The 142,346-nt window shown below is 43.2% G+C and overlaps 9 protein-coding genes and 1 long non-coding RNA gene across 25 annotated transcripts in view; 6 read left to right on the forward strand and 4 right to left on the reverse strand.

The window, feature by feature from the left end:
* Positions 1-695: 695 nt before the first annotated feature.
* Positions 696-3,198, forward strand: trappc6b (trafficking protein particle complex subunit 6B). The gene is made up of 6 exons (XM_014146238.3): positions 696-1,134; positions 1,216-1,283; positions 2,054-2,171; positions 2,283-2,366; positions 2,467-2,560; positions 2,887-3,198. The coding sequence occupies exons 1-6, from the start codon at positions 1,054-1,056 to the stop codon at positions 2,916-2,918; spliced, it is 477 nt and encodes a 158-aa protein (XP_014001713.1). The 5' UTR covers positions 696-1,053; the 3' UTR covers positions 2,919-3,198.
* A 666-nt stretch (positions 3,199-3,864) lies between these two features.
* On the forward strand, positions 3,865-12,735 carry tpx2 (TPX2 microtubule nucleation factor). Its single transcript, XM_014146236.3, has 16 exons — positions 3,865-4,009; positions 4,395-4,535; positions 4,804-4,944; positions 5,050-5,200; positions 5,555-5,638; positions 6,108-6,218; positions 6,523-6,632; positions 6,713-6,858; positions 7,014-7,185; positions 7,327-7,465; positions 7,743-7,962; positions 8,196-8,465; positions 8,746-8,892; positions 11,159-11,270; positions 11,671-11,858; positions 12,254-12,735. Exons 2-16 carry the CDS (start codon positions 4,421-4,423, stop codon positions 12,362-12,364), a joined length of 2,217 nt encoding a protein of 738 aa, XP_014001711.3. The 5' UTR covers positions 3,865-4,009; positions 4,395-4,420; the 3' UTR covers positions 12,365-12,735.
* A 5,391-nt stretch (positions 12,736-18,126) lies between these two features.
* LOC106572229 (zinc finger protein PLAGL2) lies at positions 18,127-23,666 on the reverse strand. Of its 2 annotated transcripts, XM_014146235.3 has the most exons (3): positions 23,532-23,666; positions 22,463-22,610; positions 18,127-22,393 (listed from the first exon to the last, which is right to left on the reverse strand). In XM_014146235.3, exon 3 carries the CDS (start codon positions 22,113-22,115, stop codon positions 20,841-20,843), a length of 1,275 nt encoding a protein of 424 aa, XP_014001710.1. In that variant the 5' UTR covers positions 22,116-22,393; positions 22,463-22,610; positions 23,532-23,666; the 3' UTR covers positions 18,127-20,840. The 2 variants fall into 2 exon arrangements, with proteins under 2 accessions (XP_014001710.1, XP_014001709.1); XM_014146234.3 differs by having other exon boundaries at positions 18,127-22,610.
* An 889-nt stretch (positions 23,667-24,555) lies between these two features.
* LOC106572228 (polycomb group protein ASXL1) lies at positions 24,556-49,350 on the forward strand. Of its 2 annotated transcripts, XM_082962042.1 has the most exons (12): positions 24,556-25,109; positions 36,076-36,341; positions 36,488-36,605; positions 36,760-36,919; positions 38,342-38,472; positions 38,625-38,709; positions 41,459-41,581; positions 42,439-42,605; positions 42,832-42,928; positions 44,573-44,678; positions 44,837-45,803; positions 46,117-49,350. In XM_082962042.1, exons 3-12 carry the CDS (start codon positions 36,519-36,521, stop codon positions 48,850-48,852), a joined length of 4,659 nt encoding a protein of 1,552 aa, XP_082818168.1. In that variant the 5' UTR covers positions 24,556-25,109; positions 36,076-36,341; positions 36,488-36,518; the 3' UTR covers positions 48,853-49,350. The 2 variants fall into 2 exon arrangements, with proteins under 2 accessions (XP_082818168.1, XP_045551954.2); XM_045695998.2 differs by lacking the exon at positions 41,459-41,581.
* Positions 49,351-49,519: 169 nt separating this feature from the next.
* Positions 49,520-59,809, reverse strand: LOC106572227 (protein-L-isoaspartate O-methyltransferase domain-containing protein 2). Of its 4 annotated transcripts, none has more exons than XM_014146226.3 (8): positions 59,577-59,806; positions 59,452-59,484; positions 55,505-55,626; positions 55,074-55,393; positions 54,804-54,906; positions 54,215-54,386; positions 53,473-53,596; positions 49,520-53,074 (listed from the first exon to the last, which is right to left on the reverse strand). In XM_014146226.3, the coding sequence occupies exons 4-8, from the start codon at positions 55,378-55,380 to the stop codon at positions 52,641-52,643; spliced, it is 1,140 nt and encodes a 379-aa protein (XP_014001701.1). In that variant the 5' UTR covers positions 55,381-55,393; positions 55,505-55,626; positions 59,452-59,484; positions 59,577-59,806; the 3' UTR covers positions 49,520-52,640. The 4 variants fall into 4 exon arrangements, with proteins under 4 accessions (XP_014001701.1, XP_014001705.1, XP_014001700.1 ...); XM_014146230.3 differs by having other exon boundaries at positions 59,647-59,805; XM_014146225.3 differs by lacking the exon at positions 55,505-55,626 and having other exon boundaries at positions 59,577-59,809.
* Positions 59,810-61,377: 1,568 nt separating this feature from the next.
* Positions 61,378-62,174, reverse strand: LOC106572226 (uncharacterized). Of its 2 annotated transcripts, none has more exons than XR_001321080.3 (3): positions 61,945-62,174; positions 61,584-61,797; positions 61,378-61,424 (listed from the first exon to the last, which is right to left on the reverse strand). It is a non-coding gene; the product is annotated as an uncharacterized LOC106572226 (long non-coding RNA). The 2 variants fall into 2 exon arrangements; XR_001321081.3 differs by having other exon boundaries at positions 61,911-62,174.
* An 8,804-nt stretch (positions 62,175-70,978) lies between these two features.
* LOC106572224 (myelin transcription factor 1) lies at positions 70,979-102,867 on the reverse strand. Of its 8 annotated transcripts, none has more exons than XM_014146217.2 (23): positions 102,736-102,867; positions 94,548-94,642; positions 93,706-93,760; positions 93,552-93,582; positions 93,236-93,298; positions 92,806-93,050; positions 91,568-92,623; positions 91,347-91,466; positions 91,116-91,206; positions 90,814-90,939; positions 90,476-90,690; positions 84,054-84,262; positions 83,057-83,281; positions 79,168-79,322; positions 78,894-78,956; positions 78,463-78,531; positions 77,922-77,984; positions 77,716-77,799; positions 77,314-77,538; positions 76,136-76,227; positions 72,683-72,786; positions 72,375-72,518; positions 70,979-72,205 (listed from the first exon to the last, which is right to left on the reverse strand). In XM_014146217.2, the coding sequence occupies exons 1-23, from the start codon at positions 102,758-102,760 to the stop codon at positions 72,062-72,064; spliced, it is 3,699 nt and encodes a 1,232-aa protein (XP_014001692.1). In that variant the 5' UTR covers positions 102,761-102,867; the 3' UTR covers positions 70,979-72,061. The 8 variants fall into 8 exon arrangements, with proteins under 8 accessions (XP_014001692.1, XP_014001696.1, XP_014001691.1 ...); XM_014146221.2 differs by having other exon boundaries at positions 83,057-83,164; positions 93,236-93,301; XM_014146216.2 differs by having other exon boundaries at positions 93,236-93,301.
* Positions 100,288-107,959, forward strand: LOC145860904 (uncharacterized). Its single transcript, XM_082962044.1, has 2 exons — positions 100,288-101,217; positions 105,624-107,959. The coding sequence occupies exon 2, from the start codon at positions 106,361-106,363 to the stop codon at positions 107,522-107,524; it is 1,164 nt and encodes a 387-aa protein (XP_082818170.1). The 5' UTR covers positions 100,288-101,217; positions 105,624-106,360; the 3' UTR covers positions 107,525-107,959.
* A 14,605-nt stretch (positions 107,960-122,564) lies between these two features.
* On the forward strand, positions 122,565-129,272 carry LOC106572297 (protein-serine O-palmitoleoyltransferase porcupine). The gene is made up of 10 exons (XM_045696091.2): positions 122,565-122,697; positions 123,774-123,891; positions 123,993-124,000; positions 124,283-124,464; positions 124,720-124,851; positions 125,146-125,303; positions 125,498-125,598; positions 127,184-127,260; positions 127,470-127,533; positions 127,622-129,272. Exons 1-10 carry the CDS (start codon positions 122,565-122,567, stop codon positions 127,792-127,794), a joined length of 1,146 nt encoding a protein of 381 aa, XP_045552047.2. The 3' UTR covers positions 127,795-129,272.
* Positions 129,273-134,000: 4,728 nt separating this feature from the next.
* Positions 134,001-142,346, forward strand: part of LOC106572223 (histone-lysine N-methyltransferase SUV39H1) — a 17,100-nt gene continuing 8,754 nt past the window's right edge. Inside the window, exons 1-4 of one of the 3 annotated variants that reach the window (XR_014380664.1) lie at positions 134,001-134,184; positions 134,302-134,388; positions 134,701-138,657; positions 139,584-139,729. Coding sequence is in view for 2 of the 3 variants with exons in the window: in XM_014146214.3 (XP_014001689.3) it covers positions 138,546-138,657; positions 139,584-139,729 (258 nt within the window). In the remaining variant the exon portion in view is untranslated. Of the gene's footprint in view, positions 134,185-134,301; positions 134,389-134,700; positions 138,658-139,554; positions 139,730-142,346 lie in introns of those variants that run through there. The other 2 variants (XM_014146215.3, XM_014146214.3) reach the window with 2 other exon arrangements.

Raw genomic sequence — 142,346 nt, forward strand, 5'->3', positions numbered from 1 at the left:
CTCACTAGACTCTAGTCACACACTCATACATACTACAGCGACACTCCAACACACACACACACACACACACACACACACACACACACACACACACACACACACACACACACACACACGCTCACTCTCACAAAACACATACATATTGACTACACACACACACACACACACACACACACACACACACACACACACACACACTAACACATAGACAGACTTTCATACCCGTTACATACGCTGCTGCTACTCTGTTTATTATCTATCCTGATTGTCTAGTCACTTTTACCCCTACCTACACGTACATACTGTAGGATATATTGTTCTTCGTTTTTAACTATGCATTGTTGGGAATGGGCTCGTAAGTAAGCATTTCGTGGTAAAGTCTACACCTGTTGTATTCGGCACATGTGACTAATACAATTTGATTTGATTTGATGCTGTCACAGACGCTACAATATTACAGATACAAAGATGAGTCCTCTATCTATCTCTATGGAAGTAGCCCATATATGCTTTTGTAACGTTGTTGCCCACATTGCCACAATGTTTCTCGTGTCTAATTGGCTAATTAACACATACATCCCCTGACATTTTTTAAACGTATGAACTGTTAAATAATAAGGAATGTAATAATAAGATTTTCATCATTTTTTATTTGTCTTTTTCGCTTCCTATTCAGGCATTCTTTTGGCCGACTGTTTGCTAGTGTGAAAGAAGGACCTCTGTCAGATGTTTATTTTCATGTCTCATCGTTAAATCTTTGCGTTTCACGACTCAGTTGAAATATTTAATAATAGTAATTTATTGACGGCTAGTTAGAAATATATGTTGGCTTAAATACTCGTGGGTTCATAGAAATTTCGATTAGGTTGTGTTCTTTGCTCTACATTATTAAGTAACTGTAGAAACACACATCCCTAAATTCAAAGACGAATATATATAACGTTATATATATATATATATATATAAAATATCTATATATGAATACTGATAGCATTTAGGGTGGCATCATCCTTACTAGCCAGAGGTGTTTGATAGGTTTGGGAATAACCAAGGATGGCAGACGAAGCCCTTTTTCAGTTTTTACACAATGAGGTGATACAGTATATATACAAATCATCTGAACATGGGGAAATGGTGAGGCCAGATTTTTTTTATGGTATATGGAATGTGTGTGCATAATAACTAATTATGTGGTTTTATCCTCCTATCCTTTAGGAAAATGGGAGATGTATTACCAAACTGGAAAATATGGGATTCCGGGTGGGTCAGGGACTAATAGAAAGGTTTGTTGAAGCACTATGTTTGTTTTGTTTATTTATTGATACTAATAGGATAATTAATGTTGTTGTTTACCACTGTGACCACCTCCAATTATTATAATAATCACTGACATCACCAAACACAAATTATCTCCAAGGGTGATATTTTCCAACCTGATCTGTCAATGGTAATGGAACTATCAGGGCCGGCTCTACCCTTTTTGGGCCCCAAGTTTGATTTGATTGGGGTCCCCTCCCCACCTCACGAAAAAAAAAAGTGTGATTGCCACCCCCGATAGCGGAAATACATTTACATTTTAAGGTGAATCTCTTGCAATTCTACATATTTTGCCATAAGGTGCAGAGAAATGTTAGCAATTGTATAACACATTTCATGCAATTCTACTCATTTTACCATGGGGCAGAGAAAAACCTTTGCAGTTTTACAGCCAATTTGGTGCAATTCTACCCATTTAGCCATGGGGTGGATACATATTTTTTCAGTTTAAGCTAATTTCCTGCACTTCTACACGTTTTTCCATGACTTATACCATGTTAATGATATCTGAGTGAGAGTGATTAACAAAATCAGTGGGGGTCCCCTGAAGGTCAGGGCTCCTGGGCACATACCCTGTGTGACCGGTCGGTATTTGGTCATGATTTCTACAAGTTTAGATAGCTGGCCTGGGGCCCTGGGTTGGGTGCCCCCTAGCGGCCTGGGGCCCTAAGTACCTGTTTCTGTCTGGAGCCGGCCCTGGGAACAACATCATGGTGAACATACTCTTTTTCTTTAGGTTCACCAAAGACACAGCACGGTTTAAAGATGAGCTTGATGTCATGAAATTCATCTGCAAAGACTTCTGGACCTGTGTCTTCAAAAAGCAAATTGACAACCTAAGAACAAATCACCAAGTAAGGTTCAATTTTCCAATTGCACTTCAATCACCACCTCTCAGTCAAATATTTTCACTGAATATATTGTCATTTTTCATGTAGTGTTGATTTCTGTGGATTATTTTTCAGGGTATTTATGTCCTGCAGGATAACAAGTTCCGGTTACTCACTCAGCTCTCTGCCGGTAAACAGTATTTGGAGCATGCCCCTAAGGTGAGGAAGCATAATGGGGGAAAAACTCACTTGTCAAGCACTATTTATACCTGGACAACTTTCACCACATGAATGGTTCTCCCTGCCCCTGTCATTGCAGTATTTGGCGTTCACATGTGGCCTGGTTAGAGGAGGGCTTTCCAACCTGGGAGTGAAGAGTATTGTCACAGCAGAGGTGTCCGTTATGCCTGCCTGTAAGGAAGACTTTTCTCTTTGGTAGAGCTTGTGAATTGAGAAACCTATTAAACATCTAACCAAACATTCCTCTATAAACAAGATATCCAGGGTTGTAAACAGTTTAATGAAAGTTAGACTTATTACAGGTATCCAGAGCTATAATGATTCTCAAGCATAACCATGCCCCAACCATTACTCAACACAGTTTAATACAACCAACCAAAAACATCAGTCAGCCCAGACTGACACAGTATGTTGTGTGTGATGTTGGTATGGGAAGAGCAAAATGATCTTGGGATATACAGTACTTTTATCCTTCTGACATATTTTTATTTCTACACAGGTAAATTTCAGGTCATGATCCAGAAAATGTAGCACCCTCCGAAGGAAGGCATATTCACTCCAACGCCACCCAACCCAGTTGTATTGACTTTCTTTATTGAACAAAAGCTTGAAATGTCCTGCATGCAGACATCAGTGTTGTGCCTACATATCATATGTTTTTATCAAATGTATTTGTACTATTGTTACTTATTATTGTTGATTACGATTAATGAATGCATTATTGTAACATGCACATGAATCATGTTTTTTCTTTACATCTGAAAAATATTATTTGCACTGAGTGTTGATTAAAGACCCAAGTCTATTTCAACCTTTGTATCCATATCATTTGTTGAAGTTAGACCATAGCATAGGCCTAAATAAGTAGGCCTAACATGCAAAAAAAATAGTTACTTTATTTAACAATTGATAAAGATTAGGCCTATAGAGCATGATGCTGTGCAAATGCACATTTATTATTTGCAGTTGATTGAATCCTTGCCCATCGAGTTACATTTGTTACATTGTTGATCAATTAATGATGAAAAATGATGCTCTTCAAAGAACATGGTCAAAGATTTCCCATTTCATCTGTTGTTGTTGAAACCCATTGTTACTAGAAGAGTTAGTTTTGCATGGTCCGTTGTCCCAGTTGGGTGGATTTTTTTTTGGAGGACCAATGGAATGGTTTAAAAATGTGTAAACCCCGCATACCCGGTGCACCGGGCCATCCAAAACGAACTCGTGCACTGTTGTACGTTTTAGCTTTTTTGTGGGAATTGTAAATTATAATTACTTATGTGGGTTTCTTATCTAGATACATTAGTTGACTCTGTGTAAGAGTGTCTGCTAAATTAGTAAAATGTAGCTAAATGAAAATGTAAGAATGTGGGCATTCAGAATCGTTACAGAAACTCCTCACGTGGCAGGAAATATAATTTGAGTATGCCGTAATCTAGGCATGTTAAACCAATGGAAAACCAATTGCTCTGGAAGAGGCTGTTGATTGGCTGGTTCAAATGGGGAGGAAATTTAAACGGTAACGCCGAACCTTATTTTGTAATTGCAGCACTGAAGCTAACTGACGGCTCAAGGGATTGCCACTGCGGCTTGGTTGTGTTTCTAAGATACACGTTTAAAAGGTAAGTTTTAATGTAGTGTATTTTTATGAACATGTTAACTTTTTTTTTAAATCTCATAATATACCCAGATAATTTGGATCAACAGTACAGTATCTAGCTAGTACCCCGACGTTAGCTACTGTGCGCTAGCTACTGTGCGCTAGCTTCATTACACTAACGATACCATTTCTGGTATTTTGTTTTTATATGGCTCTCTTGTGCGTCTTATGTTAACGTACTGTATATCTATCTTGTCGCTACGCAGTTAAATGTGTTCATGGGGGGGGGGGGAGAGAAAGTAACGTTTTGCTCGTTAATTTAGCGAAGTTAGTTTTGAAAACGTATCAGTGGCTAACTCCCATCTTAACAATTGGCCTCATGTCATGCATCAACATCTGCTTGTTAGGAGACCAGCTACAGACAGCTGCTGAAATGGATGGTGAGATGGCGCAGAGTGAATCGGCTAGTCACTACGAATTTGATGCACCGTCACATGTCATTGATTTCAAAGCATTAGATACGGAGGACAACGCAGACATTTGGTTTGGTAAGATATGTTCGCAAGTTTGTGCACAATATTATACAGTATTTTGGAGGAAATCCGATTTTAAGAGTTAAGGGATTGTTAGTAAGGCAACGACTATACAATTCACATGGGCTGTGTAAGGATAGATCTTCCCAAGAATAATGCATGCATTTTGAAATATTGGAGCACGCTGACAAATGGGTCTGGGTGTTAAATGCTTTATCACCTATTGTAACTTGCAAAGTTGTTGAATTTACACTTTATGCTTGAATCGTGTGACTTTCTGCAGACCAATGTGCTGGCCAGGATGGGGGAATGTTTGGCCACCTTGCCACCCCAAACAGAAACAATATACTATTTGGAATGACCCCTAAAACACACTTGCCCAGGGTGGTTGTATCTCCCAGGGTGAAGGACAACTCTAACTCAGGTTGGTACTTTAGACAGTTTCATGATTATCCAGGGTGTTTTCACACTTACATTCACAAGTTTGACTGACCTGTGTGTAATGTGATATATATTCTTGTTTCCACAGTAGAGGCCCCAAGCACTTCCTTAGGACCCACAGCAGATTCCCTGAGCATGTCTTTAGCTACCCTCCCCAACATTGTCACCTCCTGGGGAAATAAGCCAGCTCCGGTAGCTGCCCTGCCAAAAAGGAAGGGACCCCCTGCCCAACCACGCAGGTATGTTGCTTCTAGAACACTCAGCTCGGCTGACATCTCGTGAGTTCTAAGGCGCTACATTGGTCAAATTTAGTTACTAAGGAATGTGGTTCTTCTTGAAGAACACAATTGCAGCCATCCTGTTGCATTCATGGGTGTTTGGAATTTTTATTAGCCAATTTCAAGTGGAAAGGAAAGATGGCAAATGGTTATAATGCTAAAGTAATGTTTCTTCTATAACCAGCATCAACCTGTTTAGCTGCAGACCAGTCCAGGACTAAATTAAGTTCCTATTGTATTTGACCTATCTGGTCAGTATTAGACCAAGCAACTGTATGCTTTTAAGTGGTAATTTAACTTGTTTCTCCACTGAAGGGTGTCAAAGCGCAAAGAGGCAGCCTGCAATGAGGAAGGACGGCACACCGCCCCTCAAGTACCACCTGTCAAGAAGCAGAGAAGGTCAGTGAATTTATACATTTTCACTATCCTCCCCTCTGCCACAGTGTGCCTGGAATTATTACATCTAGCCCTGGATGTGGTCATGGCAGACAGCAATTCATCTTACTGTTTACAGCTCAAACCCAAAAACACAACATTTCGTCAACACATCGAAGTTAGACAACTGGAGTATCTTGTCTTCCCCCTCCCACCATGGTGGAGATGTATTTTGAGATGGCTTGTTTAGCATGGTCCAAACTGTTCACTATTGGGTTTGAAATATGAAATGAATATTGGGTGTTGGTGAATGTATCACTGTATTACTTTTTCACATGCAGCGCTCTCCACCTCTGCTTTGTCAAAAAAACAATAATGCCTGGGCAGTGGTGCTGTTTCCCCCTACTGCAGATTCCATCTTTAATAATGAACCTTGACCAGTTTGTCTTGTGGACAAAAGTAACCAGACTGTCCTGGTCTGTTCATTTGCCAGGAGCTCATCTCTGCCCCCCAGGCGCAGTCTTAGTGTCCGCACCACCGTGCGACTCAACCCCAGAGCAGCCACGCAGGCCCGGCATGTTGCAGCAGCCCCCACCACCACACAGTATGTCATACTGCTATCACTCATGGATTTTAATTAAAGGAGGCATGCATGACCTGATGTTGGTGCTGACAAGACTGTCAGTCCTTTAATCCATGGATACATTAAGGAATTTGACTGGTTACATTTCCATCACTCAGCGTTATAACCCTAGCAATAACTCCTTAATCAACTAATCATGTATTGACACTGGGCTAGGACAAAAGCTTGCAAAACCCAGTGGTTCTCTAGGACCCGGATTGTGGAACACTGCATTTGAAGGTTAATATCCCTAGATTGTGTTATAACGTTTGTATGTCAACCCCAGGCATAAGAGCTCTGAGCAGCAGGAGATGGAGCGTATCAAGACTCTTCAGAAGGAAGTGGCTGACCAGCGGAAGAGGAACGAGGCCAGTTACAGGGCTGCAATGGCAGGCAGTGAGTAGCTTCAATTGTAGGAAGGAGTAATCTGTCTTCATTAAGCAGGATTTCATCTTGTTAATCATGTCCTCACTCAGGTCAGCCCCCTAAGAAGCTGACTCTGGCCACCACCGTACCCAAAGAGTTCAACTTCAGCACAGATGGACGTGTCAAGGTCGGCACCTTGGCACCGCACAAGGAGTTGGACTTCACCGCTCAGCTCCGCAAGCACCCATCCTCCCCCGTAAGTAGCTAGCTTTTTTTTGGCCACATCAGCCCCTATGGCAGTTTAAGGGATGGGTGCAACCCAAAGATATGATTTTTCCTCTTCCCTAGGTTGTTGCTTCACCCAGACATGTTTCCCCATGATGTCATCTCCTGAATTATTTTCTTTGTCAGGCCAAGGCGTCAAATGGTACCACTGTGCCCAAGCCCTTTAACCTGTCTACTGGCAGCAAGAGGAAGCTGGAGGACCCTGCCCCCTACGTGCCCATGGCCCAGCAGATTGAGCGGTTTCAGAGACGGACTCCAACCCGCTACCACCTTCGCAGTCGACAGAGCCACGAGAGGGGTGTGTATTAGCTCTAATCCAACCAGTCCTTGCTGTTATACATGACAGGCAATGGTGGCAGTCCCACGCTCTGGGGTGTGCTCACTGGATGCATGTGCATGAAGTAAAATGGCAGCAAACGACAATGATTCTCTCATTCAGGCCCGTCGCCTGTGAAGAGTGAGCAGCTGAAGATCACCCACCCTCACACTCCTCAGCTGATGACCCGGCAGAGGTGCCGACCCACAACAGTCAAGAGCAGCGCTGAGCTTGAGGCTGAGGAACTCGAGAAACTCCAACAGTGAGTCCACACTTCAGGCTTCTTCACTCTGTTCTTCTACTGGCATGAGGGGTGGCCTATGAATAGTAGTTATTAGACTTGGTGGGTTACTTCTACCAGTGTGTACTCTACGTTACTAGAATGAAGCTGACATTCATGGTCCAACGACCTTGAACCCTCTTGAAGAGGATAGAAATGCGTTGTATGGAACATACATGATTTGTTTGAATAAGGAATTGTCTTCACTTACTCTATTTGCAACCTTCATTATCCACCCCTGTCCTGCGGTATCTTCTAGGTTTAAGTTCAAGGCCCTGGAGCTGAACAGGAAGATCCTAGAGGGGGCGCTGAACCCCAAGAAGCCCACGGTGAAGGAGTCCACGCGGCCTGAGGGCTTCCATTTGCACATGGACAAGAGGCTGACGGATCGAAATGCCAGTAAGAAGCCGGAGGAGCCCGAGGAGCAGCACACCTTCCACTCCCGCCCGCTGCCGGTTAGGATCCTAGAGGAGGTGGTGGTGAGTGCTACACGGCCAACTCTAGTTTTTACTACATTGTCATGGATTGGTAGTATATGTAGCCTGGATGCCAGTCTGTTTGCACTCTGCTCCTTATGGTATTGTCATGCCGAACAAAGAACAGAAAATGTCGTATTTTGCATGCAAAACATTCTAGCTCTGGTATAATACCATGATGGTATATATGTGATGGTGCCCTTGCTAATGGGATACCCACACCTGTTGGTTTACAGGGTGTCCCAGAGAAGAAGGTGCTGTGTCCCACTGTTCCAGAGTCCCCTGCATGGGCCCTGAAGAAGAGGGTGCGCATAGACCGAAAGGTGGAGGAGGTAAAACCCCCAGCCCCGCTCAAGGCCCACGCAGCACCCCACTTTGGCCTGCCCTTCCAGCCTAAGCTCCAGGACAAGACCCAGATGGACGTGTGCCCCTTCTCCTTTGAAGAGAGGGAGTGTGAGAGAAGGCTGCTGAAAGAGAAGAGGCTGGAAGAGCTGAGGCATGAAGAGGTACTGCCTTAAAAGTGTTCAGTTTTCTCCTTGGGTTGCGTTTGCTATAAATTCTATTAATATGGGAAGACCTGATGAGTAGTGCCACTAGAGAGGGTTACAGGAGCAGTTGCCTGTTGAGCCCTGTGTCATTAGATGGTGACAAGCAAGGTGTTGTGCATCTAAGATTTGTGGTGCAACATTATTTTGGGATAATGAATTAAAGCCTTTCTCCTGCAAGTTGTTTAGCTAGAAAATGCTATTGTAACCAGATTGGTCAATAAAAAATTCTGAACCTCAGGTGCCAAAGTTCAAGGCCCAGCCGCTGCCGGACTTCCATGAGGTGGTCCTGCCAGAGAAGAAGGTGGCTGAGCCCACCAAGCCTGAGCCCTTCAAGCTGCTCATCGACGAGCGGGGAGCTGTCAAGCACGACCGCTGGGAGCAGATGGTAAGGCCAAGGCGGGGTCCCTGGACCACTCTGGAGTGGTACTGACTGGCTTTATTGAAATCCTGCTCGGCTGTCAAACTGAAGATGTGGCTAAGTTCATGCCGTTTCTTTCATACGCCGACCCTATAAATAGAATAACGAGTTGTGTATTTCTGACTGGCACTAAAGTACTACATATCTGGCACAATCAGTTTTTTAAGTTTATTTTTATATGTGCATCGACTACTTGCAAAATCCTATTTCCTGTCTAGGGCTGTTGCAGTGACCCTATTACTGCCACACCAGCAGTCATGAGTCATGACCACAGTAAAATTCTAATCTCCTGTTATGTACTCTGGGCATGCATTAGTTGTACCCAGCTGGCTAACGATCATCAGGTCCTAATGGCCTGGTACTTGGGGCTCTATTGTCCCTCTAACGACTATGATGTCAATGCAAATTACATTTAAAATCGCATCAAACACTTGTGAAAACAGTGTGCTTTTAAAACACATCACTGTGATCAATTTGAAGAAAGATGTTCAACAGGTTGAAACTGAGTGGAAGACATGGTCGTTTCAAAGAACCTGAATGAAAATTATTGTTCCGTTATACAGCACATGGCAATAAAACATAAAAAGAAACTGATTAAAGATATCTTTGGTACGTAATTGGTGAAGCCTAAATGAAACAAATTCAGATTTGGCTTACAATTATAGTGAAATTTGAATAGTCTAGTAATAGGGCGTTTTGTCATATTTATCATTAATAGGCTGACGCTTTACCTTAAGCTACAGAATATCTCACCGCTGAGTTTACGTCTCCTTCATTCCTTTCTCCAGCGTGCATAGGGGGGCTGTCAACAGTTCAATCAAATGTTTCGTTGCGAGAACATGTTATTATCAATGGTCCCGACCAGATTTCACTTGGTTTCCCAAATTTAAGCACTGGGTTGCTGCAGGAACAGGGTTGGAGAGCCCATGGCATTCAGAGTGTGCTGAATATGACCTGTTGTGCAGTGACATTACCGGAGTAGCCGACTTGCATGAAAAATGTACTGGTGGGAAAGTGGCCTCTATTTGCTATTCTAGTGCATATGGGTGACCATGTCTTGCCCGTTTGATAATGACCCATTCTAAATCGAAACAAATTTTACATATTAGTAAAGACTAGATTAAATTGAGACTAGTCTGATGGGTGAAAATAGGATCACTTAACGAGAACCGCATGTGCATCCTGAGGCAAAGAATGGAGAGCAGGCTTTTTTGACTCTCAACTCATCAATAGCCTATAGTCGCATCATGCAGCCCATATCGTTTTATCTAACGTTTGTATCATTCAGAACTAAAGTTGCCAAATAACTCAATGTAGCATATAGGACCGGTTTCAAATTCTCACTTTTACACTCCACATAGCCGCTTCATATGTGCACCCTCTTGCTCTGGAATGGGGAAAAATATACTTTCTATTTTATTCAGCCAAGATCAATTATATAATTCTTACTATAAAATGCCAAGGACATCTTGTCTGCTAAGTGAACAAGCCTAAGGCATGGTGCATAGCCAACTCCTATTCTCTTCTGAAATACATTTTCTTCATAATGTTTCTTAACTTGCCTAAAATAATGGATTTGATGTGATGGTAAATATTTACTTAAAATATTTAAGTCTTTCACCCTATTCGTGATATCCAATTAAGAGCTTGTCTCATCGCTGCAACTTCCCAACGGGCTCTGGAGATGTGAAGGTCGAGTCATGCGTCCTCCGAAACATGATCCGCCAAACCGTATTTCTTAACACCTGCCCACTTAACCCGGAAGCCGTCTGCACCCATGTGTAGGAGTAAACACTGTTCAACTGACGACTGAAGTCAGCCTGCAGGCATCCGCCCGCAACAAGGAGTCACTAGAGCACGATGAGCCAAGTAAAGCTAAACCCTCCCCTAACCCGGACAACGCTGGGCCAATTGTGCACCGCCCATATGGGACTCCCGGTCACAGCTGGTTGTGACACAGCCTGGGCTCGAACCCTGGTCTGTACTGACACCTCAAGTGCTGCAGTGCCTTAGACCGCTGCACCACTCGGGAGGAAACTTATTTATGAAGCTGTGCCAAATGCGCACACTAGCGGCTCGTATGTGTGTAGGCCTGGAGATGCTAAACGTGTTTGTTAATTAACAGTCAATTACCATCAACCCGGAAGTCTTTTGCATGACGACAACTGGCTGACAGAATTTCATGACCGCCACAGCACTATTCCTGCCCAAGCCCCTGTCTTGTTCTCTCCAGGTGAAGGAGGAACAGAAGCACCAGGCGGAGGCAGCCACCTTCAAAGCTCGACCAAATATGGTCACTCACAAAGAGCCGTTCATCCCCAAGAAAGAGAACCGCTCTGTCCTGGGTAAGTATGATCACACCAGCCTCGCTCACCTCTTTCTGCACTGGCCATAGACCACAACCTTAGTCCTGGAAACCGTTGGACCTCTAACTCTCAACTTCTCCTCCCACCCTTTAAGGGATTCCCCCACTTTTGTCACCCAGAACAGTTCTCTTGGATCTTTACCTGTCTTGAGACTCATCTCTAGCCTATTTCTTTCCCTCAACTACAAATTCCAGTCTTGTTTATCTTAGTCTCAACACTGGATCAGGGTTGCCTACTCCTTTACGTGGGGTTTGGGTAATGCTGAGCTGGACTTCTGCACTCATAACCTTTTTGCCTTTACCACCTGCCAATCTTTTTTAAAAACACCTCACCACCCAAACCCCTTTTCACCTCCCTCTTTTTACTTGCCTCTTTTTAGACTACATGAGTAATTCCGTAGTTCCAGAGGGTTTCCAGCTGTCCACAGAGCGCCGCGCCAAGGAGCGGCTGGAGTTTGACCAGGCGGTGAGTGAGAAGGAGGCGCTGAGGGCTCGCATAGAGGGGGAACAGCGCAGGGAGCAGGAGGAGCGTGAGAAGGAGAACATGGCCAGGCTACGTCTAGAACAGGTAACTACACTGACCTTAGACCAGCCCCCCCAGAAGTTGGTTATGTGCTTAAAATACTGTAGAGCTAAGTTGTAGCCTGGTAAGGGCTTGTTGTCTGTATACTGCTTTTAAACCATGCTATTGAAATAAACCAGTCTCCCTCTACATGTGCTGGCTTTTGTTCCAGCACAAACACACCTGGGTAGGGTGGCCAACCTGAACTTGTCTAAAACTTTCCTTTTCGGTTTCAAAATGTTGTGTACCCTAATCTGATGTTTGCTCTAGCCCGGCACCAACACACCTGATACAACTGATTTATTGCTCATTAGGGCGTTTAGTATTTTTAATCGTGTGTGTGGTGGTTTGTCGGAACAGAAGCCCTGGTTGTACATGAGTGTCCTCTCTCTGTCCCTCAGGTCCACAAAGCCCAACCCGTCAGACGTTACAAACAGCTGGAGCTGAAGAAGAGCGACGTCACACTCACTGTGCCCCAGTCTCCCAACTTTTCTGATCGCTTCCGCATGTGATGGATGAGAAGGGATTTAGTTGTGTATATTATATAAACACTTAATTTAGTTCTGTGCCGCTTCTGTGGTCTGCCTTTTATTTTATTGGTTTGAACCTTTCTTCAGCTTTAAATTTCCCTGGAAAAACCTGACTGCTCATTCCCACTATGGCCTGTACATTTCTTGCTTGTTCTGACTTGCTGTCGCTTTGATTTCGATTATGTATAATAAAGTAATGTTCTTAATGTCTTAACCTTTTAAAACACCAGGCTTTAAATGTATCTGTCTTTGAAGTCTTACCTGTATTTTAATTTCCTGACATGAATGTAGTTTTGACTGTCTCTGCAACATGTTGCAGCAGCCTTCTGCCAATAAAAATGGACATTCTCTGATACTTTTTGAGTTCTTTAAGCTATTGCAGTGTTTCTCAACCTTTTTTCTACCAGGGACCGCGAGTCTGGTTTTCCCTCTGGGGGGGAGCCTACAGCACTCGAACTGGGTATATAAGTGTTGACTGACTAACTATCTCCAGGACCAGAGGCTGACCAACTGAGCAAGGTTTTCAACTGTTCTGCCGTGGCTATGGAACCCTGGCCTGTTCACTGGATGTGCTGTTTTCGACTGCTGCACCTGTCTCGAACTCAATGCTCAGCTATGAAAAGCCAACTGACATTTACTCCTGAGGTGCTGATCTATTGCACTCTACAACCACTGATTTATTATTTGACCCTGCTGGTCATCTATGAAAGTTTGAGGATCTTGGTGCTGTACTGTTATCTACCCGGTACAGCCAGAAGGCCACCCCTCAGAGCCTGGTTTGTGACTTTCAAGGTTGTGCCTCTTAACAAGGCACACCTGTTTTCATTTAAATAGATTCCAGGTGACTACCTCATGAAGCTGGTTGAGTGTTCAAGGCAAAGGGTGGCTACTTGGAAGAAACTCAAATTTAAAATATATTTTGATTTTTAACACTTGGTTACTACATGATTCCATATGTGTTCATTGTTTCGATGTCTTCACTATTGTACAATGTGGAAAAATAAAGAAGAACCCTGGAATGAGGTGTGTCAAACTTTTGACTGGTACTGTATATTTTTTTTTGTGTTGGAGCAGATGGCCAAAACAATTATTTGTACACTGCAAATTGACCACAGCTAAGCCCAAAGATATTTTCCTGAATAATTGCCTGCCCAGCATTTTTATACATGACCCTAAGCTTGATGGGATGTTAATTGTTTAACTAAGGAACTGAACCTGTGTGGAAGCAATATACTTTGTATCCTTGTGTTTCCATTATCTTGGCAGTAACCTGTATGTTTGAATTCCAAAATGAAACAAGGTAACATGAAACAGCATAACCAACAAACACCAAAACAAACTGGAAAGAGTATCTGAAACAGGAAGAGTATTATGGCGGAACAGTATCCGATAGTTTAGTGAGAGGCTACAACACCAATGGGTATGCTATTTGGGGGTCTGGAAAAGTCTTTACTAGAAGATTGGTCCAAACAGACAATTAGCCAAGACCCAGACATCTGGAGGATCACTGTCTTCTGTGTACAAATACTGGATTGATTTTGTGTGCACATGCTCTCCATCAGATAAACTGCATCTATGTCCTGCTCTTGATGTCTGTCTGGCCTATCATGCATACCTTGCTTATCTGCTACTGTTTCCCAACCCTTGGCACCCTTGCCCCTTTCTTGCCTATTTCTGGGCCATGAGGTGGTAGCTGGAAGAGATAACAGAGAAAACCAGCTCACTGCGGCTTTCTCCTCTCTGGACGAGACCAACCTCACTGTGACTAACCAGTACTGGTCTTTCTGCTCGTTGTGTACCTGATCTTACTTTATTCTTCCTACTCTGCCTTCTACTGTTTTCATTGATCTAAGAGGTAGATAGAATTTGAAGAGTGCCAACCTTTATATTTGTTGAGGGAGCTGTAACCAACTGTGCTGACTTTTGTAGCATATGTAACTAGTAACAATTTGTAGCATTTGTAACGATCACTTCCATTTCCTGATGATAGCCTCAAATCTGTGCCTCTGTCTTCTGTGACTTTTGCCTCTCTGCTTCTAGTCTAAAGGCTGGTTTTGCAGAGGCCTATTGAGGGCCACTGTTTGTCCATAATGGGTTCAGTGCATTGTCCGCCACCAGTCTCAGTTCCTACAAACCTACCTGTCCTAGAGGCCAAAGTAGATCACTTGGATGAGCTCTCCAGAGGAATAAGTGACTTCTCCATCTGCTCTACCTGCAGTCTGCACAGCGACCAGCGAGAGGCGACAGAGAGACAGCTTGTGGCCCATTCCAGGCTGCTTGAGAACTTCAAATCAAAGTTTATTTGTCACGTGCGCCGAATACAACAGGTGTAGACCTTACAGTGAAATGCTTACTTACAGGCTCTAACCAATAGTGCGAAAAAAAGGTGTGTGTGTGTGTGTGTGTGTGTGTGTGTGGGTAAGTAAAGAAATAAAACAACAGTAAAAAGACATTTGAAAATAACAGTAGCAAGGCTATATACAGACACCGGTTAGTCAGGCTTATTGAGGTAGTATGTACATGTAGGTATGGTTAAAGTGACTATGCATATATGATGAACAGAGAGTAGCAGTAGCGTAAAAAGAGGGGTTGGCGGGTGGTGGGACACAATGCAGATAGCCCGGTTAGGCAATGTGCGGGAGCATTGGTTGGTCGGGCCAATTGAGGTAGTATGTATATGAATGTATAGTTAAAGTGACTATGCATATATGATAAACAGAGAGTAGCAGCAGCGTAAAAGAGGGGTTGGGGGGGTGCACAAAATGGTTACCTGTTCAGGAGTCTTATGGCTTGGGGGTAAAAACTGTTGAGAAGCCTTTTTGTCCTAGACTTGGCACTCCGGTACCGCTTGCCATGCGGTAGTAGAGAGAACAGTCTATGACTGGGGTGGCTGGGGTCTTTGACAATTTTTAGGGCCTTCCTCAGACACCGCCTAGTGTAGAGGTCCTGGATGGCAGGCAGCTTTGCCCCAGTGATGTACTGGGCCGTACGCACTACCCTCTGAAGTGCCTTGCGGTCGGAGGCCGAGCTATTGCCGTACCAGGCAGTGATGCAACCGGTCAGGATGCTTTTGATGTTGCAGCTGTAGAACCTTTTGAGGATCTCAGGACCCATGCCAAATCTTTTTAGTTTCCTGTTGGGGAATAGGCTTTGTCGTGCCCTCTTCACGTCTTGGTGTGTTTGGACCATTCTAGTTTGTTGTTGATGTGGACACCAAGGAACTTGAAGCTCTCAACCTGCTCCACTACAGCCCCGTCGATGAGAATGGGGGCGTGCTCGGGGCTCCTTTTCCTGTAGTCCACAATCATCTCCTTAGTCTTGGTTACGTTGAGGGATAGGTTGCTATTCTGGCACCACCCGGCCAGGTCTCTGACCTCCTCCCTATAGGCTGTCTCGTCGTTGTCGGTGATCAGGCCCACCAACTTGGAGAGGAGGATGAGTAAAATGCAGAGGACTTTAGAGGGCCTGACCAAAGGTAACGTGTTCAATGACACATGGAAGTATTATATCATTATTCACAGACTTAGTTTGACTGAGCTCACTACAGGTCAAAAAGGTTGTATTTCAATGTCTCAACCAATGCCATGTGATTAATCTGAATGAAAGTTTCAAACAGCATTTGAAAGGAGATGAATAGCTGTGAAGTGGATATAAATTACAATGATTTTGCTCTCTCAATGTTGATGTTACAACAACCATCATGCTATTGTGAAAATGAGAGGCTTGTAGGAAATGTGTCCAATTTCCATTGAGGACTATTCTGTTTTGTCTTGTAAATTAGGTCTGGAGCAAAGGGGCCCCCACACCTGCCAGGGAATTTCCCAAGCCCCACCCATCGAGCCACTACCTAGGACAGCATCTCTGCCAGGCAGGACCTCACTTGTCACTGCTAAGTTACTTTGAGTCTGTTTCCTCATTGTGTGAATGGTTAAATGTATACACTGCATGGTCTTTTACCATGTTGACAAATGTCAACATGATATACATATATAAATGTCAACATACAAATATGTACCTGTAAAAAATAAATATATATATATGTACCTGTAAAAAATAAATATATATATATATTTGTATGTTTACATTTGCCTGTGAAAAAAGGTGAATAACGAGGTGCAGGCGATAAACCAGCTGAGTCATCCCAACATCCTCCAGCTCTACGAGGTCTTTGACGCCAAGCCCCAGCTGGTGTTAATTCTGGAATAGTAAGTTGCTACTATTCCTTCATATTCCATTCTGATATTCCTTGTCATGTACTCCATTAGACTGTAGTGCTTCCCAACATTCCCCACAAATATGGATACATGACGAAACAAAGTGCATTACATCCATCAAATAAAAGAACACAATGGAAAGGGGAAAGGAGCAGTGGAGTTGGTCAACGTGCTATCTGTGTGTGGCAGTGTTGAGGGTGGAGAGCTGTTTGAAAGGATCGTGGATGAGAGTGCACCGCTGACCGAGGTGGATGCCATGGTGTTTGCCAAGCGGATCTGTGAAAGGGTCAGCTACATGCATCAGATGTACGTCCTCCACCTCGACCTGAAAGTGAGTATGGTGGACTCGATATGCATTGTCTCAAACCAGATTTTAAGCCCCACCACCAACTGTCACAAATTACAGACACATTTTAATCACCACTTGAAGCACTGCATGGTCACTCATCATGAATCAAAGAGGCACTCATGCATGTGTCGGTGTCATGAAAAGTAATCAATGGCTCATTTATCCACTACAATGTTTACAACCGGAGAATATCCTTTGTGTGAATCACACTGGCCATCAGGTGAAGATTATCGACTTTGGGCTGGTCAGAAGGTAATGTCTCCTTTCTCCACAGCTCTGTGTGTTGGGGGCTTTATTGTGAGCATTGGTAGCAGCTCTCTCAAAGATAACCTTGAAAATGAATGTTCTTTCTTCCTGGGATTCAGATACAGGCCTCGGGAAAGCTCTCAATTTTAGAACCCCTGAATTTCTGGCCCCAGAGGTGGTCAACTTTGACTTTGTGTCCTTCCCCACAGACATGTGGACCTTAGGGGTCATCACTTATATGCTGCGAGTCTAATATACACTCCATCAACAAAAGTATGTGATTATTACAGTTTAATAGTAATACTTCTACCCGTTTCCCTGTTTGGCTAGAGGGCAAATAAATGCTGCACAGTGTCTAAGACACCTGTGGCTCAACAACATTGCAGGGAAGGGCAGCAATATAGTACTGAAGTCCCAGGTCCTGCTGAAGAAATACCTGGCCAAGAGACTATGGAAGATCATCAGTTCAAAAAATTTCCTACACCACACATTTTACTGTGGTTCATTTTGTGGTTAGAAGACACATTGTTCACATTACAGTAGTTTTACTGTCTTTGCACTGCAATCAACTTCATGTAAATTGATTCTGGTCTACCAGTTGATGAGATGCAGCGCAAGCTTCCTGCCTTGCTCACTGTATGTTGTAAATGTGCTTCTGACCTCTTCTGACCAGTCCAACGGACCTCTTCCGTTGGACTGCATTCTTGTAGACTTCCCTCACAATCAGTCAGAAGATCCTAATCTTGGTCTGTCTGTGTAAAATAAACTGGTGTGTGATTAAATAGTGGCTACGCTACATTATTTGACTGGTAAAATGTACATAAATGTTCTTTAATATTTGTACCTTTTCGTGTGGAAATGTATGGAAGCAAATTCATGCCAAAACAAATGACATTACATCTATAGAGGAAATGTGTTCGATAGTGAAAAATCAATCAACCTACGGGGTACTTTATTGTTCAAATTCTGACAATAACAAAATGCTTCAAAGATAATATGATAAGAACAATTCTTATTTTGGAACTTCTTCTACAGGGTGGCTGGAACAAACAGCTAGAGCGTAGTCCTAAGAGCTAACGGGGATGTTTGCCTAAATAGTAGCTAATTTTACTGCAGGCAACACCGCAATTCAATACAATAAAATCGCCATTTAATATAATATAATGGGAACTGAACTATTGTGCTAACATCCTTCCGTCAATATGCTAAGCTAACCTCAAAACAAATCTAGTACTAAAGTGTGCGTTCGTTGAACTGACAAAAATAAACTCTACACAATGATATGAAGAGTAACAAGTTGCTCTTTTCTGAGGTAGTCAACAGTCACGTTCCAGGCCGACTACATTGCAGACAGGTGCATTGCATCAACCAATGGTTGCATGTTACGTCATCGACTGTACAGCCGGGCATCAGATTACTATATCATATGATGTGGTTGGCAGATATCTTAAAACACCTATCCAGGCGTTGTGAGATCTGGCAGGCATCTGCAATGTAGTCAGTCTGGAATGCGGCAAACAAGTAACAATAAACATGGGCGTGGAACAGAGATCTACATATCAGGATAGGATATAATACATGAGAACTGGTAAAAGAGACAATGTTCAAGGAGGAGATGTTATACAACATTTTCTGTACTGCCTGTTACACTTCTTGTTATATTTTTAGATTACACCGGTGACAGAATATGGCAAAATAAAATAACATATACTATAATAGTATAGAGGTAGAAAGAATATGGGTCAATTAATATCACTGTATGTTGTATCAACAAAATAAAAAGCAACTAGATTCATAAAACCTACATTTTCACTTTAGATCTAATGGCACAACTCAGAGCCAAAGTAAATTGGAAAGATATAGACCTACCATAAGCCCACAGGACATAATTCTGTTTAGCTGTTCATCTAGGAGAGCATGTTGTTGAGGTAAAAGGAACAAAACAAATTTTTAAGACATAAATTCTCTCCTTTCATAATGTCATAAGTGCTTTAACACAGTCGAGAGTAGACATCCAAGAGGCACAACAGTAGCATTTTTTAAGACATCGGTGCGACATTTTACTGAATACAGGATACAGTCAATGATATGCAGTAATATGAAACCCATTTCAGTAACTCTCTAAAGAGGTGTTTGCCAAACCTCTCGAGTACCCCCTGCCATTCCACTTATTTGGTCTATACCAGAACAACCACAGCTGATTTAAATGGTCAACTTAAACAATAAGGCCCGGGGAGGTGTGGTATATGGCCAATATACCACGGTTAAAGGCTGATCTTATACACGACCCAACAAGGAGTGCCTGGATAGAGCCATTGTGTTATATTGGCCATATACCACAAACCCCTGAGGTGCCTTAATGCTATTATAAACTGGTTACCGACGTAATTAGAACAGTAAATAAATGTGTCATACCCGTGGAATACGGTCTGATATACCACGGCTTTCAGCCAATCAGCATTTAGAGCTCAAACCGCCCAGTTTATTATAGTTATCAAGCCCTTGATTACTTGAACCAGTGTGCTAATACTGTCTGGAACAGACCAAATAAGTGGAATGGGGTACTGGGAAGAGAAAAATTCTTTAAAAGGAACTTAAAAATGAAACATGTCTAGTTTTTGTATAAATAAGCATTACACGATGACACAAAAGTACAATGTTATGCAAACTGCTGTTATATATCTAGCATAACTATTGTCATCAAAGTAAATCACATTGTTGAAAAAAAATATATCAAGATGAGTGGCAGGTGTCATGTAGTACTTATGTCCACATTGTATAGACCTGACGCGATCTTTCCAAAGTGCAACCACTTGGCCTATTTCTAACAGGTTTCAGTAAAACAACATTTGGGTTGCTAAAAGACACTCCCTATTCTCCTTCTGCTCAAGTTGATTTTAATCGGATGAGGTAATACTGATGAGGTGGTTCATTGTGTTCAACGTCATAATGGAAATTATTGCCACCGAAAGCTTAATGAGCATCGTTTTTAAAGACTGAGAACCCATGCAAGCACATTCAAAGCATATACACCACATGATGAAAAGTATGTGGACACCTGCTGTCTGGAAGTTGACCGGGGCAGTTCTAGCAGGGCAGAAATTTGACAAACTGACTTGTTGGAAAGGTGGAATCCTATGACAGTGCCACATTGAAAGTCACTGAGCTCTTCAGTAAGTCACTGAGCTCTTCCATTCTACTGCCAACATTTGTCTATGGAGATTGTATGGCTGTGTGCTCGATTCTATACACCTGTCTGCAACAGGTGTGGCGGAAATAGCCCAATACACTGATTTGAAGGGTGTCCACATACTTTTGTATATATAGTGTATGTATCACTTGTGTATTCTGGTCATTTTAGACCAGGGATGGGCAAGTGACCTGCGGATCAATGCACCAACGCATCAATGCACAAATTTGTAGAATTGCATGGAATTTGTTATAAAATTGCTAAATCTTCACTCTGCCCCATTGCAAAACGTGTTAACTTTAAAACATCATTTTCCCCCCCTCTCCGCTGTCAAGAGGGAGACAACAACATTTCACTTGCCCATCCCTGTTCTAAACACTCATATTGTATCGGAAGCTTTATTCATGACTATTTGAAGTGTCCCTTGGCCTGGTGTTAGGTCACATGGTATCAGGCTGCTCACTGTTGAAAGGCCTGGTAGTAGTGAGGTAGGGAGGTGGAAGTGCTCATTCCAGGGTTGCTGAACCCCTGAGGTAGCTGGTTGATGTTGTGGTTGTGAGTTCCGGGGGCCTGGGGTGTGTGCGGTTGTTGAGGCTGCAGGAAGGTAAGGCCTCCTGGGGCCTGAGAAGGCAGGGGACTGGAGGAGGAGGGCGGCACAGTGGAGGTGGAGCTAGAGGGGTAGCCAATCACCAGACCTCCCATACTCATATGAGCACTGTAGGGAGGCAGGCCGAACGGCAGGAAGCCCAGGAGAGGACCCAGGTCCATGTTAGCAGCGCATGACAGCTCGGCCGAGGAGAGAGCGGGGCTCCTGGACAGAATGTGGGGGTCCCCGGCCCCTGGCCCACCCTGGGCTTCTGAGAGCACCTCCCTCTGAGGAGAGGAGGAGGTAGAGGAGGCTGCGGTCAGGTGTGGGGGCAGCCCACTCTGCAGGTCCATGAGAAAGCTCTCCGTGTCAGGGTGGGGGTATGAGGTAGATCCATGCTGGTACCTGGGCATGTGGCCATAAGGCTGCTGTTGCTGCTGGGGCTGGGGGAGGTGGTGGTGGAGATGGGGAGCGGGGTCCGGCATGTGGCGGCCCACCCCCATGGCCGTGGACAGGGAAACCTGCATGAGGGAGTGGTGGTGGTGGCCCATGCCTGGATTGGACATGGTCTGCAGGGGGTAGCTGCTGTACATGTCCATGGGGAAGGTCTCTATGGGCTCCTTTGAGGGGGGCCCCATGGCACATGACACAGGACTCTGCTCCTTTACGGGGCCAGGTGTGGTGGGGGCAGGTGTGGCTGTGGGGGTGGTGGGTGTGGCCTGCTGGACGTGGCTCTTCTTCAGGTGGCGTGTCAGATGGTCCCTGCGGCCAAAGCGCTGGGTACAGCGCGGGCACAGGAAGTCCCGGCGGCCCGTGTGAACCACCGCGTGGCGCCGCACATCCTTGCGAGTGTAGAAACGTCGGTCGCAATGCTCGCATGAATACTTCCTCTCCCTGATGCCGTCGGTGGCACCCCCCAGTGGCTGAGGCCTGTCGGTGTGGCTCCCTAGCTGCTCCAGCAGGGTGGACTCCCCCTCCTGGAAATGGAGCTCACCAGATAGGGAGGTGGGGGTGTGGGTGGCCAGAAGGTGGCGCCGGTAGCCCAGCTGAGTGCTGTACTGTTTGCCACACTCCTGGCATTGGAACACCTGCCTGTTGGCGTCATGGGCCTGCAGGTGGCTTTTCAGGTGCTCCTTCTGTTGGAACATCTTCTAGCAGAGGGAACAGCGCTGGGTCTTCTGCAGAAGGCAACGGGCCATAAGCCTGAGCAGACTCATGGGGTATTTTAAGAGAGGACCTTCAAACTTGACAACCTTGGCTGCACCCTTAATGGAGAGTGGGGTGTTGAGTGCTGCTGAATGCTGTTAGTGCAGTGTTTCGTATTCTCTCCAGGCGAGGGTCTGTCCGCCTGTCTCCCTTTCCTGTGCAAGCTTCTATCAGATGGGGTGGTTCTGCAGCAGCAGCTGCCATAGCAACCCAATAGGGCCTGGGTGATGAAAGAAGAGGAGTCAAACACTCAGCCGGTAAAGCTCGGACTGGATGTGTATGAGCGTACCTGAGCTTGTGTGAGTTGTATGTGTGTGTGTGTGTCTCTCCAGAGGGTAATTCTTGGGTAAGTTGTGTGGTTCTTCTCCCGGTCTCATCCAGCCACACCAGCCAGAGAAGGGGTTGAATGTGAGAGGCAGCTCTGCATGATTACAGCCCTATATATAAGCACAAATAAGCACAGATCAGCCTATAGTTGTTGTGTGATGAAATGACCTACAGTCATGCTGGTGCCTGATACACCCCATGTAATAACCATAGACATATGTCATTGGTAGTAACACTGTACTTACATAGTACTTCAGTAATTACTTTGAAATTGTAATGTAATGGAGTTGCGCGGTCTTTGCAATTACACAGGTGAAAAAAGGAAAACTGTCGCAATAAATTGAAGTGAAGGATTTAGTACAACTATGGTTATAATTGTGCAAGTGCTGCAGATCAATGTTCTAGTCATAGTGCCCTCTTGTGGAAATTGGGTGGCATGATGAGCCAAGGTTTTCTATATTAGAAAATTCTAGCTCTAAAACCGTCTCTGATCTCAACACAATGTAAAACAAGGTATGTTAGTGACACTTGAAAACCAATCAAGTGTCTGAATACAACGAACATATGGTTAATCATCAACTCGAGCTGCTCAACCTGTATATGATCTTTAATGATGTGTTTCAGAAATGTGCTTTTTAAACGACTATCTAATTCACGCAACGCTAGTCAATTTTAATATATAGAGTAAACAGAAAACTCAATAAACGGGACTAGCTAATGTAATTCATGATCGAAAAAAACGTAATGGTGGCACGTAGTGCGAAGATAAGGACTAGCATAAAAAAACAACTTTTTTAACACTTGTATTCTGAACATTTGGTGAGCGCCAGCGGGAAACAGTTATGCTTTTCATTATTACAGATAGTAATTAAGTAATTAACAGAAATAGACATATTGCACTACTATTTGAAAACTGCAAAAGAAATTCAGCAAGTTCATGTCACGAAGTTGCTCGGCATGAGTCGATTTTTACTATCATGCTGGCAGACTTATATTTGGGACTTTTCTGTTCAAAATTGGCGTTAACGTACCTTTAAAACTTTCGGGAATCGGTTCTTGTTGCTTTTCTCTGAGATATTTTGTAAAAGTATTTTATTATTTTCAGGGCCTGGGTTTTCCAGTGCAGCGCTGGAGTTTCAGAGCGCGTGCATTATGGGAGTGTGACGTCAGACACACCGCTTTGACAAACTTTTGCAGTGGTTGCTAAATACGCTTTACCAACACTGACCTAGTATGCAATACTATACTTCATATTAAACTTGAACACTTATGACAATATGACATTATGGGCCCCATATCATGATACTATATAAGAAGAGATGATGATGGAGGGAGCTCATCTTTTCCACCTGATTTGCTGGTCAAAATCTGGTAATACTACCTAAATCCATGTTGCAAACAGTTCCTCGATGAAGAACTTTGTTTAACTGTTAGCAACATGGTTTTAGGTTGCATTAGTTGTGGAGTAAGTTTGCATAGCCTACTGATCCAAGTTTTTGTAATTTTCTTCTATAACGTATAGCTTCCAACTATATCACCATGTCAATCTCACAAACTCTATATCCAGGTTTGCATCCATAGCTCCATCTACAAATGTGGTGACATTTCCTTAGCCCCATCCCTCAGTTTACAAAACAATGTGTCAGGATCAGGCTGTCGAAATGACAGGTTATACCTATTTTATTAAGGTAAATATATGTATGTTTTAATGTGGATGTTCTCTGTGTGACTTCGTTTTGGGACACGGACAATCATAATTATTAGCACTCTATGTATTATAGACTATAGTCAGTTTGGTATCACAACGCATTTGTTGTAAACACTGCAGCATTATGTTCCCTTATGGTATGTATGTGAGTAGTTAAAGAGTAGCCTATTAGTACAATTTTGGAATTGACGTTTTTTTTTTTATCGAAACGTGGTATCTGATTTTTGATTCTTCCATATTTTTTATTCAGGTAGATCTCTGGCAGGTTACATGTTGACGCCATTGTGGCTCATTTTGCAGATAGTAGAGCCACAATGTCTTGTTCTCCGTCATTTCCTTCCCTCTAGCGTTGGTTTGTAGCAGAGTGGCTAGATAGAGAGGGGGTGGGGAGAGTTGTTTTGTGTTGCGTTCCTGCAGTGTGTTTGACCCTTGACCTCGTTGTTGTGTTCTCTCCGCCTTGCATTCCAAAGTGAGGTTTTCCTGCAGCAGATGTAGCTTCAACAGACGAGAGGCGCTCGTAGCTGCTAGGGCTCGCTCGTTACTGCGCTCCCCGTACGTGTTTACTAGATAGCTTCTCATTAGCCTTCCGTCACGTTACAGTGCACTAGAGTAGAACAACAATAGTTTATATAAATGAATTAGCTCAACAAGGGACGTGCCTACCGAGCACAGGACGAGCGAGAAAACGAGCAACTGCGTGGTGGGAAGGCTAAGTTAGTGAAACGGAGAGAAACCGCTCAGCTAACGTAGCTTGCTAGTTCGGGGTTTCCTGACCCATTGAAGCTATCGCAACTGCTGCTGGAGGAGCAACTGAGGGAGGATAGCTAGCTACTAGAGGGAGGAAATGAAGGACAAACAGAAGAGAAAGAAGGAACGCACGTGGGCTGAGGCGGCTCGCATGGTAATATACTACTAATTAGTAGTTGTAATTGTGTAATGTACTGACAGCCCCTGTGCGACAGGGTAGACGAACAACTGTCGGCAACCGAACAAAGATTGTTCCGAGTCTGGTATGTCTGGTTGGCACTGCACGCAGCCCGCTAACGCTAGCTGGCGGGGAGTGCTCCAACATTAAATTGCCAAAATGTTAACAATGGAAAAAATGCATGCATTGAGCCCCTAATAACGAAATGCAGTTTTTTTTATTCTCTTGATTTGCCATTCCGCGTGTGGCTGTAGCTAAACGAACCCTCATTGTTGACAGGCGCATAGCTAGCTGGCTAACGTACGTCTGCCTTCCCGTTTGACCCTTTGTTTGCTAGCTAGCAAGTTAACGTTAGCCAGACTACCACCATTTATTGCACATGTAACTACATATATATTTACTAGTTAACCACCAAAACGGTTTCCCAGCTAACGTTAGTGTAATTAACGTTAGCTGTTCGTATTTGAACACATTTAGCCAGGCCCCTCTGTGGCTGGAGTCAACAAGGGTCAGGGGGGCATAACGTTAACGTTACCACCCCCAGTTTAGCTAATGTTAGCTTGCTGGGTGGCAGCTAGCTACTACCATATAAAGATGGATAAAGCCGTCTATGTAGTCATCACCATTGTTTTTGGATAGCTAACCTGGTGCATGCGTGAAAATGTTTTTATGTAGCCATGTTGATAAGTAAGCCAGATAAGGAGTAGCTTGTAGGCTACCGTAATGGTATACAAATCATGTCTGTGTTCTTGTGTACTGCAAGTCCTCAATGCTGCTTTTCGACTGTAACACCAGTGTTACACTAGTGTATACACTCTTATGTTATACTAGGGAAATTATATCCCTAGCTAGGGCTGACAGTGAGGTTATGTGAAGAGCAGCAACAACCTCTGCATAATCAAAACAATTGTGAGAATGTGTTAAAGTTTAGGCAGATCTACCAGAGCCATGGACCAATGAGATGCAGGTGCCAGACCATAGATGGAAACAGGAAAGTCTGAGCCTTTTGGGTAAACCCGGGTAAATAATGTGTGGAAATGCACCACAGACCCAGTGTTTTTTCTATGGTTAGTGCTATCTGGGATGTTTGGGACGTCCTTACCTAACCTTAACCCGTACTTAACCATTTAAAATTCTACATTTGTCATGAATCTTTCGGCCGTGGTTTCATCTGCTACAATACACACCATTCTCTGTGCTTTGTAGAGGGGTCTAAATATCCAGGTCTACTAAATGAGGCAAATAAAATAATTTATATTGAATAAGAAAGTATTTTGTGTGTGTGAGTGTGAGAGAGAAAAGGGATACAGGATTGGGAATGTCATGAGGTTGTTCATGTCATGACACTCAGAATTGACTTTATTCTGAGCAGCATGATCAGGCCCCTACATTAGTTATGCAGAGCCCTAACACAGTGCACATTTACTGCTATAAACGGTCTGCATCTGGCAAAAGTCCATTAATTTCAATCGGAGGCAGTCCACTCTTCTGCGACTGCCAGACGAGGCTGCGTTGCATAGCCGAGAGCTGCCCAGTGACACGAGCCTACAATACGAGCTAAATGACTTAGCTTGCTTCGAGGCAAGTAACACTGAAACATGCGTGAGAGCATCAGCTGTTCCGGAAGACTGTGATCACGCTCTCCGCAGCCGATGTGAGTAAGACCTTTAAACAGGTCAACATTCATTACCAGGACGTGTACTCCGAGCATGCGCTGACCAATGTCTTCACTGACATTTTCAACCTCTCCCTGTCTGAGTCTGTAATACCTACATGTTTCAAGCAGACCACCATAGTCCCTGTGCCCAAGAACACTAAGGTAACCTGCCTAAATGACTACCAACCTGTAGCACTCACGTCTGCACCCATGAAATGCTTTGAAGGGCTGGTCATGGCTCACATCAACACCATTATCCCAGAAACCTCTCGACCCACTCCAATTTGCATACCGCACCAACAGATCCACAGATGATGCAATGTCTATTGCACTCCACACTGCCCATTCCCACCTGGACAAAAGGAACACCTATGTGAGAATGCTATTCATTGACTAAAGCTCATTGTTCGACACCATAGTGCCCTCAAAGCTCATCACTAAGCTAAGGACCCTGGGACTAAACACCTCCCTCTGCAACTGGATCCTGGACTTCCTGACAACACATCCGCCATGCTGATCCTCAACGTGGGCCCCTCAGGTGATTTTTGACTATAGGAAAGGGAGGACCGAGCACGCCCCCATTCTCATCCACGGGCTGAAGTGGAGCAGGTTGAGCTTCAAATTCCATTGTGTCCACATCACCAACAAACTAACATGGTCCAAGCACACCAAGACAGTTGTGAAGAGGGCACGACAAAACCTATTCCCCCTCAGGAGACATGGGTCCTCGGATCCTCAAAGGGTTTTACAGCTGCACCATTGAGAGCATCCTGACCGGGGCCATGCTGACCGGTGCCAAATCTAGGTCGAAGAGGCTTCTAAACAGCTTCTACCCCCAAGCCATAAGACTACCCAAACTATTTGCATTGCCCCCCCCCCCCCCCCCCCCCCCCCCCCAGAATGCTGCTGCTACTCTCTGATATTATTTATGCATAGTCACTTTAATAACTCTACCTACATGTACATAATTACCTCAACATCGGTGCCCCCCGTACATTGACCCATTGACTCTGTACTAATACACCCTGTATATAGCCCCGCTATTGTTATTTATTGCTGCTCTTTAATTATTTGTTATTCTTATCGCTTACTTTTTTAGGGATTTTCTTACAAGCCCTTAACCAAAAATGCAGTTAAGTAAGCATTTCACTAAGGTCTACACCTGTTTTATTTGGCGCATGTGACAAATAAAATTTGATATCAGTATCATTGGTGCTTCTTGAGGATCTTGAACTGGATGCAGTTAATGACGCATTTAATTTTATTCAGTTCAAAATGCTATAAATCCTACCATGTTTTATATTGTACATGCATACTGCAGATGCGTTATAGCTCAACTTCAGCTCATTTCTCCTTCCTTAATAATGGGTGTGGAAGTTCCTTAGATGCACAGGCCTGCATTTTAGGATGTGGCTCTTTTCAGTTGCCAGACCCTATTTTACTGTTCTCTGCCTATCTGCATCCCTGCACGCCATGGAAGTGCTACAAAACTCTGTGCCATTTTTGCTTTTGACTGTGCGGAGAATGCATGTATTTATAAGCTACGGCCCGCATGTCACTGCCGATCCTTGTGGAGAATCTGTAGCTTTTTGGGAGCATAAACAATATTTATAGGCTGAGACTAATAACAGGAGTCCAGTGTGTTCTGAAACTTGTGCCATGCTAGGTTTGGGTGTAAAATGAGCATGTTCAAACTAAGGACTTTTGCCATTCGCTGAGGCATACAGAAATGACTGACCAATTACTGTCACAAGACATACAGAGGCTGGAAACACACAAATGCATTGCACGCTAACACATTCAGATAGATGGGAATAGGCAGTGGACACATGGTTGTATCTTCAACAAGATAGGGGAACACACTTTACCAGTTCTATATATATATATATATATATATATATATATATATATATATATATATATATATATATATATATATATATATATTATTTTATTTATTATAACTGAGCCGGTTCTTTTATTTCTCCACAGATTGCAGAGAACCCTGATAGGTCTAACTTATTGACCATCTGGCCCCTGGTTCCTCAGGGACTGTTTTCTATTTTTACATTTTCTTCTGGGACAAGGACAAGAGAAATGTTACATTGATTGCCACATGTCGTAGCATTCTGTTATTCACCAACGACTCACCTAATCATGGAGCATACTGTTTCTCTATTGGGATCTGCATCTTTAGGGTGCGTGCGTGGTTGGTGGAGCACTTGGAGGCTTTGTCTGCTTGTCTCTCCCTGACCAAAATACCCTTCCTCTCCGTTCCATTTCCTGCTTGTATGTCCTTGGGTTCATTTGAAGCAGCGCTCTACTACCCAGTCTGTATTAGGTATTGTTCCTTCTCATGCATCCTGTCATGGCGACACACGGAGAGACGCTGGATCGATCTCACAACCCCAAGCACCTATCTGTCTCTGGTCTTTTCATCTTCAGCATTGCAATTAATCAATAATTCACTGTATTTTTAAGTGAGTGGAGATGGCTGTTAAACCACAGGTTACTAGGCTATGTATTGATGTCACTTTAGAAAAAATATTAAGCTACGTCGCCTGATAGATTGGACCTAGTTGTGCGTTTATTGTGTTGTGTACTATTTCTGTCTTAGCGTATAGCTTCAATCTCCACTTTCTGCTGACAAAGCTTGAGTGGTTAACTCAGGTGTTTTAAGCATTTTAATAAATGCTTTTTAAAATTTTAGGCACTGCCTTTCTGAGTCTTCCATTCTTGAGGTATGGAGTTCACGTTTTGTTTCTCGTTTGCACCCGATATTTCTGAAGCTTCTGTATTCACTGACTGGATGTATGGTACAGATTTATAGTTAGGAGAAAGCTAACCCATTCATAGAGGCTAACAACCTTTAGCACCTATTGAAGATAGTATCTTCTGGCCGGGGGAGTTTTGTTTAGAGCCCTGATGCTCATTCTGAACGTTAAAACACAAAGCTTGCGTTACGGTTTTGGAAACATAAGGAATGTGTCTTTCAACATCGAGAAATAATTGAAGGTAAAATTACCACACACCTTTTTATAACCTTAGTGTTTCCACACAGCCATATCTCCATGTTGCAGCACTTGTTTAAGGAAGATGTAGACGGCCACCTGTGCTAATTGGCTATCTTGCACGCTCTGAACACCTGTGTGTCAGCGTAAATGGAGAGGAAGTGTAGTTTGTCTGGAGGCACACAAAGCATATGGATCTGTGCTAATCTGCTACCGTAAGTGTATCTTTTTTCATTTTAAAGTTTCTTTCTTGCTGATATGAAAGATGAGGGGAATCTCAGCATATATCCGTTTCGAAAACCGTTTCGCAAGCGAGGCTGTCCCGAACGTATTTTTTTTTTTTACCTTGGTCAACCGATAGTCGTCTGTTCTTTCGACCAATCGATTGGTCTACATTTTTATATGCGCATCTTTCCATATATAGATACATCCTGTGTCTTAGTCAAATCAACTAGCACTGAGCTTGTCTGATGCTTTAAGCGCACCGTTTCAAATAGTTAAGACACACGTGACTAGAGGAAGTCCGACCGCAATTGATTTGATTGTGTTGGGCCGGACTCAGACTTGCTGTGTTAAAAAAAAATAAGAAAGACAGCAAGCGACTGTGACTAGCACCCGTTGCCTCTCTCTCGTCCCTGCTGCAGCGACCACCACACAACATCAACAGGGTATCACGCTGTCTGTGTTGCTGAAGATGCTAAATAATTACAGCCATTTCTGACTGAAAAGTTCTGTTACCAAAATCCATCATTTGTGTAGAAAAAACATTCCTGATTTCCTCAACCCTTTCTCCATATCTCTTTAAGTGGCACATGTATGCATCGCATGCATGTGACCAATAGGGCCTGACCTATAGCATAATCACATCAATAAATTGTTTATAACAAACTCTGAACACCGTAACACATGTGACTGCAAAATGAATGCAGAGAACGTGAAACTCGAAACGGGAATCTTTACTGGTTGCTCAGGAGGTAAAGGGGAAGTCTGGTGTGTGGAATAAATTTGACTTGTGAAAAATATCAAATTTACATAATTATTCAGACCCTTTACTCAGCACTTTGTCGAAGCTGCTTTGGCATGAAAACCTGCTACAAGCTTGTCACAGCTGTATTTGGAGTTTCTCCCATTCTTCTCTGTAGATCCTCTCAAGCTCTGTCAGGTTGGATGGGGAGCGTCGCTGCACAGCTATTTTCAGGTCTCTCCAAAGATGTTCGATCGGGTTCAAGTCCGGGCTCTGGCTTGGGCACTCAAGGACATTCAGAGACTTGTCCCGAAGCCACTCGTGCGTTGTCTTGTTGGAAGTTGAAACTTTGCCCCAGTCTGGGGTCTTGAGTGCTCTGGAGCAGGTTTTCATCATGGATCTCTCTGCACTTTGCTCTGTTCATCTTTCCCTCGATCCTGACTAGTCTCCCAGTCCCTGCCGCTGAAAAACGTCCCTACAGCATGATGCTGCCAACACCATGCTTCACCGTAGGGATAGTGCCAGGGTTCCTCCAGACTAGAGGTCGACCGATTAATCGAAATGGCCGTTTTTTTTATTATTATTATTATTTATTTTTTTACTTAGGGCAGATTTCAAGTTTTCATAACAATCGGTAATCGGCATTTTTGGACACCGATCATGGCCGATTACATTGTACTCCACAAGGAGACTGCGTGGCAGGCTGACTACCTGTTATGCGAGTGCAGCAAGGAGCCACGGTAAGGTGCTAGCTAGCATTAAACATATCTTATAAAAAACAATCTTAACATAATCACTTAACTACACATGGTTGATGATATTACTAGGTTATCTAGCTTGTCCTGCGTTGCATATAATCGAAGCGGTGCCTGTTAATTTATCATTGAATCATAGCCTACTTCGCCAAACGGTTATTTAACAAGCGCATTCGTGAAAAAAGCACTGTCGTTGTACCAATGTGTACCTAACCATAAACATCAACGCCTTTCTTAAAATCAATACACAAGTATATATTTTTAAACCTGCATATTTAGTTAATATTACCTGCTAACATGAATTTATTTTAACTAGGGAAATTGTGTCACTTCTCTTGCATTCTGTGCAACAGAGTCAGGCTATATGCAGCAGTTTGGGCCACCTGGCTCGTTGCGAACTGTGTGAAGACCAACTTCAAACGGGGGATGACTTAACAAAAGCGCATTTGCGAAAAAAGCACAATCGTTGCACAAATGTACCTAACCATAAACATCAATGCCTTTCTTAAAATTAATACACAGAGGTATATTTTTTTTAAGCTGCATATTTAGTTAAAATAAATCCAGGTTAGCAGGCAATATTAAACTAGGAAAATTGTGTTACTTCTCTTGCGATAATTGCAATCAGTGTCAGGGTATATGCAACAGGTTGGGCCGCCTGGCTCGTTGCAAACTAATTTGCCAGAATTTTACGTAATTATGACATAACATTGAAGGTTGTTCAATGTAACAGGAATATTTAGACTTATGGATGCCACCCATTAGATAAAATACAGAACGGTTATGTATTTCACTGAAAGAATAAACGTTTTGTTTTCGAAATGATAGTTTCCGGATTTGACCATATTAATGACCTAAGGCTCGTATTTCTGTGTGTTAGACTTAATTATAACATATGATTTGATATTTGATAGAGCAGTCTGACTGAGCGGTGGTATGCAGCAGCAGGCTTGTAAGCATTCATTCAAACAGCACTTTCGTGCATTTGCCAGCAGATCTTCCCTGTGCTTCAAGCATTGAGCTGTTTATGACTTCAAGCATATCAACTCCCGAGATTAGGCTGGTGTAACCGATGTGAAATGGCTAGCCAGTTAGCGGGGTACGTACTAATAGCGTTTCAATCTGTGACGTTACTCGCCCTGAGACCTTGAAGTAGTTGTTCCCTTTGCTCTACAAGGGCTGTGGCTTTTGTGGAGCGATGGGTAACGATGCTTCGAGGGTGGCTGTTGTCGATGTGTTCCTGGTTCGAGCCCAGGTAGGGGCGAGGAGAGGGACGGAAGCTATACTGTTACACTGGCAATACTAAAGTCCCTATAAGAACATCCAATAGTCAAAGGTATATGAAATAAAAATGCTATAGAGAGAAATAGTCCTATAATTCCTATGATAACTACAACCTAAAACTTATTACCTGGGAATATTGAAGACTCATGTTAAAAGAAACCACCAGCTTTCAAATGTTCTCATGTTCTGAGCAAGGAACTTAAACGTTAGCTTTTTTTACATGGCACATATTGCACTTTTACTTTCTTCTCCAACACTTTGTTTTTGCATTATTTAAACCGAATTGAACATGTTTCATTATTTATTTGAGGCTAAATTGATTTGATTGATGTATTATATTAGGTTAAAATAAGTGTTCATTCAGTATTGTTGTAATTGTCATTATTACAAATAAATTCTAAAAAATCGTCCGATTTAATCGGTATCGGCTTTTTTGGTCCTCCAATAATAGGTATCGGCGTTGAAAAATCATAATCGGTCGACCTCCTACTCCAGACATGACGCTTGGCATTCAGGCCAATCTTGGTTTCTCATGGTCTGAGAGTAATTTAGGTGCCTTTTGGCGAACTCCAAGTGGGCTGGCATGCGCCTTTTACTGAGGAGTGGCTTCCGTCTGGCCATTTTACCATCAAGGCCTGATTGGTGGAATGCTGCAGAGATGGTTACCCTTCTGGAAGGTTCTCCCATCGCCAAAGAGTAACTCTGGAGCTCTGTCAGAGTGACCATTGGGTTCTTGTTCCTCTCCCTGAACAAGGCCCTTCTCCCCCGATTGCTCAGTTGGGCCGGGCGGCTAGCTCTAGGAAGAGTCTTGGTGCTTCTGAACTTCTTCCATTTAAGAATGATGGAGGCCACTGTGTTCTTGACGACCTTCAATGCTGCAGAAATGTTTTGGTACCCTTCCCCAGATCTGTGCCTCGACACAATCCTCTCTCGGCGCTCTGCGGACAATTCCTTCGACCTCATGGCTTGGTTTTTGCTCTGACGTGCACTGTCAACTGTGGGACCTTTATATAGACAGGTGTGTGTGCCTTTCCAAATCATGTCCAATCCATTGAATTTACCACAGGTGGACTCTAATCAAGTTGTAGAAACATTTCAAGGATGATCAATGGAAACAGGATGAACCTGAGCTCAATTTCGAGTCTCATAGCAAAGAATCTGAATACTTATGTAAATAAGGTATTTCTGTTTTATATTTGTAATACATTTGCAAAAATTTCTGAACCTTTTTACTTTGTTATTGTGTGTAGATTGATGAGAAAAAATAAATATTTAATACATTTTAGAGTAAGGCTGTAATGGACCAAAATGTGTCAAAGTCGAGGGGTCTAAATACTGTCCGAATGCACTGTATATGGATGATTTATAAAGCCAGGCACATTTAACTTAGGCTATTAATTATAGACCTAATTAAGTTGGTTTCCTCTCTCATCACTTCTTAGACAATTAAGACATGGGCTGTTTTCTCGTCTCCTAAAGCCGCTGCTGCCTCCACCGCATTATGTTCTCCACACCATTATGCTGTTTAACTTTGCTTTTATGCACATAGTAACATGGTCTAGGAAAAGGCAATCCGCTATCCAACGCGGGACAAAGCGTATTTGTTAAATAATATTTTTTTCATTAGTGTTGCACCATTGTTCTTAAGTTATTTAACCATATACACTACTGTTCAAAAGTTGGATGTCCTTGTTTTCCCTGAAAACATACATGAAATAAGTTGCAAAATGAATAGGAAGTATAGTCAAGGTGTTGACGAGGTTATAAATGTTTTTTTTTTTTTTTTATTGAAATAATAATTGTCCTTCAAACTCTGCAAACTTTTGTCAAAGAATCCTCCGTTTGCAGCAATTACAGCCTTGCAGACCTTTGGCATTCTAGTTGTCAATTTGTTGAGGTAATCTGAAGAGATTTCACCCCATGCTTCCTGAAGCACCTCCCACAAATTGGATTGGCTTGATGGGCACTTTTGTACCATATGGTCAAGCTGCTCCCACAACAGCTCAATAGGGTTGAGATCCGGTGACTGTGCTGGCCACTCCATTATAGACAGAATACTAGCTGACTGCTTCTTCCCTAAATAGTTCTTGCATAGTTTGAAGCTGTGCTTTGGGTCATTGTCCTGTTGTAGGAGGAAATTGGCTCCAATTAAGCGCTGTCCACAGGGTATGCCATGGTGTTTGCAAAATGGAGTGATATATCCATTTTACCCTGTACATATCTCTGACTTTACCATCACCAAAGCACCCTCAGACCATCACATTGCCTCCGCCATGCTTGACAGATGGCGGCAAGCGTCTTTTCATTTTTTCTGCATCTCACGAATGTTCTTCTTTCTGATCCGAACACCTCAAACTTAGATTTGTCTGTCCATAACACTTTTTTCCAATCTTCCTCTGTCCAGTGTCTGTTCTTTTGCCCGTCTTAATCTTTTATTTTTATCGGCCGGTCTGAGATATGGCTTTTTCTTTGCAGCGCTGCCTAGAAGGCCAGCATCCTGGAGTCGCTTCTTCACTGTTGACGTTGAGACTGGTGTTTTGCGGGTACTATTTAATGAAGCTGCCAGTTGAGGACTTGTGAGGCATCTGTTTCTCAAACTAGACTCTCTAACCCACAAATGCTGATGCTCCAGATACTCAACTAATGGAAAGAAGGCCAGTTTTATTGGTTCTTTATCAAAACAACAGGTTTCAGCTGTGCTAACATAATTGCAAATGAGTTTTCTAATGATCAATTAGCCTTTTAAAATGATCAACTTTGATTTGCTAACACAACGTGCCATTGGAACACAGGAGTGATGGTTGCTGATAATGGGCCTCTGTACGCCTATGTAGATATTCCATAAAAATCTGCCATTTTCAGCTACAGATGTCATTTACAACATTAACAATGTCTACACTGTATTTCAAAAACAAGCACATTTCTTAGTGACCCAACTTCTGAATGGTAGTGTACAATTTCAGTAACATGTCTTGGAGTGATGGACTGTGCCATCCCCACGGCCTCCACAATGGCTCAGTCCACTCAGACAGGTGTCTTATACAACGTTATTTGAAAAATATTTTTACTACTGCCCGACTAAAGAAATCTGTCGACCAACAGCCTATCTACTAAACAATCGACCAGTCGAATAAATGGTCAGCCCTAGTTCACCCGCAGCCAACCGTGAGCAAAGCTAACTGCTTTTTTCCAGAGCTATGATTAGGCCCAACTCTCAAATGTTCTGTGTGTGCTCTAACATGTTCATTACTTATTGTAATGTATTTTTCAGGTTCTAGAGAACTTCTCTGATGCCCCCATGACGCCCAAGCAGATCCTGCATGTTATCCAGACCAAGGGACTCAAGGAAATGAGGTAAACAACCACACACCCACACCTTTTTAGTTAACGCACATCTCTACTGTAATACGTAACGTATGTACAAGAATACTATTGCTCGTTTTATTTAAAATAAGTCTAACTCACTTTGTAATTTTTCACCATTCCCCCATGATCTCAACCTGGCCGGATACACAATGTGTTCCACAAAAACAGAAGGTGAGATGGCACAATAACAAAGGGACAATATATATATATATTTTGTTTTTTGTGCTGTCTCTTTGCATACCATAGTATTACCTTGCAAGTTCACATTTTTTGTCTGTCTCTCACACTCATCTCCTCCGCTCTTCTCTGTCCATAAGTGGCACGGCCCCTCTGGCCTGTCTGGTGACCATGCTGCACTCCCAGGTGAGGGGGGACCGAGTGAAGAACAGCATCTTCTTCAAGCTTCCTGGCAGGATGAGTCTGTTCACTTTAAAGGTATGGAACAAGCCCACTCCATTCACCAAATCTCTTGAACATGCACACATAACTCTTATCCCTACCCCTTATAAATGTCATACTAACCTCTACCTAGAATGCACATGCACACACGTTTCTGATAGGAGTCACTTTTCTGACTGTCCCTCTGCAGAAGAACGCTCTGCAGTGGACCAAGAGTTCGACAGAGGCGGAGACAGCGGACACCACCACACAGGCTACCGCTTCCACTGCAACAGCAGGGCCAACGGAAGGGGGGGAGCAAGAGAGCTGTGACTCCATGGAAACGATTGCGGCCAGCGGAGAGAATGACGGTGTGTATGGTCATGATCACCACATTCTTTTATCAGATATAATGTAGTGGAGGGTTAATGTACACATTCGTTTTTTTATTCCTTTTTTATATCTACTGTAAATTAGTGTTAGAGTTTACATTACTTACCTCTAGTGTTGTCACAATACCAGATTTTTTTTTTAGGGCTTACTTTTACCATGGCCTATACATAATCCAATAAGCATTATCAGTTGTAGCCCAACTGATGCAGCATAATGGCTAAATAAATAGGCTGAGGCACAGGATTGCATATATGCATACCCCATTGGGCTAATCATTAGCTGGATCCCAAACTCTAAACATGATCTTGTTACCAGTTAGCAACGTATTGATGACTTTAATGTTCCCATAATGTAGGTGTCCGTTAGAATTGTCCAGTGTTACATTTAGCCCCAGTCTCCCCTATGCACTCCGAACCATGCTGATGTACTCCGTTTTAAAACTGTGCAGTTTGCGCTCGTTTTTAGGAGTTGTAGTAGCGATCGAAAGCAGCGATTCCCTTTTTTATAAACAAAGGCCATCAAAACTTCTTTCAAATGTGTTTTCCCCACGATTGCATTAAGCAATGTTGTGCGTCATTGACAGCTTATCGCATGGCACGCACAACAAGCTGACTAGGTAAATAGGTCAACCTCATAGTGGAATAGTTATCTGATTTGCTGTTCGGTACTCGTCTTGTTCAGGCAAATTACTAGACAGACTTAATCCTCTGTCAGCAATCGACATGAGACACATTTGACAGAAGAACCGAAAGTAACACATTGGAGTAACGGACCGCTTTTCAAGTTTGGTTACAACGTGCAACCTGGCTCACCGCCTATTTTCTCAACCACCGTTTACAGTTTATCCACCATTTTGTTTTTACCACTACATCCCTGGTCTTTATTAAGCACAAAAATCAAATGCTATTTAATTACTGTGACTGGCCTGTTCAAAGGTGCTTTCGAAACAACACCGGAATAGGTATTGTGATAAAGGCGGAAGGAGCGTGCCCAAGAGAGTGCTTTTTGAACAAAAACTGGAAATCAGAGACAGGTTTTTTTCCCCTAAGCGTGTGTTTGTTGCCATGGTTACAGGCACACATGACACTGCCATTCCTGGCCTAGATCTGTGTGTTTGTCTATGTGCTTTTAAAAAATTTTTTAAGAGAAGCATTTATTGTTTATTTGTATGCGAGCTGCTGTTTATGCGAGTCGCTGAGTGCATGGCTGAAAAATTCTAGATAAACGCACCATCACCAATTGTGATAACGGAAACCGAAACATGTGCAGTGTGAAAATCCTTCTAGTCAGTGTATGTGATCCTTGGACCATTTGTCATCAACTAAGCTAGTTGGAACCCAGTAAAGAGTAACCATTTTGATATCTGACCATACCCTTCTCTGCCCCCCCCACACACACAGCGTCAGTAGACGAGAGCTCGTCCAGTGCGTCCTGCTCCACAGAGCCCCAGACCAGGCTGAGTAGGTCTGGAGTCTCTGGACAGGTGCGCTCCGAGGCCCAGGCACAGACCCGACTAAGCCGATCCAGACAGGTATGCTTTACCACCCCCTCTGAAGAGGTTTTGGATATGATGTATAAGAAATAATTGTGTATTGAAGATCCCCTTTATCTCTCACTTAGTGATAACATCAGTCTTAGCATTCTATTACCTCTCACCATGTCCCCTGCTCTCCTTTGCTGCAGTCGGGCAGACAGAGGAAGAAGGCTGTGATGATGCCGCGCGTGGTCCTCACTCCACTCAAGGTCAATGGTGACCACGTCCCATCAGGTTAGCACTGCTCTCTACTAGCCCCTTTGCTACCCTAACCCCATCTCTCTGTGCCCACACACACACTTCCTTGGCAGCAAATTGTGGTAGCATTACACACCAACACCTTTTGAGTCATATTCCTACGGTGGTCTTGGACCATTTCTCACCCAGCATTGGCCTCTGCTCCTTTTGCCAATCTTGTCATTTATATGTTGCCTATTTACTGTTGCAGCAGCATTCTTAGACAGTAACCTCTGAGCTCTTCAAGTTCCTCAGCAAACTTGGGGTAAAACAAACACCCTTCTGTGAATGGCCTTCAAACTGTTTTCTCATTAGTACAATCTATGGGAAGAGTGTAGAAATGGCTGGTGTTCCTGCAAGTGCCATGTTGACAAATGTCACCACTGCACCACCAAAAGATGACCTGTGTGCTCTAGTGTTGGGCGATTTTACAATTGGATCGACTATCAACGATGTTTGACAGCCATCGTTGATCTTGATGTCACAAATGATGGTTTGAATTTGAGTCTGGCGGTGGACAAGAGCGCAGCGCAGTGAGCACACAGCAGGGTGACCTGCCAAATGGCCCATTCCCTATTTGCCATAGCTTAAATGTTCAATACATATGTGGTAGTTAGACTATTAACATATTGCAAGAGAACAATGCAAATTGTAGAAAGAGCGGAGAGCACCAAAGCAGCGCATAACGTCAGATGGGGCCTAACATGCTCTCTAGATCGGGTGTGCGCCATTGTGCGCATGTTGATTTTGTACATCCACACCAGATGTGACCCAGACACGCAGGTTGAAATATCAAAAGGAACTCTGAATCAACTATGTTAATTTGGAGACAGGTCGAAACACATGAAACATTCATGAACATTTAGCTAGCTTGCTGTTGCTAGCTCATTTTATCCTGGGATATAAACATTTGGTTGTTATTTTACCTGAAATGCATAAGGTCCTTTTTTCCCCTGGGTCTTTGTAGAATTTTGAGTTTCACAAAATTGTATGTTCTCTTCTCCAACAATTAATCTACAGATAAAAAGGGAAACATAGTTTGTTTCTAGTAATCTCTTCACTTTCAGTAGTTGTCTTCTGTGGACTTTTATGTCGATTGGCAACCAACTTTAAGGTGCATTACCACCGACTGGAGTGTGGACCTCAGTTCATCTTTCCTATAACCTTCTTTATAACACTTAAATGAACATGGCTTGCATTTTTAAACTAATAGGCTTATTAGGATATGCCTTTTACCTGTACAAATCCTAAATATAGACCTACATGTTAAAAAATAAATCAAAGTAGCCTTAACAAAATACTAAAATAAAAAAGCTAAAATATTCTGTTTTTCGAATAAGATGCATCTGGATTTGAATATAGGCTACATTTTTAAAATGAGGAACCATTAGGTCTAGTTGTTTTTTTTTACCATGTCTCAAGCCCACCTAAAGGTTTCTGGCAACGAACACCAGTATGTTTACCTTTTCTAGTGAACTCAGCTCAGAACTCAGGTTTGTGGTCTGTCTGTCTTTTGCCCTAATTATCTTTTTGCATATGCTGCAAGTGACTTCGTCAGGTCTGCTCGCTCACCTTTATCATTCGGCCTGAAACCGAAGAACTAGACTTGATATGCTATAATTAAGCAACAAGGCCTGAGGTGTGGTATATGGCCAATATACCACGGCTAAGGGCTGTTATGCATGACCCAACGCAGAGTGCCTGGACACAACCCTTAGCCACTATATATTGGCCATATATCACAAACCCCCGAGGTGCCTTACTGCTATTATAAACTAAGTAATAAGTAAGTAATAAACTAAGTAAGTCGCTCTGGATAAGAGCGTCTGCTAAATGACTTAAATGTAAATGTAATAAACTGGTTACCAACATAATTAGAGCTGTAAAAATTGATGTTTTGTCATCCATGTAGTATACGGTCTGATATACCACAGCTGTCAGCCAATCAGCATTCAGGGCTCGACCCACCCAGTTTATAATATAATTTTTTTTAAAGGTAGGCTAATATAACTGATATTTATGTATTTTTATGGACAGGAGAATCATAGCCCTACCAATTTGAAAATCATTCTGCAGCCTAGACTAGATAAAATAACCAGGCCTCGCAATATGTCCTTAATATTGCGTTCTCTCCTCCGTGCTCAAAATAATGTGCGATCAAATCGTAGATCAACGATTTTTGGACAGGACGATGTGTCATTCCAGACATCGCCCAACCCTTGTGAGCTGCTCATGTTTGACCGTGCTCCTCGTGTGTGCACCCTGAGTATTTCTTTCATTCTGAGGTTCCCCAGAAAATCCTCCCCTCTTGTGGTTCTGTCAGTCTCTGCGTGCAGAATAACCTTCCCTTGCACTCACTGTCTGAGTGCAACTTCCAATATCTGTCCTCCCTCCTTCTTTCTGTGTGTACCTGGAATATCAGTCCCTCCCTCCTGCCTTACATTTAACTGCCCAGTAAACCGATTGCTCTGTATGAGATGGGGTGAGGTGAGCACTTTCTCAGATGTCTGCTGCACCCTACCCCCCCACCCTCCTCTCTGTGTTTGTGGGCCTGGGTAACTGCTCCTCTTGCTTTGTTATGTGCTCTCACCCCTCCCAACCCCCCATCCCACCCGTGCTATTGGCTCTGCTGTCCCTCCTTTTGGATTGTCTGCCTGATCCGCCCACCCCGCTTGTAAGTCCCCCCTTACACACGTGACGGGAGTGTCTCACCAGGCTCCCACTCCTCCCCACCTCTCCCCCCCAGGAGCAGCGGGGAGGCGCAGGGAAGGCTCTAGGGGGGGTCCAGGCCCCACGCTCCGTGCCCGCCCTGAACTGGCTAGCTGGAAACGCCCCCAGCACTTCAAGAGCATTCGTGGCCACCACTCAGGTACAGGGGTTAGACCCGGGTATAATCACCCCCTACCAACATCCCCCTCAGTAACCACAAACGCCAAACCCCTCTCTCCCCCTAAGTCCACCCAATTATCAAACCCTAAACAATTAGCAACCCAAAAATCCCATGGATTTGTGGAAGCTTAGACTGTGGTTGAATTCAACAAAATGTCTTTCTCACTTCATTGACTGTCCCATTTTTATTTAGTCCAGCTCAGCGGGGAGGGGGGCGGGTTTAGCTGCGAAGCATTTTTTTCCCCCCTCCCATCATTGTTCAGGACACCTTTGGCAGAGAGATATGCCTGATGGAACCTGAACTGTAAACAACTTGACAAATCTTTATCTTATGACTTGAATTTAGCTATCACAAAGGAAAAGGCCAAACATCATAGTCTGGATATAGTACACCATCTGTAGAACTACTAGATGTATATAGATGTTGCGCAGGTCAGCCGTCTACAAATAAGCACCAAACGTGGACAGGGTGATTTGGTAGCTAACTAATGGTACACTGGTCTCTAACATTGTCAGGATTGCATTGGTCGCTTATGCTAACAGGCAGTGCTTTGCAGGTTGCTAACTGAATGCCAGGGTCGGCTAGCTATCCCAACACTAGCCATCCTGCCAGGACTTACTTAACCACTCACTGACTGACAGCTGTTGTGGTTGTGTTGGCTGCTAAGCAAAACACCTACTGTGCTGCTGCTGGCTCTTAACTGGAGTTGTGCTGGCTGGCAATGGAATGGCCACGTTGTGCTTGCTGTTAGTTTAATGAATGTGTTTAAACCCAGGGTTGGATAGCATTAGCCACTTGCTAACCCGTGCAGGCCTATGGGTTGTGTTTGTCTGCAGGGCCCATGAAGAGGAGCCGAGGTGGGGTGGAGGTGGACTTTGAGACGCCTGGCTCAATCCTGGTCAACACAAACATCAGGGCCCTCATCAACATGCGCACCTTCTCTGCCTTCCCAGCCCAGTACCAACAGCAACTCCTGCAGCTCCTCCCTGAAGTCGACCGCCAGGTGAGTGTGCACGCTCAGAATTGATCATTATACTCATGATTTATAACTGTTAGGGACAGTTTTCCCTGGAATAAAAAGCTTTTTCAATGGAGATTCCCTATTGGAGCGTGCTTTTTAGTCCATCCCATAATGTCTCGTCATTTCTGTGCCATATTGTTTTTGGTATTTCTCTGTACAACAACGTCTGGAATGTAACCCAGTATGTTCTGTCTTCCCTCTTCTCTAGGTGGGACCTGACGGTCTGGCTCGCCTCAGTAACTCGGCTCTCAACAATGAATTCTTCACTCACGCCTCCCAGAGCTGGAAGGAAAGGCTCGCTGAGGGTTAGTACCTACCTGTAGTTAGTTATAATATACATATATAATGTGATTGAGGGGGTTAGTGACTGGCTACACATATAGTGAACTCCTTCCCTTCAGGGTTTAATTGGCTAACAATTTATTTGACCAGGAACATTTCCAGGTATTTTTTCAGAAATAACATGGTGTACAACAATAACTCAAATCAAATTGTATTGGTCACATACACATGGTTAGCAGATGTTATTGCGAGTGTAGTAAAATGCTTGTGCTTCTAGCTCCAACAGTGCATTAATATCTAACAAGTAATCAAACAATTCCACAATTACTACCTAATACACACAAATCTAAGTAAAGGGATGGAATAAGAATATATACATATAAATATATGGATGACCGAGCGGCATAGGCAAGATGCAATAATGGTATAAAATACAGTATATGCATATGGGATGAGTAATGCAAGATATGTAAAGATTATTAAAGTGACTAGGGATCTATTTATTAAAGTGGCCAATGATTTCAAGTCCATGTAGCAGCAGCCTCTCTGTGCTTGTGATGGCTATTTAACAGTTTGATGGCCTTGAGATAGAAGCTATTTTTCAGTCTCTCGGTCCCAGCTTTGATGCACCTGTACTGACCTCGCCTTCTGGATGGTAGCGGTGTGAACAGGTCGTGGCTCGGGTGGCTGAGGTCCTTGATGATCTTCATGGCCTTCCTGTGACAACCGGTGCTGTAGGTGTCCTGGAGGGCAGGTAGTTTGCCCCCGGTGATGCGTTGTGCAGATCGCACCACCCTCTGGAGAGCCCTGTGGTTGTGGGTGGTGCAGTTGCCGTACCAGGCGGTGATACAGCCCGAGAAGATGCTCTCAATTGTGCATCTGTAAAAGTTTGAGGGTTTTAGGTGACAAGCCAAATTTCTTCAGCCTCCTGAGGTGCTCCACTGCTGTCCCGTCAATGTGGATTGGGGGGTGCTCCCTTTGCACTATCCTGAAGTCCACGATCATCTCCTTTGTTTTGTTGATGTTGAGTGAGAGGTTGTTTCCCTGACACCATACTCCGAGTGCCCTCACCTCCTCCCTATAGGCTGTCTCGTCATTGTTTGTGATCAAGCCTACTACTGTTGTCGTCTGCAAACTTGATGATTGAGTTGGAGGCGTGCATGGCCATGCAGTCATAGGTGAACACGGAGTACAGGAGGGGGCTGAGGATCAGCGAAGTGAAGATGTTGTTTCCTACCTTCACCACCTGGGGGCGACCCGTCAGGAAGTCCAGGACCCAATTGCCAGGGCAGGGTTGAGACCCAGGGCCTCGAGCTTAATGATGAACTTGGATGATACTATGGTGTTGAATGCTGAGCTGTAGTCAATGAACAGCATTCTTGCATAGGTATTCCTCTTGTCCAGATGGGATAGGGCAGTGTGCAGTGTGATGGCGATTGCATCGTCTGTGGACGTATTGGGTTAGTATGCAAATTGAAGTGGGCCCAGGGTGGCAGGTAACTCTCTTGGGAATTCAGTACCAGGAAGTGCCCATTGATACTACAACATAGCTTCCTAGTAAATACCAGGGGAAACAATCAGTCAATACACAAATTCATGTATTATTTAAAACACGATAGCCAGATATCTGTGGATTAATCTTGTCCAATATTGTTTGACCTACTCAGGGGAGTTCACCCATGAGATGCAGGTGCGATTTCGCCAGGAGATGGAGAAAGAGAAGAAAGTGGAGGCATGGAAGGAGAAGTTCTTTGAGGAGTACCACGGTCAAAAGTAAGTCTCCTGAACACCCCCAGTCACATCGGTATTTTTAAGCTCCCTCTTATTCCATGGACCACTTGAAAATTACTTCAATTATTTAAATTGGGTGAAAGTGTCTTTTTATAAATGGTATATACTCTGTGCACTAACGTTGTGATCTATGGCTGCAGGTCTGGCCTGACCCGGGAAGAGTCTCTGAAGTTGACGATGAGTGAAGAGGCCGATGCTGCCGCCAGCGTCCTGGAGAGTGAGGTGGCCTCTGTGGCTGCAGGAACGCCCAAGCGCCGTGGTGTGGGCAGGCGGCGGCGGGACGGCAGGATGAGACGGCGAACGCGTGCAGACTTGAGACGCAGGGCGCGACGCACCCTCTGCAAGACCAACTCCCCCGCCATGCAGACCCCCGAGCAGCCGGAGGGCACACTCACTCTAGACGCTGTTGCCTCCGTCTCTGCGCCCTCGCCCATCCCAGAGGCCACCATGGTGCAGGGAGAGGTGGTGCTACAGGCCGAATCTGGACTGGAGACCGCGGCCCAGTCTGCCTCCCTAGAGCCCACTCCCTGCCCTTCCCCTGTGCCCACGCTCCTGTCTGTGACCGTGCCTGAGCCCACCCCGACCCCCAGCCCTGCGTCCATCAGCGCCACCGACGAGCCTGAAGTCACTGCCCGCCTTCTCCCCGAAGAGCCTGCACCTGCCATCGCCTCAACCTCCTCTCCCTCCTCCTCGTCCTCCTCCTCCTCGTCCTCCTCCCCTTCCTCCTCTCCCTCCTCGACCTCCGAGAGGCAGGGGGCGTTCACCGCCGGCTTGGACTCTTCTTCCTCTTCCTCCTCCTCCACGGCCGCCGCCACCGCCGATCCACTGGACGATGGGGCCTCCGTGGTCACCTCGGTCACAGGGGGAACGGCCACCAGCAGCCAGGAGAGCAGCCCTGCAGCCAGCCCCGCCCCCACCCCCACTGCTGCCACCTCCACCCAGGCCAAGGAGCAGAAGAGGAGGCCAGACGAGACCCAGGCCTTCTCCAGCTTCCCCGAGAAGAGGCCGCGAATAGAAGATCGTCAGTCCTTTCGTACCACAATCGACGGGGTCCACACGGAAAAGCCGCAGCCGACAGCAGAGGAGCCCAAGGTCCCACCTATCCGGGTATGAAGTCACCATTTGTAATTGTAAGTCTTTTATTGTGACTGTAGTGGTGCAGTGGCAGGCACCCAATTTCCTAAGACCTGGAGTCCACAATCTGTAAAGTAAGTTTGATTATTTTGTGATTTCTGTCTCCACAAAACATTTCAAATCAACTTGAAAAAGACCAACTTCTTTATCTGAAGATGGTAAATCAATAGAGGTGATTGAGTCTGGGTTTCGGTGTGAGATTATTCGCCAAGTTATGCATGCTAATGTCCTGTATATGGCCTTGGTAAATTCCATATTTGACATGCTCTTGTCTCTGTCCCTCCAGATTCAACTCTCCAGAATCAAACCGCCCTGGGTCAAAGGGCCGCCAACCTACCAGATCTGTCCCCGCATTGTGCCCCCCAGCGAGGGCTTGCGGCGCACGGGGACGGGGGCGCGCACCCTGGCGGACATCAAAGCTCGCGCCCAGCAGGCCCGGGCCCAGCGCGAGGCCGCTGCTGCTGTTGCAGCCACTGGGGACGGGCCAGGGCCCGGCGGGGGCAGGGCTGGTTCTGGGCTACCGGATCGCAGCAGTGGAAGACGAACTCGAGAGCACCCAGGACCCGTCGAGCCCGGAGGAGGAGGAGGAGGAGGAGGAGGAGGAGGAGGAGGAGGAGGAGGCGTGGAGGAGCAGGGATCGCCTGCGGGCTCTCATTCGCCTGGAACACAACTACAGCTGTCCAATGTAGAGCCCTCCTCTACCCCCACCCCCCACACAGCTGCCTCATCCCCCTCCCTGTCCACCTCCTCCAACCCCTCCCTGTCCTCTTCAGAGCCCCCGCAGACCCCCACTCCACCCCTACCCACCCAGGAGGAGCGGCTGGGGGAGCTGAGTGGGGAGGAAGGGGCTACACTAACACCACCACCAGTCAAAGGCACCACCAACGGACTCTTGGACAAGGCAGCGCTGCTGAAACCTGAGTCTGTATCCAGCCACCTCCAAGGGCAAAGCGAGGGGGCCGACTGTGACAGGACAGCGACCCAAAGCGGTCCCTTGGCACCCACATCCATCCCAGATTCTCTGCCCAGATTCGGGGCCCAGGGAGTGGATGTGATCAGGTCCCTGGCTGGCACCGAGCAGGCCAGGGGGGGAGGAGGGGGTGTCATCCAGCATGGTTCCCACCACGTGGGTCCACAGGAGAACCCCCTCACCCCGGCTAGAGAGGGCCGCATCCAGGGCGAAAGGCAGCAGTCGGAGCCCCCGGGGAGGGAGAGAGAGACAGCCTCCCTCCCTCGTCTCCCACCCTCAGTCAGAGAGGACGACGCAGGGCATCACAGCGACTCCACAGAGACGGCCTCCGACTGCGAGAACGAGAGCCAGGAGGAGGAGCCCCACCTGAGCACATGGCGCCACCACCTGCCCGCTCAGTGCAATGGCAACATCCAGCACCTCCAAAGGCTGTCTCAGAAGGCCCATGGCCAGCCTGTGATCTGCAGTCCCCCTTCACAGCAGAACCAGCAGCCGGTCATCCAGGCCCATGTGTCCAACCAGCACGGCCACAGCCAGACAGTCATCCAGCCCTGCTTCCCCAACGGCCTGCCCAGCCAGAGTCTCATGCAGCCGGGGCAAAAGCCGCAGCAGCCTGGACGCACTCCCCACCCAGACCAACAAGCTATCGCTGCGCCACATCCCAAAGCCCAGAGGGGGCACAAAACAGACCCCATGGAAGACTACAAAGCATCCAGCCGGTGCTTGGCTGATGAGGACTGTAGGCTGGGGCTGAATCCCTCTCCCACCGCTAGCTGCAAGAGGCTCCCTAGTTCAGCTCGGCCTGTGTCTACAGTGGAGGCCAACAACCCTCTGGTCACCCAGCTGCTCCAAGGCAGCCTCCCGCTGGAGAAAGTCCTGCCGCAGACGCACTCGGCTAGCAAGCTGGAGATCAACCGCCTGCCAGAGGGGCATCAGTCAGCCCCACAGTCCCGGCAGCAGCAGACCAGGAACCCAGGCACTCGCTTCAGGGGCCCCACAGAGTCCGGTACGATGGAGTCGCTGCTGCCCGAGTTGTCCTCTCAGAACCAGCAGAAGTCCCCTGCTGGCCGAGGAGGCTCCCCTGGAGCAGGCCGGAGCTTTGCGTCCTCTCCCCCAGGCACAGTACCCTCCCGCATGGCCTGCCTGCTGGAGGAGGCCTCCTCTCGGGCCACGGCCATGCAGCAGTATCTCTCCCAGCAGCCAGCTGGCGCCGTGCCCCCCGGGGCCGTGCCCGTCATTACATCCCTCTCTTCTTCGTCCTCTTCCTCCAGACGCAACTCCCAGGAGTCGGCCGTCATCAGAGAGTCTCCGGAGAGGCACCACAACTTCACTCAGCCGCGGGCCACCCCGGAAGCCCCATCGCCCCCGCACAGCAACCTTGGCCTCTCTGACGTGGTCCCCACCGTCAAGATCAACTGGCACCCTTCCAAATCCCACCCCCCACACCAACAGCAGCTCTCGCCCGTGAAGAGCGAGGTCACCTCCCGGCCCTCTTGCCAAACTCTTGCCAAAACCTCCCCCTCTGGCCCCATGGCAGGCGGCGGGCCAGGTGTGGTGGTCACCAAAAAGGAGGCAGTGAACTCTATGGACGGTTACCTGACTGGAGGAGGGGTAGGAGGTGGGGCTATGGAGGGACTGCTGAACATGGAGATGTCCTTAGCCCGCATGGCTAAGAAGGAGGCGCAGAGCAAAGCTCAGTACTCCTCATCTTCCCCCTCCTCCCTCCCTTTCCAGCTCTACGGAAAGCTGCCTAAGCAGGGCGGCGTGGCGGCGCCCGGTTTCAGCTACACGGCCAACGTGTCTGTGGTGGACGGCAGCGGCTTCTCGAGGAGCATCGCTGACGGCGTCCTGCAGCTGCGTCAGCGCCACAGCGCTAGCCAGAGCGCCACACTCAGCATCCAGGCGTTCGCCGACAGCGCCGCTGAGGAAGTGGCCCTCAAGTGCTCGTGCCGCCTCAAGGCCATGATCATGTGCCAGGGCTGCGGGGCCTTCTGCCACGACGACTGCATCGGCCCCTCCAAACTGTGTGTCTCCTGTCTGGTGGTCAGATAGGAGCTTTCTCTGACGTTGCCACGGTGTTGGTGGTTTGATGTTATATGCTGTGCCACCTTCAGCATACCTGCTCCATGTATAAACTGTTAACTAACCTAACACACCCCGAACTTGAGAGAAACAACGGTGTGGGACTTCAGGTTTTGACATGTACATAACCCTCGGAAGTGTTGCCTTGTATTATAAAATCGGTATGTATTTTTTGTTGCATATTTTTTCTAATGCCGTTATGTTGATGTAATTATTATTTTGTTATAATTATTAATATTGTGACTTTATTTGGCACGGTTGATTGTAAATTGTGCCTTTTTTTATTCTTTCCTCAAAACATTTACCTCATCTTATCTTGACGCACCTGTCATCATTTCAGTGTGAAAATGGTGGCCGTTATTGTTTGTTTTCCTCTGGCCCTGCATGGAGGGCTTGGAGGGGGATTTGTTCTTGTCTCTTTCTTGCAAAGAAATATTTTTTTAATCATTAAAGCAAGCATAAATGACATTGTTCAGTTTTTTTGTAAGTGCTTTCATTCCATTTTTCCCTGCACAAAATCAAGTCTGTACTCTGCAGCTAAGCACAGTATTCAAAATTAATAACTAAGATTGAGAAGTCTGGTGTTAAGCAATGGCACTCATTTTGGATTTTCTGGCAGTATAGTTCAACTTACATCTTTTGTCACACGTAGATATTTATTCTTTTATTCGATTAACAATTTGACATGTAGAACTGAACAGCAAGACACATTTGGACCCGTCGAGTGCTGGATAAGTTTGGCACTGAGAACGTCAGACAAAACATTTATTTCTTTTTTTTTTTATACCTCAACAGCATCAGAGCATAACACGCACAGTCCATCATACTGGTTCCAATGTAGACAAATAAGTGCTTAAATTCCTTCACAGGTGGATACACACAGTGAGGTCAAATGTATTTGGACAGTGACATATCTTGTTTTGGCTCTGTACTAAAATGATACAATGACTGAGGTTCAAGTGCAGACTGCCAGCTTTAATTTGAGGGTAATACATCCATGTCGGGTGAACCGTTTGGAAATTACGACTTTTTGTACATACGTTTCCCCCTGCCCCCCATTTTAGGGGAGCAAACATGGAAAATTCACTCATTAAAGTAGTCAAAGGTTTAGTCCCATATTCCTAGCACGCAATGATATCAGGCTTGTGACTATGAACTTTTTGGATGCATTTGCACTTTTGTTTTTGGTTTCACATTTTGTGCCCATGAATGGGTGAGAAAGTTAGGCATAAATATTATACGTCCACAAAAAATGCTAACATCTCCTGTTAATAGAAATGGCGAGAGGTTAGCATGTCTTAGGGTTATGATCTTTGTGCCACTAACTTTCTCACTCATTATTCATGATTTATTTAGGATTATCTGTAATCAATGGTAGCATCCAATGTAGAAGGGTTCAGAAAAATATTTTCTTTACTCTAAGTGACTCAAAAGACAATACATTATTTACCATTAATTTCTATTGGGCACAAAATAATCTGAAACAACCAAAACACTGCAAATGCAGCCAACAAGTTTGTAGAGTCACAGCTTGATGTAATCATTGCGTGCTAGGAATATGGGACCAAATACTGAACTTTTGACTGTTTAATACACAAGTGAATTTGTCTTAATACTTCTGGTTCTCTAAAATGGGGAGGACTATGTACAAAAAGTGCATTAATTTCTCAACCGTTCACCCGATATGGATGAAAATACCTTCAAATTAAAGCCGGCAGCCCACACCTTAACCTCAATGTACGCTACATAACCAAAAACATGTGGACACCTGCTTGTCGAACATCTCATCCAAAATCATGGGCATTAATGTGGAGTTGATCCCCTTTTGCTGTTATAACAGCCTCCACTCTTCTGGGAAGGCTTTCTACTAGATGTTGCTGCGGGGACTTGCTTCCATTCAGCCACAAGAACTTTAATGATGTTGGGCGATTAGGGCTGGCTCGCAGTCTGCGTTTCAATGTATCCCAAAGGTGTTTGATGGGATTGTCAGGGCTCTTCCACACCGATCTCGACAAACCATTTCTGTATGAATCTCGCTTTGTGCACGGGGGCATTATCCTGAAACAGGAAAGGGCCTTCCCCAAACTGTTGCCACAAAGTTGGAAGCACAGAATCGTCTAGAATGTAATTGTATGCTGTAGTGTTAAGATTTCCCTTCACTGGAACTAAAGGGCCTAGCCCAAACCATGAAAAACAGCCCCAGACTATTATTCCTCCTCCACCAAACTTTACAGTTGGCACTATGCATTGGGGCAGGTAGCATTTGCCAACTCAGGTTTGTCAGTTGGACTGCCAGATGGTGAAGCGTGATTCATCACTTCAGAGAACGCGTTCCACTGCTCCAGAGTCCAATGGCGGCGAGGTTCAAACCAATCCAGCCGAAGCTTGGCATTGCACATGGTTAGCTTAGGTTTGTGTGCAGCTGCTCGGCCATGGAAACCCATTTCATGAAGCTCCCGACGAACAGTTATTGTGCTGACGTTGCTTCCTGAGGCAGTTTGGAACTCGGTAGTGAGTGTTGCAACCGAGGAGACGATTTTTACACGCTACCTGTTTCAGTACTCGGCGGGCCCGTTCTGAGAGCTTTTCTACACTTGTCAACAACGGGTGTGGCTGAAATACCCGAATCCACTAATTTGAAGGGGTGTCCACATACTTTTGTGTATATATAGTGTAACATTTTAAATCCAGAGTGCTGGAGTACAGAGACAAAATAATGTATCACTGTCCAAATACCTTTGGACCTCACTGTACATTATTTACTACTTTAATTACAGATCTGCTTTGAGAACCTAATAGTAAATTGCTTTCCCACACTCACTTTCTACCCCTAATCCAAAGGTGTTCTATGGTCCAAAGGCATTTGCAGTCTCCCATTATTTGATGTTGAAGAAATAAGAATTCACAAAACGAGAGTAAATTCGGGTAATGCTGTTTGACAATGTGGAAATTTCTTTGCTATACTGTGTAAAAATGTGTTAATATACTTTTTTCATGCCTGTAGCCCTCTTGACATTTGCCTTAACAGAAATGGTCTCTTCAGTTAAATTACTCTTATTTGTCACCCCTGCTCTCAACAAGTATATTCAATGCAGAGCACAGTAAGATATGAGAAGATCTTACAGATGTGTACACAGAATGAGCAAATATTTCCACACCATTTGGGGCTTTCAGTTCTTGTAAGTTGATCTCAAAAGCTCCCCTGAATTGTTCGGTCAAAATCATCATTCTCAGAAAAATCACATTTACAAAATTCAAAAAGAGGGAGGAAAGAAGGTCTTTGAGACTGGGTGCCAGTGTCAGGCACAAGACAAGATAGAGTTCATGGGTGGGGCATTGAGTGAGATGAGACTAGTCTTCAGAGGGTTTGTTGGAATAGTCCTAGGGGGCTGGTGGGGGCTTCTGGGTGTAGGGGTGACTAAGGAAGCTCCCAATCCCTAAATCCTTGTTTTCCAACCTCGACCTCTACCCCTTAGGCACCTCTGTAGATTAGATGGGCGTACCTGGGCTATCGGGGGAGATGGAGCTATTACCATATTGCTTCTACTCATCCAATTCTTCTAGTTATTCACTTCAACATGAAGTTTCTAGGGCTTACATTTTGAATTCGGATGGGAACTCATTTTAGCCATTCCCGTGGAGTTATCAGCCTATTTCTTACACATTAATTACTTTTGTATCCAGAAAGGGGAGTCAAGAGCATAGGGATGGGAACAAGTTAGAGAATGGGAGCACAGCTTCTTATCTCCTGTCCCTCCCTACTTCTCTCTGTAGTGGAGCATGTACATCTTAAGAGGCTCAGGGAGCGGCAGGCCCAGGATCCTTTCTCTTAGCAGGTTCACTGGAGCCTCATGTAGAAGGGCACCGCCCTCCCTACTCTCCTCCCCCTCTTCCTCCTGCTCTTCCTCAGGTTCTCCTAGAATCCTGCAGTTCCCCTCTTCTTCCTCCTCTTCTGTGTCTGAGCGGTTGTTGTTGTCGTCCATCGGCCCGGGGATGAGGCGGCTCATGAATACGTAGCGGTTGGAGCGCAGGGTGGAGCCACAGTGTTGGGCCCGCCTCTGCCGGAGCTGCTCCCCGTTGTGGGCCAACCTCCTCCTGGGCAATGGCCCTGGCCCCACCACTGTCTTCTTTAACGTCAGACGGATAGAGATGCGAGCCAAGTCCTGCAGAGTCCGCACCTCAAACATGGTCGCTGAGGAGGTACACACAAATGACAAGAGGAAACCGTTTCACACTCTCCCACATAGTAAGTGATGGAAGTTCTGCCTTCCCATTTTGTAACTAGTCCAACATGTATTTGAGACAACATAGTGTTCAAAAACTGTCACCTCCCCCCGTGGTTCTGAGTCTCCAGGGCCTGTTTTCACAAAGCCTCAGAGTAGGATAGCTGATCTAGAATCAGGTCCCCCCCCCTGTCATTTATTATAATCTAAAAGGCCAAATTTATCCTAGATAAGCACCTACTCTGAGATGCTTTGCGAATACCGGCCCAGATCTCCGATATGGTTACTCATCACACAAAGGCTCACTTGGAAAACGACCTCTGTTACATAGACAATCATATGACAGATGTGCTAGTACAGTACTTACGTAAAGGCACTGCTTTGGGTTTACTGCTATCTCTGTGTTTGGGCAACACCAGTGGGGCAAAGGACACAGCAATGATGTTTTTGGTTTCCCAGCTGTTGTAGCCTGTTCGAGTGATCTTGGTCAACTAAGGAGAGAGGAAGGGCAATAATGTGTTTGTTTACTGGAGATTTTTTTTGTAGTAAGCAGTGTTAAGAAATATGTATTTATATACGGATCTTTCTCTAAACCCAAGTCACAAGTGGAGCACAGAGCATTAGCTACACACAAAGGAAATGAGTATCAAAATGTCTCAATGTGTATAGAAGGCTTACAAACAAACCATTTCTAGGAGTGGGACCAAGAAAGATGAGACAACAAAGTCTACAACAGAGTTGTATGACAGGGAAGATGACACCAGAATATATCAAGAAATATATATCTAGAAATAGCACTGGGTTAAGAGGTGAGTTTACATATGTTTATTCTGGTTTTAAAAGTGGCCATGTCCTTTACAGTCACAATTTAGCCTTGTGAAACCATCCTGATTGTGACGCTCACCATTCTGTTTCACTTCACATTTTGTGTCTGTGTGTGGCTCACAGGAGGTTGGTGGCACCTTAACTGGAGAGGACGGGCTCGTGGTAATGGCTGGAGCGGAGTTCCATGTGTTCGATACCATTTTATTCGCTCCATTCCAGACATTATTATGAGCCGTCCTTCCCTCAGCAGTCTCCACTGGGGGTGTGCATGTGCGAGTGCTGACCTTCTCCTCCAATGGCAGCACTAGGATTCCCTCCACTTTGAGCAGGTTCTTCATGTAGTCTTCCTGCTCCTGCTGCACCCCAGCTCCACAATACACCCTGTCATACTGACCACTCTCTGGGGCTATCTCCAGACAGTTCCCCATCACGAAGCAGGGCTCACAGAACTCAAACCTACACACACACACAAACACACACCTATGATTCCCCCATTCCAGAGCCACGTCTGATGTTTCTTGGATACCTGTAGCACTCCCGACACAGTTTCCTCAGAGAATCAGCCTACCCACCATAACTGCAGTATGTTATCTTACTAGCTTGTTACAGAATAATTCTGTTTAACTGGATCCTGCTGATAGCTTCTATAACTCTGGTATAATGCCATTTAACTGGATTCTCCTGGTATACCAGAGTTATTTGAGCTAACAGGATAATCCAGTTAAATGGCATTAAACCAGAGTTATAGCCATTTAACTGGATTCTCTTGATAGCTCCTATAACTCTGGTATAATGCCAATTAACTTGATTCTCCTGATAGCTCATAACTCTGGTATAATAACTACATTGTCATTTTCATCATGAAACTCCTACCTGTCGAAGCTGTCGCTGGTCTTGATGAAAAACTCCAGTTTCTGGTATGCATACTCAATGACATCTTGGTGCAGCTCCACCCCATGGTTCACTCCAAATGGACCTACAGTAAAGGGGAGAAACAAGGTGCGAGTACACTTGCACTTTCCATCTTATTTTCCATTTTCTTATGTAAAGCAATGGTAAAAGTTTTTTTAAGCCACTCTTGCCCTTATAATTGTTTTATTTTGTTTCACCTGGCCAGGTGAGGTTTGTGCCATCCTGACTCACCCAGTATGAGTCCCACCATAGTGCTGAGGTAGCCCGTACCACTGCCCAGATTGAGGAAGGACAGGCCAGGCTGGAGATCCAAGGCCTCCATCACCTCGGAGTAGATGCAGGGTGCTGAGAGGTGGATGTTGCCGTGCCTCCAGGCCAGGTCCTTGTAGGCACTGTCTCTGAACTCTTCCAGATAGTAGTCGGCCCTGTCGATGGCCCTAAAGGCCTGCTCCACCAGGTCCGAGCGGATGTACTGAGCCTCCTTCAGGTTGTCAATCAACTCATCGTTGTCCTCCCCCGCACTCACGGCTCCTCCCATCCTCACAGACTCGCTGAGAGAGAGAGATGAGGATAGAGTCTGACAAAAAGGTGTCTAAAAATATTGATCAATTGATTCAGATTGATTCATCCCCCTCATCTCCTCAAAGACTGTTCACTGTTACCGTTTGCAAGATGGTATCGGAACATCGGGTCTCAGGGCAAAAGGCTCCGAGACAGCTTCAACCACCAGGCCATCAGACTGCTGAACAGCTAACCCTTGCTGTCTACCTGCTCAGACCTGCTCCTGAGAGATTATTTGTACCTCAGAGACTATCCACACTTTACAGACTATATGCACTGACTCTCATACACATTCAACCCTTACACATAAACACACACATACTCACACAGTCAACACTGTTGTTCTATTATATACTATTTATTCAACTGTGCGAACAGGACACTATCCAATTTATATCTGTAAAAAGTCATACTTGACAGGACGTTCATAATTTACAGTGCATTCGGAAAGTATTCACACCCCTTGACTTTTCACATTATGTTACAGCCTTATACTAAACAGGTTTACAAATGTTTGCTAATTTATTTTTTTAAATGATATTACATTTACATAAGTATTCAGAGCCTTTCCTCAGTACTTTTTTGCACCTTTGGCAGCAATTTCAGGCTTGAGTCTTCTTAGATATGACGCTATAAGCTTGGCACACTGGTATTTGGGGAGTTTCTCCCATTCTTCTCTGCAGATCCTCTCAAGCTCTGTCAGGTTGGATGGGGAGCGTCGCTAGACATCTATTTTCAAGTCTCTCCAGAGACCTGAAGTCTGGGCTCTGGCTGGGCCATTCAAGGACATTCAGAGACGTCCCGAAGCCACTCCTGCTTTGTCTTGGCTGTGTGCTTAGGGTCGTTGTCCTGTTGGAAGGTGAACCGTCGCCCCAGTCTGAGGTCCTGAGCACAAACATCCCCACAGCATGATGCTGCCACCGCCATGCTACACCGTAGAGATGGTGCCAGGTTTCTTCCAGACATGACACTTGGCATTCAGGCCAACGAGTTCAATCTTGTTTTCATCAGACCAGAGAATCTTGTTTCATGGTCTGAGAGTCCTTTAGGTGCCTCTTGGCAAACTCCAAGCGTGCTGTCATGTGCCTTTTACTGAGGAGTGGCTTCCGTCTGGCCACTCAACCATAAAGGCCTGATTGGTGGAGTGCTGCAGAGATGGTTGTCCTTCTGGAGGGTTATCACATGGCACTGGTTCGAATTCCCGAGCCGACTAGGTGAAAAATCATTATTTCTCAGTATTTTTTCATTAAATAGTACCCGCAAAACACCAGTCTCAACGTCAACAGTGAAGAGGCGACACCGGGATGCTGGCCTTCTAGGCAGAGTTCCTCTGTCCAGTGTCTGTGTTATTTTGCCCATCTTAATATTTTATTTTTATTGGCCAGTCTGAGATATGGCTTTTCTTTGCAACTCTGCCTAGAAGGCCAGCATCCCGGAGTCGCTTCTTCACTGTTGACGTTCAGACTGGTGTTTTGCGGGAAACTATTTAATGAAGCTGCCAGTTGAGGACTTGTGGGGCGTCTGTTTCTCACACTCAACACTAATGTACTTGTCCTCTTGCTCAGTTGTGCACCGGGGCCTCCCACTCCTCTTTCTATTCTGGTTAGAGCCAATATTTTAGATTATTCACCCTGTGCCTTGATGACAGCTTTGCACACTCTTGGCATTCTCTCAACCAGCTTCCCCTGGAATGCTTTTCCAACAGTCTTGAAGGAGTTCCCACATGTGCTAAGCACTTGTTGGCTGCTTTTCCTTCACTCTGCAGTCCAACTCATCCCAAATCATCTCAATTGGGTTGAGGTCAGGTGATTGTGGAGGCCAGGTCATCAGATGCAGCACTCCATCCCTCTCCTTGGTCAAATAGCCCTGACACAGCCTCGAGGTGTGTTTTGGGTCATTGTCCTGTTGAAAAACAAATGATAGTCGCACTAAGCCCAAACCAGATGGGATGGCGTATCGCTGCAGAATGCTGTGGTAGCCATGCTGGTTAACTGTGCCTTGAATTCTAAATAAATCATCAACAGTGTCACCAGCAAAGCACCATCACACCTCCTCCTCCATGCTTCACGTTGGGAACCACACATGCGGAGATCAGCCGTTCACTTACTCTGAGTCTCACAAAGACACGGTGGTTGGAACCAAAAATCAAAAATTCGAATTTCCACCGCTCTAATGTCCATTCCTCGTGTTTCTTGGCCCAAGCAAGTCTCTTCTTATTATTGTTGTCCTTTAGTAGTGGTGTCTTTGCAGCAATTCGACCACGAAGGCCTGATTCACGCAGTCTCCTTTGAACAGTTGATGTTGAGATGTGTCTGTTACTTGAACTCTGAAGCATTTATTTGGGCTGCAAATTCTGAGGCTGGTAATTCTAATGAACTTATCCTCTGCAGCAGAGGTAACTCTGGGTCTTACTTTTCTGTGGAGGTCCTCATGAGAGCCAGTTTCATCACAGTGCTTGATGCGACTGCAATTGAAGAAACTTTCAAAGTTCTTGACATTTTCCAGATTGACTCACCTTCATGTCTTTAAGTAACGATGGACTGTTGTTTCTCTTTTCTTATTTGAGCTGTTCTTGCCATAATATGTACTTGGTTTTTTACCAAATAGGGCTATCTTCTGTATACCACCCCTACCTTGTCAAAACACAACTGATTGGCTCAAATGCATTAAGAAGGAAATAAATTCCACAAATTAACAAGACACACCTGTTAATTGAAATGCATTCCAGGTGACTACCTCATGAAGCTGGTTGAGAGAATGCCAAGAGAGTGCAAAGCTGTCATCAAGGCAAAGGCTGGTTACTTTGAAGAATCTCAAATATAAAATATATTTTGATTTGTTTAACACCTTTTTGGTTACTACGTGATCCCATATGGGTTATTTCATAGTTTGTCTTCACTATTAATCTACAGATTGTAGAAAATAGTAAAAAATTATGAAAAACCCTGGAATGAGTTCTAGTTGGAGAAAGAATGAGCTTTGAACATGTCATTTTGCGTCTGAAGGTGTGTGTAAAAGACAGGCCTGTTTTAGAACCTCTTTCTTCGGGCCTTTAATTAAGTTATTATATTACAAACTAGTCAAATAAACTCGTATTGTGTTCTGCTTTCACGAGTAGCTGGGCGGTGTCACTGCCACAGCACACGATAATCCTAGTAATGGTGGAGACGCCTTCTTTGTTACTGCAGGAGTAGGCGGATTCGATTATGCTGAGCCGTTGGGCACCTGTCTATGTCCCGCGACGTGACCGGGCAAAAGCGGTGAGGGAGGAGCGCCCATCTGAAATCGAACATCAATGCCGCGTTCATCTGCTAGTCGGTACTAGAAAACTGAAATGTCCGATTTGCTGATTAGTTGAACGTGGCACGTGTATAACAACCAGTTAGAAAATCGAAAATGTCATATTTTCCTAATTCTGACTATCAGATGAACGCGGCATGCTCGGTGATGTTGGCAACAAGAAAACATGGTGTATCGTCCAGAAATACATATCTTTACCATATAATATACCTTTGCATTTTCAAACTAGTTTCATTGTAAGGCAGATAGGGCGTTTATATCAAAAGTAATCATTTGTGCATGTGAGAACACAGAATCCTAGTCGTTACTCAACGTGATTAATTACATCACTTTTGTTTTGAGCCGATTTCGCCGTGTGCATTGAACAAGGTACCTGGCTCACACCCAGGAGGCAGCCCGGTTCCAAAACAAATGCCACTACTTTCACCCAATGAAAAACACGCATAACAGTGCGCCCGGACCAGATAATCGAATCCTCTCAGTGATGCATATTTCCCACCAATCAACGCACACACAAAATACAGCTGCGCCACTGAATAACAAAATAGTATATGTTTACATACATATTCTTATTATCACCAAAAGTACTGCAGCCAACACTTGGGTAAGCATTTGTTGCGCATTCACAGTGGTTTTCTTAATCTTCTTTCAAATAGTTTGATATTGGGAATTTGATATTTAACAACCAAACAAAACATGTCATCGAACTGCTGCTCCAACGCGAGATACATAAATAAATATGCATCACCTTTGTCTCTGTTGATGTCGTCAACGAAGCACTCTGCAGGGGTACACGGGAGAGAAGATAAATTATTGTCTTGCTGGAGCTAACAAAGACACTCGCCATAAGAAATACGAAGCAGCGGTCTTTACCTTATGGATGTGACGGTTAATTGACGCTGCTTATAGTGTCAACTGTATTTCGAAAAAACGATGTTGTTACCTTCTCGTTTTCCCCCATAAACATTCAATAGATGTCGCCACAATTCTGGACGTAAACATTGACCAGCTGACACTAACGTCACACAAACACCAAACTGTGATCAGTCAGTACCCCGGTGCAGAGGGAGAGTTGTACTCGTCTTGCATTGGCCGAAATGTTAAATCTCCAATGGAAAATGAACTAGGTAAAATTATTTTAAATTTGATAATCGGTGTAGCCAATAGCTGTTAGACAAAGAGTGACATGACTATGATAATGATGCATTCTGAATCAGGGGAGGGTGTACAAAAATCCACTGTTTTTATTTATTTATGTCTTATTATTATTATTATAATATTGTTTTTGCTTTCAATCTTCAATAGCTCTTACACAAAGTGTGCCTTGACTATTAAAATGATATATTCTGAATCAGGGGAAGGTTGGACAACAATACACAGCTTTTTTGTTGTTGTACATTTCGTATTTATTTGTATTTTTTTAACATTCAATCTTCAATAGCTCTTAGGCAAAGCAGGATGGACAAAAATCCATATTTTTTTGTTGTTGAAATTGTGATTTTCTTTTTAGTGGGGCTATTCTGAATCTGGGGAGGATGGACAAAAATGCACTTTTTCCATTTTTTGCTTTCAATCTTCAATAGCTCTTACACAAAGCGTCCATCCTCCCCTGATTCAGAATATCACATTTTCATAGTCATGTCATGCTTTGCCTAAGAGCTATTTAAGGTGGAAATCTTGAGATCTTATTTAAAAATAGTTTTAAAAAAGGAACAAAAAAAGGTGTGGATATTGATCCATCCACCCCTGATTCAGAATATACCATCTTCATAGTTATGGCATGCTTGGTTCAATAGCTATTGACGAGAGTAAACGAAATATCCACAAACATCCGATATGAAACTAATTTTACCTAGTTTAGAAATTAGGCTTTGAATGCAATTTTGGAATATCACCCCAAAGTTTTAGAACTTGTTTGACATGAAACATAAAGCAGTATGTGGGCTGTACGCCTGTAATATGCCAATTGTAACCCTTATGCCTATATCATAGAAATCAATTGCTATTTGCATGTGAAATTATCATGGAATGCACTTCAGAATGTTTATCCAGATTTTGACTGGTGGACACACTCTTTGATGGTAAACAAAACTCTAACAGTGTGGTAGTAATAGTATAGTCCAGCGCATAGGTGAAATAATTGTTCCATTTTCTGATGCAAGTATCAAACTTTGTACACTAATACTAGATACCTTATTAAGGGACATTTTAAAGGTTGGAGGCAGCCTGGGAAGCCTGTCAGTCAATTGCTGATATCCGGATTTCCTATTAGAAGAAAATAGGGTAAAATCATTCCAAACAATATAAGAATTACTTTGTAATGTTATCTACCGACTAACTAAGTCCTACAGATAATATAGACAATAATTCTGATCATAAAGTACTCTAAAATACTTTAATGGGGGTCCAATTGAGATCATTTTGACCATAGTCCAGCGGCTACGTGAAAACATTGTGGACTTTGAGATAGAGCCACCAAATTTCACATACAGCTAGGGCATGTCTAAATAAGTATTTTTGACTATAGTGCCATCACAGATTTTGTCCATTACCCCCCTGGAGGTCATTTCCAATATGGCTGCTGAAAAATATACTAAGAAACTCAATATAGGTAATTAGGCTCCGTTCAGAGAGCAAGCAGACAACAGAGACAGTGCCAAAGTTCACATATTTATTGAGGGCTTGTGGTTGGACATGGTAAAGTTGGATTTGTGTGTGGTTCTGCAACAAAGGAGAGACATTATAAGCAGGTTGCATAAATAAAAGGTAACGGTCATAAGGATGAATCTATTAAACCAATATACCTTAAATAAGGACATTACATGACATCTTAATGTTATGACAACTAAATTATACATGGAAAATATGAAACAAACTTACTTTTAACTTGGATGCATACAACTGGAAAGAAACTGAGGAAAGTCTTGACAGGATGTAAATACATGAAAAACAAAAGCGCCGCACACTGCTGTTCATGCTCCCAGGTGATTGTATTGTTACAACGTTTCGACCCTTAGGTCTTCATCAGGCATCCATATCCCAGGTGGGGGTGGGAGGTCCTATATATAGGAACAGTGCTCAGTGACATCACTTCCTGAAACAGGAGGTAAAAATATATCATATTGGTTCACAATATCAACATTCAATATATCAAAATATATAACCATACATGAGGAATGTGATAAATATTTAAAGTAATATACATACACTATTCAATTAAGGTAAAAACAGTAGTTTGTACATTTTTAGAGCTAAAGAAAGTTTAAAGTCAAACTCCTCATTAAGGCCAAGAGGAGACAGTGTGTTGAGCCTGTGGATCCAGAAAGATTCCCTTAGTAGTTTCCTCTCAATGTCCTCTCCGTTGCATGACATCTTGACCATTTCTATTCCAATGTATCTCAGAGCGCTAATAGGATTTTTTATTTATTTTATTTTACCTTTATTTAACTAGGAAAGTCAGTTAAGAACAAATTCCTATTCATGGATGTCCAGCTTGTGCAAAATGAACAGGATTTAAATACAAATTAAAAGTGTGAATGAGCCTATCAGGGCAGGCCTGATAATTAGTGACAAGTGTGTGGCATTGAGAGAGAGTCAACAGGTGAAATCAACTTAATCAAGTTCATCTCTGTAGTATGCTCCTCCAATCTGAGGGATTTTGTACAGCTGCCAACCAGCTGCATGGAGCCGTATTGGACACGATTCACATGTCTATATTTCAATAAACTATTGGAACATATAGCCCAATGATGGCTTAAAATGTTTGAGGTGGTCTGGAAAAGACAATAAAATTGCTAGTTCCAAAAGTTTACATGTAAACACTAAAAGATATATGGGTGTTCCCTGATGTCTACTGATTGCAATAATATATAATATGATATCCTCTTTTGTGTAAATTTTATGAAATGTTATACGAATCCTGCCCAGTACACGTCACTTTAGGTAAAATCCCTTAGGAATGCATTATGTCCAGCAGAGAGACAGGTAACCCATTTGTTATGAGACCTTTCGGCCTTTACACAAAGTAAGTAAACTACTGCATAAAAATGTCTTGCTATAGTGCCATTGCAGTTTTAATAACCTATTATATTCTAAAAGACCAGTTTTATCACATTTCAGCTATGACCCAGATGCAGACAGTGTCGAAGAAACAAAAGTTTATTTCTAATACAAGGGCAGGCAGGGGTCAGAAATTCAGAGAAGGTGCAAAGGGTCCTGAATGGCAGGCAGTCTCAGGGTCAGGGCAGGCAGGGGTCAATAATCCAGTGAGGTCGGGATCAAGGTATAGAAACAGGAGACAAAGGGCTGTGAGACATGGGTTTAACTCTGGACACATGAAAGGTGTGATGTATATGAACGGTACGGGGCAACAGAAGATGAACAGCAGAGAGGCTAATGACTTTGGAGATGGGAAACGGGCCGATAAACCGGGGGGAGAGTTTGCGGGATTCGACCCGGAGGGGCAGATCCCGGGTGGACAGCCATATCTTCTGCCCGAGACGATACTGGGGATATGGGGTCCGGTGGCGATCCGCTTGTCGTCGATACCTGGAGGTGGTCTTCAGGAGGGCCGACCGGGCTCTCCTTCAGGTACAATGACAGCGGCAGACAAACATCTGCGCCGAAGGTATGCCAAACTCTTCTTCCTGCTCAGGGAAGAGTGGGGGCTGATACCCCAGGGAACACTCAAAAGATGATAGGCCCGTGGCAGAGCAGGGAAGGGTGTTGCGGGCGTATTCGACCCACACAAGCTGCTGGCTCCAGGTGGTGGGGTTGGCGGAGACCAGGCAGCGCAGAGTAGTCAAGGTCTTGGTTGGTTCGCTCCGACTGGCCGTTGGACTGGTGTTGGAACCCGGAGGACAGGCTGGCCAATGACCCAATGAGGGTGCAGAACGCCTTCCAGAACCGGGACGACAACTGAGGATCCTGGTCGGAGACCATGTCTACTGGACCATGTCTACTCCATGTCTAGTCCATGGACCCGGAAGACGTGCTGCATCATGAGCTGGGCCGTCTCTTTGGCAGAGGGTAGCTTGGGGAGAGGAATGAAGTGGACGGCTTTGGAAAACCGATCCACTATGGTCAGGATGGTGGTGTTGCCATCAGACGGGGGAAGACCCGTGACAAAGTCCAGGGAGATGTGAGACCAGGGATGGTGAATGACAGGCATGAGGTTTGAAGAGACCAACCAGAGCTTGCCGTGGAGTCTTGTTCTGTGCACAGACCGTGCAAGCAGCTATGAATGCGGAGACGTCAGGAACCATGGTAGGCCACCAAAAGCATTGTCGCACAAAAGCCAGGGTCCGACGGGAGCTCGGGTGACAGGCAAGCCTGGAGGAGTAGGCCCACTCCAGGACCGCGGAGCAGACTGCGTCAGGAGTGGGCCCACTCCAGGACCGCGGAGCAGACTGCGTCAGGAGTGGGCCCACTCCAGGACCACGGAGCAGACTGCGTCAGGCACGAACATTTGGTTATCTGGACCCCCCGGGGTTCGGCTGGGAACGCTGCGTCTCCCAAACCTGCTTCCCTATTCCCCAGCTGAGTGCCGTCGCCAGGACGGAGGTGGGAAGGATGGTCTCAGGTTCCGGGTAGTAGTTGTGGTGCTATAGCGGCGTGACAGCGCATCCAGCTTGACATTCTTGGATCCCGACCAGTAGGAGAGGGAGAAGTTGAACCCAGGTGAACAGTAGGGCCCAGCTAGCCTGCCTGGAAGATATTCCAGGTTCTTGTGGTCCACACAATTAATGGATGTTCCGCCCCCTCCAGCCAGTGCCTCCACTCCTCCAACACCATCTTCACCGCGAGAAGCTCACGATTCCCCACATCGTAGTTCCTCTCTGTGGCATTGAGGCGGTGGGAGAAGAAGGCGCAGGGATGTAACTTGAGGTCCAGGCAGACCGCTGGGACAGGACAGCCCCCACTCTGACATCCGAAACATCTGCCTCCACCACGAACTGGTGGGACGGGTCAGGATGAACCAAGATGGGAGCTGTGGTGAAGCGGTGTTTGAAATTCCGGAATGCCTGGTCAGCAGCTGGGGACCACGTGAACAGAACCTTGGGAGAGGTGAGTTCAGACGGGGGAAGCCAGGGTGCTGTAGCCCCAGATAAAGTGACGATAAAATTTGGCGAATCCCAGGAAACGTTGCAGCTGTACTCTGGACGTAGGCTGTGGCCAGTCCACCACCGCTCTCATCTTACCGGGATCCATCTGTACACTCCATGCAGCAATGATGTAACCCAGAAAGGGGATGGTGGAGCGATGGAATTCGCACTTCTCTGCTTTTACAAAAAGCCGGTTCCCCAAGAGGCGTTGGAGAACCTGTCGGACGTGGAGCGCGTGTTCTTGGGTGGAGCGGGAGAGGACGAGGATGTCATCAAGGTAGACGAAGACGAACCAGTTCAACATGTTGCGGAGAACATCATTAACCAGAGCCTGGAACACAGCAGCGTTGATAAGGCCAAATACCATGACCAGATACTCGTAGTGACTGCTGGCCGTATTAACCTGTTGGGGATAGGGGGCAGTATTTGCACGGCCGGATAAAAAACATACCCGATTTAATCTGGTTACTACTCCTGCCCAGTAAGTAGAATATGCATATAATTGTTTGATTTGGATAGAAAACACCCTAAAGTTTCTAAAACTGTTTGAATGGTGTCTGTGAGTATAACAGAACTCATTTGGCAGGCCAAAACCTGAGAAGATTCCAAACAGGAAGCGCTCTCTCTGACTATATCTTGGCCTTCTTGATCATCTCTAACCAAAACAGGGGATCTCTGGCATAACGTGACATTTTCTAACGCTCCCATAGGCTCTCAGAAGGCGCCAGAACGATGAATGGTGGCTTTGCAGGCCATGGCTGAAAAACATTAGCGCATTTGGATAATGGTCGATCAGAGGACAATGAGACTGGAGGCGCGTGCATGAGCCGACACCATGTTTACTTTCTCTCTCTTTGAACGAAAACAACGACTCCCGGTCGGAATATTATCGCTTTTTTACGAGAAAAATAGCATAAAAATTGATTTTAAACAGCGTTTGACATGCTTCGAAGTACGGTAATGGAATATTTTGAATTTTTTGGTTACGAAACGCGTCGGGCGCGTCACCCTTCTTTACCCTTCGGATAGTGTCTTGAACGCACGAACAAAACGCCGCTATTTGGATATAACTATGGATTATTTGGAACCAAACCAACATTTGTTATTGAAGTAGAAGTCCTGGGAGTGCATTCTGACGAAGAACAGCAAAGGTAATCAAACTTTTCTAATAGTAAATCGGAGTTTGGTGAGTACCACACTTGGTGGGTGTCAAAATAGCTAGCCTGTGATGGCCGGGCTATCTACTCAGAATATTGCAAAATGTGCTTTCACCGAAAAGCTATTTTAAAATCGGACATAGCGAGTGCATAAAGGAGTTCTGTATCTATAATTCTTAAAATAATTGTTATGTTTTTTGTGAACGTTTATCGTGAGTAATTTAGTAAATTCACCGGAAGTGTTCGGTGGGAATGCTAGTCACATGCTAGTCACATGCTAATGTAAAAAGCTGGTTTTTGATATAAATATGAACTTGATTGAACAAAACATGCATGTATTGTATAACATAATGTCCTAGGATTGTCATCTGATGAAGATCATCAAAGGTTAGTGCTGCATTTAGCTGTGGTTTGGGTTTATGTGACATTATATGCTATCTTGAAAAATGGGTGTCTGATTATTTCTGGCTGGGTACTCTGCTGACATAATCTAATATTTTGCTTTTGTTGTAAAGCCTTTTTGAAATCGGACAGTGTGGTTAGATTAACGAGAGTCTTGTCTTTAAAATGGTGTAAAATAGTCATATGTTTGAGAAATTGAAGTAATAGCATTTCTAAGGTATTTGAATATCGCGCTACGGGATTACACTGGCTGTTGAGTAGGAAGCATCCCACTGGCCCAGAGAGGTTAAAGGCAGTTTTCTAATCGTCCCCTTCCTGTATCCGCACCAGGTGGCCAGCTCTAGGAAGAGCCTTAGTGGTTCTAAACTTCTTCCATTTAAGAATGATGGAAGCCACTGTGTCCTTGGGGACCTTCAATGCTGCATAAATGTTTGGGTAACCTTCCCCAGATCTGTGCCTCGACACAATACTGTCTCGGAGCTCTACGGACAATTCCTTCGAACTCAAGGTTTGGTTTTTGCTCTGACATGCACTGTCAACTGTGAGACTTTATATAGGCAGGGGTTTGCCTTTCCAACTCATGTCCAATCAATTCAATTTACCACAGGTAGACTCTAATCAAGTTGTAGAAACATCTCAAGGATGATCAATGGAAACAGGATGCACTTGAGCTCAATTTCGAGTCTCATAGCAAAGGGTCTGCATACTTATGTAAATAAGGTATTTCTGTTTTTAATACATTTCAAACAACTTCTAAGAACCTGTTTTCGCTTTGTCATTATGGTGTATTGTGTGTAGATTGATAAGGATTTTTTTTATTCAATACATTTTAGAATAAGGATGTAACAGAATGTGCACTGTAGATTTCATGAGTAGAAGCTCCAAAGATGAAAACGCGTGGGGGGGGGGGATATGGTACTAGTGTAACCAGGAGGAGAGGTCTCATTTAACACAGTAAATTAATCAGGCTTGAGCCATGTTTCAGCCAGGCCAATCACATCAAGATTATGATCAGTGGTTAGTTCATTGAGTATGACTGTCTTGGAAGTGATGGATCTAACATTACGTAATCCTATTTTGAGATGTGAGATATTATCACAATCTCTTTCAATAATAACAGGAATGGAGGAGGTCTTTATTCCAGTGAGATTGCTAAAGCGAACAACGCCATGTTTAGTTTTGCCTGACCTAGATCGAGGCATAGACACGGTCTCAATGGGGAAAGCTGAGCTCACTACACTGACTGTGCTAGTGGCAGACTCCACTAAGCTGGCAGGCTGGCTAAAAGCTTGCTGCCTGACCTGCTCCCTATCTCATTGTGGCGCTAGAGGAGTTAAAGCCCTGTCTATGTTGATAGATGAGACCACCCCTCCAGCTTGGATGGAGTCCGTCACTCCTCAGCAGGCCAGCCTTGGTACTGTTTGTGGGACAGTCCCAGAAAGAGGGCCAGTTATCTACAAATTCTATGTTTTGTAAGGGGCAGAAAACAGTTTTCAATCAGTATTTGAGTTGTGCGAGTCTGCTGGAGAGCTCATCACTCCCTCTAACTGGGAGGGGGCCAGAGACAATTACTTGATGCCAACACATCTTTCTTGTTAAGTTACACGCTGAAGTTATGTTGCGCTTGGTGACCTATGACTGTTTCATCCTAACATTGTTGGTGCAGACGTGGATAACAATGTCCCTATACCATCTACACTAGCCAGTTTTAGCCTAAGCCAGCGCAATCTTCAGATTACTCTTTACGTCGGTAGCCCTGCCCTCTGGTAAACAATGTATGATCATTGGATGATTATTTTTAAGTCTAATATTGAGGGTAATGGAGTCGCCAATGACTAACTTTTTTAATTTGTCAGAGCTAATGGTGGGAGGCTTCGGCAGCTCAGACCTCATAACGGTTGGAGGAGAGCATTTGGATGATGTGTTTTATGCATATTAAAGTAATATTATTCAACAAGCGTTGATTGAGAAATTATGACGTCATTTTCTTTTTTTGCCCTCCGGCACCTAAAAAAACAGCACTACACCAATGAGTATAATAGGTTAAATCTCAATGGTTCTATATCTAGACATCTGTCACGTTCATCGTAAGGATGGGACCAAGGCGCAGCGGGAATGTGTAAACTCATCTTCTTTATTCAGATGAAAACCAAAATAAACACTTAATACAAAACAACGACGAAAAACAGTCCTGTGAGGCACACAGCTACACATGGAACAACTACCCACCAAAACCCATGAAAAAACACCCCTACTAAATAGGACCTTCAATTAGAGGCAACGAGGAACAGCTGCCTCCAATTGAAGGTCAACCCAATAAACTAAACATAGAAATACAAAAACTAGAACGAACATAGAACATTAACCAAAAAAAACCGAAACACATAAAACAAACACCCCCTGCCACGTCCTGACCAAACTACAATAACAAATAACCCCTTTTACTGGTCAGGACGTGACAACATCTTTGTTCAGACTTTTGATTACTTTGTGTAAAGGCTGAATGGGTTACCTGTCTCTCTGCTAGACATATTACATTCCTATGTAATTTTACCTAAAGTAACATGTACAAGACAGGTTTCCCAGCCATAAAAACATTACAAAAAATAGTAATTTGGCACGCCTTTTCACCACTTTTCTACAAAAAGTTTAAAGTATGTGTATATATGGCATTTCTGGGCCATTTTATTGTGTTTCCAGACATTTTAAGATTACATTTTTTTACATTTTCTGTTCAAACATTTTAAGCCATCATTGGGCTGTATGTAGCAATTATTTATGAAGATATGGCCAAGTGAATCTAGTTCAATATGGCCCATATGCCAGGTTGGTGCCCATATTAGAAATTGCTGCCAGGGGGGTTATGGAAAAAATCTGTGATGGCACTATAGCCCAAAATACTTCTTTAGACATGCCCCAACTGTTTATGAAATTTGGTTGCTCTATCACAAAGTCCACTAGTTTTTCCTGTAGCCATTGGACTATGGTCAAAATTGCCTCAATATGACCCCCATTAAGGTCTTAAGGGTATTTTTTGTGCTCAGAATTATTGTCTATATTATCTGTGGGGTTTAGTTAGTGGGTAGATAACATTACAAAAAAAATTGTATATTGTTTGGAATGATTTTACTCTATTTTCTTCTAACAGGAAATCCAGATTGCCTCCAATCTTTAAAATGTTCCTGAAGGTATCTAGTATTAGTGTACCAAGTTTGATACTTTTATCATAAAGTGGAACGATCTCAGTATATTTGGTTCTTATTTCCTGAACCTGCCAACAGATGTCATTAGAGGCACAGAGAAAGTAGCTTAGTCAAAGATATAGTACAGAATGTTTTTTATACTGAACAAAAATATAAACGAACATGTAGTGTTGCTACCATGTTTCTTATCCCAGAAATGTTCCATATGCACAAAAAGCTTATTTCTCTCAAATGTTGTGCACAAATTTGTTTACACCACTCCTTTCCCAATATAATCCATCCACCTGACAGGTGTGGCATATCAAGAAGCTGATTAAACAACATAATCATTACACAGGTGCACCTTGTGCTGGGGACAATAAAAGGCCACTCTAAAATATGCAGTTTTGTCACACAGCACAATGCCTCAGATGGCATGCTGACTGCAGGAATGTCCACCAGAGCTGTTGCCAGAGAATTGAATGTTCATTTCTCTACCATAAGCTGCCTCCAATGTCGTTTTAGAGAATTTGTCAGTATGTCCAATCGACCTCACAACCGCAGACCATGTGTAACCATGCCAGCCCAGGACCTCTCCATCCGGCTTCTTCACCTGTGGGATCGTCTGAAACCAGCCACCCGGACAGCTGATGAAACAACCAAAGAATTTCTGCAGAAACTGTCTCAGGGAAGCTCATCTGCGTGCTTGTCGTCCTCACCAGGGTCTTGAACGGACTGCAGTTTCAACTGTATCGGGATGGCAGACAGTGTGTATGGTGTGGTGTGGGCAAGCGGTTTGCTAATGTCAACATTGTTAACAGAGTGCCCCATGGTGGTGGTGGGGTTATGGTATGGGCAGGCATAGGCTACAGACAATGAACATAATTACAGTTTTCCGATGGCAATTTGAATGCATAGAGATACTTTGACGAGATCCTGAGGCCCATTGTCGTGCCATTCGTCCGCTGCCATCACTTCGTTTCAGCATGATAATGCACGGCCCCATGTCGCAAGGATCTGTACACAATTCCTGGAGGCTGAAAATGTCCCAGTTCTTCAATGGCATGCATACTCACCAGACATGTCACCCATTGAGCACGTTTGGGATGCTCTGGACCGACTGCGTGTTTCAGTTCCCATCAATATCCAGCAACTTTGCACATTGAAGAGGAGTGGGACAACATTCACAGGATTTATTTCAATTTACTTTTTTCCTTATATGAACTGGAACTCAGTAAAATCTTTGAAATTGTTGCACGTTGCGTTTATATTTTTGTTCAGCATAGTATATCTGGCTCAGTCCTCATCCTTTCAATTGTTGTATCCCACAACCATTCCACAACATATCTGTAGCCATAAACAATATTCATATACACTTTTACAATAATTACTCACAATCATAATTAATTGTGACATTCCATGATGCTTAGTTATATTAGCACAGGTTTTCTTTATTTCAATATCAACATATGGGCAAAGACTAATCCATACACAGCCATCATCACTAACACATAGACAATACAAAATAAATATACACCAACATCTCCATTCACTTTGTTCTTCATTATCAAATAAATATTAAATACGTACACATTTCTCCCAGTTCATTGCAAGGTGTCTCAAAATACTTTATGGAATAAAATAAATAATATAAACAAAAGAAAAATCTTTAAAAAATTATCAAAACTTGTCGGTTATAAAATATTTGCACTTAAAAAAGATCCCAGTATTTCAAATAAATAATAAGATATATAAAACAATTTATAGTTGATATTTTAAAATATTTCCTATTTTTCAACAATGCAGAGGAAAACTCCTCTCAATCGCTGTTTAAAAATGTCTTCAGTATCATTTTGTTTTGTAAAAATAAATAAATAGGTCAATAAATAAATGCTGAATAAATAAGCTAAATTAACACAACATGAATAAATAATACATTTAAACAGACATTTTTAAGACTCAAATTCATACACAACAATAGTAATGAAACTAAAAACTATACGCTGGAAGTGCAACATCTACGCTCATAAATACTATCAACATTACTCAATGGGGTTGGAATACATGTACACTATTTAGGAGAGTATTGTATGATGGGGTATTGGAGCCAGTATACTGCATTCTTAGTCCGTTCTGAACCATTAGTGGCTTTTTTATTATACCCCTCAAAACGTTCCTAAACACCCACACCAACACAGTTTTACTCCAATGCACTCAAGAACACTCAAGACATAATTGAAACTTCCGTACTCATCCATACACACGTGTGTCCATTGATCCTGATAACCTTCATGCAAACAGGGAGGGGGAGCAATGTGAAATGGACACATTTTCTCCAAAACAAATACAAGAAAAATCAGGTCTACAGTATATTCCAAAAGTATTTATAGTTGTTGGGTTTTGTACAGTTGTTGGGTTTTGTAGTCCCACACACCATGTCACCCGGCTCTCTTGCCTCTTTTCCCTCTCTCTTTCATATGTTCCATTTAGCCTCTTCATCACCCTTTGAGAGACTATACTTCGATGCCTTTTACTGCTTGGTTGATGGACTCCAACACAGCGCGGTTTTCCGGGTTTTGGTAGCAATCTTTATTGGAGAACATATGGGTCAAGGTGTCCACGTAGGTATCGAAGTTCTGCTCCGACATAGGTTCCTGCTGAAGTAAACACAAGTAACACGTTAGATAAAGTGTGTGTAATTAGAAAATGCACGTTTATGCATGTAGATGTGTAAAACTGAGGTTATGTCAACATTTTCTCTCTAAGAGAAAGTGTTTGTGTGTGCATGTGCATGCTCTGAGTGATCCATCCATGTGTGTAACTCACCATGTGTGGCAGCCGGATGTTGGACAAGCTGCGGATCAGAGCTTGGCTCAGGCCAGACAGCTCCATGTACAGGGCATCGTTTCTCTCCTCGATCTGCTTGTTCTCCTCCTCCATACTCTTCAGGTTATTCTCCATGGATGAGATCTGGAGCAGAGAACCACAAACCAATCAACCACGGTTCTTCAGTTAGCCACAAACAAGTCAATAACTGCCACAAACTCTCTATACAATCATTGTTTTTATTTCTAATTGAATTAGGAACGTCAAGACAGTATTTAGTGGTTATTGTTAACAAGTGGCAGACTAACCTGTGTGTGCAGGTTCATCATATCATCCTCCATCTCTGAATTGGACTCGCTGAGTTCCCTGATCTCATTGTTCAGTTGCTTGATATCTTCATCATTATCCAGAACTGAATAATTAATAGCAAACCAGTTAGAAACAATAAAACAACTAGCAACAGTCAAACATAATTGAAGATCATCCAGTTTTACTGGACAAGACTTGACCTACTTTTCATGTTGGGACAAATCCTAACTTCCACTTAAGTGGAATTTTCACTTAGTCTCCAATTGGCATCAATGGAAATTTGAATTAAATGAAAATTAGGATTTGTGCCGTTATGCACAAACTGTCAGATAAATTATTATTATTGAAAACACTACATATAATGTATACCGGAGTAAAATCGAATGTGTATGTATGTACACAACATGACCAAAAGTATGTGGACACCTGCTCGTCGAACATCTCATTCCAAAAGCATGGGCATTAATATGGAGTTGGTCCCCCCTTTGCCGCTATAACATCCTTAACTCTTCTGGGAAGGCTTTCCACTAGATGTTGGAACATTGCTGTGGGGACTTACTTCCATTCAGCCACAAGAGCACTAGTTCCCAATCGGAGTTCCAATTCATCTCAAAGGTGTTCGATGGAGTTGAGGTCAGGGCACTGCAGGCCAGTCAAGTTCTTCCACACCGATCTCGACAAACCATTTCTGAATTGACCTTGCTTTGTGCACGGGGACATTGTCATGCTGAAACAGGAAAGGGCCTTCCCCAAACTGTTGCCAAAAAGTTGGAAGCACAGAATTGTCTTGAATGTTATTGTATGCTGTAGCGTTAAGATTTCCTTTCACTGGAACTAAGGGGCCTAGCCCGAACCATGAAAAACAACCCTAGACCATTATTCCTCCACAAAACTTTACAGTTGGCACTATGCATTGGGGCAGGTAGCGTTTTCCTGGCATCCGCCAAACCCAGATTCGTCCATCGGACTGCCAGATGGTGAAGCGTGATACATCACTCCAGAGAATGTGTTTCCAATGGTGATCTTAGTTCTTGTGTGTGGCTGCTCGGCCATGGAAACCCATTTCATGAAGCTCCCAACGAACAGTTCTTATGCTGACGTTGCTTCCAGAGGCAGTTTGGAACTCGATAGTGAGTCAAAGACAATTTTTACGCGCTATGTGCTTCAGCGCTTGGAGGTTCCGTTCTGTGAGCTTGTGTGGCCTTCCACTTCGCGGCTGAGCCATTGTTGCTCCTAGACATTTCCACTTCACAATAACGCACTTACACTTGACCGGGGCAGTGTAAGTGCTTAAGAAGGAAAGAAATTCCACAAATTAACAAGGCACACCTGTTAATTGAAATGCATTCCAGGTGACTACCTCCATGAAGCTGGTTGAGAGAATGCCAAGAGTGTGCAAAGCTGTCATCAAAGCAAAGGATGGATACTTTGAAAAATGTCAAATATAAAATACGTTTTGAGTTGTTTAAAACTTTTTTGGTTCCTACGTGATTCCATATGTGTTATTTTATAGTTTTGATGTCTTCACTATTATTCTACAATGTGGAAAATAGTAAAAATAAAGAAAAACACTTTATTTTTCACAATTATTTTATTTAACTAGGCAAGTCAGTTACGAACAAATTCTTATTTACAATGATGGCCTAGGAACAGTGGGTTATCTGCCTTGTTCAGGGGCAAAATGAGAGATTTTAACCTTATCAGCTCGGTGATTTGATCCACCAACCTTTCGGTTACTGGCCCAACGCTCTAACCACTAGGCTATCTGCCATCCCCTGAATGAGCAGGCGTCCAAACTTTTTACTGGTACGGTGTATATACACACACGCACACACGCACACACCTGACAAAGATATACAGTTGAAGTCGGAAGTTTACATACACCTTAGCCAAATACATTTAAACTCAGTTTTTCACAATTCCTGACATTTAATCCTAGTAAATACTCCCTGTCTTAGGTCAGTTAGGATCACCACTTTATTTTAAGAATGTGAAATGTCAGAATAATAGTAGAGAGAATGATTAATTTCAGCTTTTATTTCTTTCATCACATTCCCAGTGGGTCAGAAGTTTACATGCACTCAATTAGTATTTGGTAGCATTGCCTTTAAATTGTTTAACTTGGGTCAAAGGTTTCGGGTAGCCTTCCACAAGCTTCCCACAATAAGTTGGGTGAATTTTGGCCCATTCCTCCTGACAGAGCTGGTGTAACTGAGTCAGGTTTGTAGGCCTCCTTGCTCGCACACGCTTTTTCAGTTCTGCCCACAAATTTTCAATAGGATTGAGGACAGGGCTTTATGATGGCCACTCCAATACCTTGACTTTGTTGTCCTTAAGCCATTTTGCCACAACTTTGAAAGTATGCTTGGGGTCATTGTCCATTTGGAAGACCCGTTTGCGACCAAGCTTTAACTTCCTGACTGATGTCTTGAGATGTTGCTTCAATATATCCACATCATTTTCCTCCCTCATGATGCCATCTATTTTGTGAAGTGCACCAGTCCCTTCTGCAGCAAAGCATCCCCACAACATGATGCTGCCACCCCCGTGCTTCATGGCTGGGATGGTGTTCTTCGGCTTGCAAGCATCCCCCTTTTCCCTCCAAACATAACAATGGTCATTATGGCCAAACAGTTCTATTTTTGTTTCATCAGACCAGAGGACATTTCTCCAAAAAGTAAGATATTTGTTCCCATGTGCAGTTGCAAACCGTAGTCTGGCTTTTTTGTTTATACTTGCGTACTATTGTTTGTACAGATGAACGCGGTACCTTCAGGCGTTTGGAAATTGCTCCCAAGGATGAACCAGACTTGTAGAGGTCTACAATTCGTTTTCTGAGGTCTTGGCTGATTTCTTTTGATTTTCCCATGATGTCAAGCAAAGAGGCACTGTGTTTGAAGGTAGGCCTTGAAATACATCCACAGGTACACCTCCAATTGACTCAAATTATGTCAATTAGCCTATCAGAAGCTTCTAAAGCCATTACAACATTTTCTGGAATTTTCCAAGCTGTTTAAAGGCACAGTCAACTTAGTGTATGTAAACTTCTGACCCACTGGAATTGTGATACAGTTGTAAGTGAAATAATCTGTCTGTAAACAATTGTTGGAAAAATGACTTGTGTCATGCACAAAGTAGATGTCCTAACCGACTTGCCCAAACTATAGTTTGTTAATTGGTTGAAAGACGAGTTTTAATGACTCCAACCTAAGTGTATGTAAACTTCCGACTTCAACTGTAAATATCTTTATATAAATATCTTTGTCAGGTAAATGCTGTATATAAAAGTATTTATGTAGTATGTAAAATGTAATATGTAAAATGTATATGTAACAAAAAATCTGTATAAACAAAAAAAGCCATTTTTGTCCTCGAAAGAAGATGGGTTGATTTTTTTTTTATATATATTTTTTTACTGTCAGATGAAGCTTTTAAGTTATGTCCAGACTTACCATCGCTGGCCCTGAACTTTGCTGTAATGTACTCGTCTCCAGGAAACCTGCTTCTCTTCTTATTAGCGGAGGCTCTGGGACAACCAGAGAGACTGGGAACAACAGAAGAGGAAAAGAGAAATGAGGCTGGTGATGGAGCGCTGCTAGAATAGGGCCAATGTGACTAACTACTAGTTAGCATATTCAAATAAAATAAACTATCAGTTCTCTTTACACAATATGTTTTGCCATGCTTTAAAAACCTGTCTAGATAAAATCGGCCTAGAGCTGTCCGAATGATCAAACTGAGCACCCGGGCAAGAAGGACCTTGGTCAGGGAGGTGACCAAGAACCCAGTGACCACTCTGACATAACTACAGAGTTCCTTGGCTGAGATGGGAGAACCTGCCAGAAGGACAACAGTCTCTACAGCACTTTACCAGTCTGGGCTTTATGGGAAAGTGGCCAAACGGAAGCCACTCCTGAGAAAAATGCTCATGACCACATGCCTGGAGTTTGCAAAAAGACACGTGAAAGACTGAAAGCACAAGGCAAAAGATGATGTAATAGAACTCTTTGGCCTGAATGCGAAGCGCTATATCTGGAAAAAAACAGGCACAGCTCATCATCTGTCTAACACCATCCCTACTGTGAAGCATGGTGGTGACATCATGCTATGGGGATGCTTTTCAGTGGCAGGGACTGGGAGACTGGTAAGGATAAAATAAACAATGAATGGAGCCAAATACAGGCAAATGCTTGATGAGAACCTGTTTCAGAGTGCAAACGATTTACGACTGAGGGCAAAGATGTACATTCCAACAGGACAATGACCCCAAGTATACAGCCAAAGCAACGTTGGAATGGCTTCAGAACAAGAATATGTAGGTTCTTGAATGGCCCAGCCAAAGCCCAGACTTGAATCTCATTGAAAATCAGTGGAAAGACTTGAAGATTGCTGTTCACCACCACTCCCCATATATTTTAACAGAGGTTGAGAAAATTTGCAAGGAAGAATGGGAGAAAATCCCCAAATCCAGATGTGCAAAGCTGATACAGACATACCCAAGTCAAGGGGTATGAATACTTTCTGAAGGCACTGTAGGTTACTAATATTTAATGTTTAGGCCCAGCTGTTTGTATTGTGTTTGTAAGAACACAAACAAAAACCTTTATTTGAATTTGATTGAGCGTAATACCTGCGGTGTGTGAGGAAGCTGCCATTGGCGTGTCCTGATCCATCACAGCCGGGGGTGGGACAGGTGGGTCCCTCAGTCTTAAAGGCCTTCCAGGAAAAAGGAGAGCCATTGAGGAGCCCCTCCTTCTGACGCCGCGCTGCCAGGGGGCAACCATAGGCACTGCGGTGGGTGGCATACTTCCCACTGATGTGGCCCAGGCTGTCACAGCCGGGCACCGGGCATCTACTAATGGAGGGGGGGGAAGCCAGGGTCGACAGTGAAGGAGAGGAGAAAGGAGAGCGAGAGAGAGAGAGAGAGAGGAAAGCAATCAGTATTTCGTTTGAGAGCTAGTGGGCCAAATAAAGGGCAATCCATTTTGTGGATCGTAAAGAAAAGAAAACAAATGGTTTGTCGTGGACCAACCTTAAAAGCTCAGAGTCTTCCTTGTCGTCCTTGGTGGGTGTTGTCTTGACAGCACCTTTCTTTGCACGAGGGCATCCAGACAAACTGACAGAGACATAGAGAGGAAAATAAGGATTCAAATACAGTCCTTTTTAGACTATCTTGCAGTAGGATTGTCTAGGATGAAATAAAAATAGAAACAAAAGCAATAAACTATCTGTGTGTACCTTCTATGGGAGGCGTAGTTTCCAGTGATGTGACCTGATCCATCGCATCCAGGGGTTGGACACCTGGGGGTCAACCAGACAGAGGTCAGCACAAGTCATGTGAGCATAGCATTGAAAATGTAAAGAACATATGAAAGCGTTTCTCATATAAGTAGCTAACACTCTTTCTCTATAGGATAGCAATTTGTTTGATACAGGAGATCGCAGCAGAGGAAGACGCATCCCTGCACATTGTGGTGACAATACAAAGATCAGCAGGGTTCAGTCATGTCAGTATAAAGTAGGGTTAGAACAGGGATAGGGATCTCTGGTCCAGGAGGGCCACAGTGTGTGCAGGCTTTTATTTCAGCCCAGCACTAACACACCTAATTAAAATCCTTGACTAATCATGATCTTCAAGTCAGACAACAGTTAGGTTTGTAGATGTGTTGGAGCTGAACTGGAACTAATGCATGCACATGCATGCAGCACTCCATGAGCAGAGTTACCCCTGGGTTGGAAGGAAGGAAGGATGGAAGGGGGAATACAAGCACAGACATACTTAAGTTCAGCAGAGTGGGCAGCCATGAGGGTCCGAAGAGACTTATCAGCAAGAGGACAGCCTGACAGACTGGAAGAAATGGAAAATATAGAGAGAGAAAGAGGCGGAGAGAGAGAGAGGGAAGGAGAGTGATGGAGAGGATATTGTGAAGTCATTTAATAAGGGGCAGAATAAAGGAAAGGGCTCGATCCCAATCATAACAATGAATATTGTTTACAGGATTCATCGTAGCACAGGATAAGAGAGCAATAGAATATAGTCATTATTGAAAGTTCTGGATTTGTAATGAAGATGTGTAGATTAGTTGACATTCAGAATCAGTGCCTGAAAAACACTATAAATGCAGTTGTATGTAGTTGTAAGACGGAAAATGTGAAACAGCGCTACCGACTGCATTGGTTGAAATGCAGGGGAGTGGGGCTGTGTCATACCTCCGATGAGAAGCGTAGTTTCCAGTGATGTGCCCACTGCCATCACAACCTGGGGTGGGACATCTGGAGATAATTGGAAATTAATTAATTAATTGAAAACAGCGTGAGGGTGGATGGCAGTACTACTTTGAACTATGTCCTTTATAATAGTTATGTGTCAGCCTTGAGATTAGAGTACTCCATAGATAGAAATTTTAAGATTAAAATTGGGATGCTTTTTCTCTTATAATGTTGTTATGAATGCTGGACTGGAGATATTTTAGAGCACACTTACAGTAGAACCTCTTTCTTGCAGTCTTTGGGCGAGAACTGGACCTTGAAGCTGGACGTGGTGACCTCGCCTGGGTACTTCCTGTCCTCCATGCTCTCCTGAGCGATGTCATCATCCTCTGCATCAGAGGAGGTGTAGGAGTGGGCCACAAAGTCCATCTGGAGGAAGGTAAAACAAACACAGGTAAGGATGGAGAGAGATTATCGCTTGTCATTTCATCCATCCCTGATTCATTACCAGGATGTTCCATTGAGACAAAAAGGCAATTTTACAAAGATTGCAGCTCCAGCATAAAATAATCATGCAATCAGAACATAGTCACACAAGTCTCGCCTCACCATATTTCCAATTCTGGTTCATCACTGGAAGCTGGGGCTAGAACACACACCACCCACTGGGTACACCACATCATTTGACCGTGGAGAATTAGGTAATAGTTGGTAGATATGTTGATCAATGTGATTCCAACATATTTTCACCCACTCAAAAAGACAGCCACAAGTTTGTTGAATTCCCAATGTGTTATCACTATGCTTTCAACCATCTAAAAGCACAACAAAATTCTAATGGAAAATCAATGTCAAATTGTTGGTAAAGTTGTGACCTACTGTAAATATGTTATCACTGCGCTTTCAATCATTTAAAAGCACACCAAAGTTCAAATGGGAGTAGAATGTTAGATATTGTGTTTATTTAAACAACAATGTGTTACCACTGTGCATCATCTAATAGCACAACTAAATGACCTGGATTGTAGTTAGTTGAGATTACATTAAAGTACATGGTGCAAGTGATCAATGCCTTTTGAGATTCAGTGCAGATTATTATAGCAATTGTGAAGATTTCCACATACCTGCAACCCTGAACATGCACACTTTCTATGATTACATAATAAGTAATTTATTGTTACAGTAAGCTGAAAATGTGGCTATGGACGTTACACATTTTAAGGTTGAATAAATACTGTTACATTAGTTTGTAAGATAGCCCATTAGGCTATTTACTGTCTTACAAAAGTAATATTGAATTGTGTTTGGTTGACAACGCACCCAAATATCAACTTTTGAAGCAGATGTATCTTCTGCTTGGATACAGTGTATTCAGAAAGTATTCATACCCCTTGACTTTTTCCACATTATAGCCTCATTCTAAAATGGATTCAATTATTTTTTTTCCCTCATCAATCTACACACAATACCCCATAATGACAAAACAAAAAACAGGTTTTTAGAGATGTTTGCAAATGTATTAAAAATACAAATCATAAATACCTTTTTCACATAAGTATTCAGACCCTTTGCTATGAGACTCGAAATTGAGCTCAGGTGCATCCTATTTCCATTGATCATCCTTGAGATGTATCTACAACTTGATTGTGGTCTGCCTGTGGTAAATTCAATTGATTGGACATGATTTGGAAAGGCACACAACTGTCTATACATTCCAACAACTGTCTATCAGAGTTCCTCTGTGAAGATGTGAGAACCTTCCAGAAGGACAACCATCTCTGATTGGTGGTGGAAAACCACCACCAATCAGGCATTTATGGCAGAGTGACCAGACAGAAGCCACTCCTCAGTAAAAAGCACAGGACAGCCCGCTTGGAGTTTGTCAAAAGGCACCTAAAGGACTCTGAGACCATGAGAAACAAGATTCTCTGATCTGATACCAAGACTGGCTTGAATGCCAAATGTCACGTCTGGAGGAAACCTGGCACCATCCCTACAGTGAAGCATGGTGGAGGCAGCATCATTCTGTGGGGATGTTTTTCAGCGGCAGGGACTGGGAGACTAGTCAAGATCAAGGGAAAGATGAACGGAGCAAAGTACAGAGAGATCCTTAATGAAAACCAGCTCCAGAGCGCTCAGGACCTCAGACCGGGGCGACAGTTCACCTTCCAAAAGGACAACGACCCTAAGCACACAGCCAAGACAACGCAGGAGTGGCTTCGGGAAGTCTCTGAATGTCCTCGAGTGGCCCAGCCAGAGCCCGGACTTGAACCCGATCGAACATCTCTGGAGAGACCTGAAAATAGCAGTGCAGCGACACTCCCCATCCAACCTGACAGAGCTTGAGAGGATCAGCAGAGAAGAATGGGAGAAACTCCCCAAATACAGGTGTGCAAAGCTTGTACCGTCATACCCAAGAAGACTCAAGGTTGTAATCGCTGCCAAAGGTGCTTCAACAAAGTACTGAGTAAAGGGTCTGCTGCTCTTTAATTATTTGTTACTTTTATTTCTTATTTTTCTTTTGGCATTTTTCTTAAAACTGCATTGTTGGTTCAGGGCTTGTAAGTAAGCATTTCACTGTAAGGTCTACACCTGTTGTATTTGGCGCATGTGACAAATAAAATGTGGCTTTGATTTGGAATACGTACATAAATGTGATATTTCATTTTTTTTTTTTTATTGGGGGCACAAATTCTTTTTTAACCTGTTTTTGCTTTGTCATTATGGGTATTGTGTGTAGATTGATGAGGGAAAAAATATTTAATACATTTTAGAATAAGGCTGTAAAGTAACAAAAGGTGGAATAGGTCAATGGGTCTGAATATTTTCCGAATCCATCTGTGCCACTGAGTCTGGCTTAATTCCAGTTTGTCTACATATTAATAATTTACATGTTGGATTCACGTCTCCATTTCAACCAAAAATCTAAGTTAAAGAATAGGACTAAATCAAATAAAACTTTAAATGGAGTTTGATTTGATTCAATCAAATTCTTTAACTTTTGTTTTTGGTTGAGAAGGAGACGTGAATCCAACATATTTATTATCAACTTGTAGATTCCATTTGAAATTAACTAAACTCTAGGCCTATATGTAGTTGAATCCTGTGCTGAATAGCTGTTGATGACTTCCCAAATACTATACAGGCCTAAATAGCATCATTGATGATGTATAATTGATAAAGTATGGTTATACTGTATTTGCTCTGTTGAACCTACACATTTGGAATGACTTCGATAATTATTCTCACGATAGCACAACGCGATAGCAACAATTATTCTCACGATAGCACATTGGTACTAGTCAGTGACAAAATCTAAGCTAAGCAGGATTGGGCTTTATTAAAATCCTGGATGGGAGACTGAAAGGATGGCTGTAGATGGATCAACTCTCCAGTAGGAGGTGCTGCCCAGCCTATACATTTTTCTTATAGTGGATATTACGTTGAAGATCTGACGTTCTTTCAAAGGTACAACTTCAACATATTTAATACAAGGTTTGTCTATGTTGAAAATTGGTTACCATGATGACATAATCCTGTGGTTTAAAATGTTTTCCTCAAAAGCAGCATACCACCCTGCATCCTGATGCTGGCTTTCCTCTGAAGCTAAGCAGGGTTGGTCCTGGTCAGTCCCTGGATGGGAGACCAGATGCTGCTGGAAGTGGTGTTGGAGGGCCAGTAGGAGGCACTCTTTCTTCTGGTCTAAATAAAATATCCCTTTTCCCCAGGGCAGTGATTGGTGACATTGCCCTGTGTAGGGTGCCGTCTTTTGGATGGGAAGTTAAACGGGTGTCCTCTCTGTGTTCACTAAAGATCCCACGGCACTTATTGTAAGAGTAGGGGTGTTAACCCTGGTGTACTGGCTAAATTCCCAATCTGGCCATCATACCATCATGGCCGCCTAATCATCCCCAGCTTCCAATTGACTCATTCATCCCCCTTCCTCTCCCCTGTAACTATTCCCCAGGTCTTTGCTGTAAATGAGAATGTGTTCTCAGTCAACTTACCTTGTAAAATAATGCACAAAAAAAAGGTTGATTACTTTTTTCAAATCCAATGTATTTTCCCAGTTTGTGCCCAGCGGGTAACCTCTCTCAAGACTAAAACATTATCATAATTCCAATGGTTTGGTGTTATTTGCGGACTTGGCGTTATGCGGTTACCTCATCTTGCTCCTCCCCCTCTTTGGGACAGTTTGGCTTGGTGAAGTCCAGAGGCCCTTCCCACTCCTCCTGCAGGTGGGCCTGGGACAAGGGAACACCTCCCGGGTGCTGCGAGGAAGAGGAGGAGGATAAAGATGGGTCTGGTGATTGTATCCCTTCCCTCTTGATGGGCTTCTTCATGCTCAGGTCCAGTGTCCCATTCTCATCCACTTCAATATCAATTTCCTGAAGGTACAAGGACTATGTTAGCGGTGTGTGTGTGTGTGTGTGTGTGTGTGTGTGTGTGTGTGTGTGTGTGTGTGTGTGTGTGTGTGTGTGTGTGTGTGTGTGTGTGTGTGCACCAGTGGAGACTGCTGAGGGGAGGACGGCTCATAATAATGTCTGGAAAGGAGTAAATGGAATGGCATCAAACACATGGAATTCATGTGATTGATGCATTTGATACCATTCCACTGATTACACCCCAGCCATTACCATGAGCCCATCCTCCCCAATTAAGGTGCCACCAACCTCCTCTAGTGTGTACAGATGTAGGATCCTAATTTGATCACTATTTTGTTAATGAGACTTTTTCTGGGCTTCTCGCAGAAGCTCAGGAAAATTCCTGCAGATGAGCTTCTGATTTACATAAATTCACACAAAAGAAACACTAATACGTGGTTATATTAACAGTATTGAACTTTTCATGTAGCCTACTTTTGGCCAGCTAATAGCCTAACCACAGATCAAGAAACATTATGGACTAAACGTTCAAATCCTGTTGCTGCAGGATAATTTTGCTGTGACAATATAGGTCAAATTTAGATCCGACACCTGTATATTTATGTACACTGATGACAAAAGTTAGAAGTTCTCAAGATCAGGTTGATTCGCCAGAAAGTGCATGGTCAAGTAATGCAGTGAGTCCAATAAATACTTTCAAGAGGGAAAGACTTTGTAAAGTCAACTACCAACACCAAAAGGATAGGCTGGGCTGGGTAGCAGAGAGGCGGCCTACCTTGCCGGCTGCGTCCTGCTGTTTGGTGCTAAGGTTCTCGGGCCTTTCCCAGCAGCGCGTGGACAGGTTCAGGATGGCAGTGGCAGCCATGTGAGCAGCCTCGGCATCATGGGAGTAATCGTAGCCGCTGGAGGACGAGGAGGAGCTGCTCTTTGCATATTCTCCTGACATGCTGTGGCTTGGGGACGAGGCCTTAGGGAATGGTTTAGCTGTGGAGGAGAGAGAGGGTGGAAGTCCAAATGAGAATTCATCCTCCCAGTTGAACATGCACCAAGCTACCATTACAGTTCTCCCTATAACCAACCAATTTCTCTCATGAACACTGACGTAACAAATTAAAGTAATGTTTTGGTAGTTAAGGAATGGTTTCCAACAGAAATTCAACAAATGCCAAGATCATCATCATTTCTTCGGAAAGTATTCAGACCCCTTGACTTTTTCCACATTTTGTTGAATTACAGCCTTATTCTAAAATGGATTAGAAAACAAAATCCTCAGCAATCTACACAAAATACCCCATGACAAAGCAAAAACATTTTTTCATTTTTTTTTCTTCTAATTTATATATATATAAATAATAATAACAGAAATACCTTATTTACAAAAATATTGAGACCCTTTGCTATGAGACTCGAAATTGAGCTCAGGTGCATCCTGTTTCCATTAATCATCATTGAGATGTTTCTACAACTTGATTGGAGTCCACCTGTGGTAAATTCAATTGATTGGACATGATCTGGAAAGGCATATTCATGTCTATATAAGGGCCCATAGTTGACAGTGTATGTCAGAGCAAAAACCAAGCCATGGGGTTGAAGGAATTGTCCGTAGAGCTCCGTGATAGGATTGTGTCGAGGCACAGATCTGGGGAAGGGTACCAAAAAATGTCTGCAGCATTGAAGGTCCCCAAGAACACAGTGGCCTCCATCATTCTTAAATGGAAGAAGTTTGGAACCACCAAGACTCTTCCTAGAGCTGAGCAATCAAGGGATCAGGGCCTTGGTCAGGGAGGTGACCAAGAACCCAATGGTCACTCTGACAGAGCTCTAGAGTTCCTCTGTGGAGATGGGAGAACCTACCAGTAGGACAACTATCTCTGCAGCACTCCACCAATCAGGCCTTTATGGTAGAGTGGCCAGATGGATGCCACTGCCTTTGCCAAAAGGCACCTAAAGACTCTCAGACCATGAGAAACAAAATTCTCTGGTCTGATGAAACCAAGATTGAACACTTTGGCCTGAATGCCAAGCGTCACATCTGGAGAAAACCTGGCAACATCCCTACGGTGAAGCATGGTGGTGGCAGCATCATGCTGTGGGGATGTTTTCAGCGGCAGGGACTGGGAGACTAGTCAGGATCGAGGCAAAGATGAACGGAGAAAAGTACAGAGAGATCCTTGATGAAAACCTGCTCCAGAGCGCTCAGGACCTCCGACTGGGGAAAAGGTTCCCCTTCCAACAGGACAACGACCCCTAAGCACACAGCTAAGACAACACAGGAGTGGCTTCAGGAAAAGTCTCTAAATGTTTTTGAGTGGCCCAGCCAGAGCCCGGACTTGAACTCGAATGAACATCTTTGGAGAGACCTGAAAATAGCTGTGCAGCAACACTTCCCATCTAACCTGACAGAGCTTGAGAGGATCTGCAGAGAATGGGAGAAACTCCCCAAATACAGGTGTGCAAAGCTTGTAGCATCATACTCAAGCAGAATTTAGGTGTCACGACTTCCGCCAAAGTTGGTCCCTCTCCTTGTTCGGGCGGCGTTCGAAGTCGCCGACCTTCTAGCCATCGCTGATCCTCTTTTCATTTTCCTTTGGTTTTGTCTTGTCTTGTATCACACCTGGTTCCAATCCCATTCATTACATGTTGTGTATTTAACCCTCTGTTCCCCCTCATTGTCCTTGTCGGTGATTGTTTGTTTTGTAAGCTATGTGCAAGATATGTTCTGGTGTGCGACGGGTTTTGTACCCAATTGTATTATTTTGTATATTTTGGTTTTCAGAGTTTTTTTTAACACTTATTAAGCTGCTCTGTTTTATACCAAGTTTGTTCTCCTGCGCCTGACTTCCCTGCCACCAGCACACACCCTTACATTAGGCTGTAATCGCTGCCATAGGTGCTTCAACAAAGCACTGAGTAAAGGGTCTGAATGATTAAGTAAACATAATATTTCTGTTTTTAATTTTCTATACAAATAAACATTTCTAAAAATCTGTTTTTGCTTTGTCGGTAAGATGTATTGTGTGTAGATTGATGAGGGGGGAAAAACAATTTAACACATTTTAGAATAAGGCTGTAATGTAACAAAATGTGGAAAAAGTCAAGGGGTCTGAATACTTTCCGAAAGTATTCATACCCCTTGTTCTACAACCTCAATTCAAAATGGATTAGATGGTGTGTTTTTTTGTCACCCATCTACACACCATAACTTATAATGACAAAGTGAAAACCTGTTTTTAGAAATCTTTGCAAATGTACATACAGTACCAGTCAAATGTTTGGATACACCTACTCATTCCAGGGTTTTTCTTTATTTTACTATTTTCTACATTGTAGAATAATAGTGAAGACATCACAACTATGAAATAACACATATGGAATCATGTAGTAACCAAAAAAGTGTTAAACAAATCTAAATATATTTTATGTTTGAGATTCTTCAAAGTAGCCACCCTTTGCCTCGATGACAGCTTTGCAAACTCTTGGAATTCTCTCAACAGGCTTCATGAGGTAGTCACCTGGAATTTATTTAAATTAACAAGTCTGCCTCGTTAAAAGTTCATTTGTGGCAAGAAGGTGAGACATGAAGGTCAGTCAATCGTGAAAATATCAAGAACTTTGAGTGCAGTCGCAAAAACCATCAAGTGCTATGATGAAAGTGGCTCTCATGAGGACCACCACAGGAAAGGAGACCCAGCGTTACCTCTGCTGGAGAGGATAAGTTCATTAGAGTTACCAGCCTCAGAAATTGCAGCCCAAATAAATGCTTCACAGAGGTCAAGTTACAGACACATCTCAACATCAACTGTTCAAAGGAGACTGCGTGAAACAGGTCTTCATGATCGAATTTCTGCAAAGAAACCACTACTAAAGGACACCAATAAGAAGAAGAGACTTGCTTGGGCCAAGAAACATGAGCAATGGACATTAGACCGGTGGAAATCTGTCCTTTGGTCTGATGAATCCAAATTTGAGATTTTTGGTTCCAACCGCTGTGTCTGTGTGAGACGCAGAGTAGGTGAACGGATGATCTCTGCATGTGTAGTTCCCACGGTGAAGCATAGAGGACGAGGTGTGATGGTGTGGGGGTGCTTTGCTGGTGACACTGTCTGTGTGATTTATTTAGAATTCAAGGCACACTTAACCAGCACGGCTACCACAGCATTCTGCAGCGATACGCCATCCCATCTGGTTCGCGCTTAGTGGGACTATCATTTGCTTTTCAACAGCACTATGACCCAACAAATCAAATCAAATTGTATTGATCACATATTTAGCAGATGTTATTGAGGGTGTAGAGAAATGTTGGTGTTCCTAGCTCCAACAGTGCAGTAATATCTAACAATTGACAACAATACACACAAATCTAAAAGTAAAATAATGGAATTAAGAAATATATAAATATTAGGACGAGCAATGTCGGAGTGGCATTGACTAAAATACAGTACAATAGAATACAGAATATACATATGAAATGAATAAAGCAGTATGTAAACATTATTAAAATGACTAGTGTTCTATTATTAAAGTGACTAGTGATTCCATGTCTATGTATATAGGGCAGTAGCCTCTAAGGTGCAGGGTTGAGTAACCGGGTGGTAGCCGGCTAGTGATGGCTATTTAACAGTCTGATTGCCTTGAAATAAAAGCTGTTTTTCATTCTCTTGGTCCCAGCTTTGATGCACCTGTACTGACCTTGCCTTCACCCCTAGCGGGGTGAACAGGCTGTGGCTCGGGTGGTTGATGTCCTTGATGATCTTTTTGGCCTTCATGTGACATCGGGTGCTGTAGGTGTCCTGTAGGGCAGGCAGTGTGACCCCAGTGATGTTTTGGGCAGACCGCAACACCCTCTGGAGAGCCCTGCGGCTGCGGGCAGTGCAGTACCAGGCGGTGATACAGCCTGACAGGATGCTCTTAATTGTACATCTGTAAAAGTTTGTGAGGGTCTTAGAGGCCAAGCCAAATTTCTTCCACCTCCTGAGGTTGAAGAGGCGCTATTGCGCCTTCTTCACCACACTGTCTCTGTGGGTGGACCATTTCAGCTCGTCAGTGTTTTGTATGCCGAGGAACTTGAAGCTTTCTACCTTCTCCACTGCGGTCCCGTCAATGTGGATAGGGTTGTGGTCCCTCTGCTTCTTCCTGAAGTCCACAATCAGCTCCTTTGTTTTGTTGACGTTGAGGGAGAGGTTATTTTCCTGGCACCACTCCGCCAGGGCCCTCACCTTCCTCGTTATTGTTGGTAATCAGGCCTACAATGGTTGTGTCGTCTGCAAACTTGATGATTGAGTTGGAGTGTGTGGCCACACAGTCATGGGTGAACAGAGAGTACAGGAGGGGGCTGAGCACGCACCCTTGTGGGGGCCCGTGTGTTGAGGATAAGTGAAGTGGAGGTGTTGTTTCCTAACTTCACCACCTGGAGGCGGCCCGTCAGGAAATCCAGGACCCAGTTGCACAGGGCGGGATTCAGACCCAGGTCCCCAAACTTAATGATGAGCTTGGAGGGTATTATGGTGTTGAAGGCTGAGCTATAGTCAATGAACAGAATTCTTACATCCTCTTGTCTAGATGGGATAGGGCAGTGTGCACTGCAATGGCGATTGCATCGTCTGTGGATATATTGGGGTGGTAAGCAAATTGAAGTGGGTCTAGGGTGTCCGGTAAGGTAGAGGTGATATGATCCTTAACTAGCCTCTCAAAGCACTTCATGATAACCGAAGTGAGTGCTATGGGGCGATAGTCATTTAGTTCAGTTACCTTTGCTTTCTTGGGTACAGGAACAATGGTGGACATCTTGAAGCAAGTGGGGACAGCAGACTGGGATAGGGAGAGATTGAATGTCTCCATAAACACTCCAGCCAGCTGGTCTGCACATGCTCTGAGGACAATGCTAGGGATGCTGTCTGGGCCGTCAGCCTTGCGAGGATTAACACGCTTAAATGTTGGACTCATGTCGGCCATGGAGAATGAGAGCCCACAGTCCTTGGTAGGAGGTCTATGGAGAGGTTACAACAGCGGAGTCTGGGACCAGTCCTGCTATTACTCTGACTGTTGGTGAGGAAACAGTTCAAACTGACCAATGCCAGGAAGGTTGCAGGACCTATGGATTCAGACTCCGGGTGCTCAAGGACTGTGCAACAACATCCAGTCCCATCTTCTAGCCCGCCAACTCCAGGTCATGCAGTTACATCCTTCCACCATCACCTGGGTCATGGACTACCTCACTGACAGGCCGCAGTGGGTCAGACTACTGAACCACTCGGTCTCAGACAACATCATCACTAACACAGATGCCCCACAAGGGACGGTTTTGTCACCATTCCTCTTCATCCTCTACACAGCAGACTGCTGGCACGCCCAAGCCTCCTGTCGCCTACAAATGTTTTCAGATGATTCAGCCATTGTAGGCTGTATTACAAAGGATGATGATTCCCTATACAGGGAGGAAATATCTTAATTTGTGGCATGGTGCAGCTGAAACCGCCTGGAGCTGAATGGGTCTAAAACCAATGAGCTGGTGATAGACTTCAGGAGGAAGGAGAGTGCGTCTGCTGTGGTCATCAATGGGGTCACTGTGGAAAGGGTGGACTCGTACAAATACCTGGGGGTGGTGATTGACGATAAGCTGCAGTGGAAAGATAACACCGCCATAGTTTTTAAAAACAATCTAGAGCCCACCCTAGATAAGCGGAACCTCAAGAAGCTCAGGAGTATAGAGGCCAACACTAGCCACGCCCTCCACAGTATCTGGCTGGAGCATCGCAGTGCGTTTGCAGACCGATTTATTTTTCCTAAAACAGAGCGTTTCCGCGGACCCTTTTTACCATATGCTATGAGGCTTTTAACACGAACATTTCGGTTTTTATATCCATTGATGATGTGCTGCTTTTAATGTCTGTGTGTCTTTGTTGTATTTTTATGGCGTATTTATTGGTAATGTATGTATTGGCTGGTGCAATCAAATTTCTCCTCTGGGGGATTAATAAAGTACAATTTTATCTTATCTTAAGGCCCTTCAAGGTTGAAGATTGAGGACTCGAGAACTTTTGTCTCTAATACATACATTTTTAGCCCCTTAATGTTATCAGATCTGATGACCGTTCAATTACCATAATAAATAACCTTATTATTAATGTGCTATAAAGATTATATCTGCTTTCCCTGCATTCTCATAGTTTTTAATTATTTCTGCCAAGATCATCTTACATTTGATGGCTTTGGGTGAGGATTGACTGGTGGCGGGCATCTTTGGAACCAGCATAGGCTTCCCAAACACCTGGACGTCGAAGCTTGCATAGTCGAAGGAAACCTTGGAGTATTTCTCCAGCTCTTTGGCCAAGTTGGCGCGGGGTGTGGTGGGCACCATGTTGGGTCTGTAGCCATACTGAGGGATCTCTAGCTGCTTCACAAAACACATTGGTCTGTTGGAGAGAGAGAGAGTCAGAACATTATGTGCAAGAGAAAGGGTATAATATGAGTAAAACGCATCGGAGACGGACAGCTATTTAAGTAAGGGGAGAAAGGGAGGAGGAGAGGGGGCTCACCTGAGAACTCTGTCTGAGTGGGGGCTCCCAGTTGAGGGCTCGCTGACTGAAGGCTGGGGGTGACTGAGGGTGACTTGGCCCCCCTTGGCGAGTTTCTCTGCAGCTGCGATGGGACAACCGGACAGACTGAGACAGACAAAGAGAGACAGTGATAATTAATCAATTGTTTCCCTTTTGATTGACTAACTTTGTGACTAGAACTACAGCTCATCAACAGCTCATTTACCATACACTCAATGATAGTCTTTAAGTGTAGGGATAAAAGGTAAATGTGAGGTTATAATCGTTGGACAGTATAATACCTGCGGTGCGTGTTGCGATTGCTGTTGACGTGACCTTGGCCTGTGCATCCTGGAGTTGGACACTTCAGCACGTTCTCGTGCATGGCCAGGACTAGGGAAATGGAGGCAAAGAGACATAGACAGAGAGATGTATGCATGTGTGACAAGTCTGCATATTGTTCAAAGCAGTAATGTTTCCCTTTGGTAGTACTGTATTAGTATTCTGCTAGTACAACAAACAAAAGTACTCACTCTCAGGTGGGATCCTGTCTTTGTGAGGGCACCCAGAGAGGCTGCGGTGGTGGGGGTACAGCCCAGTCACATGGCCCGTCCCATCACACCCAGGGGTGGGGCATTTCACCTCTTTCTTGTCTGGATGGAAAGGGGAGAGAAGTTGAGTGAGCAGGATAATAATTGGAAGATTAATCTATGGTGGGTTAAAAGATATCTTGATAAACCATAAACTGTCCTACCTTTGCTGTGGTGTCCTCTGTGTCGCATGGCTGGGTCCATGGGTTTGCTGGCCCTGTCCTCGGGGCTGTGGTAGCGCTGGTCCTTGGGAGACTGTTGGTCGTCGTGCGGCCCTCTCACCTGCTCGGCCTTCAGGGCGATGGCTTGCTCCAGCAGCCCCAAGTTCCCCCGGGTCATATCCCAGGTCTCAGAGTCATCTGTCACGCCTGAACCCTGTGAGAGACAGTCATCTTCCTCCTCCTCTTCCTCCTCCTCCTCAGATCGTATCTCGATGACCACTGTGGTAGGTGAGGCTTTGTGAGATTCTTGGTCTTCTTCTTCCACCTCCCCTGCTTCTGTTTCCTCCTCTCCTTCCTCCTCCTCTTCCTCCTCTTCTGTCAATGGGGTACCAATCTTTACCTCCTCCAGTGCCACTTCTGTATCCTCACATCCCTGAGCAAGCGTACTAGAGGCAAGAGAGATGGCAGGCTCCACGTGGACCACCTCCTCCTCCTCTTCCTCCTCCTTCTCTTCCATTACCTTCTTCTCAGTCTCCTCTCCCTCCTTCTCTTCCTCTTCTTCTTCCTCATCTCCTTCCACTTTTGCCTGATGCCTGCTGTAGTCACCACTGGAGTACTGATGATCTGAGTTCTCCTGACCCACACATTGCCTCTCCTCCTCTTTCTCTTCCTCCACCCCCTCTTCTTCCTCTTCTTCCTCTTCTTCCTCGTCTCCTACCTCCTCCTTTTGCTTCTCCTCAATCTCTGTTCTCCCTGTTTCATCGTTGCCTTTGGGCTGCTCTGTTGTTCTGTATTCATCAACTGTCCCCGCATCTTCCTCCTCCTCCTCCTCCTCCTCTGCGGCCTGTATCTCTGCCACTTCTTGCACCTCCTCTTTGCGTCTGTCTGTCGCTGTCTCTGCCTCTGTTTCCCCTTCTGCCTCTGTGGAAGCCTGCTGTTGGATTGTGGTGGCTGCCTCTGTGTCCTGCTGCAGAGCCTCTGCTTCAGGTGCAGCTATGGTGTCGAACTCGACAGACTTCTCTTTTTCTGTGTCTTCGGGTAACACCTGTGCGCAATTGGCTGTGTACAGTGCAGAGTTGATAGGTTATTGCTAAAGAGAGAGCTGTTCCCTATATATTTGTCTTTCCATCATTACTTACTTTAGTATCATTATCAATATCAATATGTACCACTGTAATAGCCAATAACAATCCATGATAAATGTGATATTTTCCTTGGATCGTGGTCTTCTCTTGACTCACCTTTCATGGACTCCAGCGGGTTTGGCGTTTTATTGTTTTCTTTCTCTTTCTGTTCCTCATCCTCTGACTCCTCCTCCTCCTCATGCTCCACCTCACTGCCAGCATCACTGTCTGCTGCGTTGAAACCCTCGTCCATGGCCAACTTCAGGGACGGGGACTTTTTCTTAGGGGCGGGCTGATTCTCTTCTGCCTCTGCCTCCGCCTCCGCAAGTTTCCTCTTCTTCACTATTGGGCATCCGAGAACGCTGTGGGTGCAAGGTGAGGAGATGGTAAGAGACTATTGAATTCCCCTTCAAATGTATATTTTACACTATACGTTGAATTTGTTATGGTGCTTTTAATCAATGACCCAAAGTTGAGATCTATTTTAAAAAACTGTGAACTTGAGTGCTAAGAGTTAGTGGTAGTTAGTATAGTTAGTATATCATACCTTTTGTGTCGTGAATATCTCCCACTGACATGGCCTGAACCATCACATCCAGGGGTGGGGCAACTACTTAGTGATACAAACAGAAAACAAACATTTGTTTTCTTCAGTTGCGCAATGGATACGTTCAAACTCTGTATGTGCTTTCCAGTTCATCACCAGCCCAGTTTATTTGCTCTGAATATCTGCATGCTCTGGTTTAAGTCCACTGGGCCAGTCTAAATATTACATTTATCAGGGCTGGGCTACATGTATACAGTAATAGGAAAACTGTGTCTGTGAATTTAATGCCGTAGCATAAAACATTGTCCTCTCTCACCTTAACTCTGTTCCCACGAGTTCACTGGGTACTGGGGAGTAAAAAGACAAACGGTGAACATCCAAAAGACACACTTATCCTAAATGCACTCCAAATGAAGCTGTTTCCATTAGTATCATGCGTTTGTGCGTGCATTTGTGTGGCCCCAGCTCACCTCTGATGCCTTTTGAGCGGGTCCGTGTTCTTGTTTCTGCTGCTTCCTGACTCATCTGAAACGCAAAGTGTCATGACAGTGCACTCACTACCTCTCTTTACCTCACTCACTCACTCACTCACTCACTCACTCACTCACTCACTCACTCACTCACACACACACACTACGTAGGCACACAGGTACACATTTTGATACACACACACACACACACACACACACACACACACACACACACACACACACACACACACACACACACACACAGCTTCACTTTTTGAGTGACTTCTCTACAATTATTCTACATCATCAATCCACACAGTACCTTATTGCAAGTACCATAGCAGTATCATTTTATCTTCCCCCTGTCTTCCTCTTCCCACACACAAGTATTTTAAAGCACAGATACACCCATAACCAAACACATACACATAACATTCATACTGATTTCAAAGTGAGGTGGAACCTCCCCTCATCCTCAATGGAGCAAGATCTGGTTACAAAAGCAGAGTCCTTATCAACTCTAATAAAAGCTTTTAAAAGGAAAAATGTATGACCTCCTTCCGTTTAGGGAGGGAAGGAAGAGAGTGGGAGAGAGGAGCAGAGTGAGATAGATTTGTGTGAAATGGGAGGGTCACTGTTTCTGACAGTACTCATTGTTATCACAAAGCATTAACTCTCTATTTCTCTCTCGCTCTTTCTCACACAGACACAGGCACACACATGCACGCACACAAACACACACACACACACACACACACACACACACACACACACACACACACACACACACACACACACACACACACACACACACACACACACACACACACACAGCTTCTCACTTTGATTCGCAGGCTCCTCTTGGTCTCACAGAATCTGCTTATTCTGTCCCCTCGTGTCCACCTCTGGTTCAGCAGCTGGCCTCTGAACTCATTTTCTATTGGAGAGGAGAGACATTGGACACAAAGTCATGGTTATACATCACCAGCATAAAGCATAAATACTTAGACAGGCCTATACTGTCTGCACTGGTGACATCCTAACCCGTTACGTACTATATTATTTCCATGTATGGCAAGTTCATTTCATTACATAATGTACATTTGATTGGCGGTGTTGTTTGTTGTTGATCTTATTTGTGTACAAAATGTTTGTTTTTTTAAAACGTGTACACAAAATTAACGTTGTAAAGCACCCCAGAAATCATCTCATGTTCAATCTGGACAGAGCTATAGGTAAAACAGGTGGATGGTTCATAAGAGGGTGATAACTAACCATGACTCTTATTATATTATTATTGTTATTGCACCCACTAGGCTATATAACGATATTCTAATTCTACGATGACACAGAGTTACACCCGTGAACAATGTACAAAAACCAGTCAAAAGTTTCAAGGGTTTTTCTTTATTTTACATTGTAGAATAATAGGGAAGACATCAAAACTATGAAATAACACATGGAATCATGTAGTAACCAAAAAGTTGTTAAACAAATCAAAATATATTTTATATTTGAGATTCCTCAAAGTAGCCACTCTTTGCCTTGATGACATCTTTGCACACTCTTGACATTCTCTCAACCAGCTTCACCTGGAATGCTTTTTCCCAACAGTCTTGAAGGAGTTCCCACATATGCTGAGCACTTGTTGGCTGCTTTTCCTTCACTCTGCGGTCCAACTCATCCCAAACCATCTCAATTGGGTTGAGGTCAGGTGATTGTGGAGGCCAGGTCATCTGATGCAGCACTCCATCACTCTCCTTCTTGGTCAAATAGTCCTTACACAGCCTGGAGGTGTGTTTTGGGTCATTGTCCTGTTGAAAAACAAATGATAGTCCCACTAAGCGCAAACTACAAAATCACTGACAGTGTCACCAGCAAAGCACCCCCACACCATCTCTTCCATGGTTCAAGGTGGGAACCACACATGCGGACAGATTTCCACTGGTCTAAAGTCTATTGCGTGTGGTTCTTGCAAGTCTCTTCTTATTATTGGTGTCCTTTAGTATTGGTTTCTTTGCAATGCCTGATTCATGCAGTCTCCTCTGAACAGTTGATGTTGAGATGTGTCTTCACTATTATTCTATAATGTAGAAAATAGTAAAGATGTAAGAAAAACCCTGGAATGAGTAGGTGTGTCCAAACTTTTGACTGGTACTGTATAGGATGGGCACTCGACCCAGCTGTTTTATTTTAGGCCTACTATACATTACGAACTATATCCACACAGCTATTGCCTCATGTGGGCACCTGGTACCTTGGAGCTCCCCATACATTAGGACTCTTCAACCCTGTGCCTGGAGAGCTACCATCCTGTAGGTTTTCGCTACAACCCTAATCTAGCGCACCTGTTTCTAATAATTAGCAGGTTGATAAACGGAATCAGGTTAGTTAAAACTGTTAGTTACAACCGTGTGGCTTAGTTGGTAGAGCATGCAGCTTGCAACGCCAGGGTTGTGGTTTCGATTCCCACGGGGGCCCAGTACGAGAAAGTACGGAAATGTATGCATTTACTACTGTAAATCGCGTCTGATAAATGACTAAAATGTAACGAAAAAAATGTCTAACCTACCGGAGGTTAGCTCTCCACGAACAGGGTTGGGCTGTGTGTGGATTCTCCCAGAGAAATATAAGAGAACAATACAGAAGGTCTGCACGTGTGTTATCACTAGATCTCTCAGTTAATCACTGATATTGAGGGATCGCCGACAGTGTTTTAAGATCATGTTGCGTAAAACATGTAGCAATGTGCAAAAAATATGTATAATTTTATACCATATTAGGCCTACCTATGATTACGCCTGCTATATGGATGGACAGTTAGCCCTGTAACTGGTGGTAATTGTGTTATTTGAGGAATAGCCTTTAATAAACCAGCCAGGAAGCATATATGCTAAAATATTTAACTGTACAACGGAAATGCATATCCGCTTACCAGAGCAGCTAGCCTACCCAAAGCAGAGCCCTCGACCATGTTATTTTTCTTCTGTATTGCACATAATGGAATTAGACCTTTGGATTGGATTGTGGGTTTAAAGAGAACGGGGCTTCGTGTCTTTGTTTATCGTTATTGCACAAAAACACCACGGCGCTCGCTGTCCATGGTGCTAACACGACCTAACACACTCACTCTGTATGAGAGGCTATAGCACCACGCCTTCGATTTAATCAGTCCTTGCTGTAGAGAGAGAGAGCCTTCAAATATCAAGCTTGGGTGGGTTTTTCTAGTGCTACTATATTAATAAACTCGTTATAAATGGCACTCTGAGCGCACATAGCCCCGGGAGATGGTGACATTTGAGCTCTCGGAAATGTAGCTCCACCTCCCCCGGTCTCCTACCGACACACTTTACAGTCATCGACACACAACCTCCTGCGAGCCGAGTAGCAAAGCACTAGGCAAATGATATAGTAACGCAGCAAGTAGGCCCATTGCAAAGCCACTTTGTAACAAAATAACATGCAGGTTTGGGCCTTAATTGGTCATCGAGTGAACATCCACATACAACTGAACTACAAAGACAAAAAACTGAAGAAGAGATAGGAACAAGAAAAGTAGGCAACATTGCGTTTATTAAAGGCCTATGCCTCTCCGGGTTGCAAAAACATAAAGGACTTTCACAATAGCACCCTAAATCGAAACAAATATGCCTAGCTTCAAATATTATTTGATATCTCCTACTTTTTCTATAGGCTCTTCATAATGGAAAGAAAGGGTAAACCACAAAATACAATGGCATAGGCTACTGTACAAGGCCTACAGCTTTCAAACTTATCAACATTATGCTTTTCTCCAAGTTTCCGGAACCCTAAGCAACACTAAATCGGCTACAAATCACACATTAATGTTTTACAATCTGTGAACATTATAGCTTATTCTGAAACTCATATTAAAACGATAAACGTTTATTTCAACGGGAATATCCAAAAGAGTTCCGTCATTTGTCCGAATTGACATTCTCTGGTCGTTTGGATTACCTTTGGATTACCTTTGGATTAACAGAACTGTGTGTTCTGCTTTTTCTGTCCATAATGTATATGATACTGAAGGTTATGTAAAATAAGATTAGTGTTTTATATAAATGAGCAGCCTAAAGAGACTGCATCTTTAAGAATTAGGACCGGGACGTCCATTATAGAAACCAAAATATATTCGCGAAAGGATATGTTTACAATCTGATTTCAAACGAATTTGGGGAACATAATAATGTAACTATATACTGCAGAATTGTAAACGTAATATCATTTATAAATAGCCTACCATTCTTGAATGGTTCAGGTTGCTTCGTTGTTTTCAAGTAGGCAAAACGGGCTTTCTGATCCCTATTTCAACAACTTCTGCTCAGCATTGGATACAACGTCCACAACATCCCCGCACCGCCCTCATTGACGGTTAGAGACATCAAACATAATCCGGAGCTGAGTGCTCTTCCACCAGTCTCCAGTTTACAAATGCGGCATTACTCCAACTTTAAATGTAGAATAGCCTACTCCAAAATGCATAAGCAAAAAAACATGGCTTCATTTGCCTTTGTCAGCGAGAATACGTAATATTGCCTTACCTTTCGCTCATGGTCCCTTGTTCACCCCTCCCCCATACTCTGACATCACCATAGCAAACCCCACAACATAGGCTAAGAGGGGCAGGGCTTCGGGTACTCCAGTTAATTTTTGATATCACTTATCATGCTGCATCAATCATAAATTATCTTTAGACTCGACACCCTCAATCAACATCAGCATTGAGGCAAATCTAAGCACCGTGCAAGGTTCTTGAACAGTTCAGTGTCCCGGACAGCGCTTGGGTGGCGCGTGCCTTAGTTTCAGCACCATGGACAGTAGCTAGACCACTCTGCTAAAACTGCCCTCCATAAACATGACATTTGGTCTTATAAGTGTGGCAATTACTATTACAGCTCAATATAAACCACTTTCCAATGCACACCGATAGAAAACCCTTCAAAGTACAATTTTTAAAAACATCGGCTTTTGACGTTATCATTTATTTAACTAGGCAAGTCAGTTAAGAACAAATTCTTATTTAGAATGACGGCCTACCCCAGCCAATTGTGTCCGCCCTATGGGACTCCTAATCACGACCGGATGTGATACAGCCTGGATTCGAACCAGCGACTGCAGTGATGCCTCTTGCATTGAGGTGCAGTGCTTTAGACCGCTGCGCCACTTGTTCATTGAATAATTGATTCGAATTGCATGGGGTCTGTTATAGACAACGTCTTCGTAGCACGTTGTGTAGGCATCCAAAGTATCAAACGAAAAACGTTTGTTTTGATGAAAATAATATAATGTAACAGCAAAAAAAGCATCAACTTCAGAAGAAGGTTTAAATATATGTTAATAAATGCTAACATAGCCACGAATATATGACAGTAATCTAGGTCTAATCATCAAATCATGCAGCCTATGCCTATACAAATTTAAAAACCCAATCAATAACTTAAACAATACGAATAGGCTAAAATGAATTAGTAGTTTACACTTTGGAGTGCATGTAACTAAATGTTTTTACTTATTGGGCATAGGTCTATAGCCTAGCAGGCCTAGTCTATACCCATCAGACGTCCGGTTGCAAATCTAGAAAAAAAGAATCCACATTTTGGCACTGTTAAAAATGAAGTAACTTCGAAATAGTTTTGCATATTTAAAGAGACTCACCTCCTCTTCGGTTACCAGCTGGGGCCTTTTTCTCCCCCATCTAATCTCAGGCACATTTTATAGCCCCAGTGCAGATGGACAGCCCTGCTCTGGGATACAATTAGCGTTGGATCTGCTGTGACTAGGCCCGGCTGTATAAATATTACATAGGGGGCGACCGACGAGAGGGTAGGCTACACTTTCGACTCCCCACCAACAGATGGACCAATCTGACAGACTCCCCCACCCCGCACAAAACTTTTTTAATACGCCTGCAGCCTGACGTCCCCTATACAGAGTTAAGAGCCACTAATCCCTGAAGGGTCACAACTTTCCTTTGTCTAACAGTGTCTGGACGGAATGTGAGTTCAGGAAATCTTTGGTCAGCACAAAGGGCCTTGTGTGGTTAGGAGTCAACATTGTTTTTCTGTTGATATAATTTCGGTCATGTAGGCTACAGAAACACTTTACATAAACAGCTGAAAATCAGCAACTGTGCAATTCATTTTTTTATTTTTTTTTATTGACCTTGTCGACTAGTTTTATAGAGTGGTGAGGAGACGGAGGAGCTCCGCTGACCCCTCGTGTCCGGAAGTAATTTAGCCATTCATTGTAGTCAATGCACTCTGTCGAGTTGCTATTTTCTCATGACAATTAACTCGTGACATTCCTGGATTACTCGTGATATTAATACAGTCCGATTTCATCAACAAATACGATAGTCAGTTTTAAAAAAGGTTAAGGTTACAAGCAGTGGTGTAGTGCAATTTGTATTTATTTATTTCATAATAATTTCTCAATCAAAGTTTGTACTGACAGATGTAGCATTGAATATCATTAGCCTATAGAATATGCATAAAATGCATCTTCCAACTGCAATGTCTGCCTGTACCCACATATATTGTCTCAAGAAATGTTATATGTTTAAAACACTCAAACACCAAGTTCGGCATTGGTCTACTTAATTTCAAAATAGGCCATCATCACTGTCAATGACAATTATTCACATTTTACCAGTGAAATGCCCAAACTGCGTCTGCATGCCAATCATTTGATCTGAATCAGTTTCATGCGAATATGCATTTAGATTACTGTTTCGTGAGCAAGTTAGAGCAGATGGTGTTAACAAACAAATCGAAGCATGTATATTGTCTAGTGGCGCGCGCTGTTGAGCTTTGAGCCGCATGAGAAAATAGATGCGACTATTCAGCTTCAGTTAACTATCCTAAAATCTCACTAGAAACGAGGTGTTATGCTATGTTATTATATTCGGTTCTGTTATGTAAAATACTCATTCATCATTAACCTATGTGATCTTGCGTGACATTGATTCAGCTTCAGAAATAGGCAAATTTTCCAGACATTTTTTTTTTACCAGTTCCGTGTATTCTCAAAATGAAAAAGGTGAGGGTCGCGCTCTGGCAGCACTTCATTCCTCCGTACAAGACTGTGTAGGCCTACATTTCTAGCTGCGTTGGCAAAATCACTACATATCCCGTCGAGCCAAGCGGGGAGAGGCTGCCCGTTGCCACAGTTCCAAGAACAGTCAGAAACGTCCAGCTAACCCTAAGCCAATAACGCCGGTGGATCTCAAATCTGAACTTGGATCCAATTTAAGTACCAGTGATATTTATTTTATTTAACTAGTCAAGTCAGTTAAGAACAAATTCTTATTTACAATGACGGCATAGGAACAATGGGTTAACGACATATGTTTACCTTGTCAGCTCGGGGATTCGATCTAGAAACCTTTCGGTTACTGGCCTAACCACTAGGATACCTTCGCTACCGTCGTTTTACGACTGATATCTCCAACCAATCATGACGCTTCATCAAAACAATACAACAATAAATAATGTAAGTTTATTTCCAGCGATTTTTTGTTGTTACATGATTGTATACGTTTATGAAGTTTGGAAATGAGGACGAAAACTAGCACAGTTCAGCTAGCCAGCTAGTTTAGCCAGGGAAAACAGTCGTCACTAGTACCACAGCCATAAAGTCATAAACTCCATTTACAATGCATCTTAAAATATGATTTCAAACCTAGCCCTAACTTTAACCTCACTGCGTGTTAACCTTATACCTAACCCTAACCTTAAATTAAGACCAAAAAGCAAATGTTTTGTTTACGATAGAGCCAATTTTGATTTTGTAGATTTGGTAAATATTGTAAACGAGGGAAAAACAGAGAAAAATTGTTCGGGTTTAGTGCACAATTCAGGAGACAGATTGTGATTGTCATGCCCTGATATCTGGAGCTGGAGGCGAAAACTTTGATTAAACGATTCGGAGACTGAATTAAATCAGATTACCTATATTTAAGGACAGGGAATCAATATACAATCCTGAAATCAGCTGTAACTGTCAATATTACAACAAAGCTTAAACCATGTTTAAGTGAACCCTGAATACAGAAAATGAATGGTGAAGTCGCTTCCTGACATGGTAGACTCCTCCTCCTCACTACTCTATAGCTGCCATACATTTTGGGTTAAAATTACATTGTGTAAGTAGAGTTCATGAGTTATTGTAAATGAAATACAAAGCAGTCACCTTGACATAATTAGACCGTTTAAATAAAGTTGACGCCACCTGTTTGTGTCTAGTAGGCCTAGTGGCTGGAAGATGCTAGCCAGTAGATGGGTTAGCTGACAACTTCATGAAATTGATGTGCGCGCATTCATGGGGCAGAAGTCAGCTTGTTGTGATTCTTGGATGGCCAGTTTGCTAGCAGGAATTACAAACTGCCATGTGAGGAATTGGATCGTTTAATCTTGTTCTTGATGCCACCATGTCTTGTTTTGAATGAAATTCGCTAGCTAGCTAAACAAAAGCTGTAACGATGTATTCGAGAGACTACAAGTGCCCATTGTGCAAATGTATTTATGTTTTCAATAAACAGTGGAGACTAAATATTCACTAGTTTACATGTTGGCAACATTCTAAGCCAACCCTGTCTGTTTTCTCCCCATTGTTCCGCACGCGTCGGTTTTGTTGGTAAAACAACCAACCCGTTTATCTATCCTAGTGATAAACCAATGCAAATACTGACACTTTCCTTACAACCAATAGGCTACTGTGTCTTTAAATTAGCCACTTGGCTATACAGCCTACGAAATTAATAAGTATTGGATTAAACATCTATAGCCTATATCAAATAATGCAGCATAAACAGACTATAACATAATTCAAATGATTGAATAAAAAACATGCAAGTTTAGGCTACAACAAAGGACAGAGTCCTATCCTAACAGATAAATTAGTGAACTATGCTTAGACCGTCACTTCTGCTCCTAACCTGAGTTCAGTTAGCCATCAACACATATCTTACAGAAGAGCTAGAGAAAAACAGATAATACATAGGCTACTCACCTAAAAACGTTTTACACAGCTTCATCTTCTTTGCGGTGAAATTTCCCTTTGCACACTGCTTCAAAGCACAAGCAACTTGACTTCATACTAAATAAAGTTGGTTAGAGAAACTTATCAGACGGAGAGGGGTATTGGGCAGCTGTCGGGTTGAACCAATCAGAGGCCACCGGTCCTGTTATTGTTTCCTAAAACAGCCAATGAGAGCGGTGCACACTGTCAATGTTCCAAAACAATGCTCATTGAAAAGGAACACAAAGGGGTCGCGGACCCCAGCAAGTCACAAGTCTAATCCGACTTCTTCCCTTTCTCTCATTGCAACTCCTTAAATATGCTTTAGCTTTAAAAGTGTTACTGAAAACAGTGGTGTAAAGTACTGAAGTGAAACTATTTTAAAGTACTACTTAAGTAGTTTTTGGGGGTATCTGTACTTTACTATTTATACTTTTGACAACTTTTACTTTTACTTCACTACATACCAAAAGAAAATGACATACATTTTACCTGACACCCAAAAGTACTTGTTACTATTTGAATGCTTAGCAGGACAGGAAAATTGTCAAATTCACACACTTATCAATAGAACATCCCTCCCTGGTCAACCCTACTGCCTCTGATCTGGCAGTGATACTAAACACACATGCTTTGTTGGTAAATTATGTCTGAGTGTTGGAGTGTGCCCCTGGCTACCCATAAGTACATTTTAAAAAAACTACAAAAATGGTGCTGTCTGGTTTTCTTAATATAAGGAATTTGAAATTATTTATACATTTACTTATGATACTAAAGTATATTTTAGCAATTACATTTACTTTTGATGCTTAAGTATATTTAAAGCTAAATACTTTTAGACTTTTACTTAAGTATTATTTTACTGGGTGACTTTCACTTTTACTTGAGTCATTTTCTATTAAGGTGTCTTTACTTTTACTCAAGTTTGACAATTGGGTCCTTTTTCCACCAATGACTGAAAGGAAGCTTTCATTTCTCAGAATGACTCCCTCAGAATTGTATCAGCAGGTGAAAGGTAGGTGCTGCAGTATGTAATGAAACTGATTATAATACTGAAGTTGTGTGCAAAAATGCACAATCAGATTAATTTAGTCAATAAAATAATGTTGGTAGCACTTGTGGTTATAACATGGCAATAGTGTGGAACAAGTTATAGGTCTAGTGGCCTACTCATAGGCTAATACAAATTCTGATAGCCTGCCCTATACCCTTAAATTCAGTGTAGTTATGTTCTTCTTTCAAGGTAATACACCACATAATGTTGTACTATAGCACTGCAACATGCTACAGAAAGTTGTTGAAATTCACTCAAATAGGGATGAATATGTCCTTCTTCTGTGAGTTGAGACTGAGTGCCCCCCCTCCCCCATAGACCCCTATGACAGATGGCCTGCAGATATTGATGACTGCAGGCTGCAGCCCCCCTTCCCCCACCTCTTTTCTGACAGGGCTTCTGGTTGTCGGCAAGGCATTCTGCAGGCTCAAACTTTTGAGAGTTGAGACATGTATTGCTGAGACCTGATTAGGATTACCTTGAAATTAACTTGTTTTTATTTTGTAGTAAATAAACTATATTTACGTTTTACATCAATATACTATTTTTTTTATCTGATGTTGTATGGGCCTATGGATGGGCGCTGTGAGGAGGCTTGATGACTGATGGCCAAGTCCTGTTGTACTGCACGCACATGCACCCCCTGCACACACACTCAAGTAAGAGTCTGATTACCATAACAAAGGCTGCTCACACTTTGGGGTGGAGCCAGCAGGATGATTTCCAGGCCATTGAGCATGAGGCTGCTTAATGAGCGTGTGTGTGCTGCGCATGTGCGTGTGTATGTGAATAGTGCTAAAAAGGCCCTTTGCCACAGCTGTCACTCCAGTGTAATATCAGTCTATCTAAATGTAATGTAAAAATAAGGACTGAATCAATATCCCTGCAACAATTAAATTATTAGTTGAAGATCACATACCCAAAAATAAAACTTTGAGTATTTTAAAATGTCTGTTTTTGGATTTTGTGCGTAGGAATCTATGAAGTGACTCAAAGTCGGAAGACTGTTCTAAAAGCTATAGGTTAAAAGGGCACCATGTGGTAAACAGAAACCTACATTCGGATAAGAATATAACAAGAATGACAAATGTTATTTTCTTAAAAAATGAACCACACTTAAAATGACAAAATATTGATGGCATATTTGGCTTTGCTCTCTAAGCTTTAGTAGTGGGTGGATAGTATTCTGCCAAGCCCTGCCAAATAAGGTTAGCAGATGTCCCAAAGTATACTTTTTGGTGGGGCGTGAATAGGGTTGCAAAGGGTCGGGAAACGTTTCGGTAAATTTCTAGAATATTTCTTGAAATCTTCCATGGGAAGTTAAGCCTGGAAATTTTTGGAATTTTGCTTAAATTCATCAACAAAGTTAGCTTACATGTCACGCCCTGACCTGAGAGAACCTTTTTATGTCTCTATTTAGGTTTGGTCAGGGTGTGATTTGGGTGGGCATTCTATGTCCGTGTTTCTATGTTTGGGATTTCTTTGTTTCGGCCGGGTATGGCTCTCAATCAATACTGGGTGGGGTGAATATATTTTACATGACGTACATTATTATTTGTTAACTAGTAAATAGTAGCCTACAGAAAGGTGCGTTTAAATCATTTTTAACTTAACAATTTCTGGCAGTTAGTTTTTGCTACCGTGTGGGTTTTAGCTTGCTTGAGCCTGCTAACTGAGGAGTGTTAATTCACATGTTTCAATACATGTTTCATTTTAAAACATTTATCTTACAAAGGAGTTGTTTAATCTAACTGCTTAACTATTTATCTGTACATGGAATTGTATTTTATTTATTTTTTAACTCATTTTTTTCTTATCTTTACAGGAAAATGCCACGGGCACTATCTGATGTGTGGAGACATTTCACTGCCGCTAATGTAGAAGGAAAAGCTGTGGACATTTGCAAATACTGTGCCAAATCATATGTGAAGAATGCAACAAAGATGCAGAATCATCTGGCCAAGTGCATAAAGTTCCCTCAGTGCTCACAACAAGCAACCTCTGACAAAAGTCCTTCTACTTCTATTCTAGGTAAAAATGATGAATCAGACACCTTATCGATAGCAACAGCTCATGGTCCTCCTGGAACCTGTCACGCCCTGACCATAGAGAGCCCTTGGTTCTCTATGGTATAGTAGGTCAGGGCGTGACTGGGGGTGTTCTATGTTGTTTATTTCTATGTTGGTGTGCTTGGTATGGTTCCCAATCAGAGGCAGCTGTTTAGCGTTGTCTCTGATTGGGGATCATATTTAGGCAGCGATTTCCCCACTGTGTTTTGTGGTATCTTGTTTTTCTGTGGGTGATTTGCACTTCACTGTCTTCACGGTCGTTTGCTCATTTATTGTTTTTGTATTTTGCTGAAGTTTCACGTTATAATAAAGACGTGGAACGCTACTCACGCTGCACCTTGGTCCAATTATTACGACGACCGTGACAGAACCAGAAGTTTTTTTGATTCAATGGAGGAACGTAGTCAGGGAAATGCTGATGAATGTCTTGCTGTGTATGCAACTGGTTCACCACTGATGCTCACAGGCAATGCGTATTGTAAGAGATTTCTGAATGTTCTTCGCCCAGCATACACCCCTCCAACCAGACATGCTTTATCTACTCATTTGCTGGATGCAGTTCAACAGAGTTCACGTGAAGGTCAAGAAAATCATAGAGAAAGCAGACTGTATTGCAATCATCTATGATGGGGGGTCGAATGTTCGTGGGCAAGGAATAATTAACTACATCATCTCCAACCCTCAACCAGTATTCTACAAGAGCACAGACACAAGGGACAATAGACACACCGGTCTCTACATTGCAGATGAGCTGAAGGCAGTCATCAATGACCTTAGACCACAGAAGGTATTTGCACTGGTGATAGACAATGCTGTGAACATGAAGGCTGCTTGGTCTAAAGTGGAGGAGTCCTACCCTCACATCACACCCATTGGCTGTGTGGCTCATGAATTGAATCTGCTCCTCAAGGACATCATGGCACTGAAAGCAAGGGATACACTCTATAAGAGAGCCAAGGAAATGGTTAAGTATGTGAAGGGTCATCAAGTTATAGCAGTAATCTACCTCACCAAGCAAAGTGAGAAGAATAAGAGCACCACATTGAAGCTGCCCAGCCACACCCATTGGAGTGGTGTTGTCATCATGTTTGACAGTCTCTTGGAAGGGAAAGAGTCTCTCCACGAAATGGCCATATCACAGTCTGCTTATATGGACAGACCCATCAAGAGGATCCTCCTGGATGATGTATTTTGGGAGAGAGTGGTAAGCAGCCTGAAACTCCTGAAACCTATAGCAGTAGCCATTGCAAGGATTGAGGAAGACAGTGCCATCCTGTCTGATGTTCAGACTCTGCTTGCAGATGTAAGAGAAGAAATCTGTACTGCCCTGCCCACTTCACTGTTGCTACAAGCAGAGGAAACTGCAGTTCTGAAATGCATCAAAAAGCGTGAAGACTTCTGCCTGAAGCCCATACACACCGCAGCGTACATGTTGGACCCCAAGTATGCTGGCAAGAGCATCCTGTCTGGTGCAGAGATCAACAAGGCCTATGGTGTCATCACTACCGTGTCTCGCCACCTTGGCCTGGATGAGGGCAAGGTTCTTGACAGTCTGGCGAAGTACACTTCCAAGCAAGGGCTTTGGGATGGAAATGCAATATGGCAGTCGTGCCAACATTTCTCATCAGCCACCTGGTGGAAGGGGCTTGTGATCTGAGGCCCTTTCCCTTGTTGCCTCCACCATCCTCCAAATCTCACCAACATCAGCCCCCTCAGAGCGCAACTGGTCCTTGTTTGGGAACACACGCACCAAAGTACGCAACAGGTTGACCAATATATAAAATTATTGGCCATCGGGAAAATTTGAGGATTTTTGAGCCTGACAGCAAACCATCCATCAACAAGGTTGGAAAGTGACAGTGAAGATGAGGCCTCAGCGTCTGATGTTCAACAGGTGGACATTGAGGAGTTCCAGGGAGAAGACATGGAAGCCTGAAAGGAAGACAACCAAAGCTTTAGTTTCTAGACTATCATTTAACAGATGTATGTTGAAAATGTTTTTGGGAGATTCTATGGATCATTGGGGATCATTTCTTTTGTTGTTCAGTGAAATCATCCCATGTGAAGAGTCAACTCATTTAATTAAAGTTCAATTCGTAACTAAATTGTTTTTATTTCTATTGGAAGGATTTAATAATGTGCAATTATGTCTACCTATGATGAGGTAAAAGGTTTATGTTTCTGTCTCCATATGATATGGTAAACATATCCAATGCAAAGAACATCTACATTTAAATGGTATTAATATTAATTCCCATATATTCCCGTTAATTCCCACGGAAAGTTTTCACCTCTGAATATTCCCCAAAATGTGCAACCCTAGGCGTGAATATGACAATGTGCCAACAGTCCTCTTTTTTTAAATTCATCCCTCAGCTTCCCAATAAGACAATTTGCCTTCTTCTCTAGTCTAGATGTTCATGCCACTTGCCCTCATACACCCTTCCATCCAGCTCAGTGCCTCCCTTCCCCGACCCCACTTCACACCTCCCTATTTAAGCACACTCACTTCCTGTTCTCCTGATCATTTTTATTTATTTCCCCCGGCAATACAGCTGCCCCCATTCGCCCTCCTTAAAAAATAAAGCCTCTGGAAAAATATCAAATCTACTTGCAGACTGCTCAAGTCCAGACATTATCACTGTTGGACCTGACATCCTCAAAGATTGAGTGACACCGGCCCACCCGCCGAAGTATCCATGGTAATTTGAATTATACATTCCTGTTGTCATGCCACAGGGCCAAAGGACTGGGTGTATAGGCCATCAGGCACCCGTAGATCGGTAACCAGGGGTGCTGATCCCCCCCCCCCCCCTTCTCATCCAACTAGCTGGGCTGAGTTGGCATCTGTATCCAAATGACTTTAATGGTATATAGATCATGTATGGAGGGTGAGGGGATGTATGGACTCCCACATACTTGTGCACTAAGAGGTAAATTGTGTGAGATTATAACCAGCTTTCTATGGCTGTCATCCAGAGACGCAATTTACATTTTTAAGATATCGATTATGAAATTGTTACAAATGAAAAAAAATACTTAAAATGAGTAAATTTGTGTACATATTTGAAACAGTAGTTCAAAACTGCCATTTTTATTTATACATTTATTTTTTACTCCTTTTTCTCCCCAATTTCATGGTATCTTGTCCCATCGCTGCAACTCCCGTATGGACTCGGGAGAGGCGAAGGTCGAGAGCCGCGCGTCCTCCGAAACACAACCCAGCCAAGCCGCACTGCTTCTTGACACAACGGCCACTTAACCCGGAAGCCAGCTGCACCAATGTGTCGGAGGAAACACGGTACACCTGGCGACCGTGTCAGCGTGCATTGCGCATGGCCCGCCACAGGAGTCGCTAGTGCACGATGGGACAAGAACATCCCTGCCGGCCACACAATTCCTTAGCCTGGACTCGAACCAGGATCTCTAGTAGCACAGCTAGCACTGCCTTAGACCACTGCACCACTCGGGAGGTCCAAAATGGGCATTTCTGTGTGTTTGTTATTAATGTTTAGGCAGAAGGTAGCCTAGCGGTTAAGAGCGTCGGGCCAGTAACCGAAAGGTTGCTGGTTTAAATCCCCAAGTCGACTAAGTGAAAAATCTGACGATGTGCCCTTGAGCAAGGCACATAATCCTAATTCGTCCAGTAAATGACTAAAATATAAATGTTTCCTCATGCATGTTCCAAAAATTGTTTTTTTTCCACACAAATCTAACCCCTCAAATAACACAATAAACAAAACAATATTGCATACAATGTTTTCATATACAGTATTACAATGGGTGGATAAATGTTTGTCTAGATCGCACAGATTGAGGAAATGTATTAATGCTTTCAAAAATGTTTAACGTTATACAATAATGTAAGATCTGAAACACCGTAGCCTGTCTTCTGATCATAACTCACTTTCCACCATTTCCTGATGCAGATTTTCCTCTGGTTTCACCCCTTGAGATCACAGGGAAACACTACACCTCTGCCAGAGTGGTGGGGGCACTGGGCAGCACTTCCAGGTCATGCTCTGGTTGAGTAGAGAGAAGCAGTGTCACGATGGGCATTCGCACTGGTATTTCTTTGACCCTTGCTTGTCCACACAGAGGTGCATGAAAACAGAGGTCGCCACCCCAGGGGGCTTCTCTTTATCCTCCAGTGGGAGCTCAGGTGTTGGAACAGAGCTGGCCTCTTGAAGAGAATGAAAGGGCTGCTTGATTATTTACTGGAGTTGAATGTGCCACATGTGCCTCTCTCCTAAGGGGTGAGGGGAGACACTGCCAACATAGAACAACTCAATTAAACAACCCTAATAATCACATATTGCCTGCTTATAATTGATTACATATTGCATGAGCGACAGGCCTAAACATATATTATCTCAGTATATATTGAATGTATACATGTGCATCTGTGTGAATTTGAAGTATTCTTGACAGTGTTACATGTCCATGTTCTCTCTTACCACTCACTGACAAACTTCTCTCACCAGGAAAGAGGTAAAAGGTGAAACGTGGACCTCTTCAGAGCCTGACTGTTCTTAACACAGAACAAACAAACATGTGCAAAGGAGTGGGTCTACAGGGCTGACCACCTGTAGGTAAACTCACTAAGAGTCGTATAAAAACCTTATGCCAGCACAGCAAGCCTTGCACTGTTCCCCCACCAACACAATTATAACAAACACTACTACTGCAGTGAAAAGAGAAACCTGCCACAATAGGAGCCTCTAATTAGCACTGCCTAATCTCAGTGACATATGTTCCTAGAATAAGAAGAGATGGAAGAAGAGGATCGGCCCTGGGCATTAAGACAGAAGGCCTGGTGAATTACTCCTGAGACAGAAAAACGACAAAACAAAAGAAGGGGAAAACAAACCAATACTGCCCAGGGCTCAAAGAAGGAAAGAGTAGATGAAGGGGGAAATGATATTCCCTCCACTTCTATATCAGTTTCAATCTAATTTCTCTATGACAAAAAAATTGAAGTCTGAAGCTTACAGTGGTGAACACTGGTATAGAAATTATGCATTTACAGTCATTTTTGTTAACATACTAACAATATTGTTTTTCATTGTTTCTTAGGTTGGTAGTGCAGTGCACAATTAAATAAAACATTTAATGCAAAGATATTTCATAATCTGCCATGAAGGGAAAAATGTGAGTTAAGTTTTATTTCAATAAGGCGACATTACATAGTATCAATAGCATCTAAGACTGAATTATTTGAAACAAATTAAAAATGTTCACTAAAACACAACACACAAGAATTATCCATCAACAAAATGATATCTACACATTTAAAATAATACTTTTCTGGAAAGACCGCCAGTGCTGTCGGTATGGTACACACAGGTAAAATGGTACATACAGGTAAAGGTAACATTATTTTGAAAAAAGTAACTCACAGGTTGAGCAGCCTTGTCATGTAGGGCAGGGATGGGGAACTGGCAGAGCGGCCCGACTTTTGTAGGCCCGTGGACCAATTCCCCAGACTCAGTCTGGGTCTCAACTTACTGTTGGGAGTTAAAGAAATAGAATACACAAGGGGCAATTTGGAAATTTGGTTGTGCATCAGCAGTTTTTCTTTTGTTATGTCAGTCACTGACAGTCACTCACACGTCAGCTAAAAAAAATGTGATTTGTAAATTAGCCTAGCCAGCCTTCTAAACTTGTATTAATCATGGTCGAATTACCGACCGGGGGCCCCACATTGATTTTGTTAGTCACTCTTACTTAGATATCATATTAAAAACTGGAAACATTTCTCTCCACCCTACGGAAAAATTTGTAGAATTGCAGGAAATCAGTTGTAAAACAGATCATTTTTCTCTACGCCCCATGGCAAAATGTGTAGAATTGCAGGAAATTAACTCTTTAACTACCATTTTTGTGTAGGGCCCCCAAAAGGCTAGGGCCGGCTCTGATTGCATGTGTGGGTATCAATGCACAGTACCAGTCAAAAGTTTTTTCTTTATTTTTACTACTTTGTAGAATAATAGTGAATATACCAAAACTAGGAAATAACACTTTTGAAATCATGTAGTAACCCAAACAGGTGTTGAACAAATCAAAATATATTTTATATTTAAGATTCCTCAAAGTAGCCACCCTTTGCCTTGATGACAGCTTTGCACACTCTTGGCATTCTCTCAACCAGCTTCATGAGGAATACTTTTCCAACAGTCTTGAAGGAGTTCCCACATATGCTGAGCACTTGTTGGCCGCTTTTCCTTCACACTGCGGTCCAACTCATCCCAAACCATCTCAATTACATTGAGGTCAAGTGATTGTAGAGGCCAGGTCATCTGATGCAGCACTCCATCACTCTCCTTCTTGGTCAAATAGCAACTGCACTTGAACTGCACTGCACTTTCTTCAAGTGCAGACGCAAAAACCATCAAAGCTATGATGAAACTAGCTCTCATGAGGACCACCACAGGAAAGGAAGACCCAGAGTTACCTCTGCTGCAGAGGACGAGTTCATTAGAGTAAACTGCACCTCAGATTGCAGCCCAAATAAATGCTTCACAGAGTTCAAGTAACAGACACATCTCAACATCAACTGTTCAGGGGAGACTGCGTGAATCAGGCCTTGGTGGTCGAATTTCTGCCAAGACACCACTACTAAAGGACACCAATGAGAAGAAGAGACTTGCTTGGGCCAAGAAACACGAGCAATGGACATTAGGACGGTGGTAATCTGTCCTTTGAGATTTTTGGTTCCAACCGCCGTGTCTTCGTGAGAAGCAGAGTAGGTGAACGGATTATCTCCGCATGTGTGGTTCCCACTGTGAGGCATGGAGGAGGTGTGATGGTGCTTTGCTGGTCACACTGTCAGTGATTTATTTAGAATTCAAGGCACACTTTACCAGCATGGCTACCACAGCATTCTGCAGCGATACACCATCCCATCTGGTTTGCACTTAGTGGGACTATCATTTGTTGTTCAACAGGACAATGTAAAGTCACATTGTCCTAGAGAAATTTACACGGTTATCAAAACGTCATTCCAGGGTAAGCCTACATGAAACAGCCTTTATTTGAAGTGTTTCTACAATCCCCAATGGAAAAATGAATGGTGGAAAAACGATTGGAACCATTTCCCTGTTTGACCGCTAGGTTTTATTGGTATAAACCCCTCGACCACGCCCACAAAACATAAACTCATAAAAGAGCCAACTTCCTCTGGATGTTTTGTTATACAGAAACAGCAAAAGATGCCGAAAAGCTGCTGTTGTTCAATGTGAAAAATCCTGACCTATGGTTCGCAATGCTCTCACATAGGGAAATACAGCCTGCGAGAAGAGCCCTGTGGCTTCAGGCTATTCGGCATGGGAGAGTGGGGACCTGATGTCCAAGTAGGCTACAAGTAGCTATGTGTGTGATAAACATTTAATCACAGGTAGGACATTTAACTTGTTTAGTATAGTCTGTTTGTAACTCCACTCACTACTTGTAGCTGTAGAGTCTGTTTGTGTTGTTGGTCTTGGCTAACTTAATGTTCAGGTCAGTAGCCGGTTGGTAGCACGCACTCACTCATGTGGCTGCTAGCACCATCACGAAAAGGGGCGTGAGGGAAGCCTTACAATACAATTGTTCTCGTAGTGAGAATGCTCGGGAGCAGGCAATGTTGAAAAGTTAACTTTTGTTGTGCTGTTGTTGTAAAATGTTGTTTTGTAATTGGCTAAAACAAGCAGAAGACAAGAAAATTGCACTTGAAAAAGGTCAAATGTATGCTGTGAGCCAATGGGGTAACCTATCTAGGTAACCACAGTTTGTTTTCCCCATAGGCAGGCAGGGCCGCCACGTTCTATCTACACTGAACAAAAATATAAACGCAACATGTAAAGTCAGCTGAAATAAAAGATCCCAGAAATGTTCCATATGCACAAAAAGCTTATTTCTCTCAAATGTTGTGCACAAATTCGTTTTCATCCCTGTTAGTAAGCATTTCTCCTTTACCAAGATAATCCATCCACCTGACAGGTGTGGCATACCAAGAAGCTGATTAAACAGCATGATCATTACACACGTGCATCTTGTGCTGGGGACAATAAAAGGCCACTCTAAAATGTGCAGTTTTGTCACACAATACAATGCCACAGCACAGATGTCTCAAGTTGAGGGAGCGTGCAATTGGCATGCTGACTGCAGGAATGTCCACCAGAGCTGTTGCCAGAGAATGCAATGTTTATTTCTCTACCATAAGCCGCCTCCTAACCTTTTTTGGGGGAAATTATACCGCCACCCAACAGGGCACTTTGGAGACTGGAAGGGCAATGGGGCATATGCTCTGCACAGGTAGAGCCCTGTGCAAATGCCAGTCTCCTAACCTGCTATGAAAAGTCACTTCTGTTGGTCAAAATTGGAAAACCTGGCCTGAGAACAGTCTTGGTTTCAACAAATGCAGTGGCTTGTATTCATGGATGTCAAGGGAATCCAGGATTCCCCAAAGAAATTGACCAATAAAAAAAAAAAAAATTATCTTTCATCGCTCTTTTTCATAATTTTCCTTCGATTCGCAAGAGGCTGAATGTATCTCACAGGAGAAAGCATCCGAGCAAAACAGTGCCCCTCTGTCTCTCTACTGTAGGCCATCTATCTGATGCTTTCTGGTCCAAACGAGTACAACATTGTTGCCGGACGTAAAATTGAAGGCAAGAGAAGCCAGCGAGGATATGGCCTACCTTGAAAAAAAAGTATTAAAAAAGTATAAAAAATGCTAAACTGTGAATTGTCCTGGAGCACCAAAAATGCTTGAATTTGGCGTCACTCCTATCAAATCCCATTGAGAACATACGTCATTGACAGAAAAACGTGAATTGTTACATCTCGTTGTGTTGTAGTCCTCCAGTGGCTAGCTAGCCAGCTAGCTAAAATTGGCCCTTCCCTAAATTAGCCATGGATGGAGATAGAGATTTGGACTTGTGGTTTTACTTAATTCTCCGTACTGACCAATGATTATAACAGCGATTCTGATCCAACCATTAATTCATACATTGTAGTGCCCCTGGCCTGAGAGGATGGAAGTTCAATATGTAGCTAGATGTAGAAGGCTAATGTTAACTAGCTAATGTTGCCCATGAATGGAAGTTAAGCTAGTGAGCAAGCATTCTAGCCAGATAGCCTAAGCCAACAAAAAATAATAGCGTGTACTGTATGAGAGTGATAGACTATTTTGTCAACATGAAAAAGAGGAGGATGGCATTGGTGTTTCTCTACAAGTAGGGTGAGTCAACATGTTTTTCTATTTGCACGAACGCGCACACAGAAATCAGAACCATGGACAGCAACATCATATTTAGTTTACGTTGATTGGATTAAATTGTTTTTGGTATATTTTAGTTGTCACTGCATTAGACTAAGCATAGGTGATTTGGTGATGTTGAAATGGTGCTGGAATAGTGGAGGCAGCTCCTGTTTTCTTTGAGACTTGTGGTAACTCTCTATGGTTCTAAATGAATAGTTGTTTAGTGGTCCAAAAATGTTGGAAACATTAACTTGCTTGACCATGCTGTAGGTCATGTAACTGTCTGTTACTGTAGAAAAGGCCCATGGAGTTGGTGGAAGAATCCTTTAATTCATGGCCACTTGCTCAGCTGGGCCAGGGGCGCATTAATTAGATCAGGTGAAAATGTCCGACAGATCTCAACTCGTCAAAAGGAGGAAATCGCCATCGTCCGATCTCGCTGATTTCTCTTTACCTCCGTCTAATCCATAAATTCTGTGCGTCCATTAATGCACATAAGTCCTCTGAATCTGTTACCTTTCATCTGAACTATCTGTTGCGATCGGGAGAGCGGGCCATCAGTTATGGTTTATAGTTATTACCGCGGAGAGCGGCTTGGAGCGCACGGATCAAACCTATTGTGTAATGTAAAAGGTCAATGATCACGGCACTACAGATCATCACAGGCCAATTATGCCATCGATATACAGTTGAAGTCGGAAGTTTACATACACCTTAGCCAAATACATTTAAACTCAGTTTTTCACAATTCCTGACATTTAATCCTAGTAAAAATGTCCTGTCTTAGGTCAGTTAGGATCACCACTTTATTTTAAGAATGTGAAATGTCAGAATAATAGTAGAGAGAATGATTGATTTATTTCAGCTTTTTTTTCTTTCATCACATTCCCAGTGGGTCAGAAGTTTACATACACTAAATTAGTATTTGGTAGCATTGCCTTTAAATTGTTTCACTTGGGTCAAATGTTTTGGGTAGCCTTCCAAAAGCTTCCCACAAAAAGTTGGGTTCATTTTGGCCCATTCCTCCTGACAGAGCTGGTGTAACTGAGTCAGGTTTGTAGCCCTCCTTGCTCGCACACACTTTTTCAGTTCTGCCCAAAAATGTTCTATAGGATTGAGGTCAGGGCTTTGTGGTGGCCACTCTAATACCTTGACTTTGTTGTCCTTAAGCCATTTTCCCACAACTTTGGAAGTATGCTTGGGGTCATTGTCCATTTGGAAGACCCATTTGCGACCAAGCTTTAACTTCCAGACTGATGCCTTTAGATGTTGCTTCAATATATCCACATCATTTTCCTCCCTCATGATGCCATCTATTTTGTGAAGTGCACCAGTCCCTCCTGCAGCAAAGCACCCCCACAACATGATGCTGCCACCCCCGTGCTTCACGGTTGGGATGGTGTTCTTCGGCTTGCAAGCCTCCCCCTTTTTCCTCCAAACATAACGATGGTCATTATGCCAAACAGTTCTATTTTTGTTTCATCAGACCAGAGGACATTTCTCCAAAAAGTATGATCTTTGTCCCTATGTGTAGTTGCAAACCGTAGTCTGGCTTTTTTTATGGCGGTTTGAGCGGCCTTTCAGGTTATGTCGATATAGGACTCGTTTTACTGTGGATATAGTTACTTTTGTACCTGTTTCCTCCAGCATCTTCACAAGGTCCTTTGCTGTTGTTGATTTGCACTTTTCGCACCAAAGTACGTTCATCTCTAGGAGACAGAACACGTCTCCTTTCTGAGCGGTAATGATGGCTGCGTGGTCCCATGGTGTTTATACTTACGTACTATTGTTTGTACAGATGAACGTGGTACCTTCAGGTGTTTGGAAATTGCTCCCAAGGATGAACCAGACTTGTGGAGGTCTACACTTTATTTTTTGAGGTCTTGGCTGATTTCTTTTGATTTTCCCATGATGTCAAGCAAAGAGGCACTGAGTTTGAAGGTAGGCCTTGAAATACATCCACAGGTACACCTCCAATTTACTCAAATGATGTCAATTAGCCTATCAGAGGCTTCTAAAGACATAATTTTCTGGAATTTTCCAAGCTGTTTAAAGGCACAGTCAACTTAGTGTATGTAAAGGGTGAAATATGAAACATAATTGTTTGCTGAATTGATCAATTCTGATATCAAACTGATGGGGATTATAGATTGAATAACCGATCACTGATTGAATTATTTGTATTATTCTTCTCATGATTATGATGAATAGTTACGAGCCTAAATGGCTCAAGGATGATTCCTATTAACTTGTTATTGAACTGAATTGCTGAATTACCTAATTATGTTAATAATGAATGATTGTTATGATTTGATCTTCGTGATTATGAATTTGATTGGATACATGTTATTCGGTTTCCTCTTAGGTAGCACAGACTACCCAGTAAATATACCACTTTATGGTTAAGGTTTTCTCAGCTTTTCATTTCCTTAAAATGGTCAAACTGATGACATTTGGACATTTGCATGGACCAATCTTTCTGCGTTTTATCCCCAGTCCCTAAACAAAACAGACAACTTTACCAGTGTTAACTAGATTACTAATGCATTAATTCTATCGATTTAAGACATAATTCTGTTGATCACTACTTTATTTAGTCTTCTGGGGCAACAAGTTATGACAGAATAGAAGCTGCATGTATTAAACTATAGTTGACAACAAATGACCTACTAAATGTTGGAAATTACAAGCAGAAACTTAATTTAAATGATAGTAAATTAATTATAGTAGGCCAAATTATTATGGTGGATCGAACTGCACAGGTGAACTACTTTTTGAAGGGATTTGTTTGACAATCAGATGAAAACATCATCACATCAGCAGACTGCAAAAACAGTAAACAGGATAAGATGTTTACATGCCACGGTATCCTGTCTTAGATCATTATATGCCAGGCATCTTATCAGGGTTTCTCATAACCAAGATACAAGCTTTTTCTGGTTATTGTAAACGGGATATGACGTTTATATGCGTCAACTCAAAAACAGAATAAGCTACTTAAGTATCCCAAATAATATTGGTGATATTGGTGTGCATGTAATCGTGTTCAGTGTGGAAAGAATAGGGTGTTGGGATAAACACAAAAAAAAGGTCTGGGGTTAACACAGGTTTAGGAGATCTTATACATTTTGTTCTATGAGATAATATCAGTCAGTTCACATTACCTTTGTGAATTATGAGGCCTTTACTAACTTTTTTGTTTACATAAATGCTTCAAAATTCACAAAAAGTGAAGTTAGCTTATGAAGATTATCTCATAGAACAAAATGTATATGATCTCTTAAGGAGAGGTGTATCGATAATTCTTTGAATTACAGTTGAATATTTTATCAACGTTTATGATGAGTATTTCTGTAAATTGATGTGCTCATTCACCGGAAGTTTTGGGAGGCAAAACATTTCTGAACATTACACGCCAACGTAAAATGTTTTTTTTTTTATATATAAATATGAACTTTATCGAGCAAAACATACATGTATTGTGTAACATGAAGTCCTATGAGTGCCATCTGATGAAGATCATCAAAGGTTAGTGATTAATTTTAGCTGTATTTCTGGTTTTTGTGACGCCTCTCCTTGCTTGGAAAATGGCTGTGGTTTTTCTTGTCAAGGTGATGTGCTAACATAATCTAATGCTATACTTTCGCCGTAAAGCCTTTTTGAAATCGGACAATGTGGCTGGATTAAGGAGAAGTGTATCTTTAAAATGGGATATAATAGTTGTATGTTTGAGAAATTTGAATTGAGATTTTTGTTGTTTTGAATTTGGCGCCCTGCTATTTCACTGGCTGTTGAATAGTGTGTCCCGCAGGTGGGACGGACACGTCCCACCTACCCAAGAGAGGTTTTAACTGACTTACCTAGTTAAATAAATGTTACAAACACACACATACACCCACACACAAATGTATTTTGTTGGCATTTATGCATGTCCCCATTACCAGTAAAACAAAATCAAAACCTATTTCTTTCACTTACTTTCTGTGTTTCGTTGTTCATTTGTTCACTCGTTTCATTCGCAACCAGGATTTCATCATACATGTCAAGCAGTGAAGTTTCAGCTCTGTCTGTCTGTGGCCTCTCTTCCTCGGTGCGCACTGTCACTGTGTCCATTTCCATCTTGTCCAGCTGTGTATGTAACATTTCACGTAAACCCAGTTTCTTATCTGCATCGAAGTTGCGGTCCTTGTACATAGCATCAAACATGGTGGCGACACAGTAAAGAGAGAATGCCACCGAATCGCTTGTTCATAGCCTGTGTTGGCAGTTTTGTTGAGCAGGCGTTTCAATGCCATGACAGAGGGTATCACGTCTGCTGCAGGCGCAGTTTGAGCTTATTTCTCGAGTCAGTTGTTCGAATGGAGCTAGCTAGTATGTTCATGTTTCAAACATGTTCTCAAATGCCATTGAAATGGCAGCAGCGGTATGACAACCAGCACATTCATGAGCATGCAATACGACTTTCCTCAGTACGAAATCCTTGACGACCCACTGTGCTGTCAGACTCAGCATGCTCATGGGGCTGATATCGCTGGTCCAAATTTCAGTCGTGAAGCTAATCGCAGCGACGCTATTACTGCGTAACTCCGATAGGGCAACATCTGAAAAATAGCGCACTTGGTAGTGTATACTGGTGCTCGACCAGTCAGCGAAAGCCAACGTCACCCACGACAGAGAACAGTTGATTGTCAAGGGCAATGAATTCCATTATCTTGCCATTAATGGATTTTGCCTTTGAGTTGTCTCGCTGAAATGTTCTTACTCTTTCAAATGACTGCTCGACTTGTTGACTGCTCTATCCACACAGCAGACATTGTGGGCTAGGTTAGGAATGCTGTGTTGCACGTGTAATGCAACATTTTACATGGCATCATTACGTCATATACCTACCTTATATAGGTATGTGTAACAGATGTGAAATGGCTAGTTAGTTAGCGGTGGTGCGCGCTAATAGCGTTTCAATCGGGTGACGTCACTCCCTCTGAGACCTGAACGCTGCTTTTGTGGCGCGATGGGTAACGATGCTTCGTGGGGTGTCAGTTGTTGATGCGGTGCAGAGGGTTCCTGGTACATCGGGCTGATATCAATGTTGGCATTTTTAGCTAAAATCGTCCGATTCTGATATGTTCACTGATATATGCATCCCTAAATTAAACCCTACAAAACTCCATTCATTTTCCCATAGGCTTTGTCCAACTAACCATGGTGGCTTATTATATACCACGTGCATTTGCTTATGTCTGATTTCGAGACACATGTAACAGAGGAAATACCTCCCAAATTAAAAGGATTATATATTGTACAACGAGAGGGGGACTTGTTCATTTTCAATGCATGCTCGTTTTATTATTTAAAAGTGGAACATGAATTGCATCATTCAAGTCACGACTGAAGTTTGAGTTTATTGATCCCTTCGAGATGTATTGATGCCCTCGCCACTCTTGAAGTTACCCGCAGTTTCATCGGCAACACGTGACAACGGAGGGCCCTAGGAGCGAGTTGGTAGGGGCGGTTTGGGATTTAAAAACCTTGTTGCTGTTCTATGATTTGACACACTGTCCCGTGTTGGACAGTGTAGCCAGTGTACGGTAAACGATTGTGAAGAGTCGAAAAACAAATGTTTTTCAAGGTGATGCTTTGCATAATTTCAAAACATGTTTTTGAATATGTTTATTATAAAATTGCTTCGTGTTCAGGAGACGAGTGAACGCGGACATTGCTGTCGTTGTAAATTATATAGCCTACAGGACGAGTACGACAAGTGAAAACTTTTCAGGTGAGCTCTGGCTGGCTAGCTAACCTAGCATTCCACTGCATCTGCATGTTTTATAGTCAATCGCTAGCCACGTTAGACAACCCATTCAAGTTTAAAGTTAAGTTAAAGTTGGCGTTTCTTTAAACCCGTGTCCAGATATCGAGAGTTGGCACGACTAAATCTCTACTAGCTAGGTTACGTTACTTTCAATGAGTTGCTGCCTCTGCCTTGCAACATTATCTCGAGAAATATGCTCCAAGTCAGAGTAAGTTTGCTATTTTTGCCAACCCCGCAACCACTGGCATAACAGGAAAAAACCTAGTTAAAAATGACCACGTTTTTAGAGGAACAATCTTTTCATTTCAACAGTTTGACCCTGACACTTTTGTAACAGGATTGTGGCTGGAAAAATTGACTCGCATTGTACATTATTGACAACACAAAATAATGGAGTAGCACATGATTATACAATCTATAGGGGCAGTTGTATTTTTTTAATTTATTTTTATTTCACCATCATTTAGCCAGGTTGGCCAGTTGAGAACAAGTTCTCATTTACAACTGCTATCTGGCCAAGATAAAGCAAAGCAGTGCGACAAAAACAACACTGAGTTACACATAAACAAACGTACAGTCAATAACACAAAATAAAATAGAAACGTGTGTGCAAATGTAGGGAGGTAGGCAATAAATAGGCCCTAGAGGCGAAAATAATTACAATTTAGCATTAATACTGGAGTGATAGATGTGAAGATGATGATGTGCAAGAGGGTAAAAAATAATATGGGGATGAGGTATCTTGCCTAATAGATCAGACTGCTACAAATTATCTACAGGTTGTCTGTGCGGTTGGTCCTTCAGCTGTTTGAAATGTTAGAGAAAATATCCACAGGAAATTATAATTTAACCAATTTTTCAGAGTGCAGGTACTGCGGTTGAAATGTCTATCACCTGGCACATGTGCAAAACCATGTAAAGACTTCGGTTTGTATGCATGCATCGTGTACATGTACTTCTCTTTTGCACATGCCTTAGGTTATGAGCAAACACATTGTGATTGCCACACACAGAGACCCATGTTTTGAATTCGGTTTAATAATACTTTCCTGTGTATATTTAGTTTAAAATTTCAACCAGCTGAAGGACCCACCCCACGGACAATCGGCAGAGTAAGTTCAAATATAACTTTATTCAGCATTCGTGACAGACAAGGGACTTTTACTTTGTATACAGCACATCCATGCATTTACATAAAATGTAAAGAATTGCCACATTTTGGGACTATACCAACTTATAATGCATAATAAGTTATAAACAAGAAAGCCGGTGCATTAATTGAAATTCCATTGACAATTGAACAGTAGGAAATCTTACACTTTATTTTTTATTTTACCTTTTATTTAACCTATTTAACTAGGGAAGTCAGTTAAGAACAAATTCTTATTTACAATGATGACCTACACCGGCCAAACCCGGATGACGCTGGACCAATTGTGCGCCGCCCTATGGGACTCCAATCACGGCCAGTTGTGATACAGTCTGGATTTGAACCAGAGTGTCTGTAGTGACGCCTCTAGCACTGAGATGCAGTGCCTTAAACCGCTGTGCCATATTGTGACTTCAATATTGATCACTCACTTACAGCTACATTGTTTTCATGTTTCTCCAGTGAGAGCCAGGCATAGTTGAGGCTACACCATGGAGTTCAGCAGGATAGAGTTCTTCCAGGAGCTAGGGGAGAGCTGTGTTCTGCCTACTTCCCAGCAGGGAATAGAACAGGTCTGGCAGCTTCTGCTCCTCTGCCTGCTCTGTCGACTCCTCTGTAGGCTGGGTGAGTTCACTTGACCAATAACATGATACTTTTGGTCATGTAGTGTATGTGGACAGCTGCACGTTGAACATCTCATTCTAAAATTATGGGCATTAATATGGAGTTGGTCCCCCCCTTGCCGCTATAACAGCCTCCACTCTTCTGGGAAGGCTTTCCACTAGATGTTGGAACATTTGCTTCCAGAGGCAGTTTGGAACTTGTTAGTAAGCTCTGCAACCAAGGACAGAGGATTTTTACGCACTTCAGCATTTGGCGGTCCTGTTCTGTGAGCTGTGGCCTACCACTTCGCGGCTGAGCCGTTGTTGCTCCTAGACGTTTCCACTTGACAATAACCGCACTTACAGTTGACTAGGGCAGCTCTAGCATGGCAGAAATTTGATGAGCTGACTTGTTGGAAAGGTGGCATCCTATGACGGTGCCACGTTGAAAGTCACTGAGCTCTTCAGTAAGGCCATTCTACTGACAATGTCTATGGAGATTGTGCTCGATTTTTATACACCCGTCAGCAACGGGTGTGGCTGAAATAGCCGAATACACAAATTTGAAGGGGTGTCCACATACCTTTTTTTTTAAAAAATATTTATTTATTTATTTATTAGTGGCTAATGGGGATAACACAGATGATGTGTCCAACTTTGGTGATACAGTTCCTCTGCCCAGGCATTGCTGATGCATGGCAGATTTTACAATGCCTGAATAGGATGTGTTTAGCTGATAAATAAAATACCTGTGTTATAGCAGTCTGGTGCTCAATGGCACAGTAAATGAAGTGGCACGTGACCATTGGTTGATGCATGCAACATCTAAGCAGAGGGTACGCGACCAAAGACTGAGTCATGTAATTTATACTTTGCCATGAAGCCATCTGTTGTGTATGGGACACATGTAATGATGACAGATAAAGAAGTCCCATACCCGAGACCTATAAGCAGCCCAATTCCTACAAAAACCTTTGGTGCAGGCCTGGTATACCGGTATTTAGTATTGCCTGTCCTCCAGTAGGTCTCTCGTTCTCTGTGAAACACCTGGGCTCAGTGGCAGCGGGTCTATATGCCCTCTACCTGTTCTTTGAGCAGTCCATGGTGTGGTGTTACTGCTCAGTCTGCTCTGCTACTCTGCCTTGTTCCTCAACCGCTACTTCAGCAGCCGAGGAATCTTACTCTCCACCACCATCCTCATATATCTACTCATGGGGTAATGAATAATTAACTCCGTCTATAGTTAATGCTGTATGATAGGCATTGGTGCTGGCACCATCCTCCACTTAACTGTTTTCTCATATTGTTTTCTTACAGAGAGCTGCGTATGATTGACACAGTGACCTAGCATAAAATTAGAGGCAAATGTCCTGCAAAGACAATATTTGTCACCAAATCTGAACTTATTTTCCTGAATTTCTATGAAGCATTACATTTGAAAACACATAATTTAATACATTGAACAATGTTGAATGATTGGATGGCAAGGCAGTGTGAGACAAGTATGATTTTAGCCACAGGCACAGGCACCCTCCTGTTGCATTGAATTCGAGGCCATGCTGATGGAACCACTGTGCGTGCTTTGCCTGTCATCCGCAATTCCCCAGGTTCTCAGATGGTGGTGGCCATGAAGAGCATTTCTCTGGCTTTTGACCTGGACAGAGGCACCGTGCCTGCTGTTTCCAATCCTCTGGCGTTCACAGGCTACATTCTCTTTGTGGGCACTGTCGTCTTTGGGCCCTGGGTCAGCTACTCAAGCTACAAAGAGGCCATTGAGAGCCACAAGCTGGTAAGCCACAGCTGAAGAGGCGAAAAAATGTTTTCTCAGTGAACTTGTTGGAAAAAAAGCTAACTAGATGCCTGGATAGTACCTAAGTATACGTTTCGCATATAGGCCTATAACATATTGGTCTATATTTACTAATTGTTTGCGCTTGTGCAAAAAGTTGTCACCGCTTTTCACTATATTTAGATCAATCTAGCTGCTTAAGTCAAAATGGCTGCTAAAATCATAATTTTTTTACATGGTCTTTCTGTCTGCTAGAGTTTGGCCTGGCTCCAGAAGTTTTCAGTGAGCTGGGTCAAATGCCAGGTGTGCTTGGTGATATCCAACTGCATCGCCCCATACCTCTTCCCCTATTTCATTCCAATCCACGGGGGGCAGAGGACTGCGCACGTGAGTGCACATTTCACTGAGCAATTCCTTGGTCATGCCATCTCTGTCTGGGCTGTTTCGACATGTGAATGTAGAACAACTTTGTTAGTGATTTCCATTTTATTTTACTTTCTCTGCTTCCAAGAGGCACAAAAGCAAGGTAAGGGTTATTGTGACAAAGAAAGTTCTTTAGACAAACGCTGGTAGTAGCAGTAGTTAAGTCCTAGCCTAGTAGATCACACTTCAAGATGGTGTCAGTGCATAATGCTATTGCATTATTGCTGAAATGAGAAAAGGCTATAAACAGTATCTTAGAGCAATCTTGTCTGTTTTTCCCCTGTGTGCAGGTGGCTCCACGCCTATGAGAATGCTGTATCCTTCCACTTCAGTAACTACTTTGTTGGCCACCTTAGCGAAAGTACAACTGTGCTAGCAGGAGTACGTTTTACTGAAGACAATGACAATGTTAAATGGTGAGTTCAATACATAGAATCTATGGTTCAGTCAGTATATTATCAATTTGCCCTTTTAACTAAGTGTATGTTTATAATTGCAATATTGTGATTGCATAGTAATGCGACGTGTATGTGCCTATTGTAATATTAGTTTAGGTAAGTAATGTGTGTTTGCATGTGCATATCCATGCATGCACAAAATGTGTCTTTAGGGATCTGAAAGTGGTTAAGCCTCTCAATGTGGAGTTGCCCAGGTCCATGGTGCTAGTGGTGACGTCCTGGAACATCCCCATGTCTCGCTGGCTCAACATATGTAAGCATCATTACAACTGAATTTTATTATGAACCGATTAGATTAGAGGTCGACTGATTCATGATTTTTCAACGCCGATACAGATTATTGGAGGACCAAAAAAAATGCCGATACGATTAATCGGCTTATTTATTTATATTTTGTAGTAATGACAATTACAACAATACTGAATGAACACTTTTTTTTATTTATTTTAACTTAATATAATACATAAATAAACATCAATTTAGTCTCAAATAAATAATGAAACACGTACAATTTGGTTTAAATAACGCAAAAACAGTGTTGGAGAAGAAAGTAAAAGTGCAATATGTGCCATGTAAAAAAGCTAACGTTTAAGTTCCTTGCTTAGAACATATGAAAGCTGGTGGTTCCTTTTAACATGAGTCTTCAATATTCCCAGGTAAGAAGTTTTAGGTTGTAGTTCTATAATAACTATTTCTCTCTATATCATTTGTATTTCATATACCTTTGACCATTGGATGTTCTTATTGGCACTATAGTATTTCCAGCCTGATCTCGGAAGTTGATAGGCTTGAAATCGTAAACCGCGCTGTGCTTCAAGCATTGCGAAGAGCTGCTGGCAAACGCAGGAAAGTGCTGTTTGAATGAATGCTTACGAACCTGCTGCTGCCTACCACCGCTCAGTCAGACTTCTGAATCAAATATCAAATCATAGACTTAATATAATAAACACACAGAAATACGAGCCTTAGGTCATTAATATGGTCAAATCCGGAAACGATCATTTCAAAAACGTTTATTCGTTCAGTGAAATACGGAACAGTTCCATATTTTATTGAACGGGTGGCATCCATAAGTCTAAATATTGCACAACCTTCAATGTTATGTCAAATTCTGGCAAATTAATTACGGTCTTTGTTAGGAAGAAATGGTCTTCACACAGTTTGTAACGAGCCAGGCGGTATATACCCTGACTCTGCTTGCACAGAACACGAGAAGTGACACAATTTCCCTAGTAAATATTGCCTGCTTACATTCATTTCTTTTAACTAAATATGCAGGTTTAAATATATATACTTGTGTATTGACTTTAAGAAAGGCATTGATGTTTATGGTTTGGTACATTGGTGCAATGACGGTGCTTTTGTCGCGAATGCGCTTGCTAAATCACCCGTTTGGCGAAGTAGGCTGTGATTCAATGATAAATTAATAGGCACCACATTGATTATTTCCAACGCAGGACAAGCTAGATAATTACATATGGTTGATGATATTACTAGTTTAACTAGTGATTATGTTAAGATAAGTTTAATGCTAGCTAGCAACTTACCTTGGCTCCTTGCTGCACTCACGTAACAGGTGGTCAGCCTGCCACGCAGTCTCCTCGTGGAGTGCAATGTAATCGGCCATAATTGGCGTCCAAAAATGCAGATTACCGATTGTTATGACAACTTGAAATCGGCCCTAATTAATCGGCAATGCCGATTTTTAAATGGTCAACCTCTAGATTAGATAGAAATGTTAGAATTATAGGTCCTGTTGAACCAAACCAGGTTAGAATGTTTTTGCCATATTAAAATGTCAACTGTTTACTGTGTCTTTCCCCCATTTTGTTATACAGATGTTTTCAAAAATGCATTGAAACTTGGCACATTTCCTTCCATCATTGTGACTTACACAGCCAGTGCCTTGCTACATGTGAGTATGAGTCAACCAACTCAGTGAATTCATCTTACGTGATGACTCAAAGGTCATCATCGCACTTGAATACTGCTCTCTGTTTTTAGTATGATTTTATCCGATTTTGAAAATGTCCCTGCCTGATCCCTCTGGCTGAGGCCAAAGTGAAGTGTTGGTTGAGCTGCTTCCTCTGTTGTGAAGCCAATCTGACATTTTGTTTCTTCTAGGGCCTGAGTTTCCATCTTGGGGCCGTGCTGCTGTCTCTGGGCTTCATCACTTATGTGGAACATGGTAAAGTTACTTCTATCTGCTTTTCACATTCACCTGCTTACTGGTTTTGCATTGGCATCACCTTTGTTGTCTTGCCATCTTCTGTCAGTTCTGAGGGAGAGGCTGGCAGCCATTTTTAGTGCCTGTATCCTGTACGTACAGTGTCCCACTGATTGCCGCCATAATCACCAGAAGGTACATGCTTGTCACATCCAGGACTGTTTAACACCCATGTTTGTTTCATATTTTGACAGTGCACTCCATAAGAGACCCTATTGTTAATTGCATATTCAAATCAAACTTTATTTGCCACATGCGCTGAATACAACAAGTGTAGACTTGACCGTGAAATGCTTACTTACAAGCCCTTAACCAACAGTGTAGTTCAAGAAGAAGATATTTACCAAGTAGGCTAAAATAAAAAGTAATAATAAAGTAACACAATAAGAATAACAATAACGAGGCTATAATAAGGGGGCACCGGTACCGAGTCAGTGTGCAGGGGTACAGGCTAGTTGAGGTAATCTGTACATGTAGGTGGGGGCGAAGTGACTATGCATAGGTAACAAACAGTGAGTAGCAGCAGTGTACGGGGGGGGAGTCAATGTAAATTGTCCGGTGGCGATTTTTATAAATTGTTCAGCAGTCTAATGGCTTGGGGGTAGAAGCTGTTGAGGATCCTTTTGATCCTAGACTTGGCGCTCTGTTACCGCTTGCCGTGTGGTAGCAGAGAAAAGTCTAACTTGGGTGACTGGAGTCTCTGACAATTTTATGGGCTTTCCTCTGACACCGCCTATTATATAGGTCCTGGATGGCAGGAAGCTTGGCCCCAGTGACGTACTGGGCCATTTGCACTACCCTCTGTAGCGCCTTACGGTCAGATGCTGAGCAGTTGCCATACCAGGCGGTGACTCAATCGGTCAGGATGCTCTCGATGGTGCAGCTGTAGAACCTTTTGAGGATCTGGGGGCCCATGCCAAATCTTTTCAGTCTCCTGAGGTGGAAAAGGTTTTGTCGTGCCCTCTTCACGACTGTCTTGGTATGTTTGGACCAAGATAGTTTGTTGATGTGGACACCAACCAAGTCATGTTTGGCCACGCAGTCGTGGGTGAACAGGGAATACAGGAGGGGACTAAGTACACACCCCCGAGGGGCTCCAATGTTAAGGATCAGCGTGGCAGACATGTTGTTGCCTACCCTTACCACCTGGGGGCGGCCGTCAGGAAGTCCAGGATCCAGTTGCAGAGGGAGGTGTTTAGTCCTAGGTTCCTTAGCTTAGTGATGAGCTTTGTGGCCCCTATGGTGTTGGAAGCTGAGCTGTAGTCGATGAACAGCATTCTCACATAGGTGTTCCTTTTGTCCAGGTGAGAAAGGGCGGTGTGGAGTGCGATTGAGATTGCGTCATCTGTTGGGGCGGTATGCGAATTGGAGTGGGTCTAGGGTTTCCGGGAGGTTGCTGTTGATGTGAGCCATGACCATCCTTTCAAAGCACTTCATGACTACCGACATGAGTGCTACGGGGCGGTAATCATTTAGGCAGGTTACCTTCGCTTCCTTGGGCACAGGGACTATGGTGGTCTGCTTGAAACATGTTGGTATTACAGACTAGGTCAGGGAGAGGTTGAAAACACTTGACAGTTGGTCCGCACATGCTTTGAGTACACGTCCTGGTAATCCCTCTGGCCCAGCGGCTTTGTGAATGTTGACCTGTTTAACCTCTATGGGCTAGGTGGGACGCTTGCACGCAACAGCCAGTGTAATCCCGTGGCGCGATATTAAAATACCTTAGAAATGCTATTACTTCAATTTCTCAAACATATGACTATTTTACACCATTTTAAAGACAAGACTCTCGTTAATCTAACCACACTGTCCGATTTTCAAAAAGGCTTTACAACGAAAGCAAAACATTAGATTATGTCAGCAGAGTACCCAGCCAGAAATAATCAGACACCCATTTTTCAAGCTAGCATATAATGTCACAAAAACCCAAACCACAGCTAAATGCAGCACTAACCTTTGATCTTCATCAGATGACAATCCTAGGACATTATGTTATACAATACATGCATGTTTTGTTCAATCAAGTTCATATTTATATCAAAAACCAGCTTTTTACATTAGCATGTGACTAGCATTCCCACCGAACACTTATAAAGAATTTACTAAATTTCGTTCAGAGAGAGAAAGTAAACATGGTGTCGGCTCGTGCACGCGCCTCCAGTCTCATTGTCCTCTGATCGACCACTTTCCAAATGCGCTAATGTTTTTCAGCCAGGGCCTGCAAAGACATCATTCAGCTTTTTCCCGCCTTCTGAGAGCCTATGGGAGCATTAGAAAATGTCACGTTATGCCAGAGATCCCCTGTTTTGGTTAGAGATGATCAAGGAGGCCATGAAATGGTCAGAGAGCGCTTCCTGTTTGGAATCTTCTCAGGTTTTGGCCTGCCAAATGAGTTCTGTTATACTCACAGACACCATTCAAACAGTTTTAGAAACTTTAGGGTGTTTTCTATCCAAATCAAACAATTATATGCATATTCTAGTTACTGGGCAGGAGTAGTAACCAGATTAAATCGGGTACGTTTTTTATCCGGCCGTGCAAATACTGCCCCCTATCCCCAACAGGTTAAAGGTTTTGTTCACATTGGCTTTGGAGAGCGTGATCATACAGTCATCCAGAACAGCAGGTGCTCTCATGCATGCTTCAGTGTTGCTTGCCTCGAAGTGAGCATAAAAGGCATTTGGCTCATCTGGTAGGCTCGCGTCACTGGGCAGCTCGCGTCTGGGTTTCCCGTTGTAGTCTGTAATAGATTTCAAGCCCTTCCACGTCCAATGCGCGTCATAGCCGGTGTAGTAGGATTCAATCTTAATCCTGTATTGACGCTTTGCTTGTTTGATGGTTCGTCTGAGGGATTATTCTCCCGCTCCTTGAAAGCGGCAGGTCCAGCCTTTTGCTCGATGCGGATGTTGCCTGTATCCATGGCTTCTGGTTGGGATATGTACGTACAGTCACTGTGGGGACGACATCATCGATGCACTTATTGATGAAGCCGATGACTGAGGTGGTGTATTCCTCAATCCCATTGGATGAATCCCGGAACATATTCCAGTTTGTGCTAGCAAAACAGTCATGGAGTGTAGCATCCGCGTCATCTGACCACTTCCGTATTGAGCGAGTCACTGGTACTTCCTGCTTTAGTTTTTGTTTGTAAGCAGGAATCAGGAGGATAGAATTGTGTTCAGATTTGCCAAATGGAGGGTGGGGGACAGCTTTGTATGCATCTGTGTGTGGAGTAAAGGTGGTCTAGGATTATTATTATTTATTTTTTTCCCCTGGTCGCACTGATTTAAGTTTGCCTGCATTAAACTCCCCGGCCACTAGGAGCACCGCTTCTGGGTAAGAATTTTCTTCTTTGCTTATGGCCTTATAGAGTTGGTTAAGAGCGGTCTTAGTGCCAGCTTCGCTTTGTGGTGGTAAATAGACGGCTACGAGTAATACAGATTAGAACTCTCTTGGTAGATTGTGTGGTCGACAGCTTATCATAAGGTACTCTACCTCCGGCGAGCAATACCTTGACTTCTTTAACATTAGACATCGCGCACCAGCTGTTATTGACAAAAAGACACACACCCCTACCCCTCGTCTTACCAGAGGTAGCGTCTCTGTTCTGCCGGTGCATTGAAAATTCCGCCAGCTCTATATTGTCAGTTTCTTCGTTCAGCCACGCCTCGGTGAAACATAAGATGTTAGTTTTTAATGTCCCGTTGGTAGGATAATCTTAATAGTAGGTCATCAGTTTTATTTTCGGACGATTGCACAATAGCAAGAAAAATGGAAGGCATTGGGAGTTTACTCGTTCGCCTCCGGATTCTCAAAAGGATCCCCGATCTGTGTCCCCTTCTCCGGCGTTTTTTCTTCATGCAAGAGACGTGAATCTGGGCCTGTTCCATTGAAAGCAGGATATCCTTCTCTTTGGACTCGTTAGCCTGTTAGGGCTAGGGGGCAGTATTGACACGGCCGGATAAAAAACGTACCCGATTTAATCTGGTTACTACTCCTGCCCAGTAACTAGAATATGCATATCATTATTGGCTTTGGATAGAAAACACCCTAAAGTTTCTAAAACTGTTTGAATGGTGTCTGTGAGTATAACAGAACTCATTTGGCAGGCCAAAACCTGAGAAGATTCCAAACAGGAAGCGCTCTCTCTGACCATTTCATGGTTGAACTTGATTGAACAAAACATGCATGTATTGTATAACATAATGTCCTAGGTGTGTCATCTGATGAAGATCATCAAAGGTTAGTGCTGCATTTAGCTGTCTCCTGGGTTTTGTGACATTATATGCTAGCTTGAAAAATGGGTGTCTGATTATTTCTGGCTGGGTACTCTGCTGACATAATCTAATGTTTTGCTTTCGTTGTAAAGCCTTTTTGAAATCGGACAGTGTGGTTAGATTAACGAGAGTCTTGTCTTTAAAATGGTGTAAAATAGTCATATGTTTGAGAAATTGAAGTAATAGCATTTCTAAGGTATTTGAAAATCGCGCCACGGGATTACACTGGCTGTTGCGTAGGTGGGACGATTTCGTCCCGCCTAGCCCAGAGAGGTTAAAGAAAAAAGTTTTGTTCCAGTTAGCGTTAAGTAATCGCTTTTCTGATGTCCAGAAGTTATTTTCGGTCATAAGAGACGGTAGCAGTAACATTATGTACACAAGTTAAAAAATAAGTTACAGAAAACACAAAAAAATAACAAAATTGCACAATTGGTTGGGAGAATGTAAAACGTCAGCCGTGTTCTTCGGCGCCATCTTATCACTTATATTGAATTGGTCCAAGTGGGGGGAGTGAGCTAGCTAGTGCACATAGCATGGAGAAAGTTGGGGATTCAGAACACAGCCCTGGTCTAGTGAATGGTCTGCTTCTCTTGTAGGAGCTATGGGTGTATGGGATCAACATGACCTTCAGTGCCATGGCCATCTTCCATCTGACATACCTGGGCTCCCTGTTTGACGCTGACATAGAAAACTTGGCTGCAGAGGAGGTAAGACACACCAAAGAACTGCTACTGCTGCCTGGGGCCAAGTTAATGGAGAACATAATAATTAACAGTGGTCTCCATGAACTGCATGAATGTATTACTTATACAAATTTAGTCACCATTGTCGTCCTCTTCCTCCTCAGGGTTGTGGCCAACCACACCATTCAGAAGTGGTCGGAGTTGAGCTGGGCCAGCCACTGGCTGGTCTTTGCCTGCTGGGTATTCTACCGCCTCATTCAGTGATCTCATTTGACGGAAGGTCTGGACTGAACAGAAGACAATAGCCTGGTTAAAAAAGAACCCTTAGCTCACGGGTGAGCCATCTTACCTTGTATGGGCTGGTGTGGGTGAAGACTTAATGGACATGGAGTAGCTTAGTGTGGGGCCAGGATGATTGTCCCACTCCATCATGATTGGAAGAATGCTGCTTTGTTTACCGGGGTCTTGCTGTATTCGTTTGTTTGGTAAACACTAAAGAACCAGTCACTCACTAGTTCAATGCTATGATGTATCACACTGTTGAGATTGAGAACCAGCAGTAGGCTGAAGATTCATCAGTGGTTTCTGTAAAGGCTACTGTCCTTTCAGGACTTTGTAGTTTGATCACACACAGTGCTATAGGAATATTTGTGTATCAGTAGCACTATGAAATATATATTTTTTCATTATACAGTATATTTGGCCAGTGATGTTTATATAATACATTATCTTCTCAATGGAGGTACTTTTTTTTCTACTGTATCTGTTTTTCTACTAAAGGCAATTATTTTTTTCTAGTTCTGTTGCCCTACTTACACATGAATAAATGAAGGGTTTATTTGATGATGGGTGGTAAAACACACCACCTAGTTGCAGTATTTATTCATCAAGGCTCAGGCAGATTGCAAAGTATTGTACAGTCTTTTGCTGCAAATTTAATAATTTAAAATGCCACATGAATATTATGGTTAGTACATCAAGAAGATGAAGCTGCACTGTAGAAATTTCTCCGCCAATTCCTGGTTGCTAAAATTCGAATAGTTCACCTAATTTCAGGTTGTGACAAAACAAGCACATATAGAGTAGAGAATGATTGTACCATCTAAACCGCTGTGAAATATCTTTTCCATAACCAAAAATATTTTATTTTCAGCTGTTTGAAGCTGGTGTACAAAACTGAAAGTAAAAGATGCAAAAACGGAAGCACAGAAATAGAACAGATCTACAGCTTCTTAGACTTTCTTTCAATGAGGACAGATCTATAACTCACATTTCTGTGTGAATTTGGTCAGGTTGCCCAAAAAGTTACATATTGCAGCTTTAATCTTAAGTATTTAAGAGTATTATGATTATAACAATTAAGTGTCACGCACAAAGACTATTTACTATAATTTCTTGTCTCGGACAATATTTTCACCACGTAGCTTGTTTGGATCCCCCTCATGGTCGGTTCAGAAACAACACAAGTTGACACATTCCAGAGTGGACTTGGCTCCCTACCTGTCGGTTTACCTGTGTTTAGGCAATCATTACTCACTGCTATCGGAAAGGAATCGTTCAGACGATGCCACCTCAACACGGAACTGACAAGACACTCACCAAGTGTCCGCCTTCGGAGAACAGAAAAACAATCAGTCTTTCTATAGGAGGTCAGTTAGTTTCAATGTAATTGTCCCTCATAAAATGTGACAGATATCTGGTTTTATAGAAAGCCTACTCTAGATTCTGTTCTATTCATAAGTCTGGCGTTTGATGTTTGTTGGTAGTAGGAACTGTACTCCCAGAGAAGATGAGAGGAGACAACTGCAGCTGGTTAGGAGCAGAGATCCCACTGTCATGGGAGTTGTTCAGTGGTAAGACCAGCATTTATGCATTCACACAAACCATATGGGTTATGTTATTGACAGGCCAGAGATTATTTTTGTTCATTGGATCTGACACACAGGTTCTGTGTGATAGCTCTGTGCTTGAAAGCACCAGAAAGTGAAAAAATGCCCAAAACTACACAATGCTTTTTTTAATGCTTTGTCTATCTGCAATATTAGTGTTTGCTGTCTTATATTCTGAATGGTAACTTAGTCATCCTCTGCTACACCAGCCCTTCTAGTCTGTGTTGTATATGATCTGTCCCACCACTAGTCCATGTATTGTGTGTTTGTCCTCAGTGGTCAAGGATGAGCTTTGGTTGTTTATCATTCCTGCCGGTTTTGCTGTGATCATTCTGGCCCTGTTCCTAGAAGAGGTGGGCTTCTTCTTGCGTCACGTGCCCTCCTCCAGACGCCGGTGCCTCTACCTGTGGATACTGGGCATGTACCCGCTAAAGGGACACCTCCTTTTTGCCACACATTTAAAAGAAATTCAGATAAGTATTTGTAAATGTTGTCCAACTTCACTCATTCTCTTTCGGTCAGGTCTTTGGCTTAACCTCCATCATTGCGCTGTATGTTCCTCGCTCCTCCTCACTTTGTAATTTCATAGCTTCTCTGTAAGTATCGAGTACAACCAATTTTTCACCATCACTATGTTTGCGTACGAACTTAAAGTTGACGGAAACATTATTCACATCATTCTGTGCTAAAACCTCCAGTAAAACGAACTAGCTCTTCGTCTGTCCTTTTCTCTCAAGGTACCACTCAATCACTCTGTTAAAGTTTATGAGGCTCATCAGACTTCTTTGGGGGAAAGGCCCGCATGCTGGAGATCTTAGCTGGACAGCACAACGGCAGGAGATGGTAGGCCTACATGGGATCAGACGCAGTAGCCTTCAATGGTGCTTACTTTTTCATGTAGGCTATAATAGTCATGAACATTTGGTTAAGTCATAAAATGTGTATGAACCCTTAACATTGAATAATCAGAGGTCTCTATAGCATAATGTAATTTGCAAATGTTGGTGAACAGTCTAGACAGACAGACTTGGAAAAAGACAGCTCTTGCACTACTTTCATCCTAAATCAAGCACTGCTTTGGCTACAAACTGAAATGGTCCACCCACACAAAGTGTGGTGAAGAAGGTGCAACAGCGCCTCTTCAACCTCAGGAGGCTGAAGAAATTTGGCTTGTCACCTAAAACCCTCGCAGACTTCTACAGATGCACAATTGAGAGCGTCCTGTCGGGCTGTATCACCGCCTGGTACGGTAACTGCACCGCCCACAACCGCAGGGCTCTCCAAAGGGTTGTGCAACGCATCACCGGGGGCAAACTACCTGCCCTCCAGAACACCTACAGCACCTGATGTCACAGGAAGGCCAAAAAGATCAGAGGACAACAACCACCCGAGCCACTGCCTGTTAAACAGCCATCACTAACAGAGAGGCTGCTGCCTACATACAGACTTGAAATCATTGGCCATTTTAATAAATGGATCACTAGTCACTTTAATGTTTACATATATTGCATTACTCATCTCATATGTATTTTATACCTTCTATTGCATCTTGCCTAAGCCACTTGGTCATTGCTCATCCATATATTTATATATTCCTTTACTTAGATTTGTGTATATTAGATATATGATATATTAGCTAGCTTTTTCAAGCAGAAATTTGCTTCCTTCAACACAAATTCAAAAAGGTTCTGGGACATTGTGAAGTCCATGGATAATAACACCTCCTCCCAACTGCCCACTGCACTGAGGATAGGAAACTCTATCACCACCGATAAACCCACTATAATTGAGAATTTCAATAAGCATTTTTCTACGGCTGGCCAAGCTTTCCACCTGGCTACCCCTACCGCAGTCAACAGCACTGCACCCCCCACAGCTACTCGCCCAAGCCTTCCCCATTTCTCCTTCTCCCAAATCCATTCAGCTGATGTTCTGAAAGGGCTGCAAAATCTGGACCCCTACAAATCAGCCGGGCTAGACAATCTGGACCCTTTATAAAATGATCTGACGAAATTATTGCAACCCCTATTACTAGCCTGTTCAACCTCTCTTTCGTGTCATCTGAGATTCCCATAGATTGGAAAGCAGCTGCTGTCATCCCCCTCTTCAAAGGAGGGGACACTGTTGACCCAAATTGCTATAGACCTATATCCATCCTACCCTGCCTTTCTAAGGTCTTCGAAAGCCAAGTCAACAAACAGATTACCGATCATTTCGAATCCCACCGCACCTTCTCCGCTATGCAATCTGGTTTTAGAGCTGGTCATGGGTGCACCTCAGCCACGCTCAAGGTCCTAAACGATATCGTAACCGCCATCGATAAGAAACAATACTGTGCTGCCGTATTCATTGACCTGGCCAAAGCTTTCGACTCTGTCAATCACCACATCCTCATCGGCAGACTCAATAGCCTTGGTTTCTCAAATGATTGCATCGCCTGGTTCACCAACTACTTCTCTGATAGAGTTCAGTGTGTCAAATCGGAGGGCCTGTTGTCTGGACCTCTGGCAGTCTCTATGGGGGTGCCACAGGGTTCAATTCTTGGGCCAACTCTTTTCTCTGTATACATCAATGATGTCGCTCTTGTTGCTGGTGAGTCTCTGATCCACTTCTACGCAGATGACACCATTCTGTATACTTCTGGCCCTTCTTTGGACACTGTGTTAACAACCCTCCAGACGAGCTTCAATGCCATACAACTCTCCTTCCGTGGCCTCCAACTGCTCCTAAATACAAGTAAAACTAAATGCATGCTCTTCAACCGATCGCTGCCTGCACCTGCCCGCCTGTCCAGCATCACTACTCTGGACGGTTCTGACTTAGAATATGTGGACAACTACAAATACCTAGGTGTCTGGTTAGACTGTAAACTCTCCTTCCAGACTCGCATCAAACATCTCCAATCCAAAGTTAAATCTAGAATTGGCTTCCTATTTCGCAATAAAGCATCCTTCACTCATGCTGCCAAACATACCCTCGTAAAACTGACCATCCTACCGATCCTCGACTTCGGCGATGTCATTTACAAAATAGCCTCCAATACCCTACTCAATAAACTGGATGCAGTCTATCACAGTGCCATCCATTCTGTCACCAAAGCCCCATATAGTACCCACCACTGCAACCTGTACGCTCTCGTTGGCTGGCCCTCTCTTCATACTCGTCGCCAAACCCATTGGCTCCAGGTCATCTACAAGACCCTGCTAGGTAAAGTTCCCCCTTATCTCAGCTCGCTGGTCACCCCCAAAGCCAATTCCTCCTTTGGTCGTCTCTCCTTCCAGTTCTCTGCTGCCAATGACTGGAACGAACTACAAAAATCTCTGAAACTGGAAACACTTATCTCCCTCACTAGCTTTAAGTACCAGCTGTCAGAGCAGCTCACAGATCACTGCACCTGTACATAGCCCATCTATAATTTAGCCCAAACAACTACCTCTTCCCCTACTGTATTTATTTAATTTATTTTGCTCCTTTGCACCCCATTATTTATTTCTACTTTACACTTTCTTCCACTACAAATCTGCTATATTGTATTTACTTTGCCACCATGGCCTTTTTTGCCTTTACTTCCCTTATCTCACCTCATTTGCTCACATTGTATATAGACTTATTTTTCTACTGTATTATTGACTGTATGTTTGTTTTACTCCATGTGTAACTCTGTTGTATGTGTCGAACTGCTTTGCTTTATCTTGGCCAGGTCGCAATTGTAAATGAGAACTTGTTCTCAACTTGCCTACCTGGTTAAATAAAGGTGAAATAAAAAATTGTTGTGGAATTGTTAGATTACTTGTTATATTGCTGCACTGTCAGAAACTCGAAGCACAAGCATTTCACTCGCAATTACATCTGCTAACAAGGTGTACATGACCAATATAATTTTGATTTTATTTAACTCCCATGCATGTAGTGGAGCCAATTTTGAAATGGTGTCTACTGCACCCTCTAGTGTTACATTTCAAATGATTGAATTAATAAATAAGGATATGTTTCCCCCCCAATATTCGCTGAACATTAGTGAGAATGTGTATTATTTTTCCATACCTCGCAAAAGGATTATATATTTGTAAAGTTTTGCAGTCGCAGAGCTTTTTGTGCTCCAATAGAAATACCGCTAGAATATGCTGCATCCAATCAACAGCATAGAACAGCTGCTTCCTCGAAAGTATTTTCCCCCAATCGAAGGATTGTTCAATTTTGGCGGCGCAGTAAACATGGCGGAAGAGTTGGAAGGTAAGGAGAGTGGGAAGTTAATACGTATATATATGTTTGTGTTTTTGGCATATTGTGGCTGTTTGAAATTAAACTCGTACACTTAATTCCGCGACCTTTATCACACGCTTGTCGTAGAATACCTGGCCAGGTTAAAGCAAGAACGATGAGTAGGCAGTTATATCTGCGCATGTGGATTGTGTGGTATTTTTTTTAAATACTAACAGCTTGTAGTTGATACCGTTAACTTTTAAAAAGCCAAACGAATGCATGCGGATATGGAGTAACTACTAGCTAACTAAAGTAGCCCAAGAACTAGCTAGTCAGCAAGCTGCGTGTCATTAGGACGCGTCAATTTTATGAAATTTCGCGTGGTTTTCTGACAACCCTACTTGCAAACATAATTTAGCGCGCCAAAACACAGACCGTATTCTGTTGAACCAGTTTATGAAACCAGAGGCGCAACATCGCGAAACAGACCAAGTAGACCAGGCTGGGGTTTGAGAAGTGAAGAATTCTTCCTTAGTTGTTCATTGTCTCAATCTAAAGACACAACCTGGATTCGAATGAATGTCTTAAGTAGTTGAACATTTTATTAATCCAATCTCGTGACATTGACACGCTTTCATTTTCGTCAAAAACGACTACATCGAAGGCGTGCCTCTGATTTGACGTCTTGCGCATGCGCCGTTCGGCATGAAACAACCGTTAGACCCGGTGACGTGTTTCTGCGCATGAGCTTAACTAGCCAACTTCGCCATGACATCGCCTACAAGCGATATCAGGGATTTCTATTGGATGAGCAGTTTCTGCCTGTCTTCAAACTGTCTTTTTTGTAGAACTGTCTGGCAGTGTCTGCAATTACAAATAAGAATACTCAAGCTGAATATATTTTTTTCTCGTTTATTTGTAACTTAGCTAGCTAAACATGGTGGCTACAATTGCAGGTTGTAGCGTATCCTGCAAGCTGTCTTTGGACGATCTGCAGGCAGTCTGCCGCCAGGAAAGGCTCCATTGTAAACAGCTACGGGTGAACAAGCATAACATCGATGACTATGAGGTTGAGTACCTCTGTGACTACAAGAAGTCTAAGGTGAGTGAATTCATTCTCTAAGGGACTATGAAGGCTGAGGCAAGTCCTAGAGTTATCTCAAGAATTGCAACCTTCAGTTGGTGATTCCTTTTAACTTTTGGTTTTTTAAAGCCACAGTCCATAAAGCAGTCCATGGAAACAGATCATCAGTCAGAATTTACAGCTAGAGATATGTGATCATATAATGATGTAGTTTAATAGGATCTCTATTAGTGATGGGGGAAAAAATCGATAGTTACAAATCAGGATATTTTTGATGATATATCATTTTGAAAACATTGCAATATTATTTCTGAGCTAGTTGGCTGTACCTGCACCAAAACACCAGTATTTTTCCTTAATATCTTGTTCTCAATCTTTTTAAATAGGAAGTAAGTTTGTTTTCAACACTTATTGCCATGACTGATCCAAACTCGTTTTATCATGTCTCTCTCTTGTCCCTCTGCAGCAGACATATGGTGATTAATATGTTTGGAACGTTGTGTCGCAATAAAATAAAAATATCGAATCGCAATACATATTGACTCGGCACCTAAGTATTGTGATAATATTGTATTGAGAGTTCCATGGCAATTCCCAGCCCTAATCTGTGTTTGTGTGTGGCCAACTGTTAGCCCATTCATAGACGGTAGCCTAATACTAAACATACACCGTCTATTAACATATCTGCAGTCCGGGGGATATTCCCAGATGCTGTCCCGACGCTCTGTCTACTAATTACTATTCACCTTTTAACATGGCCCACCACACGGTTATATTTCCAACAGGCGACCACCTGTTCTAATTAGCTATCTAGGGTCTCTGAACACCTGGGTGTAATGGAAGAAGGATGCCAGAAAGTGATGTCCTGTTGGCTGCAACTGTGTTAAAACAGTGTACAATATGTATATATTTTATAAACTATTTTGATGTGTTATGAAAGTAGAGGGCTTTATGGTTCTAGAACATTATCGCAATTGAGAATAGATTCACATTTAGATGGAGTACTTAGCTGTTTTGGCTGCCAGACCCAGTTTACCTTTGAACATAACATATAAAGGTCCTTGGACATTAAAGGAGTCAGTTAGTCAACACTCCTTAACAGTACATCTTGGGCTAACCAACTGTTAGCAACTTGGGGAACTGTATATGCAAAAAGCACTTTCAGACCTGCCAAGATGCACGAATTTTGCGTACCAACTACGAAATTCTCTGTCCATGTACGCAGGTACAAGATCTGAGTTAAAAGTGCGCAGAAATGAATAGGGCCTGATTTTTATTTTTTAACATTTTAATAAAAAATAAATCCACTGAGTAAATCTAACATCCCGATTCGCGAGCTGCAACACACAGACATTTATGGAGTTTGTGTCAACAGACATGGAGATTAATACATCATTATTGGACGTAGCTACCCCGTGTCTGCCCCTCCTCCTGTTTGTTGTGATGCTGAGTTTGACGACTGTCAGCTGTACGTAAACACAACGCCAAATCCCTTTTCGACTCCGTGTGTTGTGGAAAGGTAAACACTGATTGTTTAAAGCTAACGTTAGCGAACATAAGATGGACATTCATTGGGCTCTAAAGTACCAGCAGTTCACTCGCATTTGCTAGTGAAAGAAATGAAATGCAAATACGAAAAATAACTGGTCGCATTTGTGCGAGTGTGATTTACATTTAATTCTGCGTCCCATTAATTGTATTTTCCATGTAACGTTACGAGGACCTGATAGACTAACTGTAATTATGATCCACGTCACAAAAAGCATAAAAATCTAAATAAATATACAAATCTTGGCATTAAATGGAGTCGGGAGTTTAGAAGACTGTGCGATGAAGAATGAGTGATTGTCTGGTATTAGCTATAGAGGCAATGCTTCTAAAATGCCTTTGCACTAGATTTAAGATTTTATCAATTTAGAAAATCTGAAATGATGTGCGCTGCAAAGAAATACAATAGGCACCTTTTACATATGCTGAAACACCAGACTCTTCCAGCGAACAGCGACTTGAATCTCCAATTTGCTGCTTGGGTCTGGTACTCTAAAAAGTTGGACAGGGTTGGCAGGTCTGCTCTTTTATAAAATATGAACGTATATACAGTACCAGTCAAAAATGTGGACAGACATAGTCATTATAGGGTTTTCTTTATTTTTACTATTTTCTGCATTGTAGAATAATAGTGGACATCAAAACTATTAAGTAACGCATATGGAATCATGTAGTAACCAAAAAAGTGTTAAGCAAATCAAAATATATTTTATATTCTTCAAAGTAGCCACCCTTTGCCTTGATGACCGCTTTGCACACTCTTGGCATTCTCTCAACCACCTTCACATGGAATGCTTTCCAACAGGCTTGAAGGAGTTCCCACATATGCTGAGCACTTGTTGGCTGCTTTTCCTTCACTTTGCGGTCCAACTCATCCCAAACCATCTCAATTGGGTTAAGGTCGGGTGTTCTGATGCAGCACTCCATCACTCTTCTTCTTGGTCAAATAGCCCTTACACAGCCTGGAGGTGTGTTGGGTCGTTGTCCTGTTGAAAAACAAATGATAGTCCCACTGAGCGCAAACCAGATGGGATGGCGTATTGCTGCAGAATGCTGTTGTAGCCATTCTGTTTAAGGGTGCCTTGAA

This window comes from Salmo salar, chromosome 15 (assembly GCF_965601325.2).
Source record: "Salmo salar chromosome 15, fSalSal1, whole genome shotgun sequence".
Classification (NCBI taxonomy): domain Eukaryota; kingdom Metazoa; phylum Chordata; class Actinopteri; order Salmoniformes; family Salmonidae; genus Salmo; species Salmo salar.

Excerpts from the sequence above, each read along its gene's own strand:
- LOC106572224 (XM_014146216.2), bottom strand. The coding sequence starts at position 102,760 with ATGAAGCTGTGTAAAACGTTTTTAG. Across the intron at positions 93,302-93,551 it reads CTCGTGGGAACAGAGTTAAG|TAGTTGCCCCACCCCTGGAT; the intron begins GTGAGAGAGGAC and ends TGTATCACTAAG. Across the intron at positions 77,985-78,462 it reads GCCCACTCTGCTGAACTTAA|GTGTCCAACCCCTGGATGCG; the intron begins GTATGTCTGTGC and ends GTTGACCCCCAG.
- tpx2 (XM_014146236.3), top strand. The coding sequence starts at position 4,421 with ATGGATGGTGAGATGGCGCAGAGTGAATCGGCTAGTCACTACGAATTT. Across the intron at positions 5,201-5,554 it reads CCCCCTGCCCAACCACGCAG|GGTGTCAAAGCGCAAAGAGG; the intron begins GTATGTTGCTTC and ends TCTCCACTGAAG. Across the intron at positions 8,466-8,745 it reads AAGAGCTGAGGCATGAAGAG|GTGCCAAAGTTCAAGGCCCA; the intron begins GTACTGCCTTAA and ends TCTGAACCTCAG.
- LOC106572228 (XM_082962042.1), top strand. The coding sequence starts at position 36,519 with ATGCTGCACTCCCAGGTGAGGGGGGACCGAGTGAAGAACAGCATCTTC. Across the intron at positions 42,606-42,831 it reads TCCCTGAAGTCGACCGCCAG|GTGGGACCTGACGGTCTGGC; the intron begins GTGAGTGTGCAC and ends CCTCTTCTCTAG. Across the intron at positions 45,804-46,116 it reads CCAAGGTCCCACCTATCCGG|ATTCAACTCTCCAGAATCAA; the intron begins GTATGAAGTCAC and ends CTGTCCCTCCAG.
- LOC145860904 (XM_082962044.1), top strand. The coding sequence starts at position 106,361 with ATGTTCTTCGCCCAGCATACACCCCTCCAACCAGACATGCTTTATCTA.
- LOC106572229 (XM_014146235.3), bottom strand. The coding sequence starts at position 22,115 with ATGTTCCAACAGAAGGAGCACCTGAAAAGCCACCTGCAGGCCCATGAC.
- trappc6b (XM_014146238.3), top strand. The coding sequence starts at position 1,054 with ATGGCAGACGAAGCCCTTTTTCAGTTTTTACACAATGAGGTGATACAG. Across the intron at positions 1,135-1,215 it reads CATCTGAACATGGGGAAATG|GAAAATGGGAGATGTATTAC; the intron begins GTGAGGCCAGAT and ends CCTATCCTTTAG. Across the intron at positions 2,561-2,886 it reads GGTGTCCGTTATGCCTGCCT|GTAAATTTCAGGTCATGATC; the intron begins GTAAGGAAGACT and ends ATTTCTACACAG.
- LOC106572297 (XM_045696091.2), top strand. The coding sequence starts at position 122,565 with ATGGAGTTCAGCAGGATAGAGTTCTTCCAGGAGCTAGGGGAGAGCTGT. Across the intron at positions 122,698-123,773 it reads TCGACTCCTCTGTAGGCTGG|TCCATGGTGTGGTGTTACTG; the intron begins GTGAGTTCACTT and ends TTCTTTGAGCAG. Across the intron at positions 124,465-124,719 it reads CCATTGAGAGCCACAAGCTG|AGTTTGGCCTGGCTCCAGAA; the intron begins GTAAGCCACAGC and ends TCTGTCTGCTAG.
- LOC106572227 (XM_014146225.3), bottom strand. The coding sequence starts at position 55,380 with ATGGGAGGAGCCGTGAGTGCGGGGGAGGACAACGATGAGTTGATTGAC. Across the intron at positions 54,907-55,073 it reads TATGGTGGGACTCATACTGG|GTCCATTTGGAGTGAACCAT; the intron begins GTGAGTCAGGAT and ends CCTTTACTGTAG. Across the intron at positions 54,387-54,803 it reads ACCAGCGACAGCTTCGACAG|GTTTGAGTTCTGTGAGCCCT; the intron begins GTAGGAGTTTCA and ends GTGTGTGTGTAG.